Raw genomic sequence first — 141,190 nt, 5'->3', positions numbered from 1 at the left:
AGGCAGTAGCACTGCACTACTTGAAATGGATCTGGGGGTTAGAGTGGGTCACACACTGAATATGAGCCAACAGTGTGATGCAGTAGTGAAAAAGATTAATATCATTGGGTATTGTGAGGGGGTGTCCAGCCCACACTCACCCTGAAGGGATTAATGGAGGCCAGGTGGGCCAATTAACCTATTAGGCTGAAGGCTGAGAGGAAAGCCCTAATTGGGGAAGCTCACCTGTGTGAGAACAGACAAGGCGGGGCTTCTATAAAGCCAGGGAGCTGGGAGCAGTCACTCCCTGGGAGAAGGGAGGTGTGTCTGGGGGCTATAGTGAGAAGTAGTCCATGGTTGCTCCATGGGAAGAGGAAGTAGAAATGGCAGCAGACCCCAAAGAGCAGGGAGTGCTGGGGTAGGACATAGCCCAGGGAGGAAGCAGCAAAGTTGAAGACTGAACTGAACTTGGCTGCATGTTGTAGAGTCCCTGGGCTGGAACCCAGAGTAGCAGGCAGGCCCAGTCTCCCCTATCTGCCACTGAGGAAGTGGCCCTGGTGGGGTAGTGAATGGGAAGACTGAGTGGGTCACTGTGGGAGTGGCGAAGACCTGGAAGAGTGTGGGGGCTGGAGGGCCAAGTCATGAAGAGGATGTAGTAACTCCTGGGGTGAGACAGAGGTTGCAGACCAGAGAGAGAGATGGAGTGATGGCATGCAACTGCAGGAAGTGGCATTTGTCATAATATAATTCCCAATTCTGGACCTTAGCGTCCAAAATATGGGTATTAGCATGAAATTCCCTAAGATTAATTACCAGCTTAGATTTGCTAGGCTGCCACCAATCTGGACTTATTTAGAGTGCCTGATAAACTCTGGTCTCCCCAAACCCTTCCCTGGGGACCCCCAAGACTCAGATTCCCTGAGTCTCACAACAAAGAGGAATAAACCATTTCCCTTCCCCCCCCTCCTTTCTTCCTCCCAGCTTTTTCCCACCCTGGGAACACTAGGAGATTGCCTGATTCAACTCCTTGAATCACCACTCCCCACTCCCTTCTTCCCCAGAGAGAGATACACAGATAAACGCTGAGAGCAGGTTTCCCTTCCCTCCTCCCCTTTCCTTTCTCCCACCAATTCCCTGGTGAGTGCAGACTCCCTTCTCTGGAGTTTTATAAAAGATAACCAGAAAAAATCAATTAGATTCTAAAAAGAGGAAACTTTAATAAAGAAGAAAAAACATAAAACTTGTCTCTGCACTTTAGATGGTAAAACGTTACAGGGTCTTTCAACTTATAAACATAGAAGAAACTTTCTCCAGCAGAAACACAATTTAAGCTACTTCCAGCAAGTACACATATGCAAATGAAAAAGAAAACAAATTAAAAGACTATGACCGCCTTTTCTACTTACAATTCTGAACAGATAAGAGACTAGCAGTGAGATTGGCAGGAACCTGGTTACACCTCTAGCCCCGTCCAGGACTCAGAGAGAACGAGAACAAAGCCAAAGCCAAACCCAAACCCCACAAACAAAGGCTTCCCTCCCCGAGAGATTTGAAAGTAGCTTGTCTTCTGATTGGTCCTCTGGTCAGGTGTTTGGGGTCCCTGTTTGTTAACCCTTTACAGGTAAGAGAGACATTAACCCTTAACTATCTGTTTATGACAGCATTGTCCTGGGAGCTATTCCCCAGAACAGCCGGGAGGAGGCACTGAACCTGCAGTGAGTGGAGTGCCCTGTCATAGGTGTAGGAACAGAAGTGTCCTATGTCAGACACAAGAGGTAACTGTCCTGCTCTGCTTAGCGCTGGGGAGCTCTCAGCTGGAGTATTGTGTCCAATTCTGGGTACCATGTGTTAAGAAAGATGGGAACAAATTGGAGAGTCCAGAGAAAAGCAACAAAAAGGATGAATGGGTTAGAAAACCTGATCTGTGAGGAAGATTTAAAACAGGGTAAATTTAGACTTTGTCTACACTAGAGATGCTACAAAAACAACAAGGAGTCCGGTGGCACCTTAAAGACTAACAGATTTATTTGGGCATAAGCTTTGTGGGTAAAAAACCCCACTTCTGCAGATGCATGGAGTGAAAGTGACATGCAGGCAGAGAGATATTAGATATGCTAGAGATGCTACAGCAGCACAGTGTAGCACTGCAGCTGCACGACTGTAGCACAGACGCTACAGGGATGGAAGGGGTTCTTCTGTCACTGTGGCCTGGTCTACGCTGGGGGAGGATCGTTCTAAGTTATGCAGCTTCACCTATGTTATTGACTTACTTAGATCTACTCACTGCGGTGAGCTGACTGCTGCTCCGCCTCTCGTGCCGGTGGAGTACAAGAGTCGACGGGAGAGCGCTCAGGGGTCGATGCATTGCGTCTAAACTAGATGTGATAAATCGACCCCGGCTGGATCAATTACTTCCTGCCAATCCGGCGGGTAGTACAGACATACCCTGTGGTAAATCCACCCCTCCAAGAGGTGGTAGCTAGGTCGACAGAAGAGGTGTTGACTTAACTACATCAGACAGGGTGAAATTTTTCACAACTGTAAACTGACCTATCTTTGTAGTGTAGACTCTGAGTAAACAAGACTGAGAGAAGACCTTCTATATCTTCATATATGTTCAGGGCTGTTATAAAGAGGATGCTGATCAATTGTTCTTCATGACCACTGAAGGTAGGACAGGAAGTAATCTGCTTAATCTGCAGCAAGGGAGAGTTAGGTTAGATGTTAGGGAAAACTTTCTGACTTTAAGGATGGTGAACCTCTGGAACAGGCTTCCAAGGGAGGTTTTGGAATCCCTGTCACTGTGAATTTTTAAGAACAGGTTGGACAAATATCTGCCAGGGCTGATCTAGGTATATTCAGCATGTTGGGATGGACTAGATGACAACTCGAGGTCTCTTCTAGCCCTACATTTCTATGAAGGTGGAGAACCCTTGCAAATGAAACCTTGGATCCTATAATTGCAGATCCTATAACTCTTATCCAACAAAATGTCTAGTTCTTTTAAATTTTAGTCAGCTCTTTTCCTTGAAAATATCTTGCAGCAGTGAGTTCCACAGGTTTATCCAATAGCTCTGCTTCCTCTGCCAGGTTTATATTGATTTTGACTCTTGGCTGAAAATTCATTACCAGACTGAATATCACATTCTTCAAGTAGCAGAGAGTTACCCTAAGAAAGGGCATGTGGGATGAGGCTTAAACTCTTTCACCTGCAAGGCAAGGGAAAGGACCCAATTAGTTATGCTATGCTCTGGGGAGGAGGGGGTAACTAGTTCCTCCTGGATACAGGAGGCAGAGCTAAGCCATATAAGCAGACTGAGCGAATTCAGTTGGGAGAGGGGCGATTGTGGAGGAGACAGTCCTGATAGAGAAAAGTCTTGAACTAGGGACCTACAAGGGTAAGGGAGCAGAAGTCAAGCCCAGCAGGGGTGAAGGATCTGTTGTTTAGAGCTGATCTCTGGAAGGGGACTGAACTGTTGTGTGGCTTGGTGGGAGGTACAAGCCACAGAAGACCCAGAGAAGGAATCAGGGAATTCACCCAGTGGGAGTGGTCACTGTTTCCAAAGTGGCCACCAGAGGGAGTGAGAGGCAAAGTCCCCTGCAATGCTGCCTGTGGGCCGGTGGGGGTGCCCTAGTGGAAAGGATGCACACTTCCAGCATGTCACAGATTTTATAGGCACAGGTTGGTGTACCCAAGAGCAGCTTCAGACCTTGCTCCATAAGGGGCTTAGAGCTGGAGTTCAGAACTGTATGAAGTTCAGAGGGCAGCAAGACCTCTGAATAACCCTGGTTCTGTGGTGCCTGCTAGGAGAAGTGGGGGATGGCCAATCTGAATAACAACCAGCCCCAGTGTTTGCCCTAACTTCATCCACAGTGTGTGTGTGTGTGTGTGAGAGAGAGAGAGAGAGAAGTGGAAATAGGCCAGGATAGCTGGGAGAAAAGGGTGGACTGAGCAGGGGACTGGGAGTCAGAAGCTCCTAGATGCTCATCTGGAGGTCAGACTAGGTCAGCGATTCTCAAACTGGGACCCCAAAGTGGGTTGCAACCCCATTTTAATGGGTCACCAGGGCTGGCTTAGACTTTCTGGGGCACAGGGCTGAAGCCCCAGCCCCACTGCCTGGGGCTGAAGCCCTTTGGCTCAGGCTTCCGTCTCTCCTCCTGAGGCCATGCAGTAATTTTTGTTGTCAGAAGGGGGTTGTGGTGCAATGAAATTTAAGAGCCCTGGGACTAGGTGATCACAACAGTTCACTCCCTTCTGGCCTTAGAATCTATTAATCTTGCCTCTTCCCCTAGGATGCACTCTGACTTTGGTTCAGTCACTTACGGGCTGATTGTCACAGGTATTGAGCAGCCAGACTTCCATCTGAATTCAGTGGCCACTCTGGGTGCTCAGCATTTCTGAAAACCAGGCCCTTAATCTCTGTCTTCCTGTCTCTTGGGACTGTAACACTGGTTGCTGCTCAGGGCAGTCATGGGAATTCAATTATAGATTTTTTTTTTTTTAAGATTGGAATGGACCTTTCAGAACACTCAGTCTGACCTTTTGCCTCACACAGAGTGGGAACCCCCTGACTGTGGGGTCTAGCTTCAGCTTCCAACTTTTGGGTTTTTGTCCTGTCTTTTTCCACCTGGCGTGTCTATTGTCAGGTATCATTTCCTCCTGTAGGCACGTGTAGATGAACTCCTTAATGTTTATAAAACATATGGAAGATGAAAGTTAGTGCTAAGTAAATAAACAGAAATCTGGCTGGGTTTCCTGGGCAGCCCTGGACGTGCAGCCCAAATCTTTGTGGGCTTCCAATATGTTCTGAGGTTTGCCTGTCACAAAGGGATACATTGTCTAAGCAGCTGATTCTCCTGGACAGATGTGAGCTAATCCTGCTGGCTCCTCTCTGGGAGCCCTCGGTGACTCGGGCTGTGGTATTTCCAGTCTCCTTCCCATCTCCGAGTGCATGTTACTACAAGACCAGAACTCTTGGCAGTTCCGTCCCTGTGTAACAAAAAGTGATGAGGTTCTGACAGACTAACTCCCTCCTCTCATCTGCTCGTCTGTTGCCTGGGGCCACCCATCACTGCCGTATTAATCAACTTCAGAGAATGCCACTTCCCTCAGGCACGCAGAAAACTGAGACACACAGAACAGCAGAGCAGACCCAGGCACACAATGCGCGTCATATAAAACACCTGATTTGTCTTTCCTGGAGTACGTTTTTATTCCAGTTAGAGATGGGCCCAGAGCAAACCTCAGGACTGTTTGAGATCTGCAACCAGGTCCAATTGGTTGCAATGGGCTGAATGTCCCTCAGCTCAGGGGTGTCTGAACTGCGGGTCTGAGCTGTACAGCCTGACCCCATTTCGAAGTAGATTCTCCTGGCGGGATCCTCATGTGACACATAGAGCATCCGTCATCAGGACTGGCAATGTGCCCAAAGATCGGGAAACACTAACTAAGCCATAGCCGATCCGTGCTATTTCTCTGCGCTCACCGTGCCTGACTTTTGCCTTCCGCTATCTTTACAGCTATCCTAATATTAATAAAGATTCCACATGGAAAGAAGTGGGGGACTCTTCTTCAGCAAATACCTGTGAGTAGCAGGCCTGCCCCATGAATGCGGTCAGTGTGCTGAGGGGAGAGATGTCTTGCTGGTGTTGAATGAGCTGAGGACACTGCCTTTGAGTGTATTACACATAACAGCTGTTTAGTGAAAAGAACAGGAGTACTTGTGGCACCTTAGAGACTAAGAAAATTATTTAGTCTCTAAGGTGCCACAAGTACTCTTGTTCTTTTTGCGGATACAGACTAACACGGCTGCTACTCTGAAAGCTGTTTAGTGGTTTTGCATCCCTTCAGCCAAGCACAACTTGGGCTGAGCCGGTCAGATCAGAAAAGAACTAGCCCAAGCTTTTGCTCCCTATGTTTGACCCAACCCTGAGGGCTGTAAAAAGTTTGGTAAACTTGGTTCAAGTTTTTTCTCCATGCCTCTTGACTTTTGGGTTCCAGCTAGGAATGGACCAGCGAACACTGACCTAGCTTGAGGGAGTCTGTGCTCATAATATTTCCAGTCTGAGGACATGACATCGGATCTCTCCTCTGCACAGAGAACCCAATCTCACAGGGTTTTAGTGGAGCTGGGCAGGAAAAGGTCATTCTGTTTTGTGGAGCAGTTTATATTTCAAAATCAGGTTTCATTTCATTTTAAAATTCTCCATGAAAGTGAATGAGGCCTCAGCTGTGGCTCAGTCAACCTGCTGAGCCACAGAAGCCCTGAGGGCCCAGGCTGCTGGGAAGCCATGAGTCTGGGAACTGGCAAGCTAGGTTGGCTTTCAGGCTCCCAGGTCCCCATCAGCCTGCCAGGTGGGTGACCTGACAGGAAACTAGGCTGTGTCTGGTAGGTGGGTTCAGTAGGAACGTTGTCAAAATCAAACCTCTCTGCAAAACATTTCAATTTTGACAAATCAATACATTTCAATGAAAAAAAAATCTTTTGCTGGAATTTTTCTGCCAGATTTCAGCCTGATGTCAAGACCAGAGTGGGCCAGTTAAGTTTGACATTTTGGATGCTCAGCTATATCCAACTTCCAAAGCTACTGAGATTCCTCTGCCACAAATGACAATCCACACCAGATTTCAGCTATGTACGGCTAGTCACCCCCCAGCCCACCTACCCACCTGGAACAAACTAGTCCCCAGCAACATCTGTTTAGAACTGGTCACTGATGATACATCCATTCTCAACACTCCAGTATTGGGCCAGATCCTAATCTGGTGTCAATCAGGGTTGAAGTCAATGGAGCTACACCATTTCACACCATGCAAGGATCTGGTCCATTGTGACTGTGTGGAAGAGGAGGGGGAATAGAGGGGAACTGGAATCTAAACCCAAATCCAGATTCAAATGTTATGATTGGATCCTATCTGTATTTGTGATAGACCAAAACCCTACATCTAAGTGCCCCTGAGCTTTGAAGCATTTGAAAGCTGGATCAAGATCCAAATTGTGTGATTTGAGTTTCTTGCTTTGAGACATGTTTCTCGTTGAGTTTAGTGGCTGCTGAGCCGTGTAGCTGGGATATAGTAGATGGCATGAAAGGTGCCATTCGCTGATTTCAACTCCATTGTTCCACTGAGCTCCGCTCATGCATCTGGTCACTGAGTTATTTGTTGTGCATGTCTAGCAATAATTAACATTTCTTCATGGTCCAAAGCCAACACTCCATTCCGTGTTATCTTCCTTTGCCCTCTGGAGAGGAGGCGGTGCTTTGATTGGATGCACCAGGTAATTAGCAGTACAATGAAGTGCCATGTTAATCAGAGGGAGCGTGAGGATGGAGTTTGTCCTGAGGTTAAGAAGGAAAGAAAGGCAGATAGAAAGATAAGAGTTTCCTGCACGCAAAGGCCTGCCTGAAGAGAGTTGCAGGCTCGGTGGAGCTGCCTCAAACCTGTCTTTCCTTTCAGTCTCTTGGCACAGCTGTCCCTTTATATCCTCCTGCATGGGTGTAAATTACACTGGAGGAGTTGATGGCTGGATCCCTCTGGGAGGGAGTGCAGCCAAGAGGGGAGGGGGACAATGGCAGGACATTCAGGTCACAGAAGACAGCCTTGGGGAAAGTGGGAGGCTGTGGGGGTGAGACAGAGAGGGGAGAGGCCAAGGGGGTGATTGTGGCCCCTTCATGATGGCCCCCAAGACTCCTCCAACTTGTCCCAAGAGCTGCTTCAGCCTCTGCCGCAGCCCACAATCCTCTTGTTGTGGGCTGTGCCTTCTGTCTCTCAGGAGGCATCACTGTACACCCTTCACAGGTGATGCACCTCCCCCGCCACCAGAGTCCAGCAGCCAGGGAGGAGGCACCAAGAAATACCAGGCACAGGCCATAATCCACCCACACTAACTGCTTCTGGTGGGAATGAAGGGCTGACTCGGATTGCTGGCAACACAGGTGTTTGCAGCTGGCTCAGTTGGTGGACTGGAGCCAGCTGGAAGGTTCTGGAGCCCCTTCTCAGCTCAACTGCCGGTAACACGTCCCCTTCCCATTTCTTGCAGATGGCACATTAGGGCCCAGTGATATATGGACAGGAAGTGCTTTTGGGAACTAGCCTTCTGCTCACAAGACACGCTGAGAGGTCTCCGCCAGCTACTTGCAGAACTGGTAGGGTCTAGTGGACCCAACAGAGGCTTGGGAGGCAAGAACTCTCTCTGCTTCTGACTTGCTGGGTGACCTTGGGCAAGTCCCTTAGCCAGTCTGTGTCTCGATTTCCCCAATTAGGAGAGGTACTAACACTCTCCTAATTCCCAAGATGTTGTGTGGCTCAGAGAATGACTAGACAGTGCTTTGATTGGCCTTGGATGAAAGGCACCTGCACACTTAAAGGGATGCACCCTATGGACCTCCTCTTTTGTGGGCTTTTCAGCATACGCCCCTGGCCAGGCACCTTGGGCCCAATTCTGCTCCCAGTCACATCAATGACCCAAGTCTAATAGTCTTCAATGATCCAGTTCTCAATGTTGGAATCTGATAATAGCTCAGTGGGTTGAGCATTGGCCTGCTATACCCAAGGTTGTGAGCTCAATTGTTGAGGGGGCTATTTAAGGAACTGGGATAAAAATCTGTCTGGGGATTGGTTCTGCTTCAAGGAGGGAGTTGGACTAGATGACCTCCTGAGGTCCCTTCCAACCCTGCTATTCTATTATTCTAATTCTCCCACTGCCATGGTGGTAGTGGAGAATAGCAGTGATGCATAACTTTGTGCTTTATAAATTTTGGCCTAAACATGAGCATTCACTCACATCAGCATTGACTTCCTGGTTGGACAAGCCATTTGTAAAGAGGGCCAAAAAAAACCCACGCCCTATTCTAACACCATCATCTTCCTCCCCCTACTAGGCCCAGGCGGAGGAAGATGGCCCAGTGATAAGACCTAGCTCCGATGCCCCACCCCGCCACAGGCTTCCTCTGTAACCTTGGGCAAGTGACTTAGGGTTTTCATTGCAGATTAAGTCCAGGTGCCTAACACCCAGGTCTGACCACCTGGGTTAGCGTAGCCTGCCTGTGAGCAGCCACGGCAAAGCCCTGAATGCATAACTGTGTCCACACTGCTAACCTGCTGGTTGCTAAGACTTCTGGGGGAACATCCCATGGTTCTTAGCACTGCAATGAACTGATTGGCTCTATGATTCTTTCCCAGTGAACTAAGGGAGAAATTGCCAGTCCTTTTGGGCATGTGTGCGAGGGATTGTGGGAAGACACTGGGGACCGTCTGTTTCCAGGTGAATTAGCCTGCATCCTTGCTGCAAAGTGCATGGGTTACCAGCCCCAGTGAAAACAGCTCTGCCCCTCTCCCCACCCCCACAATGCATCAGGCTGCACTCACAGTAGGGCCAGCTTGCCTGGTCTGAAAGCACCACCATATGCAGGTAAGAGGGTTTTGTGTGTGGACACGAGGAGAGGTGGGGGAATCATAGAATATCAGGGTTGGAAGGGACCTCCTGGTCCAACCCCCTTGTCAAAGCAGGACCAATCCCCAACTAAATCATCCCAGCCAGGGCTTTGTCAAGCCTGACCTTAAAAACCTCCAAGGAAGGAGATTCTACCACCTCCCTAGGTAACCCATTCCAGTGCTTCACTACCCTCCTAGTGAAAAAGTGTTTCCTAATATCCAACCTAGACCAATCCCCTCCTGGAGCCACACTGCATTGGTATAAACGGTGTCTATGGTAAAGTTTTGCAGTGCACTAGTGGATGAAATCCCACTGGGAGGCAGCGTAGCCTAGTAGATAGGAGACCACGTTAGGCATCGGAAGAACTGGGTTGCAGTCCCAGCTTTGCCGTGTGATGGTCAGACAGTCACACCTTCTCCTTGGTGTCCCTCCCAGTCACATTTCTATGCAGCTGGGAAGCTCTCGAGGGGACGGGCTGTATCTCTGTGATTGTGCAGCACTTGGCATGATGGAGCCCTGATCTCATTTGGCCCCTTTTGTTGCTATTGAGAATAACAGTGCAGGCGTAAGGTGAGAGTTGGGCTTTTGCCACATACTCCACCGCACTCCTCACTCTCCGGCCAAGCCTCACCTCTAGCTTCTCTACTCCTGTTAGAGGCATAGCAGATCCTTAGCAGAACACATCTGAAGGCAGCCTCCATCCCGTCCGTTAGAGCGGCAGTGTGTCTGTGTAAGAGCCTAGACTTCTGTTTGTACATACCGAGTGCACTACAGTTTCCTTCACACGCCTTTGCTCTATGGGAGCCAGCGCAGCCTGACAAGAGTTTCGCTTATGCAGGAATTACAGACATTCATTTCTCCAGTGCACCTGTGCTAAAATCAAGGGTGGATTTCAAAACACCAGCTGCCATCTACTGGAGAGTTTTGTCTATGGAGTTCTCTGGAATCCCTGAGTTCACTCTCCACGCATTCAATTCACTTGTCCGTTTATTAACACTTAGACTGCAACCCATTAGCAGGCCTTTATTAGAGAGTATGAGGGGCTCATTCCCTTGGTCATGTTCTGACGACATTCTCCCCAGGTCCAGCGAGCTGGAGAAGGATCCTGCTAACTGTCCTCTGTTTGCAGTTATTTCCATTGCCGTCTCCCCTGCTACAGAGACCAAAGTCAGAGGTGAGGGTAAGGGCATGCAGGACCAGATTCGTGTCATTTACAAGAGGAGAGGTGCAAAAATGATAGCAGCGTTCACAGCTGCATTTGGCCCTTAGTATTTATGGACATAACCTGTGCTCATGAAATCCCAGGGCTAAGAGTGACACCAGCTCCCCAGGCGAGGAGGGCCCTGCATGCCCAATGAGCTTTTACTAATTGCCCTTAGTGGTCTGTCTCTCTCTTTCTACCAAGTGGGTTATTGGCAGTGGGGATCTGGAACCATAAGCTTCTGTTGTCTAAGCTAAAAGACCCAGCTGTGGCAGCTTCATCAACCTGCCATCACTAGCGAGGGACAGCGCATCATACCGAATAGGTGTTAAACCAAGCTTTTTGGAGCAAGGTTACACAGAGGGTCAGATCTGAAGTCAGTAAAGAATTCTCCCTTGGACACATTAGCAGGGATCTGAGGTTATCCGCACCTGATTTTCTACTCACACTAGCGTAACCCGGGAGTAACCGCAGTGAAATCAACACAGTGACCCTGGTATAAAACTGGAATGAGAAGAGAATCAGGCCTTCTGGGTTTTAACTCCTTCCTTCCAGTTCATTTGCCCTACATTTCCCCTGGATGTAAATTGCTGGCAGAAGCTGAGCTGCTGCGGAGAAGCAAATCCAGGGCTTCCTCCCTGAGTCTGGAGAATGTCCCGTCTTCTTCAAAGAGACAGAAAAGCACCTTTATAAAAATACCTCTTTTCCATTCTGTCTAGTGTAAAAATATAACATTTAGTATTCATAATAAATAGACTTTCTGCTCTGGACAGCGACTGTGATGGATGGATCAGATTGGCCCAAGGGGATGAATCAGCTGCAGTGTCTGGCAACCATGGGACATCCCTGGAGCATCACGTGTCCAAGCGATGTCTCTGGAGTGTGGATGACTTGTGAGTCCAACTGCAGGGGAGCGGGTGTCTGCACATGGTCATGTGGCTGAGTGCGTGGATCTAGGTCCCCGCAGCAGCTCCTCCTGGCCGGATCCCCATTCGTACACCTCAGAGTCCCTGCTGTTGGCAGACGGCATCTCAAACTCCATCCTCCGGCGCTGGCCAAACACTTTCTCTTGTAGTTCAATGATGTCACTCCTGATGTCGGCCATCATCAGGAGCAGGAAGTCAAAGGAGCCTGGGGGGCCCTGTTGCGAGAGAAAAGAGAGGCTCGCTGTGAGCGCAGAGCTCTGTCCCAGTGGCTCAGACCGGACTGGCCAGAGCTGGCCAAACTTAAAGATGTCCAGGATTTCATTTCAGCAAACCCCAGACCTTGACTCATGGCGATAACAATGACACCATGTTGCAGCTGATCAATGCCAGCATGATGGAGGTTGTGTTTGGGGAATGGGGGAGAGTGGCAGGAAAGAGCTGGTTGCATGTAGGAGAGGCTCAGCTTGGCTGGGCATTTCTGCTAGGTACCTCCTCACCTCTCAGGGACGGATTTGCCGAGAACGCGCTCTTGTGGGGTAGTGTTGCACCATCGCTATGATGCACATGGGTGGGCTCAAGTCAGCCAGATTCTGTGGGCCCGGCCTTGCTCGTTATGAACAGAAAGTTCCCTGGTCAGAGGAGTCTTTGTTAGCCATTAAAGTCAATGGAGCTGCACTGATTTATACCAGCTGGGGAGGGCCCATTGACATCCAAGGCGCTGCGTCAGTTTACGCCAGAGGGGGGTCTGACCATGTGTATACAAATTACTCCTTCCTCTAGGCTTCCCATCTTCTCCCATTGTGTCTATTGGATTGTAAGCCACTCGGACAGGGAATGTCTTTTTTGTGTGTCTTGGCCAGGGAACAGCATATTGTCTGGGCTTAACACCTACCAAAATAAGATAGATGGATTGTGGGGAGGGTGTGTGTGTGTAGGGGGGTGTGCACACTTGTGAGACGCACCCAGCAGCAGGCTAACCTTAGATACTTGCTCAGACCCCTGGGGCCTGATTCTCCACTGCCTTGAACCTTGTGCGGCCATTTACACCCAAACACAGTGGGAACCAAGTGCTAACGAATCAGACTCGTTGAATTTCAGACTCACTTGCCCAAAGAGCAAGGCACTGGGGACTTGGGGCCCAGGAGGAGGTTTCTGACCCTTGCTTTGCCTGATACTCTGTGCTGCTAATTGTTTTTCCATTCTTACCGGTGGCCCTCGGGGACCGGGGTGTCCTCGTTCACCCTAAAACAGAAAGCAAAGGTCAGAGCGGGGACTAGCAGCAATATGATTTCTGTTGCAGAGCAGGGGATGGGATTTAAATCACGTCAAAACCCATCTGTGCTGAAGGCAGGGTCTTTCAGGTGGGGATAAAGCTGCTGTGGGATTTCTCAGTGACAGGCTGGGAAGTTAATGTTTTCCTGGATTCTGCTGGCTGGGGATATTCTGTGCTTTTGCATGTAACTGTTGTCAGGGTGCCTAGAGTCTGTGCTCTGACCTGCCCCAGGCCGATTGCCACCAGCTGAGGGTCTGGCCTGTTGTTTGTCCTCAGAACAAGCTGCGTGGCTGGCTAGAGCTCACTCCCAAAACCAACTTGCACCAAAGATATTTTCGTACTCATTGAGAATAAAATGACCTCTGTGCTGGGGCATATAGGCCCCGCTCTGGCTGGCAGGGGTATAATGAGGGTCTGTGACTCCAATGAGCCCCACCCTGCTACATCTGCAGCCAATGTCAGGTGTGGAGAGGGGAGTTCAAAGGAGAAGGCCCAGCTTAGCGCAGGGCTGAGCAGGCAGAAGATCAGAGTTCTGCTCTCTTGGGGAGAGGAGCCTGGTTACAGCCAGGAGTCAGGGACAGCTGGCAGCCTGGCTGAGTTTCCCTGTGGATGGCATGGCTGATCTGGGCGACTGACCCAAGGGGGGCAGTTTGAAGACAGCCCCAGAGCAGAAGCCTGGAGTGCTGATGAAGACTCCTCAGATGGCCCTGTTCTGAGCTCATAGCTTGCTTGTATTTTGGGACTTCGAGACCCAGAGGGGTGGGACTCAAGCATGCCTGAGCTGGAGGGCTGAAGCCCATTGCGCTGGACCCTGCGAGAGACAGTGACTGACTCAGAGACACTGCGACAGGGTGAGTAATGCCCAACTGGGCCACAAGGGGGAAGCACAGAGATGGGCCCCATCACTCCTCAAACACATAAAGCCATCTGAGCAAAGGTAAATCAAATCCCATACTCAGTACCTATTCCTACAGTACCTTGCATCCTGCAGGCTCCCAAAGGGTTTTAACATACTGTACAGACACAGGGACTGCTCACCTACCACTGAAATGCAGCCACTTCTGGGATGGAGTGCCTCACATGTTCCGCACAACACCAGCGGGTTGACAAGATGTAACCACTCAGGTTGCAATTGGGCCACGACACCACTTGTGCGGAAAGTTTTGCTGCCCCAGAGGAGACTGCAGCTACAATGGGAGCATGTACTTGCCCCCCATACGTCATACCCACTGCAGCTGGTTTTGAGACTAAAATGGGCCAGTCAGAAAAGTGCATGTTTGCCACCACTGCAGTGTGTGACCCCAGCAGAGAACCCCTGGTCCTAATTTTCCTAGTGTAAATGGATCAGAATTGGTTTGCACTGGTGTAGATAATGGCCAGAGAGACAAGGCACTGGAGAATCAGACTCATTTTCTCCTGGCTATAGGTCACTAAAGGAATTACGTTACTTTTGCTGGGAACTGAGACACGGGACTGGGAAACAGAGCTGTGGGAGAGCCTCTTTGCAGCAGGAACCCCTGTGTGTATGTGTGCAACACCTAGCACTGTGGAGCCCCCCTGAGGGCCTCAAAGGCCATACAGATAATAATGGAAGCCATGGTACCTTCTGGCCATTCCTCCCCGGTGCCCCAGGAGCGCCCTAGGAGAAGCACAAACACAGAGCTTAGCACAGTAGTAAATAAGATCATTGCAGTTCTGGGTCTGCAGCAAGTGCATCCAGAGAGTGGAGAGTGTGTGTCGCATTGGCTGGGGTTGAGTGCCTGCTAGCTGTGGGGCGAGGAGCCTGCTCTGGTGGCTTGGACAGAGGAAGGGCGCTAGTGGCTGGAGGTCCAGCAAGTGGATCTGGTGATGGGGAAATGCTGCTGGCTGTGGGTCTCTTGGAGAGAAGTGGAGAGGCAGGAAGCACTGGGGGCAGTGGGTCTCTGCAAGAGAGCGGGAAGTCACTGAACCTGACTGGGTAGGGTTGGGTTGTATGTGTGGGAGGGGCCCATCTGCCAGATCTGGGCAGGAGAAGGAGCCATTGGCCAATGGGGATGGTGGGCTGGACTCCAGTGCTCTGGGGGTGGGACCAGGATGCATGACCCAGCAAATGGGGCTTTTGCTACTCACCACTGGTCCCCTCCGTCCGACTTTGATATGTGCAAAGTCAGGATACGGTCCCATTGGGCCCATGTCCCCGCGGGGCCCTGGGGTTCCCGGAGGCCCTGGAGGTCCCACTGCCCCTGGACTCCCTTTCTCCCCTGTTGCGCCTGGGTCACCTTAACACAGAAAACATTGTTTGATTTCTGAATGAGGCCTTCTAGAAGCAGAGCAACTGAGAGCATTAATACTAGAGAAGGCCCTGGCCCAGGACCCCCAGCCAGAGGGATTGGATCCAATCTTTACAGAGGGCCTAGCCCACTGCTCCCAGGTTAGGAGGCATTTCTAATCTACATCCTGAGCAGAAATCTCTGCTTGGGTCCATGTCCAGTTCATATCCAACCTGGATGTCAGCCCAGCACCCCCCTCCCCTTCCCTGGGAAGCCCTAGAGCTGTGAGCCCAGCATGGAAGGGGCGGGAGCCAGGACCAGGAGGCTGGTAACTGAAAGCTGCAGGTTTGAGGCAGTCTAGGCTGGTTTGCCCATTGCTTGTTAAGAGAAGTGTGTCTAACCCCCACTGCCCCCAACCTCCACCACCGCTAGGTTACCTGCCAAACGGGCCACATTCAGGGAAGTGCTCCTGCTGGCTAGAGAGACGCCACCTAAAAATACTGCCACATGACAGATGGCAGCTAAGGCCTGGTGTACCCTTAAAATGTAGATCAACCCAGCTATGTCGCTCAGTGTGTGGAAAATCCACCCCCTCCACCGGGCAACATAATTAAGCCGACCTAACACCTAGTGTAGATGCAGCTAGTTATCACCTCCCAGAGAGGTGGATCACCTACACCAGTGGCTCTCAATGTTTCCAGACTATTGTACCCCTCTCAGGAGTCTGATTTCTCTTGCGTACCCCCAAGTTTCACCTCACTTAAAAACAACTTGCTTACAAAATCAGACCTAAAAATACAAAATACAAATACAAAAATACCATAGAATTCTAAAATAAATCCATTGGAAGATAAATATTGTCTTTACATTTCAGTGTATTATATATAGAGCAGTATAAACCAGTCATTGTCTGTGTTAAATTTTAGTTTTTCACTGACTTCGCTAGTGCTTTTCATGTAGCCCGTTATAAAACTAGGCAACTATCTAGATGAACTGATGTACCCCAGGGGTACACCTACCCTGGTTGAGAACCACTGACCAACACCAATGGGAAAACCCCTTCTGTCACTGTAGGAAACATCTACAGTACAGCAACACAGCTGCAGCACCTGTAGTGTAGCCGCAGCCTAAGCTATCTTCCATCCTGAAATGGGCCAAAGTATTGGGAAGGAATCATTTACTGCTGAAATGCAGCCACCTCTGGGGTGGAACATAGCAGTCCTCCTTCTCAAGTGACACTGCCATTTTTAGGAAGAGGGGAAAGAACGCCCCTACCCAGAGGGCGAATTTAGGGGAGTAGGATGTAACACTCTGATGGGAGGCAGAATTATCCCCCTAGGATTAGCTCTACATGGGTCTCTGCCATCATCCCTGGAGCATTAAAGTCAGTGTCTTCCACTGCACCATCCACACTGCCCTAGGCCCTGCTAGTCTCCCCAGGGAAGGGGTGAGCCGTGCCAAGCCCAGAGAGATAATGCAACCTGCTCTTTCCAGGGTAGTGGGGATCCAGGCTTGAGAAATTAGCCAGGCCCAGAGGGTAACCCCAGCCCCGCTCTTGGCAAATGTGCCACGGAGACGTAGACTGTCCATTGCTCGCCCACTGTAGGTGTTACTCCTGCACTAGTGGCTTGATTGCACCAACCCGGCCCTATCGCGTCCCTCTGACAAACAGGATTCCCGCTTGGTCTAATGCAGGACTTTTGCACTGGTGAACCCTTTCACACAGCAAGCCTCTGAGTGCGACCCCCCTTATCAATTAAAAACATTAAAAAAATATATTTAACACCATTATAAATGCTGGAGGCAAAATGGGGTTTGGGGTGGAGGGTGACAGCTTGTGACCCCCCATGTAATAACCTTGTGACCCCCTGAGGAGTCCCGACCCCCAGTTTGAGAACCCCTGGTCTAATGAAAACCAGTGCTGGGTCAGACCTTCACAGGCATCCAGGGTCTCCCCCCCCAGCAATCTCCAGCACCCCAAGATGTACCTGGAGGCCCCGGGAGGCCTGGGGGCCCTAGAACAGGAGGATGATGCGAGGGGTCTGCTGGTTTTCGGTTAATCCTCATCCAGGTTGTTCCACTCTCATTATCCAAGCCAGGGAGCAGCAGCTGGAGAGGGGAAGGAAAAGAAGTGCAGACAAGCCCTGGAAGGAGGGCGGGTCAAAAAACTTCTGCAGCCTCATGCCCCAGGGGATAGACTGTCAACAGAGTGATTCCCAGTTGCAGGAGCTGGAGAGCACCATTGAAAGTGGGGGGGCATAGATTCATCCTCCCCCACACCTGACCTTCCTCTTCCTCTCGCAGCCTCCTCAGCAGCCTGATCCCTGGGCCATGAGCACCTATGCCCACCCCTTCCAAATCTGAGTGAGCGGCATTGCAACCTAGCACACAGGGTCACAGAGCCTCTCAAGTTTGCTCCAGCCAAAAAGTGGTGAGGCCGTGGCCCAGGTGGTCCCCCTGGCTTCATGGCCTATGCCCAGCAGGCTTAGGAGGCAAGGGAAACCTGCTGCAAAGGGTATGCAGATTAGCCAAGAGAGGGAGGATCTCTGGGGAGAGGGTCCTGCCCCTTGCATGCCCCTCCCCAATAGGAGTGGCTGGAGAGATGATGCCACCTCCTGCATGCCCCTCCCCTAATGGGAGTAGCCAGAGAGGCATCTACCCCAGCACATCATTTAAAAAAAAAAGCCACATGGGCCATACTCAGCACAGGTACAAGTGGATGCAACTGTGCTGACTTCCATGGTCTTGTGATCACTTTGCACAGGTCTGAATGTGGCCCTTGGATCCATTTCTGCCCTGGCTCTGACTGGTGTGACAGACCCAAACCAATGGGGTACAGGAGTCTGGCAGAGGGACTACAGGTCACTGGCTGAGTAGTTTTCTGTTCCCTGAGTGACCAGAGCAGGGGCTGCACTAGAGTAACCAGGAACTTGCTAGAACCAATTAAGACAGACAGACTGATTAGAACACCTGCAGCCAATCAAGGCAGGCTAATCAGGGCACCTGGGTTTAAAAAGGAGCTCACTCCAGTCAGGCGGGGGGAGCCAGAGGAGAGGAAGTGTGTGTGAGGAGCTGGGAGCAAGAGGCACAAGGAGCTGAGAGTGAGAGGGTGTGCTTCTGGAGGACTAAGGAGTATAAGTGTTATCAGACACCAGCAAAGAATCCTGTGGCACCTTATAGACTATCAGACGTTTTGGAGCATGAGCTTTCATCTGTTAGTCTATAAGGTGCCACAGGATTCTTTGCTGCTTTTACAGATCCAGACTAACATGGCTACCCCTCTGATACATCAGACACCAGGAGGAAGGTCCTGTGGTGAGGATAAAGAAGGTGTTTGGAGGAAGTCATGGGGAAGTAGCCCAGGGAGTTGTAGCTGTCATGCAGCGGTTACAGGAGGCACTATACACAGCTGCAATCCACAGGGCCCTGGGCTGGAACCTGGAGTAGAGGGCAGGCCCGGGTTCCCCCCAAACCGCCCAACTCCTGATCAGACACAGGAGGAGTTGATCCAGACTGTGGGGAAGATCACTGAGGTGAGCAAATCTGCCAATAAATGCAGGACCCACCAAGGTAGAGAAGGACCTTTGTCACACTGGACTGACTGAGCACGCCTGTGTGATCAGAGCGACCACTTCCTGGACTACCTATTTCTTTTCAGCTCTGACTTGGTGAGATTTGGTTGCAGGCTGGCAGCCCCAGGGGCCTGCAGAGGGTTGCCCTAGCCAGCTGTCTGTTGGAGCACTGCCAGCTGTGGCTGACCAGGAGAGGCTCAGAAATCATCGTCCCACCTTGTGTCTCAGCTGGGAGACCGTTTGTTTCATACTGGTGAACTCTTCGCAGGTGATGGAGCAGGACCTGGTGCCCATCAGGGTCTCCGACTTGACCACCGTGGTGCCTGGAAGAGAATGACGCATCTGTGTCAGTCGGCAGCAGGAATGGGGAGGGTGGACCTGCAGCCACGGGTCAATGGAGCTACATCTGCTTGAGCCAGGGCTGGCGTGGCCCCAGGGTTGGACAGTGCTAGGACTCCATCCCTCTCCTGATTCACGGACTCACCGTTGCTGGATTTCAGGCAGGTTGTCCCGTCAGACGCTATGTAATAGCCAGGCTGGCAATGGCACCGGTAGCTGCCCGGGGTGTTCGTACACAGCTGGTCACAGACGGCACCTCCACTTTCCACACACTCATCAATGTCTGGAGGTGAAAACAGAGAAATGTCAGCCAGAGCTCAGCCAGGGGAGCACCAGGGGTCACGGAGGCCTCGCCAGGGAAACGGACGCAGTAGAAGGGAGTTTCCTATCATCCTGCAGGCCAGGCCAGGAGATTCACACATCCCTTGGGGATGGCAACCCTGAGGTGGGTCTCTGGGAACCTTTCCCTAGATTCCTACATTGGATGCTGGAGCCTAGGGATGGCTGTTACCTGGAGTAGCCTCTCCTGCAACAGTGTCCTGCAACCAACCCCAGGCCATGGAAAGATATGTCCATTTATCACACAGGAGCTATTTTGGAGCCAGGTCATTGCCACCAGCCCAGGCTAAGGGTGGGTACCCTTGGGGGCACTCACCCAGGCAGTAAGGGTGCAGGTGAGTCTTGTGGCGCTCTCTGTCAAAGCGATAGCCAGGGAAGCACGTGCACAGGACGCGACCGAAGTTGTCCGTGCACTGCTGCTCACACGGGAAGTTGGCACACACGTCCACACCTGCAAAGAGGGGCAGATGGAGTCATGCATTGCTGTACTGACTCCCCCTCCCATGCGCCTCACCCTGGGGGTCAAGCACAGTGGGTTGGACCACAGCCAGTGCAGCCTTGCAACTAAGAGTGACCCCACACACACAGGACAATGCCTTGCCCTGGGCCAAATCTTCAGCATGGCTCTGACTTTCCTGTAAAGATGCAGATTTACACCAGTGGAGGATCCGGCCTATGTGTCCTCTCCATGTGTAAGTACTTCATGACTGGGCACTCCCCAGTAACTAGCATCCTCAACCCAATCTCTCCCTTCCACCAGGCATCCTCCAGTCCCCACCTCCCTCTTCCAGCTGCCAAACCCTCCCCCCAGCTCTAACTGGCAGGTGACCCAATTCCTCTCCCAAGCCTCCCAACCTAACTGCGTCAGAGCTTCCCCATCCCGCAATGGACCCACCCCACCCTCTGTCTAGCAGCACCCTAGCTGTCTAGCAAGAGCACAGACTCCAGACCATCATGCTCTGGACTCTGCTGAGAAGCTGGAGAGTCCCACGTTCAACAGAGACAAGAGATGAGCCTGGAGCAAACCCAGTTCTAAACACCCCTGAACTCTGGGGAAGATCCGGATCAGAACTTTGTGACCTGGACCCACCTCCAGAATGGAACTGATGGACCCTTTCCCACCCAGCACAAAGCAGAATGCAGAAAGCCTCGTCTGCTGAAATACCGTGTGATCAGTGCTGAAGGTGTGATGTGTGAAAATAGAGAACTGCTGTCACGTGGTGCAAGAAGCAGCCCTGTCATGAGCCAACATCTCAAGAGCTTTCACCCCTGGAGCAGGCAGCGGAGAAGACTGCCCAAATCATGCAGCAAAGTCTCCCAGGGTCTTTCCAGGTGGATGGTATCATCCTGGCTTTTGTCTGACTAGATGATCCACGCACAGGTGACATCTGTGGCTTTAGTGCCACCTGAGAATAAGTGTGGACAGAGTGAGCAGAATGGGAGAGATCTCCTTTTTATACTTACTTTCCAGGATACACTGGCCCATCACAAACCTATAGCCCTCACAGCACTTCCTCCTGGGGGGGAGAGAGAATCAGACTATTATTTATTTAATTGTACCACCTAGGAGCCCTAGTCATGGCCCAGGGCTGCATTGTGCTAGGCGCTGTTCAGACACAGAACAAACAGAGAGGAGCTGCCAATCTAAGTACAAGACAAGAGACAACGGATGGATACAGACAGATAGGTGAGCACAAGGGAACACTGAGATACTCTTGGCCTCCTTGCCGGGCAGTGGCCTCTGCACACCAACAGTTTTTTGAAGGCCTTATATCAGAGGAGCATTTTGAGGAAAGACTGGAAGGAGGCTGAGGTGGCTTTGCTGATGGTTACGAGGAGCTCCTCCCGCACGTGAGGGGCAGCCTGGCAGAAAACACAGAGAGGCTTGTTTGAAAATGTAACATGTGAGCGCTGGATGCCATATTGTGGGCCACTTGCCAGCTCGAGAGTGAACGCGAGACTAACAAACGTCTGCCCAAAAGCAGTTAGCTTCTGTCATAAGCAACTGGGAGACCTCACAGAAACAAGCAGGGCCAGATTCCTCACTGCATCGCTCCAGTGTGAGGCCAGTGTCATTCTGCTGAAATCAATGGAGACGCGCCAATGAAAGGAGTGACTCAGGGCCATGCATCAGCGGTTTTAGGGGCTTGGCTGAATACTGAGGACCTTATTCAGGCACTGCAATTTACAAACCTGAAATGAGGACTCTAGGATTTGGGCCTGATTCTATCATTTACATCTCTGTGAGACTGTAATCTAGAATTTCTTACATTGCTTATTATTTGTACCCCAGCAACTAAAACCAGGGTCCCACTGTACTAGGCACTGAGACACAAAGAACGTATAATCCAAATAGAGAAGGTCACACAGCAGGTCAGAGCTGGGATTAGAACCCAGATGTCCTGGGTCCCAATCCAGTGCATTAGCCACTGGACCATGCTACCTCTCCAGTAGCTATAGGACAGCTTCGGCCCTGAAGTGCTTAACAAGCATTGGGCCCACTTGTCCCTTGTGCCTTCATCTTTCTCTCTTGCTGACGCTGGAGCCTGAGGATGACATCAGGTCACTTTGTTGGATACCTGCACCACAGCTGTTTCTGAGGAGCCCGTGCACAGGATTTTTTTTTGTAGACCTTTCCAAATATATTCACAGCTGGACTGATTGTTCCCTCCCCTTTGTACCCCCAAAGAGGGCTGCAGTCGCACACTGTACCACGGGGCAGCACCACCACAGTGTCTCTTGTATTTACTATATGGCAGAAAAGAACCCAATCTCTGTGTTTGAATCAAGGGGCGCGAGAAGCGGGATCAGCCAGGTGCCCAGAGCACTGCCCTTTCTTTCAAGCCATCCACCTGACCCCTGGCAATTGTGCTGGAACCAGGAAATGGAGCATGCTGGAAGCCACCTTTGATGCATGCTGTCCCCTTAGCTCTGCTGCACTCTAGTTAATAAAAACAGCATGGAGGAGGATCCAGCAGAACATCTCCCATCTCTCTCCCTTCCCTTCCCCTGCTCTGTCTCTGCTCCTGCCCTCTCCGTCTGGCCCAGCGTACTTCTCCAAACCCTGGTCTCCTCTGAGGCCACCCTCCATGTTACTTCTGGCATTGTGAGGCTCCCAAGGAAGGCTGTTGACCCACTGTGAGTCTGGGCCTCTGCTGGCTCTGATCCCATGGTCCCAGCCCCCTAGGAAATGAGGATTGGAGCAGTGGCATGACCTGCCTATAGTCAGGCAGGCGATCAGTCGCAGAGTGAAGAATAAGAACCCAGGAATCCGACTCCCCTTCCCACGCGCTCAGCGGTCGATTGTTAGACAGCAATAAGGAATTCACTGACAGCTTAAAAACCTTCCACTGCAGACTGAGCCCCTAATCTCCCGAAGTCATGTCTCAAGCCCTAGATGGGATGGGCAAACAAGAACACAATGGCATTGAGTGTAACAGGGCACTATGGAGAGCAAAGATGGATTCCCAGCTAGCACTGGCAGGGCGTTGAAGCTGGAGTCCGACCTGCCACAAGCGTGCTGCTCTGCAGAAGCTAATTTCTCTCAAGACTGGGCCTTTTAGTAATGGGGCCTTGCTTCCCCAGGGGAAGAAAGGGCTGCCTGGAGAATAAGCAAGAGTGGATGGTACCCCAGGGCCAGGCTCTAGCCAAATTGAATGTTAATGTCTACAGAAGCCATGTGCTGAGAAGGGAAACCTGTCCCCCGCCCTCGGTCCTTTCATTAAAACCAGGGCAGGCTGTCAACATGAGACATGTCCGTGTGGAGCGGTGCTCCGATGGACTGCACACCGGCAAGGTTTGGAACAAGGCGGCCTGCTTTTAGCTGGGCTCTCAGCGCTGGAGGAAGCATTCAGCCCCAGGAGAGAGGGAGCCGAGAATGGGCCCAGCGCTGGAACCAGAGCCAGTAGAAAAGCTTCGGTGGGAACATCTGTCCCTGTTCGGCAAAAGCTGATTTGACTAAATCAAAATGTTTCCTGGGACTGTCTCATTTTCAAGGGGAAATGATTGAAACGCTGGTTCGATAAGGAGAAATGTTTTGTTTGGACCTTTATCGACACGAAACATTTTGATAAAGTCAAAATGCTTCAATTGCATTGTTTTGACCCATCTCACCCTGACCCTTCTCCCCAGACCTGGGTCAGCACTGCCACACTGACCCCGTGAGCAGGAGGACAAGAGCCAGCCTAGCCTTGAAAGCGCCTGGCTGTTGGCTCACCTCGTGTGGACCCGACACTTGCAGCCGGGTCCTGTTGCCTTTGGGTCAGGTTGCAGGGCTCTACACTGAGTCCTGCTCTGGGATTTGGACAGGTGGCAGGCTGTGTCAACTGCAGCTGGTGATGGAGACCAGAGCAGGGGCTGCAGAGAGCTGCCTGGTATTCAGCTCTCTAGCATTAGCGCTCTCCACCGACCTGCCCTTCCTTCCCTGCTTGGTTCTCAGCACTGCAGTCCCCAGACCGGAGTCAGAGCATCATGTACATGATCATCGGCCTCTGTTTCATGTTGCTTTCCCATTGAGAAAGGAGCTGGGTTAGCGGCTATGCCGTTCTCTGCAGCACCTCCTGCTGGGAGAGACTGGGACTGCAGTGGGTTTAGCTTCCTGTGCTGCCCACCAGGGAGAGAGGTCACTTTCCTGCTCCCACGTGGGATTTCCCTGGAGAAAGGCATTTTGGCTTGGAGCTGCCAACCTCTTCCTCGGGCTGTATCTGAGCAGTTTGTTTTCTTTCTGGTGCGTGGTGCTGGGGAGGCCCTGTGCTCAAGCCGTGTGTCACATTTTCCTCTCTAAGCTTAATTAGCCGCCCCATGAGTCTTCTGCCCCATGCTGGGTAAAGTTACTGGATTCCCTCTCCTAGCCAGGTCACAGAACTGCTGGGGGCTGAAGCGGGACTCTTAGAGTGACAAAGAAAGAGCAGGGGGCAGAGGGGGCATGTGGGAGTACAATCTGTGGTGTACAGAAGTGGGGCCATTGCAGTCGGAGGCAGCCTGTGCCAGGGGTTAGAGCGCAGGTCTGAGAGCCAGGCCTTTTGGGTTCCTCTATTCCTGGATCTGCCGCTGACTCACTCTGTAATCTTACGCAAAAGCTCCTTCCCCTCTCTGTGCCTCAGTTTCCCAGTTTTTAAAAGGTGGATAACACCTCCCATCTTTGTAAAGTGCTTTGAGATCTAAAGCAAACTAAGCCAGGCATGGGAGGGGGAGGAGATGGGGGAGCAACACCCCCAGAGCCTGAAACAACACTAGTTCCTGCTGCATGTTCTGCCTTCCTGCCGGGGAGCAATGGCCATCCAGCTACTGGGCCTGCTTCAGTCTCTAGGGCTGCACAAAGGGAGACCTGGCCCAAATATGTGGGCAGAGGGCCTAGATCCCCCATCCCTCTGCTACCAACTCCATACCCCCCATTTACCGCTTTAGAGGAGGGAGGACAGTCAGCCACCCTCTCACTTGGCTCCTTCTCTCCATTATTTAAGCTTTAGTTTAAAACAAAGTTTCCTGCCCCTCTGCTTGCAGAGAAAACCTTTTGGGGGTGTGGTGCTGCCTGCCTGAGTCTGCAGCCAGCCAAACACTGGACTGCTTTCTGCTCCCACTTGTCTGCATGTAAACTCGGTTCCAGGAAAGCCAATGGCACCACACTGCTGTAAAGCCAGTGGGAGTTAGGCCAGACTTAGGCTACCTGGCTCTGATAGAGGGGGGCCCTGATGCTGGAGACTAATAACAACAATTTCAGTAAAGAGTCCTGTGGCACCTTATAGACTAACAGATGTATTGGAGCATGAGCTTTCATGGGTGAATACCCACTTCGTCAGATGCAAGCAAGAAGCAGGCTAGAGATAACAATTTTAACACCCTCCCCCACCCCAACACACGCACTTATTTAGTCCACCACTGCTCATTCTAGCAGAGGCTTGTCCTGGAGTATCTTAGATCTTCACTCTGCATCCCCCTGCCCCTGCCACACACAATTCCAGGGCTTTGCTTTCCTTTGCACCGTCCACTTTGGTAGGCCTTATTCATTTGGGCTGATGTGCTGGCTAATACCTGTCAAAGAAAAAATCCCAGCGTGGAGGTTTGTTTCCCTTGCTGCTACAGGTAGTAGCATCACCTTCAATGCAATTTCTCTCCTGATGTCTGTTTCACAGTGCGCTGGGTGAAAGGGAACAGGAGATCAGTGGCAGGGGAGGTGGGGAGTACATCCATCATCACCACCTCTGCATGGTGGGTGGATAGACTCATAGACTCATAGACTCTAGGACTGGAAGGGACCTCGAGAGGTCATCGAGTCCAGTCCCCTGCCCTCATGGCAGGACCAAATACTGTCTAGACCATCCCCGATAGACATTTATCTAACCTACTCTTAAATATCTCCAGCAATGGAGATTCCACAACTTCCCTAGGCAATCTATTCCAGTGTTTGACTACCCTGACAGTTAGGAACTTTTTCCTAATGTCCAGCCTAAATCTCCCTTGCTGCAGTTTAAGCCCATTGCTTCTTGTTCTATCATTGGAGGCTAAGGTGAACAAGTTTTCTCCCTCCTCCTGATGACACCCTTTTAGATACCTGAAAACTGCTATCATGTCCCCTCTCAGTCTTCTCTTTTCCAAACTAAACAAACCCAATTCCTTCAGCCTTCCTTCATAGGTCATGTTCTCAAGACCTTTAATCATTCTTGTTGCTCTTCTCTGGACCCTCTCCAATTTCTCCACATCTTTCTTGAAATGCGGTGCCCAGAACTGGACACAATACTCCAGTTGAGGCCTAACCAGCGCAGAGTAAAGCGGAAGAATGACTTCTCGTGTCTTGTTTACAACACACCTGTTAATGCATCCCAGAATCACGTTTGCTTTTTTTGCAACAGTATCACACTGTTCACTCATATTAAGCTTGTGGTCCACTATGACCCCTAGATCTCTTTCTGCCATACTCCTTCCTAAACAGTCTCTTCCCATTCTGTATGTGTGAAACTGATTGTTCCTTCCTAAGTGGAGCACTTTGCATTTATCTTTGTTGAACTTCATCCCGTTTACCTCAGACCGTTTCTCCAATTTGTCCAGATCGTTTTGAATTTTGACCCTGTCCTCCAGAGCAGTTGCAATCCCTCCCAGTTTGGTATCGTCCGCAAACTTAATAAGCGTACTTTCTATGCCAACATCTAAATCGTTGATGAAGATATTGAACAGAACCGGTCCCAAAACAGACCCCTGCGGAACCCCACTTGTTATACCTTTCCAGCAGGATTGGGAGCCATTAACAACTACTCTCTGAGTACGGTTATCCAGCCAGTTATGCACCCACCTTATAGTAGCCCCATCTAAATTGTACTTTCCTAGCTTATCTATAAGAATATCATGCGAAACTGTATCAAATGCCTTACTAAAGTCTAGGTATATCACATCCACCGCTTCTCCCTTATCCACAAGGCTCGTTATCCTATCAAAGAACACTATCAGATTAGTTTGACATGATTTGTTCTTTACAAATCCATGCTGGCTATTCCCTATCACCTTACCACCTTCCAAGTGTTTGCAGATGATTTCTTTGATTACCTGCTCCATTATCTTCCCTGGCACAGAAGTTAAACTAACTGGTCTGTAGTTTCCCGGGTTGTTTTTATTTCCCTTTTTATAGATGGGCACTATATTTGCCCCCTTCCAGTCTTCTGGAATCTCCCCCGTCTCCCATGATTTCCCAAAGATAATAGCTAGAGGCTCAGATACCTCTTCCATTAACTCCTTGAGTATTCCAGGATGCATTCCATCAGGCCCTGGTGACTTGCAGGCATCTAACTTTTCTAAGTGATTAGAAAATTAGATGCGTCTAATGAGAGAGAGAGAGCCCAGGGGTATGTAAGTTTCATCTGCCTGATGCTAGAAGCAGGGCAGTGGTGACCTCGTGGTAACAGACTGGCACAGAGGCTGCTACTGGCTGTGAAGTGCTGTGAGCCGGGGCTCAGAGATGAGACAGAGTGATCCCGGCCCTCTAGGGAGAGAGCAGGGAAGCAGAGCAGAGAGCACCAGCCAAGGTCAGCTTAGTGCTCCAGACGGGAAGCAGGGAGATGCGTCCCTGGGAACAGAACAAGGATGAGAGAGTCTGGTTACGAAAGTCAATTGAATTCCCATGCAGAGGGGATAAGAGTCCAGACGACCCTGTGACAGGGCCCTTAAACCAACTGTATTTTCTGCTTTGGAGAATTCCTCCTATATAGGGGGAATCATGGCAGAGTCCATATGCGGGGGCGGGGGGGAGGGTCTAGGCCATACCCCCATGTGAGTCTCTAGTACCAGGGCATGTTGAAGGAGAGAGGGGTCATGGCCAGCGTATTCCTGTGCATTGGCTATTCCCAGCTGTTGCAATGGTCCTTGGAGGCCAGACACAAGTGAGGGCAGGTCTTGGGGCTGATCTGCCCTGGGCCAGAGCCAAACTGACTCCCTAGCAACTTCAGTATAGGGGAGACATCTTGCCACCTTTCCCCACCCCCCTCCAGTGCCAGTCCCCACCCCCCTGAGCGCCCCTCCAGTGCCAGGATGAATTTGGCCCTTTGTACCTCTGTTCTGTGGTGGGATGGGCACTTTAAAAATGCTGAACAGAGAAGCAGGGGATGATCCTTGCCTAGCTCCACCAGCTGGTGCAGAAACCAATTAGACTAGCAGGTGCCCAGTTAAATCGCTGGCTCTGGAACCACTTAGCACTGGATCCCATGCCCCACTCCCATAAACCACCAAACAAACCTGTTGATACTGCAATGAGCTAATCATGGGATCAAGTCACCAATGTACCAGCGGCCTGGCTGCTATCTAAGGGTCTGATCCTGAGAAGGTTCCCAGTGTAACTCCTACTGCAAGCATCTTGCAAACCCAGTCTTCCCTGCCCCTAGGCAGGGAGTGCCAGTCAGTGCAAAGGGGTGAGGGCTGCCATTTGTCTCAGGGACACAGGGAAGCTAATCTAGCTGCAGGCCTGGGGAGCAGCAGCAGGTGGAGATGAGTTTTATGAGGGCATAAGCTCCATGCAAACCATCCGGGCTGCAGAGCTGCAGCAATAACAGGGAACATTACAGAAAAAGCAAAGGGATTTTGCTGAAATATGTTTTATAAAGCCACTTTAATCCACAAGGGGGGGGGGGGCTGTTAGAGACGTTCCTGGCATCTGCCTCCACTGGACCATTACATGTGGCAATGGCGTGAACCACGGTGGGACAAAGGGGGCTGATGAAATCTGAGGCAGCTGCGAGCATTGGGGAACTGCAGGGGAAAGGTTCACTGGAAGGGAGAAGCCTTGTAGAATCCCAGAAGCGGACACACTCAAATGGTAGCATGGAGGAGATGGTGGATTCTCTGTAACTTGAAGTCTTTAAACCATGATTTGAGGATGTCAATAACTCAGCCAGAGGCTAGGGGCCTCTTACAGGAGTGGGTGGGTGAGGCTCTGGGGCCTGTGATGTGGCGGGAGGTCAGACTAGATGATCATGATGGTCCCTTCTGGCCTTAAAATCTCTGAATCTATGAGATGCGCTTCAGGAGAGTACTAGTCGACACGTGCACCATTACAATTGCTGTTGTAGTGATGCCGAGAGGTGCTGGCCACGCAGACAGCAGCAGAGATCACTGCCTCAAAGAGCTGCCAGTCAAAATAAATAAGACAGACACAGGAGAGGAGAAGAAACAGAGATGCAGAGGGGGCAGTGACTCACTGATAGGGTGACCAGACAGCAAGTTTGAAAAATTGGGACAGAGGATGGGGGTAATAGGAGCCTATATAAGAAAAAGACCCCAAAATTGGGAGTGTCCTTATAAAATCAGGACACCTGGTCACCCTACTCACCAAGGTCACCAGCAGACCAGTGGCAGGGCCTGGAACAGAACCCAAGACTCGCTGTCCATTGCCCTAACACTAGACCACGCTGCCTGCTGAATTTCTCTTTCAAGTGTTTTTAAAGTGTGTCCCCCACCCAGACGCTGAGCACTCAGGGACGAATCACGCAGAGCCAGAGTGGTGAATAAGGACCGCGCATGCCAGTACTGTGACTCAGAGATGTTCTCTGACCATGAGTGCTGGGAATCAGCAACTGAACAAGCCCTCCGGTCACTGGTTAACCAATTGGGCCCTGGGGCGGAGGCTGATTACCAGCTCAGATTGGGGCTGGAGTAGCTACTGAGCTAATTAGCCCATTAATAAGGAGACTGGATAAAAACTCAGGGGAAGGAAGTGCATGGAGGGTGGTGGCAGCGAGCCGAGCCAAGCCGGGCCTGACAAAAGGGAGTTCTCTGGTGGAGTCACCTCTTCGCCCCCCACCTTTGGAGAAGGGCTGGTAAAACGAGAGGCCATTGTAAATCCTGTGCATGCACGAGTCGGGGAAGGTGATGGGGTGAAACACTGTGCGTAAGCTGCACTGTGGTATCTACACAAGAGAAGGTCTGTGCGTGTGCGGAGCAAAGAGGACAGGAGCAGGGCGTGCCCCAGCACAAGGCCCAGCAGGCATTGCTCTCTAGTCACTTGTGCCTCAAAGGTATTTAGATGCCATTGGAAGTCAGGAGCTGAAATGCCTTTGAGCAGTGGCTCTCAGCCTTTGCAGATTACTGTTGCCCTCTCAGGAGTCTGATTTCTCTTGCGTACCCCCAGGTTTCACCTCACTTAAAAACCACTTGCTTACAAAATCAGACCTAAAAATGCAAGTCTCACAGCACATTATCACTGAAAAATGGCTTCTGGTCTCATTTTTACCATATGATTATAAAATAAATCAACTGGCATATAAATACTGTACCTACATTTCAGTGTACAGTATATACAGTCGTATAAACAAGTCATTGTCTGTGTGACATTTTAGTTTGCCCTGACTTTGCTAGTGCTTTTTCTGTAGCCTGTTGTAAACGTAGGCAAATCTCTAGATGACTTGATGTACCCCCTGGATGACCTCTGTGTACCCCCAGGGGTAAGTGTACCCATGGTTGAGAGCCAGTGCCTTTTGCGGACCTTGCCTGGGACACTGTCCATTGATTTCTTGTGAATCTGATGCTTGGTCTGTTTGCTGAATTGGCTGCACCTACCCCACGTAGTCAACAGGGGGAGGGGCAACTCTAGTCCTTGCCATTAGGGGGAGTGGGCTGGGGGCAAGTATCCCTCTTGTGCAGGGTGATGGAATGGGGGGAAGGGGAAGGTTAGCACGGCTGGCTGATGAGTCAGCTGCAAAGAACTCGGCAAAGCAGCTGATGGGGCAGGGATTGCAGCTTCAGGGCTGAGTCCCTGGGGGGAGATGCTTGGCAAACGCTGCTGAGATTCATCCTGCACTGCATTGGAGAGGGGGCCCAGCTGAAGAGGCAGGAAATCCTGTTCTTATACACCCATCCCCTTAGCACCCCACTCTCCCACCCCTGGTGGACCGTGGGGCAGGCGAGAGCCTGGTAGGGCAGAGGCCACGCCGGCAGCCCCTTGGGAGCTGTGTGTTCATGTGCCCATCTAGCAGAATGTAGAGAGGGGCAGAAAATAACCATGTCCATCTCTGGGGAGGCAGCGCTCCAGCATCCGTGTCAGTGCCACTCCCCTAGCTGCTGGGCTGCGCAGGCTCAGTCCAGGTCAGGGTTGTGCTGGTGGTGGCGGCGTTGCCAGCCAATCTGAATTCTGGGCAGAAGTGCAGAGCCCACTAGGGGAAAGGCGTGGCCACAGAGCTCAGAAATCAACTAATTCCTGGGGAACAAGGAATGAAAACCAGGGTGCAGATAAGAGGGTCAAAATGAGACTGCTGGCTGGGGACCACATGCGAAGAACCCTGGACCGGTCCCACTGCCATCCCTATCACTGGCTTAGTCCCAGCAGCCTGTAGATGAAACGATCCATTGCCCAATGCCAACCCCCTGCTCTGCCCCCTGCTCTGGCTTTAAGTTCTCTGTGGCTCCTGCTGGGCCGGGTCCTTGCCCTGCCTGGGCTGCTGCTGCTGAGCTGTGGAGTGTCTCTCCAGGCAGGGTACAGCCCAGCAGAGTGGAGATGTCTGTGGTGCAATTCAATTAAAAGCAAAATCCGTGTTCCCACAGAGTCGGGGGCAGAGAGGAGCCTGTGGTTTGTTTTCTCAAACCCTCTGTGGAGACACTTTAATTAAAATGACCTTCCAGTCCCGCCATCCTCCAGCCTCACAATGCACCTCGAGGTCTGGCACTGGTGCCTACCCATGGCTTTAACCCTTTGTTCCTCCACAGCCTGGGCCCTGAGCATCTCTCCTTGCTGGCCCAGCCCCTCCCAGTCGCTCCCCCCAGTTCCTGCCCAAAGATTCTCCTCTCGGCACACCTGGACTCTGGCATTCTGCTCTGTGCACAGAGACCAAGTTCCTGAAGGCAGCTGTGCAGGCCGGAGAGGGGCACTTCACCCAGCGTTTCTCTGTTGATACATCCTGGCCTTCCACAGCCTTTCCGCTCTCTAAACCCCATCCCCCTAGTACAGCGGGGTCTCATTTAGCCAGACAGCATTGTGTGAGCTCCTGATCCGCTTGTCTGTCTGTCTAGGGGTATGGCTACACTTGCAGCGATACAGCGCTGCCATGGGAGCGCTCCCGCAGCAGCGCTTTGAAGTGCAAGTGTGGTTGCAGTGCCAGCGCTGGGAGAGAGCTCTCCCAGTGCTGCACGTACTCCACCTCCCTGTGGGGATTAGCCTGCAGTACTGGGAGCCGTGCTCCCAGTGCTGGGGCAGTGTTCACACTGGCGCTTTACAGCGCTGTAACTTGCTGCACTCGGGGGGGTGTTTTTTCACACCCTTGAGCGAGAAAGTTGCAGCGCTGTAAAACGCCAGCATAGCCAAGACCTAGGATACAGCCCTTATCCCCCAAATCCCTAGGCACCGCCTGAACGTTTGCACCGTTAGCCTCACAGTACACTTCAAAGATAGAGCAGCGTGATTAGCCTCACTTTACAGCTGGGGAAACTGAGGCACAATGAGGCTAAGTGATGGAACCAGAGCCACACAGGGAGTATTGTGGCAGAGCTAGGAACCCTCTGTCCAAATCTAGTGCCTTAACTACAGGATCATTCTTCTGCTTGTAGAACTGATAAATGAAATTGTTTTTAATTGTTCACTTTATTAATGTAATGTCTGTTCACCATTCACTACACTTGCCTACATTGTACCTTCTGTTCACTGTTTGCCATATTGTAATTCAAACCCCATTTTAAAACACTCACTTCATTTTGTAAAAGCTTCCTCCAACCTTCATTTTTGCAAACCCTGCTGTGATCTTATTAGTTTAGTTTAGCTGTGTGACTGAGGTATGTATGGATGATGGAATCAACCTCCAGCCCCAGCCTGTCCAGATGAAATAAAGTTCAAACCCCACCAGCTGAAGATGCAGACCAGAGCCCTAACAAAGTAAGAAGAGTCCACTCTAAAAAGAAAAGGTACAATAGAAGGAAGATCAAAGCCAGGTCCTAGGCTGAAAGTCACGCCTGCAATTGATGGGTGATCAATCACCAAACCCAGAGGCAGTGTGACAGCAAGACCTATAGACTCTGGATTCAAACTAAAGCCTACAAAAAGGATGGGTGAGATGGAAGACTTTGGAGGGGAACATTCTGCTGCCAACATGGAAGGGAATCGGTGCATGCCCAACAAAGACCCAGCTTTCCTGGCCAGTTAGCCTCCACAAGCTACGAATCCAAGCTGCAAAATCACGCCATGAACTCAAGCTATGTCCAGGACTGGTAACTATGCAGCAGCTGCAAAACATCTGATGGATGTGTGTGTGTATGAACGTGTGTGTGTGTATAAGTATTAGGTATAATGTGTGTATAAGAATTAAAATATTAGTTATTGGTCATAAATCAGATTGTTATCATAATAAATGTGGCATCTTTGTCTTGCTCCCTGAAAAGATCCTGTGTAGTTTTTTTGGTGGAGATGCAAAGGGGGAGCAAGCATAGAATCCACAGTTGTTATAAAAACTGGTGTGCGCACCACCAGCTTTAGTAAGCCTGGAACTATAGGAAAAAAGATTGTAAACTTTCAGTTAATTAACCACAGACTCTGAAGGAAATAGAAGTTTAGGTTTAAATCTTGTTCAAGTAGTAAAATACTATGCATTGAGAATTTTTATAATTAAAAGATATACACACCCTCGGTCATAGGAGGGCTGAGAAAAAGGGGAGAGGTTTAGCATCCCTCTCTCCACCCCGAACTGCTGGGAGGAAATAATTGGAGGTGGGTATATCCCCGGACATAGCAAGGTCAGGCAACAGGAGGAGGACTTAGAGATCCTCGCTCCACACTGAAAAATCCTAGGTGCATACACCCTCAGCCATAGCAAGACTGAGCTAAAGAGGAGAACTTAGTGTTTCTCGCTGTGATCCTGGAAAGGATTTTTATAGTTTGTGTATGAACTGAGTGAGTGAGTATGAACCCTTGGTGGTAGTAGGCCGAGGGAGGCTTAGTGTCTCTCCCTCTGGCCCAGAGAGGGTTAAATTGCTCTACCAGGAGTTAAAAAGGGAAAATTGCTCTTTCAGGAGTTAAAAAGGGAAACTGCTCTTTCAGAAGTTGTAAGCTGCTTTTTTAGGAATTAGGGGTTATAATGCTTGATATTTGTCAATTTGGTTTTGTTGTGGTTGGTCGTTGCTCACAACTGTTGGGGAAAATATTTTAAAAAAACACTGTCTAAAGATATTCTTAAAAACAACAAATTGGCTAGGTATATAAACCCTCAACTCCAATGAAAAAGGAAGCAACCGCAATTTGGCTTCTATGGAAAACCTGTAATGAGGTATTCCTTCAATTGGCTAAATGTAAAAATAAAAAAACTGCACCAAGATTTACAAGACTCTGCTGCAAAAGCAGAGAAATAAAAATGTATGTAGTACTCAAATCTAGTTAGATGCCCTTAAGGTTGGGTACAGAGAGTTAAAACAGCACTCTCACATCTTACAGCAGCAGTAACATCAGAAAAAGGAACATTTGAGACCCCAGAAGGGGCACATTTTTGGGACCTCTCTGGAGAGTGGAAAGGGGAATATTTGGGTAGATTCCTCCTTCCAGGGCCAGAATGCCATTGCAACAGTAACAACAGTGCCTGCTTCTGCCTCAGACCTCCAGGCCATGGCAAAGTGGCTGGGGATTTTAAAATGGAAAAAATCTAAAGTCACAAAAAAATGCACCACTTAATTAGCATTTGTGCAGCCCCAAGTACCGAACACACTGTGGCAGAGACTAAGCAGGGTCTGCCATGTGGGAGCACTGTGCTAATTTTGTTTCTAAGCTTCTATCTTTCAGGCTCTAAACCAGAACATCAGGAGAGCTGGTACCAGCTGAAGGGTTATAGTGTCGCGACAAAGTCTGTGTTCAGTGTTCCGTGTTGCACGTTCTGTGTCTGTCTCTCGTCGGGTCCTGTGCTAGCACTGGGTCCAGAAACAGAGAAATACTACACTAGACAGGATAAATGTCTTTTACTCTCTCTACTTCCCCCATGTCCATCCAACTTATCAATCACCACTTGTGTCCAGAAGACTTTCGTCCCCAGTGCATCAGGTTTATTTTTGTTAGGTTCTCTAATAGTCATTTTGTTGTTAATTTTTGTTATTAATACATTTATATTGTTAGTTACATTTGCTTGTATTGTTAATTCCACACTTTCCTCTATGTACCCTGGTTCTACTTCCCAAGCCCTGAAGGGTAGTTCTTGGGCCCCCATAACCTGTAAGACCTTGGCCCATAATTGTAGGGCCCCATCTTTCAGGTCCCCAGAAACCTCTTAAGAACAAGTGTTAAAAATAGGGGACTCTGCAACATTTTAGCAACTAAATGTTAGTTTAAGTCCAAATCAGCTTAACCTTGCATAACAACTGTGGTCCTCCTACAAAGTCTTATTTGTTGTGTGTGCTTAAGAAGGTCCTGACCTCAGTAACTTTTATTGTTTGATGGCTATTCCAGCATCAGACTTGGGCCTCATTTTATTTGTCAATGTACCCAATGATTGTAATGGCTTTATTCTCAATTATTATAACTATAATTGTTTGCATTTGTGTGTAGGTTATATCTGGTGTTTAGTCAATTGTAATGGTTTTAGTTATATTCACCTGGTTATAATTGTTTGGTTTATTTGCAACAGATCACCTGTGCCCTACAGTGACAACAACTACTGTAATAATCATAGATCAAGGGGCAAAGTGTTGTAGAAGCAGCCCACCTGGTCAGCAGTCCTAAATATAATTTTTCACCCCCTCATTGTCCTATTAGTTATGTTGGTTCTGCCTTAAAGCAATTACATTAAGTGTGACCCATTCAGTACCCCTGGATTGAAGGGTCAAAAGGGGGACAATGTAGAACTGATAAATGAAATTGTTTTTAATTGTTCACTTTATTAATGTAACATCTGTTCACCATTCACTACACTTGTCTACATTGTAACTTCTGTTCAATGTTTACCATATTGTAATTCAAACCCCATTTTAAAACTCTTACTCCATTTTGTAAAAGCTTCCTCCAACCTTCATTTTTGCAAACCCTGCTGTAATCTTATTAGTTTAGTTTAGCTGTGTGACTGAGGTATGTATGGATGATGGAATCAATCTCCAGCCCCAGCCTGTCCTGATTAAATAGAGTTCAAACCCCACTGGCTGAAGATGCAGACAAGAACCCTAACAAAGTAAGAAGAGTCCACCCTACAAAGAAAAGGTACAATAGAAGGAAGATCAAAGCCAAGTCCTAGGCTGAAAGTCACGCCTGCAATTGACAGGTGATCTATCCCCAAAGCCAGAGGCAGTGTGACACAGCAAGACCTATAGACTCTGGATTCAAACTAAAGCCTACAAAAAGGATGGGTGAGATGGAAGACTTTGGAGGGGAACATTCTGCTGCCAACATGGAAGGGAATCGGTGCAGGCCCAACAGAGACCCAACTCATCCTTGTGCCCGGCTTTCCTGGCCAGTTAGCTGCCTCAAGCTATGAACCCAAGCTGCAAAATCAAGCCACAAACTCAAGCTGTGTCCAGGACTGGTAACTATGCAGCAGCTGCAAAACTTCTGATGGATGTGAATGTGTGTGTATGTGTAGGAATGTGTGTGTGTGTATAGGTATTAGGTATAATGTGTGTGTATAAGGATTAAAATATTAGTTATTGGTCATAAATCAGATTATCATAATAAATGTGGCATCTTTGTCTTGCCCCCTGAAAAGATCCTGTGTAGTTTTGTCTGTACAACATGCTTTCTCTGCCAGGCAAAAGAATTTTGGTGTCACACTGGGGGGGCAACCTGATTGACATCACTGGTAATGCTCCAGTGTAAATCTACTGCCCAGCACCCCGAGTGAGAGTAATACAGAGCCTCCCCTCAAGAATGGGTGCTGCAGCCATGGTGCCCCCTCCAGGCTGGCGGGGGAAGGAGGACTGGAGCAGACCTCTCTCCAGATCCCATCTGTGTGCTACCAGGCAGAGAGGCCCATAAAGCTGGGATCTGAGTGGCCTTCTCAGTTCCTTCCTTCTCCACCCCCAGTGTAGGCCAGCCCGGATTACCAGCCAAACATAACTTTCTTCCTTCGGACTCGGTCATTCGGTACTTCCCCTTCCCTGGAGCTGAACTTTCTGCCTAGAATTGGGCTGGCTCCTTTTCAAACATTGTCCTCTGGGATGAAAGCATCACACGACGCTCACACTGTGATTACCCCAGTGATGGCTCTGGAAGGTCTCACTGTCTTGCTTGGGACAGTCTTGCCTAGGATATCATCAGACTGCGTCATACCAAACTAGGGAGGGGAGATCCATTGCATTCCCCTCCTCCACTCATTCTGTGATCTCATGGCAAGGTCTGATCTCAGTAAGGCTGTTCTGCTGCTGAGGCTGCACTGTGCTGCCTAGCTAAGTTGGCCTCTGCCACAACCACCCTACCTGATCTCTTCCTCCTTTGGGTGATGTACTGAGATCTGGGCTGGGGTCAGCTGACTCTGTGCCACAAGGAGTGAAGAAGTTGCTCCAGTGGGCACAGAGATAGATAGATAGAGGGCAGGGGAGTTTGGGGTGGTGGTCAGGGGGCAGGGGTGTGGATAGGGTTCAGGGCAGTCAGAGAGCAGAAAACCAGGAGTTCCAGGGGGGCAGTCAGGACAGGGGTTCAGGGGGTGATCACGGGACAGGGAGAAGGGGTGGTTGTATGAGGCAGGGGTCCCGACGGGGCATTCAGGAATGACAGGAGGGGTTGGATGGGGCGGTGGGGGGCAGTCAGGGGCAGGGGTTCTGAAGGCTGACAGAGAGCAGGGAGGGGGTGGATGGGGCAGGAATCGGGGGGGTCATCAGGGGGCAAGAGGCAGGGGGATCAGATAGGGGGTGGGGCCTGGCCACTCCTGGCTGTTTGGGGAGTCACAGGCTCACCTAACCAGCCGTCTATACAATTTCTGAAACCCGATGTGGCCCTCAGGCCAAAAACTTTGCCTGCCCCTGCTCTACTGCCCCTAGCTGAAGACCAGATCTTGGTCCCCACTGAGCCAGCTTGGCACCAGTCTGGCGGCACAAAGCAGCCTCCAGGCCTGTTTCGCCAATTACCTGGAGATTTTCCTGGCACAGGGGAAATCACTGTGTGGGCAAGAGCCAGTTTAGCCAGCTCTATGCTACCCCCACCTGCCAGGGGTGTGGCTGAAGAAGAAGGACCAAAGGCCTGAACTGCTGTGCACCAGCAATGCAGTCATTGCATGAGCTCACCTTGGACCAACTGTGCCTTGTGTTGGGGACTGGACTGGCAGAAAAATTTCTCTCTAGCTGCTTGTTCCCAGCTACGCCGGGTACTGCGGGGCTGGGGCCAAGGACCTGGCCCAGCAGCTCTTCCAGATTGCAGCATCGGGGCTGCTGAAGCCAGTCAAGCTGGAGCTGAAGAGGGGACTTCGAGAATATGTGATGCATGTCAACTGTGGGGGCATAGACTATGCTGATTCAGCATCCCCCGAGTCAGCGTTTGGGGGGAGCCCCAGCCAAGCCCAGTCGTGCCTTTGACTCTGAAGCCCATGCTGAGAGGAGCAGCAAATGCCCGATGGAATAACTCCCCCACCCTCGCTCCCCCTCTGCGTCCCTGCACAATTTCACTAATTAAAATGCTGGAGCCCAGCTGCTGCAGTAATGAAAGAGTTCAGGGGAAGCTCGGCTCGGCAGGGCCCTGCAAGGTTTTTGGCCCTGCTCCCAGCCAGCCCTGTAATCACCGCTGACTCAGCAGGCAGCTTGGGCAAAGGTTCAGCCAGCCACCGTGCTTCCAATTTCTGCTCCAGCCCGGGTGACAGCATGCAGAAACCTCGAGGGTCTGCCCAACAGAGCAGGTAGCAAGACCTGGTCCATTCCAGGGACTGCCCTCCGAAATCAGAACACTGGATTGGGAGAGACAACTCGACCACCCCAGTTCAGTTCCACGGGGGGTAGGGGGGTGTTTGTACACCCTTGTGCTTTGCAATAGTAATTTCTCAGCCTCTCCTCCTGCAAGGGGGCTGGTTAGTTACAACAGGCATCCGAACCTCTCCACATAATCACTCAGTATTTGTGCTTCTCTCCTCTTCTCTTACCTCCTGTTCCTTCAGTGGCTCGCTAAGTGGGGTCTTCTCCTCCTCCAGCCTGGATGTCTCACAAGGATCTGTCCTCCTCGTCTCTCTTTACCCCTTGCCTCTGGGGGATCTCATCCACTCACATGGCTTCAGCTACTGTCTTTATGCCAGTGACTCATAACTCTACCTCCCCTCTCCTGACCTGCCTCTCTACATCCAATCTGCATCTCGCCCTCTCTGAACTGATCTCCCCATCTTCCCTCCCTAACCTTTCCCGCTTCCTCTATTGTTACTGATCACACCCCCAGCCCCATCTGACACTCAGATCTAGGGGTCCTCTTTGACTCCTCCCCCTCTCCTTTGTCCCACCCATCATTGTGGGGTGTCCTAAACATGCTGCTTCTTCCTCTGGATAACATTACCGATGTTGGCACAGGGCTACTTGGGGATGGTAGTTATTGATTTCCTTTACTGATCTGAAATCTAACTATTTTGACTGCATCCGCTATCCCTTCCCTAACACAGCCACGGATATAGCTTTATCCAATTTTCTGTAAGGCCGGAAGGGACTGTTTGGATATGTTCTCTGACCTACACGGCACAGAGTATAGAAATTGACCTAGTGATTTCTACACTGAGCCCAATAACTTGCAGTTTAACTAAAGCATGGGGTAACATCTTCCTGGCTGCCGCTGCACCAGTCGTTTGCATGTTGACATTCACTGCAGTGATGGGAGGGGTTCTCCTGTCACTGGAGTTCAGGGATTCTCAAACTTCATTGCACCGTGACCCCCTTATGACAACAAAAATGACTCCATGACCCCAGAAAGGGGGACTCAGGCCTGAGCCCACCGGAGCCCCGCCTCCCCCTCCTTCAACCCTGGGCGGGGGACCTGTAACCTGAGCCCTGCTGCCTGGGCTGAAGCCAAAGACCGAGCCCCACTCCCCAGGGCTGAAGCCTTTGGGTTTCAGCCCCGGGCGGTGCAGCTCAGGCTTCGGCTTTGGCCCCAGGCAGCAGGACTCGGGCTTTAGCCCCAGGCTCCAGCAAGTCTAAACACCAGCCCTGGCAACCCCATTAAAATGGGGTTGTCACCCACTTTGGGGTCCTGACCCACAGTTTGAGAACCGCTGCTTAATTCACACACCCCACGAGAGGCAGTAGCTAGGTCAATGGAAGAATTCTTCCACTGACTCAGCACTGTCTGTACCAGTGATTACATCAGCTTAACTACGTCGCTCGGCGTTGTGGCTTTTTACACCCCTGAGAGATGTAGCTGTGCTGATGTCAGTTCCCTGTGTCGACCAGCCCTGTGTGACCTAGTGGCCAAGTCCCATTTACACATGTGATTTAAGAGCCTAAGGCCTCGTCTACAGCAGAAAATTAGGTCAAACTATCAAAATCAGTCGGAGTGTGAAAAATCCACAGCAGCGCACTTAAGACGACTTAACCTCTGGTGTAGGCAGCATTAGGTCAACAGAAAAATTCTTCCATTGACCTGGCAACCACCTCTCGGGGAGGTGGATTACCTACGCTGGTGGCAGTATCCTTCCTGTCAGTGTAGATTGTGTATATACTGAAGTGCTACTGTGGCATATAAGTGTAGACAAGCCCAGGGTGTCGCTGACTTTCATTAAAACTCAAAGTACTAAAGCCCAGCTCCTCAAGGGTATTTAAGCTCCTAACTCTCATTGATTTCAGTGGGAGCTAGGCACCTAAATACCTTTTAAAATCTGGCACTAAGTCACTTTTGAAATGGGATGTAGGTTCCTAAACCACTCAGATGCCATTGAAAATATACTGTCTCTATGTGTGAGTGTGGACAGCACCTAGAGTATTGCAGAGGCAATGTGACTACAAACCTGTTGGATCACGGTGGCGTGTAGAGTAGGGACACTGCACACTCATGGGTGTCTATAGTGTGTAGATGGTGTGGGACGGCTTAGGTGAGTAGAGTGCCCTACACGCCTGAATCCCCCAGGGTACATACACTACATGGCTCTTTGCACACCCAAGCAGTGACTCCCGTCTACACTGCTGTTTATAGCTGTGCAATGTCCTGCTGCCTCCCAACCCTTCCAGAGCCTTTCACTGCAAAGTGTAGACACACACTGCAGTGACAAGTGGGGATACAACCTGCCTTTCACTGCAGCTCGTTGGTACTCAACACACCACCGTAAGTGTGGACATAGCCAAAGAGAGACCCAAGGATTCAGTGCAATGGGCACAGAGTTGCCATGTGCGTCTGCAATCTCTCTTTCAGCAAATGGCTGGGTGTATTCAGCTCTCTCCCAAAACTCCACGCTATTCTATTTCTCCAGTCTCCAAAGGCTCAAGAATTCCCTTGGCGCTGCACAAAAAATGCTGGAGCGTCTGCATTAAAAAATGCCTTTGCAATGACTGGAGGCTGCCAGACCGTTTTTGACTGGAGATGACGCTGGTCCGAGGGAAGCTGGCCACATCTGGTGCTCAGCTGGGCTGCCTCAGAGAGACACATGGTTTCGGTTTGGCCACTTCAGACCTCCTGTTTCTGGTACAGGATTAGTGATCTCAATAGGGCTATAGATCACACACGGCACCTCAGCACACAAAGCCCTGACTGGGTCATGCCCGGGAGGGTTTCATTGGAGAAGCTCTGGGTAATAACAATAATATTGTGAGTGTTTTATCGGAGAGTCTCAAAGCACTTTACAAATATGAACTCATTAAGCCCGGAATGCCCTCAGGCCTGATCCTGCATTCCTCACCCATTCACACTCTCCGCAGTCGGCATAGCTCTACTGGAGTCCTTGGAGCAATGTTGATTTACACCAGCTGGGGCTCTGCCTGGGCGCTGTGACTGTGCAAGCAATGCAGGATCAGACCCCTTGTGGTGCACTTATTATCCCCATTGTACAGCTATGGGAACCGAGGCACAGAGAGCAGAAGGGACTTGCCCTTGGTGCAAGAGTGGAAGAACCAGAGATAGAACCCAGGTGTCCTGGCTCCTGTTTCCCCAGATTTAACCATTAGAGTACACTCTGTCAGGGTCAGTCTATCCTGAGAGCTGTGAACTGTTTCTTTATCCTCATTACAGAAAAGAAAAAGCTTTCCAGATGCCCCTCAATTTCAAAATCCTTGGGGTGCTACAGATGACTCCTTTTTCCTGCCCTGAGCTCTCAGAGAGGCACATGACTTACCGTAAGCATGTGGCTGGCTTCCCGCCTGCTCCCGTGCAGGAATATTCCATGGTCAGGATTTTATTCTCAGGACAAGATTCGCTGCAGGAAAGATGAAGGAGGAGTTTAAGTCTAGTTTGTTCCTTCCAGATCGGCTCGCAGGCTGCCTTGGTTCCTAAAGCCAGTCAGCCTGTCCCACCTGAGCGTCATAAGCACCTGTCAGTAGACACGGTTTGGTGGCTTGTGCTCACTGGCCTCGGGTCTGGAGTGACGTGAGGTCCTTAAGGTTGTATTTGTCAGAATTAACTGTCCCTCCAAACAGACCACATTACAGGCAAGTGCCCTTGGATACTTGTGACCCGAGAGGCTAGTCAAACGTTGGTGCCCTAACTGCGTCAACCTAAGCGCTATGCCTCTTGCAGACTGATTAGGTGGGTGTAGTGGGCGACTTATATCTGCGGGAGTAACGCTGTAGTGTAGACACTTACAGAGTTAGGTCATCAGAAGGCAGCTTATAGCAACTTAACTCTGTAGTGCAGACCAGGCCCTATAGGCTTTCTTGTTTTTTTTCCCTCTGTTCTTGGCTGGGTCCTCAGTTTCATTGTGATCTCTCACACACCCATACAAACCTACCCCAAGCAATACTCAGCCCAGAAGCACCTGGGCGGGTTCTCACACACCTTTGTCTTGGGTGGCGTTTATGTTTACAGTTATGTTAACAGAAGGATGAGTTCACACCTACCAACCTCAATGAGTTTTTAACCCAAGGCATGACAAGGTTACACCCAGTTCATGACAATACGCTGCTCTTGGCCAGGGCTCCTAGCCAGTGGCCTGCCTGCCTTTACCTTGCTATTAGGTTAAGGTTTTGTCAAGGTTATTTTTAGTAAATGTCAGGAACAGATCATGGGCAATAAACAAAAATTAATGGAAGCCTGTGACCTGTCCCTGACTTTTACTAAAAATAACTGTGATAAATGGAGCTGATAGAGGGAGGACTGAAGCACGAGTGGGGAGCGGCCCGGGGGATGGGAGCCCAAGCCCCACTGCAGAAGGATGGGGGGGGGTCCAGCACCTACCACCTGAGCAGCTTGGAGTGGCTGGGAGCTCCACAGAGGCTGGGAGTTCCAGAGTCCCCCCGCCATCCATGGCAGCTCAAAACTCCAGGGCCCCTGCTGGCTGACAGCTCTTGCCCTCCACCGAGGTCTCTGAAAGTCACAGAATCTGTGACCTCCATGACATAATCTTACCCTTACCCATAGTGACCTGATATGATCTGCTAGCAACATACCGCTCGGACTGGGAAGTTACATTCTAGCGCTCTAGCCAGAGTCTTCTAGCCCTAGCTAAGGGCATCCCTTCAGTGCTTAGTGATCTTCCAGCCCTAGGTGGTATCGCTCCTGCTTTGTCTGGTGATCTAGTCACATGCCTGCCTTTGATAGTGAGTGAGCGCTAGCTAACGTCATGCTGTTGTAGCTAGTGATCACCAGCCCATGAAGATTTTGCTACACTGGCGAGTGAACAATCAAAGGGAATTACTGCTATTATTAGAATTGCCAAGCCTGGGGAGAAGGTGGTAGCTGTTCTTTATGTTATCTTGTTAGTTTTTTCATTAATAAAACCTAACCCCCAGGGTACGGGGGAGTTTTGATTCCCCAGTGTATGGATTGTGTCTAAAAGCAGGGCAGGAAAGGCAACTTGTCTTTGACTTAGAGTGCTCATGAGTTTCAAAGTGTGTGTGTGTGTGTGTGTGTGTGTGTGTGTGTGTGTGTGTGTGTGTGTGTGTGTGTGTGTGTGTGTGTGTGTGTGTGTGTGTTGCACTGGCAGTGTTGCCAGCCACAAATGTTAAACAAGCAGGAGTCCGTCCCCCAAAAGTCATAAGAGAGGCTTAAATATCATAAGAGTTTTTTTAAAGTAATAAAGGTGGGGCTCTTTATAGCTGCCTTCTGGTTTCTTAGCCTGGGAGGCTGCCCTCAAGTCACCTTTTCAAACTTTCCTGGGCTACAATCTCACTTTTTTAAAAACAAAAGCTGAGCATCTCGTCTGATCACATGACTCGTGGAACTAGGGCTTTAATCAAAACATCCAATATTGCGAGAGTTGGCAATGCTGCACTGGGCCAAAGTCATCCTGGCGGCGCTCTTCCGCAGCTCACAGGAACCTCCCTGAAACACTCTCTAAACTCCGTCCAACCCATTTCGTCTTTCAGTCACTGAGTTCCCCCTCCCAGGCAACTGTGCTGCCCTGAGATGACCACGGTGCTGACCCAGGAGCTGGAGCGGATCCCCGACCAGCTGGGCTACCTGGTGATCTGCGATGGAGCTGTGCTGGCGTCAGCCGGTGACCTGGAGAACGCCGAGCACACGGCCGGAGTGATCTCAGAGCTGGTGGCCACAGCCTGTGGCTTCCAGCTCCAGCGTGGCCCCGACCACCAGTTCAAATGCCTATCAGTGGTGTTCGGGGAACACACTTTCCTGGTGACCGTTTCCTGCCAGAAGATCTTCATGCTGAAGCGACAGAACCACTTGTGGGAGCCGGTCGCCGTCTGAGCCGTGGGGGTGGGGTCCATGCGCGAGTGTGGCTGGGTGAAATGGGGGGGAGGGCTCCCCTTGAGTTCCTGACCAGGCTCTGGCTTGACCTGTGGGGGTGTCACAGGGGCTGGTCGGGGACTCCCCCCAGCTTTCCCCTGGCAGCACCTGCCCCCCATGGCTGCCTGAATAAAGCCTCTGCACCCGTTAGGGCTAGCTGGGTGGGGTCCCCCATTTCACCAGGACCCCCTGCTGGGGCAGAAGGGCTCCAGTAATGTCCCCTCTAAATACCCCCACCCGGTGGCGACAGGAGGAGAGGCTGCAACGGCATCTGTGGGGCTTTCTGGAGATTTGGGGTGAGGGGAAATCTGCTCCGGCCAGGGGCCTCCCTGTAACTGTTTAGAGAATAAAGTGTCTTTTCTTAAAAAAAAAAAAAAAACTGTTAAACTCTCTGGCTGGACTCCTTGGTAACAACATCTGAGCCAGCTGCAGCGGTAACAACCCCGAGGGGGGGTCTTGGTCCGGACTCACACCATGCGGTGGTTTGGGAGCTGGGTAAGGTGGAGTGTTCATGTGTCATGGGGAGGAGAGGAAGTTGTTGTGCTGCTGCGGGTAGGAGGTTTGGCAGCATTGGCCCCATCAACACAACTGGCGTGTCTGCAACATCTTTTGCAGATATTTTTTTGACAGGCATCAGGAGATGTGTCATTGCTTCCAGTTAGTCCATTATGCAACACCAGGAAAAACAATTTACTTGGATGCTCCACAAAACGTGAGGCAGGGAATTGAGGGTCGGCGCCTCAGTTGCTCTACGTTGGCATAGATCCATTGAAGTCAACAGAGCAAGTGTGTCTGTTTATGCCAGGGGAGGTGCTTATGACCTTAGCTATACATCATTCTGCTCAGACAGGCTGTCTGTCTGTCTGTCTTGTAGATGAGTGGGATCTTTCTCTCTCTCGTTCTGCAGCACCAAACATGTTAACAAAACAGATGGGCCTGATTTGGGGCCTCACTCTTATCCCCAGGTTGACACTGGTGTAACCCCACTGACTGTAAGGGAATTATGTCTGATTTTCCCTCCCGTAAGTGAGAAGAGAATCGGAGTCCAAACCTGAAGTCTTTCCTCCCTCAGAATTCCCGGGGGGTCAGATTCAGACCTGATGGAAGCAGATGTAGTGTCAGTGGGGTCACTAGAGTTAGTCCTTCTTAAACCAGTCTGGAAGTCAGCTCCCTGACCTCAGTTACAAATGTTGAAGGGGTAAGGAAAGGTGTTTGTGTGCAAAGCCTGTTCCAAGCACCCCTTCAGGGAGACAAGAACCACATGGCCCCGGGGTCCTTCCTCCACGGGATGGGCAAAGGCATGTGGTGATCCCGACACTGGAGGCTGCAGTAGCTTTTGATGATAAACTCTCTGGGGCAAGGTCTGTCTTCAGACACATTTGTACAGCCCTTAGCGCAATGGGGCCCCACTGAGCTCAGTTTATTCCAGTCCCCCACTTGTCCACATTACAAAGCAACCACACACCTTGGCCCAATTGTCAGTCCGTGCTGCACTCTGATGCAGTAGGGCCAGACTGAGCTGCATAGGGGTTCGGGGCTCTGAGCTGCAGAGGGGCTCTGGGGATTAGTAACAGGGTCTGGATCCCTTTGCTGCCAGATCATTAGTTCAGTGCTGGCCCAGGTTGCAAGCGCTGAAAATCATTTACCAGCTGAGGGCTGCTCAGTGGCTTGTGTGAAATGGGTCCAGTTCCTAGGGCACAACTGCCAAATGCAATTAACGCTAATTGGCAACCCCTTGGTGGCCCTCCCAGAAGAGAGGCTAGGGACTGAATGCACAATGGAGATGGAACTCATTCTTCTGTCCACACTCAAGAGGTGGGGAAGCTGTTGCTGCCAGGGCCCATGCTGTGCCTGCCCTGTAGACAAATCCACGGAGGACCTGTCATCTACAGGGCTATTGTCAGCTCAACACTAAATGCATCTTTAAACAAAACCACACAAAGGATTGACTTACAGTGAAAGGGCTGCAATAGGACCCAGCACTGGAGTAGCAGGGGGGCTTCAGCTGAGGACTGAGGGGGGGGGCACTGGAAGAGCTGGGGGGGGGAAGCCCAGGACTGCAATAGCAGGGGGGCTGCAGGTGAGGACTGGGGGGCACTGGCAGAGCTGGGGGGAGAGCCCGGGACTGGAATAGCAGGGGGCTGCAGGTGAGGATGGGAGGGCACTGGCAAAGCTGGGGGAGGAACCTGGAACTGGAATAACAGGGGGGCTGCAGGTGAGGACTGCGGGGGCACTGGCAGAGCTGGGGGGGGGAGCCCGGGACTGGAATAGCAGGGGGCTGCAGATGAGGACGGGGAGGCACTGGCAAAGCTGGGGGAGGAACCTGGAACTGGAATAACAGGGGGGGCTGCAGGTGAGGACTGGGGGGGCACTGGCAGAGCTGGGGGAGGAACCTGGAACTGGAATAACAGGGGGGCTGCATATGAGGACTGGGGGGGCACTGGCAGAGCTGGGGGAGGAACCTGGAACTGGAATAACAGGGGGGGCTGCAGGTGAGGACTGGGGGGGCACTGGCAGAGCTGGGGGAGGAGCCTGGGACTAGAATAACAGGGGGGGGCTGCAGGTGAGGACTGGGGGGGCACTGGCAGAGCTGGGGGAGGAACCTGGAACTGGAATAACAGGGGGGCTGCAGGTGAGGACGGGGAGGCACTGGCAAAGCTGGGGGAGGAACCTGGAACTGGAATAACAGGGGGGGCAGCAGGTGAGGACTTGGGGGGCACTGGCAGAGCTGGGGGAGGAACCTGGAACTGGAATAACAGGGGGGCTGCAGGTGAGGACTGGGGGGGCACTGGCAGAGCTGGGGGAGGAACCTGGAACTGGAATAACAGGGGGGCTGCAGGTGAGGACTGGGGGGGCACTGGCAGAGCTGGGGGAGGAACCTGGAACTGGAATAACAGGGGGGCTGCATATGAGGACTGGGGGGCACTGGCAGAGCTGGGGGAGGAACCTGGAACTGGAATAACAGGGGGGGCTGCAGGTGAGGACTGGGGGGGCACTGGCAGAGCTGGGGGAGGAACCTGGAACTGGAATAACAGGGGGGCTGCAGGTGAGGACGGGGAGGCACTGGCAGAGCTGGGGGAGGAGCCTGGGACTGGAATAACAGGGGGGGGCTGCAGGTGAGGACTGGGGGGGCACTGGCAGAGCTGGGGGAGGAACCTGGAACTGGAATAACAGGGGGGCTGCAGGTGAGGACTGGGGGGCACTGGCAGAGCTGGGGGGAGCCGGGGACTGGAATAGCAGGTGCTGGCTCAGCCCCAGGAGCTCAGTGGCTCTGAGGATAAGTGGCAGGTGCCAGGCACCAGAGACCTGTGTAAGGAGAGTCCCGTCGGGCTCGCCAGTGACCTGCGGAGGGGCAGGGCAGGGGGTGCCGGCTAGTGGTCGAGAAGCTGCGCCCGCCCCGTCACGCTCCTTACAGGAAGGAGCCGCTCGAGCTTCCCAGGCGGGGCCCGAGCGCAGAACTGAGGGTTGCGGGGGGTGGGGGGGTCGCCAGGGCAGAGCAGGGAGCAGGCTCGGCTGCGCCCCGGCCCCGATCCGCCCCACACACCCCAGCCACGGGGCTCGCTGCTCCCCAGCGGGAGCCCAGGGCTTGCCTCGGAGCCCGGCCCTGCCCCTTCGCCCCGCAGCCCCAAGCGCCCGGCGTCTCACCTCTGCCGATCCCCGGAGAGCGGCGGGAAGGGGCCGGAGAGCAGGGAAGCGAAGAGCAGCTCGGCTTCCAGCAGGCGCAGCATCGCCCTGGACTCCCTCCTCAGCGCACCCCTCACAGCCGGGCCATGCGGGATCCCGCTAGGGGCTGGCGGCTCTCGGCCAGCTCGGCGTCTCCCGCTGCTCCCCCTGCTTGGCAGCCCGGCGCCCAGTCCCTGCGCAGGGTGTCCTCAGCTCCGCTCTCTCCTGGGCTATCTGCCCGTCTGGCTCCGCCGCCCTGCAGCCAGGCTCCCTGGCCCGAAGTCAGAGCTCAGCCCTCCTCGGATCCCTGCCTTCTTCGCCGCTTCGCCCTCGCCTTTTTTGTCCTGGCCGAGAGCCCCCTCTCCTGGTGCCAAAGGCTGCGTCCCGCTCCACCAAGACCTGCCCAGAGCCCGCAGCTTCTTTCCCAGGCCCGCCAGCTCTCCCTGGAGCATCCTTCTTCTGCCAGCCCAGCCCGGATCTTGTTCAATCTCCAGGAGGTCTCTGGAATCGTGCCTGGATCTTGCTACATCTTAACCCTCTCCCCCTGCGGGGATACCGATGATGGACATGCAGCCAGACAGGGAACTGGCCACAGGTTATGGGCCCCAACGATAGGATGACCAGATGTCCTGATTTTATAGGGACGGTCCCAATTTCGGGAGCTTTTCTTATATAGGCACCTATTACCAGGAGCGGTGCCAGGGTTTCTGATGCCCTAGGCAGACGACCATTTCGCTGCCCCCCGCGGCCCCGGTGGACCTACCACAGTCATGCCGGCAGCTGGTCCGCTGCTGGAAAGGCTCCGGTGGAGCTGCCGCAGTGATGCCGGCGAGCGGTCTGCTGGTCTAAAGGCTCCGGTGGACCTGCCGCAGGCATGACTGCGGTAGGTCCGCTGGAGCCTTTAGACCAGCGCACTGTCCGCCGAAATGACTGCAGCAGCTCCACCAGAGCTTTTCCAGCAGCGGACTGTCTACTGGCATGACTGCGGTAGATCCACTGGACCCGCGTGCCGCCTCCCTGGCAAAATAGCGCCCCCTAAAAATTCTGGCGCCCTAGGCCATTGCCTAGGTCACCTAAATAGTAGCGCCGGCCCTGCCTATTACCCCCCGCACCCCATCCCAATTTTTCACACCTGCCCTCTGGTCACCCTACTGGGGCATGTCCAGTTAAAATGGGTGCCAAAGCCATGTAGAGTGGGAGTAGAGACTAGCACTGAGGAAGGAATGGTAGCACATTTTCATCCTCTTTTGCACCCCTTGCCAAAAAAGTGTAAAGGGACCTTTGTGGAACTGAGAGTCAGGCCCTGTTTATTTACCCAGCACAGGCATTGGGCATGGCACTAGGGAGAGGAATGGGCTATGAGGGGCCTGATTCTCCTTTCCCATGGGTGTAAATCAGGCCCAACTCCCCTGGAGTTGGTGGAATTTCACCCCTGTCTGGGCACAGGGGGAGGTCCCATGCAACTAAAGTGCATTATTGTCCTGGTGATGGATGTTGTCTCCAGTCAGGACAAATACAAAACTCCCAAGTTCAGCTCGGAGCACCTTGCCGATCATTTGAAACCAGGAGACCAGGATGGCAAACATCATCTCACTCCTTCCACCAGCCAGGGGCACCCAATCAAACACCAACACCTCCGTGGCATGGCCTAGCCTTGGTCCCCTTCCTCTCTGCAAAGGCCAACTGAATCAAATGAGCCCTGCCCTTCACCAGTCTTTTGGACTAGGGATGACAGGGAATTTCAGAGCCCCTGGGGCCCTCATGGAGAAGGCCCTGCCAGCTGCCAGCCCGCCATCATCTCTAAGCATCAGTCTCCTAAGAGAAGGGGGACAAGTTTTCTCTCTGGAGGAATTTAAAATAACAAAACATTGAGAATGATCCTGTGCTGGCAGGGAGATCAACTGAAGGACCTTCCGCCCATGGGCCAGACTGGCAGCATGTGTAACTCAGCCTCACTCCATAAACTTCAATGGTGTGATGCCAATTTACACCAATTGAGGATCTGACCCTTGAGATTTTATGGGCCAGATTCTGATGTCAGTTACACCAGTAACTGGCCCTAGTCTCTCCCCTTCCAAAGGCTGATTGTGATATATGTGGAGTTTACACCTGAAGCTATTTCAGGGTCACAACCAAACCTTACAAACAGCACTGGGGAAGCGCTTGGTGTCGGAGGCTGTGCTTGTTGACCTGTGCTGCTGGCTTTGGCATAGCTGTGTTGAGTTCATGAACCCTTCCCCTGTAATTTAAACCCAGGGATCTTTAAAGCATGATTCAATTTAAAAGCCCAACCAACTTGTTTTGCTAGCTAAGGAGTAACCTGTGCTATCTATTCAGGACACATTCTGCCACCCAGTGCATAGGAGTGATGCCTGCATCAGAGGTGCTGCACGGATTGGGTCACTGATATTTTTCTCTTGCCCTTTTCTGCACCTCCCCCCTGCTCCCGACCCAGCCTTCCTCATATTTGCTTCTTACTCTGCACACTCTTGGCTCTGTTTTTTCCTTCTCTTCTCCTTTTCTCATGGTCTAGCTTAAGTAGGATGTGAGCCTGATCAAGTATGTGATCAAATCGAACCTACACACCCACAGTATATGCTTGGCTTTGAAATTAGCAAAAGGAGCTCCCTAGTCATAAGCAAGTTCATTCATCCCCAAGGATTTTGTAGGATGAAAGATATCCCTCCACCACAGGAACACCAGCAGATACTGTAGCCTGAGACAAATGAAACTCATCTCATGAGTGAGAAATCTAAGCCAGGCACCTCGCCTGCTTCCCAGATTAGAGAAATTTGGACACAGGATAAATGCCAGTAAGAGATGGTTATGAATCAGTGGTTCTCAACTGTTTCTATACCATGCACTCAGAAAAAAGTTACAAGACTTCCCTTCCATAAAATTCCTTGTCCCATCCCATCCCAGCCATAAAGAACGGGAGGTCATGCCCCCCAATATGTCTTTGTGACCCCATGCAGTCGCAGCCCCCCAAGACTGAGATAGATAAGACAAGTAACTAGGAGTCTGGGGACCTTGTGTCCATGCTGAGGGAAAGCGCTGTTTGTGAAATCTAAACCCTGCTCCAGTTGCAGTCAATGGCTGTCAGTCAAAGCAGGATTGGGTGCGCAGGAATCTTGGAGTCAATGTAGGTCTTAAAAAACAAACCTCAAAACTTGTGCCTGGTTCATATGTCAGACAGGGGCATGAAGGAGGGTGGGGGGAGCAGATGGCAGAGCTGTGTGGCGTTTTTTTTTAGTTGTAGCACTGGATGCAGCACAGGTGGCAGGAATGCCAAAAGCTGTCTGGGGCTAGATCCTCATCTGGAGTAAACTGGGGTAGTAGCTCCATCAAAACCCTGCATGTCTGTGGGCTAAGGCTGGATCTCCTGAGCTCTAGGCAGCTCTGAGGTAGGCATGTGAAATTTAAACCAGGGCTGGGACTGGGAGAGCAGCTTCACAAAACCAGGAGAAGCATGGGTGGGAGCCTCTCGCTGCCCTCCCGCTGGGTTCTCCTGAAGATCAATAGCCCTGTTTTCTCAAACTCTGCTTCCACTGAGTCAATGGTGAAACCCCCAGAGACAGTTGGCAGAGTTTGGCCAGTGCTAAGCCCCTTTGAACACCCTCTTCACAGGAAAAATAAGGCCTTTCTGGATTTGGAACCAAAACTACAGGGACAGATTTGGATCCTGGCATCTGAATCCTGCATCCCTGAAATTTGAAGGAGTCTGGGATTTGAGGTTCTGGTTTTACCAACCGCAGAGAGAGGACAGCTGCCCTCCAACTCCTGGGATCCCTGCGTTCCAATCCCTAGCTCAAACCTCTGCAGTCTGCAGCAGAATTTTCCTGCTTACATTCCCCCACTCCACACACACACTCAAACCATGGCTTTCTAGAGACCATTCCCTATCAGAGAGCGATCAGTCTGGCCTGGCAAAGCAGGCTGGCTGTCACACACAGCAACTGTCCCTTCTTTCTCGGATGTGGTGCAGCCTTGGAGGCAGGATACCAGAGCAGAGATGCAATTTTCAACTTAACTTCAGGTGGCACTGCTGTCCCATTTCCTTCTGAGGAAGAGCTGATTTCTAAGCTATCCAGAAGTCTTTATCAATCATGTAATGACCAGCTAGAGATGCTGCAGAGACACTGTGGAAAGCCCAGACTTTAGCTGGTCAGATGATGGCTGGTGCTTGTGGGTTCTTAAGCCTAAAATGATCCAGATGGTTCTTTTCATTGTACATTGTTGACAGAGCTGAGTAGTGCAGAGAAGGGGTAGGATGAAGGGGTGGAGTTTAAAGGATTTGATTTCTGATTGCTGGTCCAAACCTTAACTGCGCCTGCTATTCTACAGTGCCTGTCCTGCAAAAGACTTTGTCCCCGCTGGAGGTGTGGAAGGCCCATGGTCTCGTCTATTAAATGATCTTGTTGTGCTTTTGCTTTCTGATCTGCCTCCAAATCCCATTGTCACAACCCACACAATACGGGAGTTGTTCAAAGGGAGAATGGGGCCTTTGGGGGCATGTCAGGGAGTGGACAATTCATAAAAATTTTGTTCAGTGACAGCAGAGACTGCGTTTTTGGCTGTTTCCTTCTGTGAAGGGAATGAACACCTGCCACAGAGGAAGCTGATGGTTACTTGGGCCAGGTCCACACTAGAGCGTTAAATCGATTTAAACAGCGTTAAATCGATTTAACGCTGTAACCGTCCACACTACAAGGCACTTAAAATTGATTTTAAGGGGTCTTAAAATCGATTTCTGTACTCCAGCTAAACGAAAGGAGTAACCCTAAAATCGATTTTACAAAATCGATTTTGGGCTAGTGTGGACGGAAATCGAAGTTAATGGCCTCCGGGAAGTATCCCACAGTGCACCAGTGGCCGCTCTGGACAGGTAAAGGAACTCTACTGCTGGCCAGGTACACAGGAAAAGCCCTGGGAACTTTTGAATTGCATTTCCTGTTTGGCCAGCGTGGAGCTCTCAGCAGCACAGGTAACAATGCAGTCTCCTGAGAATAGGAAAAGAGCTCCAGCGTGGAACACACAGGAGTTATTGGATCTGATAGCTGTATGGGGAGAAGATTCTGTGCTATCAGAAATGCGTTCCAGTAGACGAAATGAGAAAACTTTTGAAAAGATTTCTAATGCCATGAGGCAGAGAGGCCATAGCAGAGACTCGGTGCAGTGCAGAGTTAAAGTGAAGGAGCTCAGACAAGTGTACCAGCAGACCAAAGCAGCAAATGGCAGATCCGGATCTGGCCCAAAAACATGCCGCTTCTATGCGGAGCTTCACGCAATTTTAGGTAACTGCGCCATGACAAGCCCCCCCCTTGTCTGTGGATTCAGAGGTGGGGGTAGTAATCTCTGCCACTGCTGATGATTCTGCGGACGGCGAAGATGTGGAGGAGGAACAGGAGGAGGACGAGATGGCAGAGACCACACAGCACTCCATTCTCCCCAACAGCCAGGAGCTTTTCCTCACCCTGACAGAAGTACCCTCCCAGCCCTCTCAAGCCAGTAGCACAGACAATGAAGCCGTGGAAGCGACCTCTGGTGAGTGTACTTTTTTAAATAAAAACCATAGTTTAAAAGCAACCGTTTTTTAATGATTGATTTGCCATGAGGGCTTGCATGCAGTAGCTGGCATTAAAGTTACTGGAACAGTCTGTTAACATGTCTGGGGATGGAGCAGAAATCCTCCAGGGACATCTCTATGAAGCACTCCTGGAGGTACCCCAATAGCCTTTGCAGAAGGTTTCTGGGCAGGGCAGCCTTATTCCGTCCACCGTGGTACGAAACTTTACCACGCCATGCCTGGAGCACGTAATCGGGTATCATTGCATGACAAAGCCTAGCTGCGTATGGCCCCGGGGATTGCTGGCATTCAAGAAGCATAATTTCTTTTTCTCTTTCTGTTATCCTCAGGAGAATGATATCGTTCATGGTCACCTGTTAAAAAGTAATGTACTTTATTAAGGGGACAGAGATGACCATTCCTTCGTTTCTGCTTTCCTGCTCCATTAATAAAAAACCTTTCCTAGCAGTTAGCCATGTGGGGGATGGTAAAAACCTGCACATTACTACGGGGAGGTGTCTCTAACGGCGCTGACCTTTTTAGCATTTGGGCAGCAGGAATTATCGCTGCTAATTGCCAAGCAAGGGGGGGGAGGGGGGAGGCGGTAAAGTGACCTGCCATTACAGCAGACATGCAGAGTGTGGGGGGGAAACCATTCACAATTTTCCTCTTGTGCTGAACCTTTGTGATGGCATAAGAAAAGAAGCAAAAGTTTTGCTTTTTAGCAGTTTGGCTGCCAAGCATGAATGTTACCTGTTAATAGCCAGGGGTACAGGGTAATAAAAGAGGTTGCACGGTTCACTGCCATCAGACTTACCATGTCCGCCAGCAAGCTTTTTTGTAATCCCCTGACCTGCGTCTGTGTTGATCTCTGACACTGCAGCCGCAAGCACTAAATACTAAAAGATTCCAAAGGCGACCTTGTAGTGAAGTGACATGTGCTACGTACGGTGAATAGTGTAGTTCACTGTGAAAGAGTATAACCATTGTTCTGTGAAATGTATCTCTTATGATGCTTCTATCACTCTTTTCCCCCACACATGCAGCTGCACATTTTTCTAGCCTCCCTACTCCAGTCCGAAGGATAGGTCAGATAAGGAGGCTGAGGAAGAAGAGGACACGGGAGGAGATGTTCACAGAAATAATGGCAGTAACCTGCAGCAAAAGAGCTCATCTGGGGGAGTGGAAACACGTGGTCGCAAAGTACAGGGACGCTGCCAGTGAACGTGAAGACAGGAGGGACGCTCGAGATGAGATGTGGCGGCAGGAAGATCAGAGGTGTAGGCAGGAAGATCAGCGGTGGCGGGCTGCAATGCTGGAGCTGCTTCGCGATCAGACTGACCTCCTCCGAAGTCTGGTGGAAGAGCAGTGGGGTCACAGAGTGGCACTCCAGCCCATGTTTAACCACCAGTACTCACCATGTCCCATATCTTCCACACCCAGACGTGTAAGAACGCGTGGGGGAAGGCTTTCTGCACCTGCCCACTCCACCCCCGTGGACAGTCCAACCAAAAGGCTGTCATTACATTGAAATGGCCTTAATGGCATTTTTCTTCCCTCCTATATTCCTCCCAAACCACTCCCGGGGTACCTTTTCATTTCTTTTACTCTTAGGACATGCTATTCAAAGGCAGTGGGAGGGTGGGTTGGTTACAGATAGTAACTGATAGTATGCAAGCTGTTATGGAAGGGTGGAGGGAAGCTTGCTTGCAGCAGCAGGAGTCAATACATGGGGGGGGGGGTTCATGAAGGGGAAAGAAACACAGCAGTCACACCGAACCCTGGCCCATGATGAAACTCATTTTCAGGGCTTCCTTAATTGCCTTTGTCTTCCCTCCCTCCCTCCCTCCCTCCTCCAAAAACCCCTACTTATGTATTTTTAATCACATGCTTGTAAAAGCAAGAGGGAGGGTGGGTTGCTTACAGGGACTGACTTTTAATAAAGAATACAAGGTTTTCTACAGATAGTAACTTTATTTCCATAAGCAAGCTGTTATGGAAGGGTGGAGGGAAGCTTGCTTGCAGCAGCAGGAGTCAATACATGGGGGTGGGTTCATGAAGGGGAAAGAAACACAGCAGTCACACCGTACCCTGGCCCATGATGAAACTCATTTTCAAGGCTTCTCTGATGCGCACCGCTTCCTGGTGTGATCTTCTAATTGCCCTGGTGTCTGGCTGCGCATTATCAGCGGCCAGGTGATTTGCCTCAGCCTCCCACCCAGCCATAAAGGTCTCCCCCTTACTCTCACAGAGATTGTGGAGCACACAGCAAGCAGCAATAACAAAGGGGATATTTGTTTGGCTGAGGTCTGAGCGAGTAAGTAAGCTTCTCCAGCGCCCTTTGAGACGGCCAAATGCACATTCTACCACCATTCTGCACTTGCTCAGCCCGTAGTTAAACAACTCCTGACCACTGTCCAGGCTGCCTGTGTATGGCTTCATGAGCCAGGGCATCAAGGGGTAGGCTGGGTCCCCCAGGATAACTACAGGCATTTCAACATCTCCAACTGTAATTTTCTGGTCTGGGAAGTAAGTCCCTTGCTGAAGCCGTTTAAACAGAGTAGTGCTTCTGAAGACGCGAGCATCATGAACCCTTCCTGGCCATCCCACGTGGATGTTGGTGAAACTTCCCTTGTGATCCACCAGTGCTTGCAGCACCATTGAAAAGTACCCCTTGCGGTTTATGTACTGGGTGCCCTGGTGCTCCGGTGCCAAGATAGGGATATGGGTTCCATCTATGGCCCCCCCCCACAGTTAGGGAATCCCATTGCAGCAAAGCCATCCACTATGACCTGCACGTTTCCCAGAGTCACAACCTTTCGTAGCAGCAGCTTAATGATTGCTTTGGCTACTTCCAGCACAGCAGCCCCCACAGTAGATTTGCCCACTCCAAATTGATTCCCGACTGACCGGTAGCTGTCTGGCGTTGCAAGCTTCCAGAGGGCTATTGCCACTCGCTTCTCCACTGTGAGGGCTGCTCTCATCCTGGTATTATGGCGTTTCAGGACAGGGGAAAGCAAGTCACAAAGTTCAAAGAAAGTGCTCTTACGCATGCAAAAGTTCCGCAGCCACTGCGAATCGTCCCACACCTGCAAAATTATGCGGTCCCACCAGTCTGTGCTTGTTTCCTGGGCCCAAAATTGGCGAGGAACGGTTAGAACCTCCCCCATTACCATCAGGAGCTCCAAAGCGCGGCGGCCCGCGGTTTCAGATAACTCATTCTCCAAGTCCTCATCAGTCTCGTCGCCGAGCTGCAGCATCCTCTCCTGCATTTCCTGCTCATGGTTCAGCATAGACAGCACGAGAATGCGTGAACTGTTTACAACGTCCACGATCAAGGTACTGATCAGACCAGGATCCATGCTTGCTGCAAAATGGCGTTTGCTCACTTCACCCAGTAAAAAACGCGTGAAATGGCTGTCTGCTGCTTTCAGGAAGGGAGGGGGTGAGGCTGTACCCAGAACCACCCACGACAGTGATTTTTGCCCCATCAGGCACTGGGGTAGTAACCCATAATTCCAAGGGTCAGGGAACACTGCAGGAACTGTGGGATAGGTACCCACAGTGCAACGCTCCTGAAATCGATGGACGCCAGGGACCATGGACGCACACCACCGACGTAAGGTGCCCTAGTGTGGACGCGTAAAATCGATTTTATAAACCCTGTATTATAAAATCGATTTTAATAATATCGATTTTAAGCTGTAGTGTGGACGAGAGTAACAGCCAGAAGCTTGTCGTTTTCATTTCCCCTGGAGTTATTTCAGCTTCTCTTTGCTCTAGCGCTGACGAAAGCCTGACTGACTGATCACCCAATCATAGTATCACAGTTCCGCCCATATATGCGCGTGCATGTGTAAGCATATATATGGACTCGTGTACTGGTTTTACTTCTTCTTTTGGCTGCTGTGTGCTGTTGCTGGTTGGAGGATGAGCAGCAGGTTGCTGATATTTCTACTGCCCTTTGCCACTCCCTGATAATAAATCTTGGGAAACAGAGTCAACTGACTGGTTCCTCGATGTGTCCTTATTATGCCACAACCAGGAAGTCTGGAATGTGTTTGCCTATTCAACAAGAGCCTGATCCAACTCCCATTCTTCATCTAAACTCCCATGTTGCAGCCACACCATGTTTATGTCTGATCACATCAGTAAAAAAATTCTGTACATAATAATCATTTTATACATCTATAATGCCTTTAACCCAGCATGTGTCCAAAGCAAATTAAAAAACAATCTGCAAACAATGCACGTTATTTCATGTTCCATAGCACACGGCAACAATATATTGCAATTTAGGACAGGAAGTGCCAGATCCCTTTACTTTCCTGCATTGAATCTGTACAGATGATTTAGGATGTCACAATGTACTTCTCTGAGGTGCAGCTTGGCCAGGACAAAAGGGATAACAGATCTAATTTTACAAAGGGCTCTGTGGGACCTTACTGATTACATGGGGTCAGAAGTTCAGTTTTATATCTCATCAAAACATGAAGCCTCTCATAGCACAATGCCCATTAGCATCAGGCTGGGGCTTTTGTTCAGTACTGAATCCAAGGGATGAGTTCCCCTGTGACTGAATTGCCAGCACCACTTTGTGCAGCATCTTGGCTTTTCATTGGGCGTTTCACATCCCAAATGCTGACGTGGCCTGATACTATGCTGCTTATGAGAGCATGCAGCACGAGATGGGACAGCTTCAGGCTTTGCTCTTTTCAGAGTCAAACGACTCTCTGGGAATTGGATTAAATGTGTTTGTAACTTTTTGGATTTTGTGGCTTCTTATGGAGGGTCTCTGGGCTTGAGAGCCAAGGTTGTCTGTTGGGCTGTCCTGATGTTGAGGGGGATTCTCCTGATTTTGAGGTGGCAGTCCCATGATCTTGAAGTTGGGCTTAGAAACCTTTTAAAGCGCCCTGAAATATATTGTGGGCTGTTGCAATGCATTGTGACACTATATCATGACATGATGTGGCAACCCCAGGGATCACACATGAGTCCATGCTAGTACAGTGCTTTGAAGATGCAAGGTGCCATGGAAATGCCAATAGGGTTCTCTGCCAACCATACACTGATGACATCCATCCCTGTAGCATGTGCATCAGCTGCGGACTCACTGTGCCTGAGTGAGGGAAGTTTGTGGGTGAGAAGTGGAGCTTGTTCAGGCTCAGTGTGGGGAAAACAGAAATGATACTGGTAGGAAGGGAGAAGTTCTTTGAGGAAATAGAAGCAGCTATGACAGCTAATGTGGTGGTAGGTATTTACTCTCTGACTGACCTGATTGCCAAGCTGGTGCACAATAATATCCTACTATTATTTATTTGTATTTGCAGTAGCACCCAGAGTCCCCAGTCAGGAACAGGGCCCCACTGTGCTATGAACTGTGCAAATCCCTTGTAGCTAAGGTACTCATAGACTGCTAATCACCAATACTATCTTGGTGTGATCTTACTCGACTCATAACATATTTTGCTTGTCTGTTGTACCCTCCCCTTCCCTCCCTGGTTTGTTTATTAAGCTCTCTGGAGCTGGGACTCTGTTATGCTGTTTGGAGAGAACTTAGCACAATGCAGCTCCCATTCCAGTGGCTACAATAATAATAATAATAATAATAATAATAACAACAAAGACGCCTTCATGCTCAAATAGCAGGTGTAACCAGAAATGCCTGTTTCCAGTTAGCTAAAAGGCTGCACTTCTTCCTCGCAGTCTCAGACCTAGCCACTCTGATCCATGTCTTTGTCACCATCCAGGCTGCGCAGAAGCATCAGTAAATCCAACAACAGTGGTTGGCTTTGCAGGACCGCACTAGACTGAGGAAAGCACGTCACACCAGCACTCTGAGCTCTGTATTGGCTCCCTGGCCAGTTCCTGGTATTGGCCTCTAGGACGTGGTATTATTCTTCAAAGGCCAAAAAAAGTTATGGGGGAGCCTGTCTCTCACTGCTCCCCTGTGACAGCTGTGGTCAGCAGAGGTGCTGCAGTTGAAGGAGTCCAGAATGAAGGACTTGGAGTCAGACTGTGGCATTCCCAACCACCAAAGATCAGTGAGAGCCACCATTAGGACATGTCCTCTGGGCAAGCCACCTGTCACTGACAACAGCTGTAGAATAGCTGATCTCCCACGTGGAGACAAAGGGAGAACACCACACTTCAAGAAGCAGCATCAACCACGACGAATACAGTCCTTTCATATGGACCCGATGTGGTTGGAAACGTGAGTATAAGGTGCCTAGAAACCACAGCGACGGGCAGGTTAGGACGCTCCTAGATGGATTCGGATGTACCTAGGGAAATATTAAACGGATCCAGAGTCAATTTGGGGTCGTGTAAGTCCTGTGCAAACGTGACTTAGCATCACGTCATCATGCCCGGCACAAGCATCAGACCACTGAGCAAGCTTTTCGCAGCCTGCAGGACAAAACATTACCACCCCATCCACCACCAGTTAGGCGTCTCAAACCTGTTGCCCTCGGCCTCCTCTATTTACTAACTCAGTTATCTCCTGCCTCTCCCTCCCTCGTCCCATGTGTAAGTCCCCTTCCCCCCACCGAATCAATGCGCCGGGATGCCCAGCAGGTGGCGCATCATCCTTGCCCACACCTTGCCTGAGAGCTGGGCGAGCCTCGGCGGCGCAGGCGCGGTGCTAGAGGCGGACGGATCCGGGTCCGGGCCCGGGCTCTGTTTCTGTTTCCTTTCACCAGGCCTGCGAGCTCCCCTCCAACTGTGCCCGAGAGGGAGCGGGGCGGGGGAGAGAGCGAGCCCCGCACCGACCGCACCGCCTCCTTCCCCAGGGATCGCACAGGGCCTCCCCGCTCCCTCCAGACCGGTAGTGGGCTGAACCCCCCCGCCCCTTCCCGTGCCGTCTGCAGTGCTCCCGGCGCGCTGCGAACCCCGGGAGCTGCAGCGTTCCGGGATCGAACGCTCGCCGCGTTCCAAGAAAGCCGGCAGCGTTCGAAATTGGAATCCTCCCGTCGGCCGCTGCTACATTGTTTCCTCTTCCCCACCCCCTCTCCCCGATCCCCTTTGCCCCCGGCCCCATTGCTATCCGAGCACCCACCCCGACCCCACCCCTTTGTACCTCTCCCGCTTCCCCTCACCTCCGTTCCCGGCCCAGCAGCGCCCGGGGACCCCCCCGCCGCATGGAATATCCGGCAGCTGGCTGAGCCCCACGCTGAGAAGCCGGCTCCCCGACGGGGAAACGAAGCTGGAGGCAACTCGGAGCCTGTAGAGAGGTGAGTATCCGAGACCCCCACCACTCTCACACTTTGGGGAGGGTTGGAAGTGGTTACTGTAGGGACTGAAGCTGCATCTTCCTCCTCGCTGTTCCACAGCCCCCCCCCCCAGACTGCACCTGGGTGGATGTACCCTGGGATCATAGTTTACCCCAACTTCTATTCCTCTGGTGGGTCTGAATAATCCTGGGAACTGTGTCACTCAGGGTGCACTCCGTGCTCAGATGGGATTATAGCCCTGCCGTCTGACTCCAGCCCAGCCATAGAGAGCCATCTGGGACTTGCAGAAGGCCTATAACCCCTGTGTGGGCACTGATGAATGATTTCCTGGCCATGCCCCCTGGAGTGATCTGCCTGGGGCAGTACCAGCTTTGGCATCTAGACCCAGTTTGTCACCGGTTGCCGAATGGGGAGGCCGGGAGAGAAATGACTTTTCAGATTGCGTGTGGATCTTTGGAGGGCTTCAGTCACTCTCCCATTTGGAGTAGGCCTGTGCTCTCTTCCCCTTCTTCCCAAAATAAAATCTCCTTTCTTCCCATAATGAGACCAGGGTGTGTTTGAATAGGTGATTTTGGCATGAATAAGATGTATCCGTTTGTTAGCCCAGTAGTTTGGATTTGGAAATGTGTTGTGGCTGGCAGCTTGTGTCTGAAGTAGATTTGAATGGTTGGGTTACCGGTTTACTCCTCCCTCCCAAACAAATGGAGGGTCAAACTGCAAGTTTCCTCTGCAGCCCTAGGAGGCTTCTAACTGCACGGGTGGGAAGGGGGAGATTCACTGGATAAAACCTTGACCCTTCCATGGCCGCCCATCCGTTTCTGTAGCTGCTCAGGACGACAATCGAATTCTGTTCGCACAGCCATTCTGACAGTGCCCGAGATGACAGCAGCTGAGACAATGGGGACTCCCTCCTCCCCACGCTGACCACTGTTTCTTCCTTCCCATGGCGAGCCTGGGAGCCCAGAGAATGGGGTTGCTTATGCAGAGCTCATTCTAACCCAAGATTCATGTGCTCGGGGCTGTGGATGGGGATCCGGGGCCCCTAGGCTGGTTTGATTCCATTCACTGAGGTTTATCTAAGCCCAAGGATCAAGGGCCCTAGAACTCCTGGCTCTGTTGAAATATGTGTTGGCTCAGTATGAATGGTAGGCTGCTGCTGTCACCTAATGTGCATTTCCTTGTAGACAGACAGCAGTGCTACAGTGCTCACCAGTCTTAGCCTTTCAGAGCCACATTGTGGAAACCAACAAAGCTATTGATTGTGGAGAGTTTGTGTTTTTCCTCGCCCCCCTCGCTGCCCCCACAACAATAAGCGAGTCATATTGCTACAAACTGAGCGGTCTGTCTGTAGGACGAGCAGCAGGTCTGTATTATTGCCCTCACTCCTATCATAGAGCAATCCCCTGGCAGCCATTATTGTATGTCACCCTGACGGGTGAGCGCAGCAGTGCTGCCTTTGTTGATGCTCTGAGCATAGGTTTCATGGGACTCGAGGTATGATGAGATTTCTTAAAATACCTTGTGTTATTTAACTTTCATTGAGGTGAGTGGAAGGCAGACTTGATTGAGGTATTTAAGGTTATGAAGGGGCCGGTGAAAACTTTAATATCATATTACAAAATGGGCTAAAGGGGTGCTGCGAGCGATGGCCAAGTGAATTGAGAATACATAAAAGGAACTGTTTCCTCGCACAGTGTAGTCAGCCAATGGAATTTGAGGCTGTCAGTGAAAGATCAAAAAGCCGAATGGTGTAGTTGGGATTAAAACCAGTCTGAATAGTTGTCTGGCTATTTATCATTGAGAGTTCTGCCTGGTAATAGAACAGGAATCAAATCTCGTGCTCCATGGCATAAACTGGTTACTTCAGGGGTCGGGAAGGAATTTTTCCTTGCTCCACACGCATAACAATTGCACTTGTAGTTGTGTACCTCAAGAGGGGCTCCCCAGGAGCATGATGTGTGCAGCAAGCAGGATACCAGACTCAGTGGAACCAATGTTTAGATCAGGGGTAGGCAACCTATGGCACGGGTGCCGAAGGCAGCACGCGAGCTGATTTTCAGTGGCACTCACACTGCCTGGGTCCTGGCTACTGGTCCAGGGGGCTCTGCATTTTAATTTAATTTTAAATGAAGCCTCTTAAGCCTTTTGAAAACTTTGTTTACTTTACATACAACAATAGTTTAGTTATATATTATAGACTTATAGAAAGAGACCTTCTAAAAACATTGAAATGTATTACTGGCACGCAAAACCTTGAATTAGAGTGAATAAATGAAGACTCGGCACAGCACTTCTGAAAGGTTGCCGACCCCTGGTTTAGATTCAGCATGGTCCTCTTGTCCCCTTTTTTCCATCATTAACTCTGTATGTCGAAGACTTATCTCTTGGCTCATTCAAATGGTATTGGGATGGAGCTTTGGTGTTTGGATTTTTGACCCCAGCAGGGTTACTTGTTTTGATCCCTTTGTTGTATCTTAGGCATCTTGCGATGGTCCCAGTCTTGCAGTTGAATCCATGTGAGTGGATCCTTCCACCTGTGCAGACCCCACTCAGGACAAGAATAGGGACCCTACAGAAGTCAGCAGGACCCCACTCAGATGCATGTGTGTGTCATGTAGCTCCAACTGCAGGATCACAAGCACAGGCCTCCTGTGGTTGTGTAGTACATTCGTAGCCTACCTGTTCAAAGCCTTTGAGTGCTATAGAACCTTTATGCAAGTGTTCATAGCTCTCGAGTTGTATGGATAGGGTGCTGAAGGGGCTAATTGAATATAATTATGATCAGTTTTGCCACTGGCTGTTCTTTTCCCAGAATTTAGGGAAAAAAAAGAAGCTTGATCTGTAAAATTATTGAGCAGCTGAAAGAGAGAGAAAGGACTAGGTGGTGTGAGTCTAGTTCAAAGGAGCAGGTGTCTCTGCGGCAAAATTGCTCACTTCTGCCCCCTTTGTTGCGTTAAACACTGAGTAGCTGTACTTGAACAGCCGGGTAGGGGAGGTGATTGCTTCTGTTTCCTGAATGTTGATTGGCCAGTCTTGAGATAGACAGGACAAAGAACACTGTCCCATGGAATTGTGGGATAGTGTTGGCAGATTCTCAGGACCTGAGTCTGGGGGGGCCTGGGCCTGAGCTGTGTCCACACTGCAAAACAATGGAGTATGAGCCCAAGCCGTCCCCAGGCCTCAAGCTCAAACCCTTCACCCCTTCAAGGTCCTGGGACCCACGCCTGAATCAGACAGAAATGTCTGTAGACAAAATGAGGGGTTGGACTTGAGCCTGAGTGCGAGCAGGGACTTATATTGTTGTACCCTAAACAGCAAAAGATTAAACAGGGCTCTGAGCCGGATCCTGCCCCTAAAGAAGCAGTGATAAGGCATGGTGGTTGGGTTGTAGAGGGGAAGCTTGCACTGCTGCCTGTTCTGCAGATGAACAGAGGCCTTCAGTTACCGTGGCTGCTAATTCAGTGTCTGACTTGGACAGAGTTCTACCCGCTTACCCCAGGGCTGAATTTGCCTCTGCATGTGAATCCTATTCATTTCATGGGGTGTGCTTCCCTGGACAATCTTTGCACAAGTATGCTTTTTGTATGGTCTGAGGCTGTCTCTATTCTGGCCCCTACCTCAAAGTTTCCCACTGGTTCATCTCCACCAACCTATAGCAGCATGGGGAGCACTAGCAGAGACCTGGCTGCAACTGGCCACCGTTGTCTAACTACAGTAACATTTTTCCAGGAACTAGTCAGAGCAGGTGTAGGTGTAGATGTTTTATCTATACTAGTGCTTCTACAGTTACTGACACTTGTGCAGTTCCGCTGATGGTAGGTAGGAAGCTTCACTGGAAAAATGTAGTTGAAACAGAGGAGATGGTGGATGCTTTTCTAACCTGTGTCAGCTCTCATCAGGTGTACAATGCTCCCTCTTCGGTAGGTCGACTTGCTGTCCTAGCACACAGGAGTCCTGATTACTGTTAAGCATTAAGCTGTGAATAAAGGAAAGTTAAACAAAAAACCTGTTTGGAACTTGATGGGTTGGCTAATTGTACAAATCAAAGAGCCACTCCTGCTGTGATCTGCCTCCCTTGTATTGCAGATCAGGATGGTGTTTGGCAGAGCTAGAGATCATGTATGAGCTGCAATCCCCAGCCCTAGCAGGGTGAGTTAAAGGTGCAGTTTCAGTTCTGTGTCCTGGCTTTTGTAGCTTTGTGTTTTTTTGTTAAGTTCTGAACCTCGGGGTTGGTTTATGCCCTACTGTTTGTGCATTCACTTAACTAAATTACTAATGCTAAACCAATGACACTTCAGCTCTTACACTGACTTAAGAGTGCACACACTAGGAATCGGAGTGGTACATGGAGGGAAGCTTAGGGAAATATGTCCTGGATTTGTGCAGTTAAACTGGTGCTAACCCCTAATGTAGAGACAGTGAAAAATGTGGTTATGCAGGTGCAGTTTATTCCAGTGTGCTTCTAGATCGGGTCAGAAACCAATGGCACGCGTGCCAAAGACGGCATGCAAGCCGATTTTTAATGGCACGCTGCTGCCTGCTGGAGTCCCTTAAAAATCCTGCCCGTCCCGTCCCGCTCTTCTTCACCACCTGCCCCCTCCCATGGGGGCAAGGGGCAGAAGCTTGGTCCTGCCAGCTCCCCTGCCTCTTCCTGAAGTGTGCTGGGTTCCTGCCCCTCCTCCTCCTCCTCCCTGCCCGCCAGTCAACTGAAGGCCCTTGCGAGGGAGAGGGTGGGAGAGGAGCCGAGTCAGTGTGCTCGCTGCTCTGGGCGGAGGCAGAGAAGAAGCGGAGGCAGGGCCTTTGGGAAGTGGGGTGTGGAATCGGGGCATATCCCCTCCAGGCCCCTGCCATGAGCACCCCATGACCCCAGTCCACACCCCCAGCCCTCTGCCCTGACCCTCCCTCACACACACCCAGGCCCCTGCCCTGAGCCCTGCAGCCCCACACCCCCCCAGGCCCCTGCCCTGCAGCCCTGCACACCCCTCAGGCCCCTGCCCTGAGCCCTGTACCCCCCTCACACACACCCAACCCTCCGCTTGACTCCTTCACAACCCCAGCCCTGACTCTGGCACCCTCATACATACCCAGGCCCCCCACACCACATGCCCTGACACCTGCACCCCCCTCACATGTCCCAGCCCTCTGCCCTGACTCTTGCACAGTCTGGGGTTTTGGCTGCCAGCTCCTTGCCAGCCGGGGTCCTGGCCGCAGGTCCCGCTCAGCCCGCTGCCAGCCTAGGTGAACGGAATCCCAGACCAGCAGCGGGCTGAGTGGGCCAGCGGCGTAAGATCAACATTTGAATTTAATTTTAAATAAAGCTTCTTAAGCATTTTGAAAACCTTGTTTATCTTACAATACAATAATAGTTTAGTTATATAATATATAGACTTAGAGAGAGAGACCTTCTAAAAAACAGTAAAATGTATTACCGGCACGTGAAACCTTAAATTAGAGTGAATAAATGAAGACTTGGCACACCACTTCTGGAAGGTTGCCGACCCCTGTTCTAGATTAAGGTGTAGGAGCATCCACACTGGTCATGTTACACTGGTTCAAACACCCAAACAGTACAAGGAGACCCTAAAACCAAGTTTCAGATAGTTCAGGTCCTCCACCTGCCCCTGAGTGCAGATTTTTGTGATTTTACAACAACTTTTAAAAAATGTTTCTTCTCACCCTAGTTGGCATGTGAAAGGCCCTCCCAAACTGATTAAACAGGAGAGAAGCAGTGAAACTGGCTGTATACTCAAAGTGCTGTTAAATGCACACAGCCAATCCATTGATGAGATCAAGGAAAAACATATTTTTCACTCTGATCTTTCAGTTATGGTAATTGTAGGTGGTTTCTGTAACAGAAGTAGATAAAATCTTTCAGAGAGGATGTGATTCCTTGGTTGTTTTTTATTTTTATTAAGAGTTAAGTCTCTCTTTAAGCAAGGGGAAATATGGGTTGACTGTTAGGAATCGTTTCTGGTGCCGAAGTTTATTGATTCCAGGGTGGACAAACCCAATGGTTCATGATAAGTAGGATGCATTATCTACATGGGGGATGGGGGCAGTGCTAGCCATCACCTCCTACAGCAATTTAAATGTTCATTCAAAGAAAAAGTTTCTCTCTCTTAGGAAGAATCTTCCAAATATGAGACAATATGGTGGTGTCTCTCTGTAGTCTCAGGAAGATAGCTCTCATGCATCCGCTGCTGCTCCTAGCTTTGCCCAGGGGCAGTCTGAAATGGACAAGACTCTGGTCAGTTTTATCCCTTGCTATTCAGGGCCTTGTGAGAAGTGGTGAAAGTGACAGTCGGGGCAATTTCACATTGCTTATTCTTGGGGAAAACCTGTGCGCAGCAGCAGAGGCAGGCACTGGAGTGATTTCTGGTGGGGGAGGACTCGGAAATGGATACTGGAAGATGAGTAGAGGAGTGAAGCACTCCCCTTGCAGCAACCAAGGGATAGAGCAGCAGATAACCCTCCATTCAGAGTGCCAGGAGGCTATAGCCTAAAGAGGAGACAGTGCTCTTTCATTCCAGCAGCCCTGGGGAGGGGGAACATCAAATGTATCGACTCCCATTAGCCAGAGGCCGATACAATAGATGGATTCCTGTGTAATGAGTCAAGTAAATGGGAGAGAGCAGAGCTCCACCCTCATGGTTCAAAGAATCAGGTGTTCTCTCCCCCTGGCTTAGGTAAGTGTCACTCCCTTCTCCTTGGCGCCCTCTCCTGTTTTATCCACTGCTGAACAGGGTCTATGGAGAGCACCTGAGTAAGAATCTCAGCGCTTTCCCTCTTCGCAGAAGTTGGGAGTGACTGACAGTGCTGGCGGACTGGATTTATCACCCTAGGACTTCTTGGCAGTGCTGCCCTTCATGTTCTTAATTGGCCTGTGGGTTTTTTGGCTAACAGATCTTTACTGCCTGTTTCTCCCAGAGGAGCTGGGAGGAAGATCCTGTTATATGGGACACTTAGAAGCAGACTGTCTATAAAGGTAGCACAGATTGCTGGACAAAAGATTGTAGGGTACAACCTTGTTTCGGCCAAAGGGGGTAGATTGTAGATAATTCCCCAGGATTCGTCTAGCTTTAATTTCAGTGATCTTACACAGTTTCCAATTAAGTTGTGTGAGAAACAGTGCCACCTTTCCCCATCCTCCTGACATGGAAGAAGCTGGCACTTTGTCCTCCCCTGGAATCAGGGGATCAGCTTGAGTGGAGGTCTCTAGAAACGGGGGCCGTGGATTTGGCAAAGGCTGCGCCATTCATGGTTGGAACAAATTCCCTTTTGTGTGCAGCAAAGTTACTAAATGGGTTTGAAATCAGAATGTGCCGTTCTCCACCCCACTTCCTCTGTGCTCACTGCCCTTGTGGTGGGGCTCAGAATTGATAGCCTCCGAATGCCAAGCACATAAGCTGATGTACTGAGAAGGCGGTTGCTGCCTCCTCTGCTGCAGGCTTGGCTGCTGTTGCAGGATTTCCCCTTGCAGCAGGCACACTGCTCTTCTTCATCGTTTGGTTCCCCGCCCCGTATCTGGCTGGAAGAACCACATGAGATAAGATGAGAGGATGAGCGAGAAGGGGCTGGGCAAGGGGTGCTATGTAATGAAAGATGCTTCTTTGCTTCTGCTCTGGTCTTGTAAGTTTCCCCCCTCTCCTCTCCTCATCTTTAAAATTCATAAATAATTGACACTTGTTCAGAAGCTGCTGGCTGGGCCCCATACTGCAGAGACTCAGCACTGAATGGAGACCAAACGCTTGCGGCCTTACAGCCCTGGTTCTATCCCTTCACCCAGCGACAGTGCGCGGCTTTAAGGAGCCGCTGACGGTGTTTCACCAGGGCAGCCCGCTTGCTGGGGAGGCCTCATAAATTCTACCAGCCACACCATTCTTGAGGTGTAAGCCTGGCCAGGATGCGATTGTAATGCCTACGGAGCCGACTGCCATCTGATGGCGAGCCTGCTGTGCTGGGGAAAGTAGCTCAGAATCGGGGAGGTGGGGAAGAGACTGTGTATGCTGCAGAAAGGGTAGCGCTAGCCTGGAGGGCTGGGATGAATTGAGGATTCACTCTCGGAATGTCCTGCCAGCTGGGTGCTCCAGCTCAGTCAGTTACAATCTGCGGCGACGCAGCAGCGTGGCATGCGGAGAGAGGAGATGTCACGGGTGCCAAATTGTTCGGAGGTTCCTAGCTTAGTGCCAATGCCTTGAGTTCCACGTAGACGTCTGATGGCAGGCAGTGCGGCTCCTGGAGCCCTGGGGTAATGTGGTACTGACATGCAGCGTGTCTCGACGACTGCAGTGGCACCGTGCACTTGCCACAGTGTTAGGGTGGCCTCAGCATAGCAGCAATCGAATCTTAAGGTGACGTGGACGTAGGTCACGGTGGCCAGGTCCCTGCATTGGAGAGAAGAGGTTGCACCTTGATGTCTAGGTGCAAGTGGAAAATGTGCTCTTGGCCGCAGCTGCTACCTGGGCATCTAGGAATAGCCAAGGATCTAGAAATACCTGTGTTGCAAATGGCTGTCTCGGGCTGTGATCTAAATTCAGTCAGCTCTTCCCTCTGCTTCTCTCAACCCCCCAGTGTGATCTCCATTTTGTCCAGATGTGTGTGTGGCGGTGCTGATTCGGAGCCATGCCCCAACCTTGTCATGCTGCTGCAGTGGCATAGAAGGGCATGCCAGGGCAGAATTCCCCTAGTATCGGAGCAGCGTAGAGATGATGTAAGCAGCTCTCTGTTGCCCCAGCATTGGGGATGTGCTCATTGTACTAAGTGCTATGGGGATTCTTGGCTGAAATACGATCCATAGGCAACTTTGGGGAGGCTGGGGGCTATCTGGGCTCCCACAGCTGCCCAGAATCAAGATGGCAGAAAGGTGGCTTAAAGCCACCTGTACCACTCCAAAGGAGGCTTGTGTTGTCTGCATGAATGTGAGTTGATTATAAATAGTGACTGTGCAGTGGGAACTCTGAAAAGTCTGGCAATGTAAACAAAGCTGCTGCTAACGCTTGAGATAAAATTGAGGGTGGCGTTGTGCAGATCCCAGCCGTGGGTGTGGTATAGGAACCTTGATAAGGTGCGGGGGAGGGCAGAGGATGGCCTAGGATGTGCACTATAAATTCCTGATGCAGCTGCTGCTATTTAGGGCTCAGAACCTGGAGTGACCGGTCTATGGAACGTCCTGGTGTCAGAGGTGTGCTGGTCGTGCACCGTGGGCCTCGCCCTCCTCTGTTACATCCGTGCAATTCACTGACTTCAGTGGTGCTGTTCCTGCTTTATAGCAGTGTAAGTGGGAGGAGAATCAGGCCCCAAGACATGACTGTCCTCTGAGTTTTGGCTTTAGAACAGTTTGGTTTAAAGTCGGGGAGAGGAGGAGAGTAGTAAAATCTAACCTTGCAGGAAGTCCTCATGCCTCTCCAAATATTAATAAAAATAATAGAAATAACCATATTTCCTGTGTTATTGAAGGCTGTAGAGACTATTAAAATGGCAAACCCTTTTAGAACTTGGTGTGCGTTGCACTCTGTGCAGTTTGTTTGCCTTTCTTCAGCGGCTGGACAATACATAATAACGCCTTGCTCTCATGCAGCACTTTTAATCAGCTGCTTTCAAAATATTTTGCAAAAGAGCTCAGTATTATTACTGTACAGGTGGGGAAACTAAGGCACAGAGAGGGACTGTGGGCAACCGTGGGCAACCCAGTCAATGCCGTCAGGTTCTCAGCTCTGCAGTGTTTGTGGTGCAACCGCTGCAGAGGACAGAGATCAAAGCTTTGGGCCAGATTTGAGTGGATATTGTCGGGCCAGTGGTGTGAGAACCCGGCAGTGAAATTGGCATGGCCCTACTCTGTCTCCAAGCCACCGGACACAGTAAACCAATAACACCAAAGGTGAAAAGTTAAAGCTGAAATATTCTATCTTAATTATCTTGGGTTGTGGCGCAGAATTAAAAGGGAGGAGTAGTTTGTAAATGATTGAGTATATTTATACTACAGTAGTGGTTGGGCCTCTGTTGTGCCAGTTGCTGTACAGCCACACAGTGAGAGAGAGTCCCTTTCCCAATGATCATGCAGTCTACATAGACAAAACAAAGGACGGGTGAGTAAACAGACACAGAGAGGGGAAGTGCCTTGCCCAGTGTCCAAACAGCAAATCAGTGGCAGAGCCAGGCATAAGAGCCAGGTGTCCTGAGTTCCAGTCCAGTGCTCTGTCCATTAGCTCATGCTGCCTGCTGCCTTTTTTTCATCTTGACTGTGTCTGTTGGTTTTGTTCTTTGGGTTGGTCTGGCAGATCCCCTTTCCTAATGGGGGCCTAGAGACTCCAAAATAATTGCTGGTGTTTTTGAAGGGTGTTTTCCCTCCAGCTACCAGTTCTATCACTGGTAGCTGTTTTTGCTCATCCTCTCTCCCCCCATCCCCCACTTCCCTGTGTCTGTCCCTCCTTTATGTCCAAATGACTGTACTGGGCAATTGGGTCCGGGCTCTTCTGCATTAGTGCTCTCCTAGGGGACCTGCTTGGGGAGGTGGGAGGTTAGTGAGGGTGTGAAACTGATGAAGATTTCAAATTGCTTCCAGGAGAAATGCCCCAGTCTGCTGCCTGGTGATCCTATAGGGTTCTTCCACATAGGTGAGTGGGCCGTAAAGGATGGAAGGCGCTGGGGTGCAGAGCTGGGGGATTTAGCTGCCAAAGCAAGATGGGTTGAATTTGGGTGCCCCTGGGGGATGCGTCAAGTCTTGAAGAGCAGCTAGTTCTGTTTATTCAACCGTGTTGATGGGAGTCACACACTTCCTTCTGCTCTCAGAGGGCCTTATCTAATGCCCATTGAAATCACTGGGGTCTTTCTGTTAACTGGGCCTTCGATCGGGCCCATCGTGCAGTACAGAGAATACCATTTGGCAGTCCTGCCAGCTGGTATTGATGCTGGCATTCAAATCCACTAGAGAGGCCGTGGAGATATTTGGTGAGTTGAAGTCCTGTTCCTATTGGCTCCACGACAGCTTAGACTCTTCTGGTGAGAGCAGACAGCAAAGGAGCTAAGGACAATCACAGGTGCTGACCACTGTCCTTCAGCCTCTATATAGAATCCCCTTTATCATAGAGATGGATCATCTCTCCATGTTAAGGGTGGCACTAGCTTCCCATTCTAAACCTGGTTGCCACCCACGTGCAAGAGATTTGTCTTATCTCAATATCAAAACCAGCTGTGGTGTCCAGGTCACAACTGGCCTCCTGCCTAGCTGTCTCATACAGGCCAAGAATTTGTGGCTGTGGAGACCAAGCTCCCCTGTACAGTTTAGGACTGTGAGGGATACAGGCAGGGGATGGTTTGGAGGGATGCTTGCTCTGCCAGTCTCCATGCTGCACCTGTTCTTGGGACTTCACCCTTCAGGGCTGTCAATCGTTCGCTAGCAGGGAATCCACTTCCAATGAGTTTTAAGGAATGATTTTAGGTTGCTGAGCTCCCTGGCAGATACTCTCTTTGCTCTGCTATAGAGTGGATTGCTCCCCAGTGCAAGGATGCAACAGATTTATGGCAGGACTGTTCCCTCTGGGATCAACTGCCCGTCATGTTCTCCCAGGGTGGATGAGAGAAAGCAACTGGTGCTGAGCCTTGGCACAGCAAGATAAAAGGTCGATAGTTTCCTTCTTCATGCTCTGGCTGTATTTCTGCCTCCTTCTGCAGCAGTGCCTTGTGGGTTGAGTTTGCCTCCTCTGAATCCAGCAGAGCTGCATTTCAGTGGAGAGGAGTTTCCAACATGAGCGCAGACAGAATCCGCGGCTCCAGAATCTCCCACGGAGGCAGGCCCAAGAATAGCAGGGCCAGATATGTGGGGGAATTTTTATCCAAAGCTGACACAACCACGCTGAACAGGAGCGGTTGAGCCAGTCATGGCTTTTTTTACTGCGATTTCTGCATTTGGGGAAGTGGCTCTCACAGCTTCAGTGCAGAATGGGTGACGTCTGATTTTACTGGGGGATTTTACCTGCAGGACCTCCTGGGGATTCAAAGAGGAGACTGGGTGACATGGTGCTCGCGAATGTCACTGGTGCGTTACCAGCAGGGGAATTCAGAACCATGGTTGCAGGGTCTGTCTTGGACATATGCCTTGTAGAGCGGCGGTGGAGCTGAACTGGATTCTCTTTCCCTCTCTGATCCTTTATCCTGTGAATTCTATCTGTGCTCCAGTGTCTTGGGGAGGCTTCAGTTTTCTTAGAGGGTGCTGATGTTTGGCTGATCTTTCAATTTAACCCCTCCCAGAGTTGCGACCTTTTCTGATCTGAGGGTTAAATTGCTGTGTTTCCCCCTTTTGCCCTCCTGAAATTCTGAGCCGCAGGGTTGAAAATGAAATTGCTAAGTAATGATTAGAGCCAAACTTTATCCTGAAAATGAATGCAAGGAGGAAAGAAGAACAATTATAAAAATTGGAAGAGAAAAGAAAAGAGAACCGCTGGAGACACAGCAGAAGGTGCATCTGCCTGCAGACAAGTTGTGATCACATCAGTGCTTTTAAGCTAAATGGGATCATTTATGGGGGCTGGTTGCAGGGGAGACATTGGTGGAAAACAGAGCTGCTGCAGTCAGTCAGTCAGGTGGCGCTCTTTCCTTTGTCAGTATAGAAGCAGTTCCCTAGCTTTGTGTCAGGGGGTGCTGTGCAGCTAGAGGCACCATCTTAGAGATCAGCCGGAAAAGCCATGTTCTGCCCATCAAGGCTGTCTAGGGTGACCACACTGCAAATGTGAAAAATAGGGATGGTGGTTGGGAGGTAATAGGAGCCTATATAAGAAAAAGACCCCAAAATCAGGACTGTCCCTATAAAATCAGGACTTCTGGTCACCCTAAGGCTATCTCCACTGCAAATAAAACTTCCAAAATCCCCAGCGCAGAAAGTCTTGCTCGGAGCCCAGATCTCCAAACTTGGGTCCCTGCCACAGGGCTAAAAATAGCAGGGTAGATGTTCCTGCTTGGGCTCTGAATCCCAAGAAGTGGGGGTGGATCTCAGAGGTTAAGCCCCCATTTGAGCAGGAATGTCTACACTGCTGCTATGAGCCCTTGAATCTGTAGACCTGGACTCCAAAACTTGTTGCCCTGGGTTAGAACATAAGAATGGCCATACTGGCTCAGGCCAATAGTCCATCTAGCCTAGTATCCTGTCTTCCGACAGTGTCCAGTGCCAGGTGCTTCAGAGGGAATAAACAGACCAGGCAATCATCTCATGTTCCATCCCATGTCCACTCCCAGCTTCTGGCCAACAGAGGCTAGGGGACACGCAGAGCATGGGGGTTTGTTTGTTTTCTTTTTCACAGTGTAGACATACCCGAAGAGTTCCTGTGCACTTTTGTAAGAAAATGGGTAATTAAACTCTGCCTGCTAAAATTCCCCGTTTTGTTGAACACTGTATTCCCCCCTTCTCTTGAACCATTCACTCAGTGTTGGTGTGGTCTTATAAGCAGCATCCGTATTCCATGTGAGGCGGCTGCATTTCAGTATGGATGAGGTGATCCACAGTGTAAGGCGCTTTGGGAGCTGGCATTTTGAGGAACACATGTGAGGAGGGTTCTGATGGGTTAAAGTAGCTTGAACTGAGCAAATAATTCATACTGAGGAGCTTATTCCATACATTTTGCCACCTTTTCTGTTTATAGAATATCAATAAGCAGATCACGATTTTTCTCACAGGTATTGGAAAAGATTCCAAATGTGTACTGAATTTCGTTGATTCTCTGGTTTGCTATTTGAGCTGTATCGTTCTTGATCAGTCACTGGCCGCATAATTCTTGTAATCAGGCTTCTGTTGTAAATGCTGGGCACAGTGTGATTTTTACAATTGCCTCTGAGCAGATGAGCTTAACGTTCACTTTCTTCAGGTATTTGTGCTGGTAAAACTTGGTCACGGCTATGAGAATGGAAAGCGAATGCGAGCACAACTGAAGTCAGTTAGTAGTTTAAATAAAAAAGCTGCTGAAAGGTCTTTGTAACACCTTTACAAACACCTCAGCCTTTAGTGGGGAGCAAGCTAGCAACACTCATAGCCCAAGCAAAGGAGTAACTTGTGGTATGAATAAGGAGCCAGCTTATGCCGCAGCCATGAGAGACTTGATCTCACACCGGTATGTTACCTGGTATTTACCTAGTTCTAAAAGTGACAGCCTCCACTCTGCGGCAAGGCAGTGCTGCTATTGATCAGGGTGGGTACAAATAATTTATAACATTTAAATTTTTTAAAGTGATTTATTGAAAAAAATGTGATTTTTTTTTTAAATTCTTTTTTATTTTTTAAATCGGATTTTTTTTAAATGTGTATCTTGCTAAGTCTTTGCTTTCTTCCCATTTTATAGGCTTAAATTACATCAGGGGATGTTTTGTATTTGATTCTTTAATTAGTTTTCTAACTGAGAATGGGGATTTTTTATTTTACATAGGTTTTTCTTTCTATTATGAAGTTTCACACTTTACCTGCTCAACTGTGCTGAAAAAGACAAGCCCAGAGCCTCATTAACCACTGTAGTGTGAGAACTACATAAATGCAAATGCACAAAACTGATAGCAAATAGCCCGTGCTATGTTTGTAACCAGGATCATCTTCTGAGACACTGAATTTCCACAAGCTGCGAAAGGTGAAATGCTTTGTTTGGGCTGTGCTCCTCCAGTCTGAAGTCAATGGACCTCTTGTTCTAACACGCTACATAAGGTGACATTTTCATAAGCACATAAGTAACCTAAATATGAGCGTAACATCCAAACTTCAGGCTCTTGGTTTTGAAATTTCAGCCTGTGTGTATAAAAAAGTTCCCAGTAATTGTGCCAATGGAAAGTCTAAATAGCTCAGTTTTGTTTTGAAAATGACAAAGATTTTATGTGGCTGTAAAAAGCTATTAATACAAATACGGTTTTAGCCCCTGATGCTTCCAGTGTTTATGCATGTGCTTAATTTTAAACACCCACGTATTCCCTTTGAAATCAATGGGATAATTCATGTGACTAAAGGCTGAAGTATTCATAGGATGAGGGCCTTTACTGTCAAGATTTTGTTGGGAAGACCCAGGTTCTATTCCCTGCTGCCCCACAAACTGGGTGACTCAGACTCATAGTGTTTAAGGCGAGAGGGACCATTAGATCTAGTCTGACCTCCTATAACACACTGGCCAGAGAATTCACCCAGTTACCCTTGAACTGAGCTTAGTAACTTGTGTTTGGCTAAACTGTCTCTTCCAGGAAAGCATCCAGTCAGGATCTGGAGACATGTAGAGCTGGAGAATTCATCAGTTCCCTTAGTAGTCTGTTCCAGTAGTTAATCAGCCTTCCTTGTTAAGAAGTTGGGCCTGAACCCCTTACTGTATGTCTACACTGCAAGTGAAGGTATGCTTGTAGCACAGGTGAACATGCTCAGGGCAAAAACCCACTGGGGACAAGGGGTATGTATTCTGATTTCTAGCCCATGCTGCCACATTGTCTCTACTGTTGTCGCCAGTGCTAGCTAGATGAAAGCAAACACAGATGTGCCTATATGTGCTGCAGTCCACACCTTCACTTGCAAAGTAGACATGCCCTCAGTCTGCCTGTGCCTCAGTTTCCCACATCCGTATAATGGGGACAGTAGCACTGGTCTGCAGCCCAGGGGTGTGTGAAGATAAATATGTTAGGTTGAGAGGTGTTCAGTTACTATGGTAGTGGGGGATCATGTCAGTAACATAATTATACTGTTTTCATGGGTGGCGGGTATCATAGGCTGAGGGAGGCTGTGCCTCCCCAAACAGCCAGGTATGGCCCCATCCACGCTCTGCCCCCAGGTCTCCCCCCCCGCTTCCTGCTCTGCCAGCTCCAGTGAGTCCAGTCTTCCTGGGGGTGGCCCTGGCTCAGGCTGTGCTGCCCACTCTCCCAGCACTCGGAGACTGGGGGTGCTCCATGGCAGGGGCACTAGCCTGGCGCAAGGGCCAGTGGCTGCAGTGGAGCGGGGCTCTGGGATCCAGGGTGGGTGGGTGCAGAAGGGGGCAGGGTCTCAAACAGAAGGGGCAGGGGCTGATGGCTAGCTTCCCCAGCTGGCGGTTCACGTGCCACCTATGCTACTTTTGTAAGATTCAGTTAAGATACCCCAACAGTAGTGATGGTAAAAAAAGAAAAATAAAGCATTTATAAGTGAGTTGATTATAAATTTGCAGGAAAAGAATTGCAGTAACACAGATTTTCAAATTGGTTTTACGTCGACCTGACTCAGATCAATGATTTAAAAATAATTAAATCAAGGGAGTAAAATTTTTTCCACCCTGTTGTTTGTGCTCTGCATTGGGGTAATGCCTGAAAGCTCCAGCTGAGGTCAGGGCCTCACTGTATTGGGTGCTGTTGCGATCCGTAGCATGTCCCTGCCCCAGTGAGCTTACAGTCTGAATAGACGAGACAGACAAAGAGAGGGAGAAAAGGAGTGCTGTTATTGCTATTAGGCAGAGAGAGAGTAAGTGACTTGCCTAGGGATGTGATAGAGCAGGAAACAAAGCCAGATCTCCCAAGAGCTAGTCCAGTGCCTTAGTCACAAGATGATGTTGGTTAAGACCACTTTCCTTGAATTTGTGCAGGGGCTTTAACTGCATTCTTTGTCCTGCCCACACCAAATCCCTCTGTTATCTTTTCGGGTCCCCTTATTAAGAAAGCACAGATCAAGTTAATGCCCCTGTTCACCCAAATTAGCTGAGCCCTGATCCGCTTGCAGGAGTTTCTTCCAGAGTATCTGTCCCCCCTCCTCAGCCCCTCAGAAGATGGCCATTGGATCATTCTGAGCTTGCTACACCTGTAGACCCCCAAACCTGCATTTAGACTAGAGCAGAGAGATCTGATGGGGATCAGGACGGGCTGGGAATGGAGAGGGCTCACTCCCTGTCCGTAATGACTTTGTCCAGAGGATTGATCTGAAGACCCTGTATGGTGGGATTGCATCACCTGCCACTGAAATGCAGCTGTCATTTTGCGCCAGCAAAAGCACGCAGCACTGGGGGTTTCCATTGAGAACACTTGTACTTCCTCCTCCTCTTCCTCTGCAAGGGGCATTTTAAGCAGGCAGAATGGATGAACTCTCCTACAAAGCGCTCTGGGATCTTAGCAGTCACAGGGAAGTGTAGGTTGAAGTCTTCTTCAGAAGATATTACCTCCGGCAGCACAGTGGTCCCTTGTGTACTGGCTTCTGTGCCTATTTAGAAAGCAGAGCCCTATCTACAAATCATCAGCAGCACTTCCAGCACCGTTTTGGTCTCTGATCCTGCTTAACTCGCAGCTTGGGCAGAAGGGCTGCAGGGTTGCTGGTCTCAGTTTTAATCAAACTGGTAATCCAACCACTCTGCTCTCTGTGTCCCTTTCTCCCCACCCCCCACCATCCTGTGTAGGTTATCCTTTTCCTAGCAGTAGCTAGGAGCAGCTGCTGCTTTGTGGATCACAGTAAGTGAGATGAGAAGAGAGTCTGCTTTGAGGGGAAGGGATGTCAGAAAATAGCGGAGTAAATTAGATTAGATCCAGTAGTCGAAAGCACTCAGAATCTCGGGGGATCTGGGCAGGTTGTGTTACTTCCAGCTATCCTAGCTGTTTTCAGTGCACTCATCTTCTGCAGCCTTCACAGTGGCAGGAGTGGGGGAGGGGAGGGAAATACCCTCTGTAGAATATGCCAGCGTGGGTGTCTAATTGCAATGTAGACATTCCCCAAGACAGTGTTTTTCAAAGTTCGGGTTGTGACCCAGTCACCTTGCCCAGCACCCAGGGACCCTGGTGGCCAGCCAGTAAAAACTAGTAGTAAAACTAGTAGTCCCTACCCAGAAGCAGCCAGCAGCTGGTCCGGCTCGTAGGCACTGCCCCCGCCCTGAGCACCAGCCAATGGGAGCTGGGGTGGAGAAGGTGGTGGTGGTGGGGTGCCTGAAGGTGAGAGCCATGTGGAGCTGCTTGCACGCCTCTGCCTAGGAGCTGCACCAGCTGGCCACTGCCAGGGTGCAGCGCGGTCTGTGGTGCTGGGACAGGCGGGAAGCCTGCCGCTGCACCACTGACTGGGAGCGGTTGGAGGTAAGCCCGCGCCCCAACCGCATGCCCCAAATCCCCTGCCCCAGCCCTGAGCCCCCCCCCCAAACCTGGAACCCCTTTCTGCACCCCAACCCCCTCATCCCTGTCCCCAGCCCAGAGCCCTGACCCCCTCAAACACCCCAGCCACCTGCCCCAGCCCCGAGCCCCCTCCCATGCCCCAAACCCCTCGTCACCAGGTCCATTGGGTCACAGACATCAACAATTTTCTTCAACTGGGTCGCCAGAAAAAAAGTTTAAAAACCGCTGCCCTAAGAGGCTAGTGACGATTGCGTGCCTAGGTCTAAACCTAAATGTGGAATGGATGTAGTAAAATTTTGGCAATAGTTAAGCTTTTAGATTTGTATTCTGCTTCCCTGTTTGTGATGTCAGTCACAGTGAGGGTTTGTGTGCCTTTCTGAGGAGTGGAGTACTTTGAAAGCTGCAGTGATGGGTGAGACACAATCCCACAGCATCAGGTTCCTGCAATTATCAGAGGGTTTTTTTTGCTTGTCCTTTCAGCTGTAACAAAATACAAGGAAATTAAATGCCAAAAGCATAGTTTGTGATGAATTACAGTACAGCACCCGCACAAAAATGAAAGTTCTTGTAGCCATATGCACTGGGTCCAGCACACGTGCGCTCTGTGAATGTTAGATTACTAGATTTTCAGAGGTGATCGAGACTGGCCAGACTCTGCTCCCGTTGAAGGCTGTGGTAAAACCCCCGTTAACCCACAATGCTGAGCGCTTTTGAAACTTTCATCTTAAATGCATTGCTTTAATGTGTGCAGGGTCGAGGTTTTCCACTGTGACCAGTGATTTTGAGAGTCTCCGTTTTCTGGGCACCCAACTGGTGGCACCTTTAAAGGGAACTGATTTTCACAGATTTATAATATCATAGATTTTTAGGCCAGAAGTGACCATTAGATCACCTAGTCTGACCTAAAACAAAGGATTGAATTTCACCCTCATATTGAGCCCAATAACTTATGTTTGGCTGAAGTCTATTTTGTAGAAAGGCATTCAGTCTCGATCTGAAGGCATCAAGAGAGAAAGAATCCATCACTTTCCTTGGGAGTCAGTTCTGCTGGCTAATCACTCTCCCTTTCCAAACTCTATGCCTTATTTCTGATTTGAACTTCAGACCAAAGCTGCACAGTACTTCCTGAAAATCAGGTCTCTTCAAGCTGTCTGGAGCTGCACACCCCAAAATTGCTGGTTTCTTTTGAAAAGCCCAGCCAGGATTTTCACTCTGGTGTTAAAACAGGGATACACGCCCTCCCTCCCCCCCACACACCAAAAAAACAAGAGAAGGTTTTTATCAAATACCCAACATCTCCAATTTTTTTGCTGTGTGGACAAATTGTTGTTTTTTTGTGGTGGTTTGACTGGCCTTTTATTTTGTGTTTGAGCAGAACCGGATGCACTAGTGACCTGATTCTGTTCTGTGTGAGTTCTTGAGCTTGGGCTCTTGCCGCAGGGCAGAGGGTGGGGGCTCCAGCGGTGAGCCCCGTGCCTAGCTGACAGCTGGGGGGGATAGCTGTGAGCCCAGCCCCAGCTCCATTTTCACATCAGGGAGCCTACCAGTAGTGAAATTGACATTCTTGTCAGTTTCACAGCTCCAGCTGTGAGCCCCACCTGCTGCTCTGAGCCAGAGGCAGCTGTGGAAACTGACAAGAATGACAGTCAACAGCTGATGTAAGTAACAGTCTCTACAAAGCCACTGCATTGCCCTAACTACACTGACATAAGCGCTGGTGGAGTTATGGCAGTGTAGCAGGCCACTTACTTTGGCAGAAGCAGCATTCTAGTGTAGACGTTGACATAATTAAGTCAATGTAAGATGTCTTACATCAGCCTAACTCTGTAGTGTGGACCAAGCCATAGGGCTTGTCTACACTGGCAGTTAACAGCACTGCAACTTTCTCGCTCAGGGGTGTGAAAAAACACCCCCCTGAGCTCAGCAAGTTGCAGTGCTGTAAAGTGCCAGTGTAAACAGTGTCCCAGTGCTGGGAGCCACACCCCTTGTTGAAGTGATTTTTTATTTTTTTTTAGAGCGCCACAAGGCACATTAAAGTGCGGTCGCGGCAGCGCTTTCGCACTGCCAGTGTAGACTAGCCCATAGTAATGCTCTTGTAATCAGCTTCACTAGGAGATCATCTGGGAAAATTTGTGTCTTCAGAGGGGGCTGAGTGACAGATTTGGAATCTTTTAAAGAAACCAACTTTTAAAAATATTGTTAATTAAAAGCTTTTTTTAACTCATAAAAATGAGCCATAATTAGTCTAAAATCAGGGGGAAACCCTTGCAAACAGGACACCCTGAATATATTTAGTACTTGCAGCATGGAAGAGGTTAGTGCTGCTATGGGAGACTTAACTTTTCATTTCCTGATGCCTGTGTGTGGTCAGATTGTAAACTCAACGTAGATCTTTGCATTCAAAGAGCAGTTGTGCTCTGTGCAAAAGACATGGTGGGCTTCCGCAGCGATCATGCCTACGTGATTTCAGATCAAGCTTGCTCCGTTTGAGGTCTCAGGTTAAGTTTGCAGGGCTTGCAGTTAGACAAACTTTTTTTTTTACTTGCAAATTCAAGGTGTGATCTTTATAGCTTGTGCACTGTCGTTAGTTAGAAAGATACTGCAGACAGAAGCTTGTCAACCGTCCAGCTTGCTGTTAAAAATTACTTTGGGCACAGCAGTAACTGGATGTAACCTTGAGTCCAGATAAGGAGCAGACCTGTTCAGTAAAATGCTGGTTTTACACGATCAACTTGCTGTCCATGAGCACAGTTTAAAAGTCATGAGGACTGGCCCATTTAACAGTGACAGCTCTTGGCCTGCACCACGCCATGATCTCAGATACTGCAGATGCAAGGACTTATGGGAGCTGAATGAGAGCAGTAGAGAAGATATCATGCAATCAAACACTGCACAGCTAATCAGAAAACCTGCTGAGAAGCATGGTAACCATACAGGGGCACACAGAGGCCATGGCTACACTGGCGTTTTACAGCGCTGCAACTTTCTCGCTCAGGGGTGTGAAAAAACACCCCCCTGAGCGCTGCAAGATACAGCCCTGTAAAGCGCCAGTGTAAACAGTGCCGCCGCGCTGGGAGCATGGCTCCCAGCACTGTAAGCTAATCTCCATGAGGAAATGGAATACATGCAGCGCTGGGACTGCTCTCTCCCAGCGCTGGCTCTGCGACCACACTCACACTTCAAAGCGCTCCCGCGGCAGCGCTCCCGTGGCAGCGCTTTGTAGTTTCAAGTGTAGCCATACCCAGAGCCTGGTGGTTGGAATGTCCTGGCTATGGAGGGAGGGGAGAAATTCCAAATCTTTTAGGTATTTGCATTTTTTTTTCTGCTTCTGACGGAATGAACCTGTCTGTAAATGCCACCCAAGTGTGTGTGGCTCTATTAGCCAAGGAGCTGGTCTCTCCTAAAGCTGGCTGTTGTAACAGTTGCTTGGTGAGATGGCCATGTAGAAAACTATCTCCAAACATGAGCGGCAACAGACATGCATGTGCCATGTTCTACTTTCTTCACTTGCAGCAATTCCTGATGCTGCAAGGTGCCGAGTGCCCAACGCCTGCAGGAGTCGAGGGCATAGAGCGCCTCCTCCGGGTGTTAATACCCAAACCTGATGGGGGAGCATTTAAATGGCAACATTATTTAAGCACTGCTAATGGAAAGAACAAAGCCTCGGATACTGTAAACTCTTTGGGGCAGGGACTGTCTTTGTGTTCTGTGTTTGGGCAATGCCATGTGATCCTGATCCCAGTGCGGCTGGTAAGCACTGCTGCAGTGCAGATAATAAGGGGGAAGTTGAATTGAGTGACCCTCTTGCTGAGGGCAGGCCCCAGGGTAGTTCTAGGGACCCTGCGGGGTTAATCCTATTTTCAAGTGCCCCTATGGCTGCAGTGATTTAAAACTTGAGAATCTCCCTCTCTCCTGGTCAGAATGGCAGTGATGGTGGGGACTTTTGCCTTTTTCTGCAGCATGTGGGTGCTAGTAATTTGCCAGGATTATCTGAGTATCTCTCACATAATCATTTCCTTGCCATTGCGGGAAGGTGTACGTGGATTCCTCCTACTCGCTGCCTGTGGTACAGAATAGTCTAGTCTCCTGTGGGATGTAATATGTCAGTCTGATTTCCGGTGTTGGGTTTTGTGTGCAGGTGCTGGGCTTGGCGTTGGTGGCCTGTGGTATACAGGTCTGACAGAATCATCTGCTGTTCCCTTCTGTCCTTGGATTCTGACTCTGGGCCTTGTCTACACTTGAGTTCTGCACATGTAGCTATATGGGGCAAACCCTCCAGTGTGGACACATTTTCTAACCCCACCTCTCCAAATGACATTAACTGTGCCACAAACGCTCTTCTGTTGGTGTAGCTGCGTCTGTACTGGGGGTTTTGCCAGCATAGCTTTGTTGACTCGGGGATGTGATGGGTTGTTTTTTTTATAAATTGGTGGTAAGTTTTAAACATTGCAGTTGTGGCAGCATATCAGTGCTTTTGCTAGTGTTGCTTTTACCAGTTTGGTGAGTGAAATAAACTAGATCAGCAAAAGTGCTTTGATCCCAGTATAACTGTCTCTGCAGTAGGACTTTCAGTGACATCGCTGTGTTGGCAAAACCCCCACACCCTTTACTGACATTGCTGTTCTAGTGTAACATTTTAAATTGAGGGTGTGTCTGTGCTACAGCGGCACAGCTTCCTCCATTGACAGAAGGATTTCTCCATCAATGCAGTTAATCGAGCTTTCCAAGAAATGGTAGCGGGATCAACGGAAGAATTCCGCCATCAACCTAGCTGCGTCTACAGACATGGGGGTTAGGTCGACCTAACTATGTTGCACAGGGCATTACATTTTTCACAGCCCTGAGCCATGTAACTAGATCAACCTGTTTTAGGTGTGGACCAGGCCAGAGACAAGCCCTTAGTGTTTTTACTTACGATAATGTGGTGGTTTTTGCATTCATGCTGCTGCTTGGGTGGGGACACTAGACTGGTCAATTTTACTTCCTGCATCTCATCGTGTTGTAATGTTTGGGTTGCTATAGCTGCAGGGATACACTTAAATAGAGAAACTCCAGTGACTTTTATTTAGATTTTCTGTGGGTAATTTTTTTTTTAAACTCCTTAAATAGCATTTTTTGGAGACCGGCTGGTTGCAATCTGCATATTTCCAAAGCAGTGTGTAGATCTGAGTCTACTGCAGTTTTGAGGCAGTTAATTTCCTTTACACCTGTTTTTGAAATATGGAGGCAAGTAAGACCCTGCCTAAAGTTGCCCCAGTTTAATTAAAGGCAGGGCTTTAAACCAGTTAATTTAAACCAGTGGAAGACCTTTGTGGACACTCTGATTTAAACCTGGCATATATCAATTTGAGTTAAATGGATTCCTTGTTGAGTTAATTCGGCTGAAGTCCAGTTAAAGTTAAGTGTTCACAATAGAGTTTTGGGGCTGGTTTAGCTAAAATCTGGTTTTAAACTAAAGTTAAACAGGCGCAAGGTTGAATGTAGACGAAACTTGAGGAAAACGATTGACGTTAGGCGTAAGAGATGAGTTCAGAGATCGTTAGTTTAAAAGGCACCCGTGAGCCGGAAGGGAAGAATTTCATTTCTGTCTGATTCCACAGATTCCCACACCCTGTTGCTCTCTCCCAGAATAGTAGTTCTGTGTTGCTCGAAAGCTTGTCCCTTCCACCTGCAGAAGTTGGTCCAATAAAACATACTGCCTCAGTCACCTTCTCTCTAGTGTCTTGGGACCGACATGGCTGCGTACAAAGATAGTAACTGGCAATCATTTCTATTACTAACTGGCTAGTAGTAGCCTAATGGCAGGACACTTTGAGTGTCACATTCACTGCTATTCTGTCACTGCTTGCTTTCAATACATAGGAAAAGGTGGAAACCATTTGTGCTCACTGTTTATCTACAGTTAGCCCCCTGTTAAGTTACCAAGTTAGCACCCTGTTAAGTTATCAAGTCTGCAGTCAAGTATCAGAGGGGCAGCCATGTTAGTCTGGATCTGTAAAAGCAGCAAAGAGTCCCGTGGCACCTTATAGACCAGGGGTCTCCAACGTAGTGCCCGCAGGCGTCATGGCATCTATGTGTGCCCGCCTACTGGCCACCGGACAAGCGGCCACCGAAATCCTGCTGAGAAGTGGCAATGTCAAGAAGCGCTACAGTCTAAATCTCACCAAATGTCAGTGGCGGCGCCTCGTGGTGACGCTCCTTCATGGCGGCATTTAGGCAGTGATACCTCTTGACGTTGCCGCTTCATGGTGGCATTTTGGTGGCCATTTGTCTGGCGGCCACGGTCCTCAGTGGCTAGTCGTCTGGCACCCGCCCCCAGGAAAAGGTTGGGGACCACTGTTATAGACTAACAGACGTATTGGAGCATGAGCTTTCGTGGGTGAATACCCACTTCGTCGGATGCATATAATGGAAATTTCCAGGAACAGGTATAAATATTCAGGCAAGAAGCAGGCTAGAGATAATGAGGTTAGTTCAATCAGGGAGGATGAGGCCCTGTTCTAGCAGTTGAGATGTGAACACCAAGGGAGGAGAAACTGGTTTTGTAGTTGGCAAGCCATTCACAGTCTTTGTTTAATCCTGAGCTGGTGGTGTCAAATTTGCAGATGAACTAAAGCTCAGCAGTTTCTCTTTGAAGTCTGGTCCTGAAGGTTTTTTGCTGCAGGATGGCTACCTTTAAATCTGCTATTGGGTGTCCAGGGAGACTGAAGTGTTCTTCTACGGATTTTTGTATATTGCCATTCCTAATATCTGATTTGTGTCCATTTAGCCTGCAGTGACTTCCCCAAACAATTGCACTCTGCACCCTTCAGCCTACTCCACAGCACAGTACTGGAAAAGGCAGTCTGCATTTCTCAAGGTACACATGCATCTCCATGATCACACGCACAGGTGTCAGGGAGAGCGGTTTTCACCGCCCCCAGAGGGGCACAGCTCTTTAGATCACTGCCACAGCTCTTCCAAGCTGCTCCAACTAATTCCTCCTCCACGCAGTCTAGCTCCACCTAACACAGTGGTCGCAGTTGCAATGTCTGCAAATAATTCCCAGCGGCACTGCCAGCTCCGGTGGGGCAGAGATAAAGCTGTGTGGGTGTGTAGCGTAACTCTTCGTTTCCTTGTTTTCTGACGTTTGAACTGGATGCTGTGGTAGTGCAACATTACCTCTTTGTTAACGAAGGGCTTTTGGTCATTGAATTAGTGCTGACAAATCCTGGCCACGATCTGCAAAGAAAAGCAATGCAGCCCATTTATATGGGGACAGTGGCCGGAGGTGATGCATGGGGAGGGGGGCATGCAGGGTCCTGCCCCCCCACTTTAGATTTGCTGCTTGGCTTGGACTGAGCATGCTCACACAGATTGAGCATGCTCAGTCCGTAACACTGCTGAAGCCGGCCGCCCTCACTCTGCGCCCCACCTCCCCATTGGCAGGCACAGGTTGTCTCTGACAGTGGCTTTTTTTTTTTTTTTTTTTTTTTGAGGGAGAGAGATTTAAATACCTAATGAAAACAAACACTTCTGAGTCTGTCTTCTCCCACTCACTGAAGTGCAGAGGGAATTTCCTCTAGTCTCATTAAGTGACAGAGATTCCTGCTGAACTAGCAGCCTGTGGGTTCTTCAAGTCTTAGGGCTTGTCTGCATTAGGAAAAATGGTGGATTTTTTAACATGTGTTCACTAGCAGTGTAATCAGGATGATTTGTATTTTAGCACTTGTTAGCAGGTAGGGCCCGATGCTGGAGGGGAGCCTAAGGTTTTCCTTGACTAGCTAATGTGTTAAAATTACAGCCTTCCCATCTACGGTGAGGTTTTAAGGCAGGTTAACTAACGCACCTTTTTTTTTTTTTAGCGTAAACATGGTCTTGGGGTTTATACGTTACATTGACAAGCTTAGGTCACTGAAGCTCTGCCTTGCTGCGAGGTCTGGATCTGACTGCAGGATGGGGGCCTTAGCTTGCAAATTCTTTGACGCAAGGGTATTTCTTCTTGTATGTCTGTACAGCACCGAGCACAGTGGGTCTCCTGATCTGGCTGAGGTATGGCCCCTCCCAGGTGGTGTCTGTTTCCCAGGCACACATTGCGCAGTGAAGTATTTTTATGTTCTCTCTCTATCTAGTAGGAGTCCTGCCTTTCTCCCCATCCTGTCCCCAGCCATGCTGATCAGCCTGGAAAGACCTGCTCTGTTATCACTGGGTATTTCCCGTTGTCCCATCCTCTGCCTGGCTGCAGCATAACAGCCCAGCCACCAGCCAGCGGGAGGGACAAACTGCTCCTCTATCTAGCTGCTGCTGCACTTAGCAGCTGGTGGCTCCAGCGAGTCTCCAGAGCTGCCCGCTTGCCTTCCAGATGCAGCTGATCCCTTGTAATGACCCCAGCCTCGGTAGGAGGTTAACGATGATCTCTCTGTACTGATGCTGGCCCATACCGAGAGACTGGACAGGGAGGAGGGTAGACGCAAAGCCTTCTGAGCAATGCTTGGGAAATCTCCCAGAGGACTAACAGCAGCTGGACTGTGCTCACATGGGGAAAGGGGGCTGAAATCCTGATGACTTTGCTATAGAAGCGAGGCATCAGATCAGCCAGGCCGTGTCTCAGAGTCAGTGTGGGATCATCCCCCTCTGGGTATGTTCTGGACTTAAAGTCCCAAACAACAGGGCTTCCATGCCACAGCAGCTAGCAAGTCGTGTCTCTTCCCCCCTCCTCTCCCCGAGATTCAACAAATTCCATCACATTGCACCTAAGTAACATGCCTGTGCAGCCCCGTAAATGATTCCCTGCCCTTCCCCACCTTTTGCTGGCAACATGCAGCTATGACATTCAGCTTTTTTAATCTTCTCTGATAGATTCCCCCCAGCTTCTCCCTCCAGGAAGCAGTCGGACTCCCTGCTGTGCTCCTTCCTTGCTTTGGGGCACGTTTTCCATGGGCCTTTTGGCCCCTTGTGGCTCATGTCACAGGCTCTCCAGAGCCACAACTCTCCAGTTGGAGGTGTCTGTGAACAGTGCATCCTCTGCCCACCTCTCCCTGGCTGATTACGCGCACTCAATCCTCCTCTTCAGGTCAGGTCACAGGGCATCACCCGTGAGCCCTCCCAGCTGTGACTAATGGCTCCCCTGCATTGCCCCAGTCAGGGTCACATCATGCTTGATGCTGCCATTTTGTCTGACAAGCTTCACTGAGCCTCTGCATTAGACCTTCCCATCCCACCCAGTGGCTGTGACCTTCCTTCCTCCAGCTGATCCCTTTCTTCCCTGCATCTTCTGCTGCTTCTGTTCCTGGATTTCTTTTGGACACCCACCACTGAGGGGTCTTCGCTGCCTTCCCTGTGCTCTGGATCCCTTCAGAAACTTGCCTGCTCTCCCTCAGACTCTGAGCTCCCTGCTCCCTCCATAGCACGGGAGGGAAAGCTGGCCTCAGCTAGCATCGGTTGCTGTGGGTCAATCGCATGTAGCTTTAAGCTTGCTCCTCACTGCTGGGGAGAGGAGAAAGGCATAGAGGGCCTGGGGTGGTGGGAAAATCACCTAATCTGTGCGAAGGGCTGTGAGCGGTGACTCCTACACATGCCGAGACCAGGGTTGTGTCCCCACATTGACACCCCCCTGCCCTCCCTCTCCAAACTCCCAACCCTGCTGTCTCTTGGGGGTTCCAGGCCCTAGTGGGGAGAGATCCACAGGGAACCTTAGGAGCTGGAAACTGGTGTCTGAGAAGAGCCTGCTCGGCTCTGGAGAGGTGAGGAGCTTGAGAACTTTGCTGCTCAGTTGCAGAAATTCCAGCCTCTCCCGTTTCCTCTCCCCCCTTCTCCCTCCTCCCCGAAAAAATCCACCCTTAGGGCTAAACTAGCCCAGGTGAGCACTGCCAGGCCACCCAGGATAGCCGGGGAGTGGGGGAGGGGGAGAGCTGCTGGTTGATGCATTAAACTGTGGCCCATTTATAAGCAGAGACGGGCTGAGAGGAGTGGGTGTGAAGCTGCTGCTTGGCTCCTTCCCCGGCTCTGAACGTGGGCTCTGTGAACAGGCAAGAGCTGGCGGGCGCGATTTTATCACCAGAGGAAAGCGCTGGGCAGTGACGCAGACTGGGTGAAAGTGATGCCGTCAGCACAAAATGCACCCAGAGTCTGGCGGCAGCTGGGCTGGAGCCTTCCAGCTCGTGGGGTGTGGGTAGACCATGCTGCCTGCATTTGGCACTTGGAGACCAAGGCAGGAGGCACATTGGAAATGGCCAAAATTGCTGGTCCCCAGAAGGGCAGCATTGAACAATGGTGAGAGAACAGCCCTGGGTGCGAGGATCCTGGGCCTTGAGGAGGAGCCGCTTCTCCCTCTGTGCATTGGTTTCCATGCCTGCAGAGTGGGGATGATTACACTTGCCCCCGCCCTGCATAGGGGCACTGTCAGGTTGGGTAAAGGCTGGTAAATGTAAGTGCTTTGATGCTGCATCAGCTCTGAGTGTTCTGGCAGTAAATTGCAGGCTCCAGACTGGTACAGGGCTGGCGAGGAGCGTTTCCTGGGGATCGATCCACAACTGAGAATTTGGTCCCCCTTGGGCAGCCCTGTGGTGCCTCGTTCTAGGTCCGGAGCTGTGCACTCAGCCCTTCTCCCAGGCTGGCTCGGAGACATGCCTGCAGCCTGATAATAGCCACTGGAATTGGGAGGGGTTGGTTCACTCGACCAGCATCTGATGGGCCGGGCCAGCCTAGACTGCCTCACACAGAGGGGGCACTGGAAAGGGAGTGGGAGCGTGTCCTCCAGCACGCTTCTCAATGCTCCATCTCTTGCTGCTCCATCTCTCCGTGCTGGAGCCTGGCCACCCCAACAAGCAAAGAGACCTCCAGGCCTCTCCCTCCCATGCTGCTCCTGCGCCGGACTGGCGTCTCCATGCTGTGCTTGCTCCTGCATTCCTAGGAGGAGCTGCAGCCGGATCAGAAGGCTGCAGTCCAGAGGAGCGCGCTGAGCTGCAGCACAGATGATGCCACCGGGCCCGAGTACTGTTGTTGCCTGGCTGATGGAGCCACCTCTTGGCACTGCCAGTTCCTGGGTGCTGTGCTGTACCACAGCGTGGGAGGTGGTGTATGGGATGAGGTCGCATCTCGGTGCGGCTGGGTGCCATAGCAGGAAGAAACCATGTCTGGGTGCTGCTGGCTCCTGGGTGCCATGCCATCAGGGGGTCCCGTGTTGGCCCTGCTGGCTGCTGCATGGGAGCAGGGTGAGCAATGAAGCAATGTCTCTGCTGGGCACCAGGCTGTTATGTCACACGCCTGCACCTTGGCTCCAGTCTCGTCCTCCCTGCGGTGTGGCCACCCCTCAACCCTTGTCTCAGTTCCCCTTTCCCTGGTATTTTTAGCCCTCAAGAGCAGCTGTCAACGGGGCCATGAGGAGCTGCTGCTTGGAGGCTTCATACTGCCCTAAATCTGCCCTATAAATTAATAAAGACTTTTCTATTTCTGTGCAGCCACTGCCCTTTGTTCCCCATCTCGCTGGCTTCCAGAGCATTAGGGAGGCGGAGGGGAGTGTCCCGCAGCAGGCGGCATGAAGGGAACAGGGACATCTGCATTTCTGGGGCAGTTGGGGTTGTCAAGTCCTGTCCCTCTGTAGCCTGGGGTTACCCTCCCATTTCATGAAAAGACGTGCACTGAGCTTTTCCCCATTGAGCTCAGCAGAACCCGGAAAGAGGGAATTAGCTTGTAATTAAGCTCGGGGTAATTCCACACCCCAATCCCTATGCTGCCCAAGAGCCTTACGCCTCTCTGCTGTCCATGTCAGTCTTGTATGTGCACCTCTAGCCATGTGAGCTTGTGACACCCAGGCAGAGTTGTCTAAATCCACGTTTCCCCATCCGTCTCCATTTTATTTTCCAGTAAAAACCATCTTTAAATTCTCAACTCATTTATTCCAAAAACTCCATTTAATTCAAGCCAAATGACGGAGAAGGGGATGTTACCTGACTAATGCAGAGACACGGGAGCCAGGACTCCTGGATTCTATTTCCAGCTTTGCCCCCACTCACTATGTGACCATGGGTAAGTCTATTGGCCTCAGTTTCCCTCTTTGTAAAATGAAGGGTGCTATCTCCTCATGTCCCAGACCTGCTCTGAGAACTAGGGCTTGTCTGCAGAGGGAAAGTGACTGATTTAGATGTAGTAGAATAACTATCCATGGATTAAGGCCAGAAATGACTACTATGATCCTCTAGTCTGGCATGTGAAAGGTCAATGTCATTAACTCTCTAGCTATGGAGGAATAACTTCCTGTGTGGACACAGTATTCTGGAATAATTTCACTGCTCGGATAGTTCTTCTCCCAGAGCCAGTCAATATTCCCAAGCCCAAAAGCCCATAGTGAGTATTTGTGACCATGTTTGGAAAGCCACCAATGAAGGGGGTCGGAAGGGCAATGTATTGTTAAAGCACCTGTCTCAATCCTGCCCTTTGGGCATGTGTGTGCCATGATCACAACCTGTGAGGTAGCTGTGTGCATGTAGCGCACTAGGGAAAGGAGCCAGGCTTTTGAATGGTCTTAGCAGGACAGAGGCTTTTGAATGGTCTTAGCAGGACAGAGGTTGGCACTCGCCTGTAACGAGCCACCCTGTTGGGATGATTGATGCAATGGGAGGGGGCTGTCCCGTAAAGCAGGGGGGACAGTTCGGAGATTAGCTCTTCATGGCACCCGCCTAGCACTCTTCACCCTAGCTCTTAAAGCAGCTTGCAGAGTTGTCTCTGTTTTATAGATGGGGGAAACTGACTCACAGAGAGGAAGTGACGCCTGAGGCTACAGTGAGTGCCCCTCTGCCTTACTTGCCTGGAAGCTTCCTCTTCCCCTCTGATAGCAGCGCTTGGCAGCTGACTTTCGTCTGGCCACTGCCTGGGTGCTGCTGGTTCTCTTTCTCTGGGCCTGGGTGGCTCCTTCTCCTCTTCTCCTCCCCCCCCTTTCTCCGGACAGTGGCATCTTCCTTTATGGTGATGGGTTTGTTGCCCCCTGGCGGCGAAAGGTGGCGAGTGGCCGTACAGAGGTGCTTTGCTGGCTGTGGGCACTGAAGCTGATGACCTGAGACTCCTAGAAATGTACAGCTGGGAGGGACCTCGCGAGGTCATCTAGTCCAGCCCCCTGCGCTGAGGCAGGGCTGAGTGTACCTAGAGCAGCCCTGCCAGGTGTTTGTGTAAAGACCAGGCTTTGTCTAGACTCGCAGAGCTGTACTGAGTGCAGGCAAGCCCCAGGGGGACACATGCACTCTCTAGCCGGGTTTTTAGGTTGCACTTATCGCTAGGGTATCTGAGTGTGGCAGAGTTCAGAACCCAGAAAGGCCAAGGGTCTAATATGCCTCCCGCCAGGGTTTTGATATTCTTCCCCCACAACCCCGTTCTTAGGTATATTCCTGGAGCCCCAGCTGTGGTCAGGGCCCCGTCCTGCTAGGCACTGTATATAATGAGAGAGAATCCCCGGCCCAAAGAGTTTACAATCTAGACACGGCCGAGGGCTGGGCTACACTAGGTACTTACCTCAGCATTGCTATACGGCTCTAGGGTGCGAAAAATCTGCATCCCAAGCTATAGTGACCTAATTACCACCTCTCAGGGAGCTGGATTACCTATGGTGATGGGAGAGCCCCTCCTGTCAGCGGAGGTAGTGTCTAGGCTGAAATGCTACAGCAATGCAGCTGCAGCGTATTAAGTGTTGCTGTCCCCAGGCAAAGGGTGACAGGGCAAGAGATGCACAGAAAAGAGTGACTCACCAGCAAGCCAGTGGCAGAGCTGAGTTTAGAACCCACCACCCCCGACTCGCAGTCCAGTGTCCTAACCGCTGGATCACACTGCTTCTCTGCCTTCTCCTTTGCTGTTCAGTCCTGCTTGTTGCTGTTCCTGGCTGTGTTAATGCCACAGAGAGTTTTGCACCTGGTTCTAAAGGCTGATCCCTGGGCTTCTCTCCAGGAAGATGCAAATGTTGAGGGTTGGTTTTGCCTAAAACGCCTCTGTTTGCACTTGCAAATTAGGCCCAGCCCTTGAGCTTCCGGGCAGGCTGCCTGCCTGCTGCCCCTCTTTGTGGCAAAGTTCCTGGCACGCTGTGGCCAGCTGTGGGAATTGGCGTGAATCCTGGAGTCGAGCATTTCAAAGCCACTGCCTCTAAGTACTTCAAACATATGAAACGGCGAGAGGGGTGTGTGCACGTCATTAATTAGCAGGATTCATATTAAAGTAGATCCTTAAAACTTAATTTCTGTGCCCGTTGTAGCCCGGGAATGAGATTTCAGAGAGGGTCTGTCTTCCCTTCCTCCCTGCTCCAGGGCCCTTGGCAGTGGTAAGTCAATACGGCTGCCGCTCGGCACCCACGTTTCGCCTGCCCTGACGCTCTGTCTCTGAGCGAGAAAGGCTCATTTGATGCTTTGGCCAATGACATCATGCATCTCCAGAGGTCAAGACAGCAAGAACAAAGCAAGGATTGTTACGAGTCCCGCGCAGCAGGGGCCTCTCTCAGCCCGATGCAGAGTCAAGACCCCCTGAAGGGCTGCCTGCTCACTCTAGCTTAGGGAGAAATCCTACATGGTGAGGAGTCTCTGTCTGATGCATGCTGGGTAGTGGAGACTTTTTAATCTCCTGCCCCAGCGGCCCCTCTTCCTTAGCTGTGCATTGGCTCAGTGCAGTAGAATACAGCAAGCCAGTTGCCAGCCCAGGAGCTGATTTAGCCTAAGGTGATGCCCCATCTGTTGCTGTCCATGGCATTGTGAACCGCAGTCACCTCATCTCCCAGGCACGAAGCAGCATTTCAGTAGGGGTCCTGTTTCACCCGGGAAGCTCGATGGCTCCACGCGCTCGAGATGCCAGTTGCGCTGCTGTTTGATTGTCAGTCGCCCTTGGCGTCCGGCCCCGGGGCCGATGCACCAGCCGCAGTGGGGAGCTCTCCTCCCAGCTGTCGGGGGGTGAAGCAGATGCCTACTAGCACCACATTTATTTATAGCAGGTTCTAGCTTGACTGTGCTGTAGACCTCCCTTGGATGAGCGGCAGCTGTGCTGCAGAGACACTAAGTATAGCCACTGGGGGCAGAGGGACAGGTGCTGTGGGTGGGAAAGGGAGAAGCAGCTGGCAAGCCTGTTGTACCTTCTGGTCAGGTGGCCTTCAGCCAACGGCAGGGCAAGTTGGATCTACCTTCTGGATTCAGAGATGCGAAAGGAGGGCAGGTGCCATTGGATATGCAGAGGCAGAGGAGGGAAGGAGAAGTTGCCCCAGCAGTCGGTGTGGGAGTTCAAGGTGAGGCAGCATACTGGCTCCCTGTGGCTCAGCTCCCGATCTGTGCAATGGGGAGAATAGAAGTGCCCTCCCTCCCAGGGCTGTGTAAGGGGAAACGCATCAAAGATCTGAGGTGCTCAGATACAGCAGTGATGGGGGGGGGCAGATAAACACCTAGCCAGCGGCTGACACCTGGCCCCATCTCAGGAGATCCCCCGTTTTTAGGGGATTTCAAACTATTGAGGCCGCAGCAGCTCCTCCCCACTTGCGACCCACTCAGCTGTGTCTCCAGCTTCAGCCTCAAGCACTGGTGGTTCTGTGCTTGTCTCTGGAGTCTCCCAGGACAGAGAGGGGGGCCACCAGGACTAGGTAGTATGAGGTGAAAAATGAAGCAGCGGAGCTAGGGGACCCTCCCCCAAGGCTGCCTCTAGGCATCAAAAAGAGGACTGATCGGTGGTTTTGCTTTCCATTTGGGAGCTAGGAGTTGAGGCACTTGGATTCTATTTCCAGTTGTGGGACTGGTCATGCAGAGGATGTCAGTCGGACTAGTGGATGACTCAGTTTCCCTGTCTGTAAGATGGGGGCAAGGGTAATGGCATTGATCTGTGGCAGTCCAGCCCCCTTCCTGGGGTGTTGTGAGCTTTGGTTATTGGATCTATGGGGTACCTCTTTGGTTCAGAGGTGGCAGTCAGTGTAGTGGGTTGAGGGGCTCAGGAGACCGGGAAATTCTCAGCTAAGGGAGGTACGCTCTGTGGATTCACCCTCCTCTCCCGAGTAGGCTTTGGGGGAGGGGTTATAGGGAGTTGCCTCCTCCCCTGATGGATCAGCCCCACCCCTCCTACCCCACTCCAGTTCCTGCAGCTGTTTCTTCTATTATGAGCGGATTTTTCTCCATCTGTGTTTGGCAGGCGCTGGCCTTAGGCTTGCCAGAGCACAGCTGACGTCACCATCCCCTCGGCCTTCCCCAGCCGGGCTGCAGGGTGCATTTCTAGCTGAGGTCGAGTCTGAGGGCTGTGTTCCCTGGAGCTCTAAGGGCATGAGGCCTGTAGCATCTCTCGGGTGCACAGATCTCTGGGGGTGGGGGAAGGGTTCCCGAGTTGGCTGCCCCCCCCCGACCTGTTTGGTTTCAACCCCTGCACAGTTGACACCCAGCAAGCTGGAGTCTCGGGATTCCTCTGCCTGCTGGGCTTTGCAGCAGAAGGGTCCGTATGGGGGTGTCTGAGAGGTGAGGGGCCAAGTGGGCGTCCCAGGGCATGGAGTCAGAGTGTAAGGGGCCGGGAGAAGGATCCTTATAGGAACCAATTGGTTTGCATGGCTGTTCCCGCACCTGCTGAATCTCCCAGAGTTCTGTGTCCAAGGAATCTCTCTCAGAGATCCCCATGCCCCACCACCACCCACATACGCACCCCAGTATAATCTCAGCCCACTGCTGTGGTTTCTGATGGCCTCGTGGCCAGAGCACTCACCCCAGGCCAAATCGCTGGGCCATCCTTGCTCTTGGGGCTTGCGAGGGGAAACCCTCCCTGCCCTGGTCTGTTCTTTCTTCTGTAGTGCATTGAGCATCCTCTAAAAGCGCCTGTTGCTTCTCCGCACAGACGTGTCCGTGCACCGGTCTGTGAAAGTGGAGAGGCAGTGGGTGAAGGAAAATACCATTGGACAAAGCGATCTCAGAGCTCAAAGAGTTTCAAGTGCCAGCAAGGAGCGATCTCTCTAGCATGGGTCAGGGCTAGACAGACTAGTGTTAACAGTGGAGAGCAGGGGGAACCACCGAAGCTTCCCTGATCGGTGGCGGGTTCTGTTGAGCTGCCGTGGTTCAGACGGGAGCTTGGAAGGAGATGGCTCTTTCTCCCCGTTGTGCTGAGTGGACAATGGTGGGATCAAGGTGTAAGATGGAGGCTGTAGTTCTGGCTACTGCCAGCAGGAGGTAGTCTCTCATTTTACCTGTTCAGCAGCTGATGGCTCCTTCCAGCCAGGCAGCCGTGAGCTCTGGTCTGCTAGGGGGTGAGTGGCTGTCCCGACATGTGAGGGGCCCTGCCAGGCCTGTGTGGGTTTAGGACTGGACTGAGCTGATTGTGAGGGAGGGTTCTCCCATCCTGCGGGGTGGGGGAGAGGTGCTACATTGAGATGGGAGGGTAACATCCATGTGGCTGGACTGGGAGCATGAGCTTCCAATCCCCTGTCCAGCCCCACCCCACCTCCAGCTGCCTGGTTACAGGTGGCTTGCTGCAGCCCCAGGGCAAAGGGAGATCCTAGTTCTAGTCCCCAGCGGCTGTGGAAAGGGATCCAGATCCCTCTCCGTGGGTGTGCGTTACCTCTCCCCTCACTGAGCCCTTCCCGAGGGAGGGGTGCAGTTGCCTCCCTTTGTTCTAGTGGCCCATGCGGTGCTGTCATTAACATCGCTCCCCCGCACTTCTGCACTAACTGCAGTGCCCTGGGGAGCCCTTTCAATCACACTGAAATCCTGTACTGGCGGGTCACTTCAGGTTAAGGAGGTTTGAAGAGGAAGGAGGAGGCTGATGAGCAGCAAGATTCATAGTCCCAGATTCCAAGGCCAGAAGGAACCATCTAGTCTGACCAGTACAGCACGGGCCAGAGACCTGCCCCACAATAATCCCCAGCGCAGGGTTTTAGCAGAACAGCCAGGCTGCATTTAAACACCGTCAGTGGTGGAAAACCCGCCGTGACCCTTGGTAAATTGTTCCAGTGGTTAATGACTCTCACTGTTAAAAACTTACACTTGATTTCCAGTCTGAATTTGTCTAGCTTCAGCTTCCAGCCATAGGATCGTGTTCGACCTTTCTCTGCTAGATGGAAGAGCCCTCTGTTTAAATATTAGTTCCCAGGTAGATACTTGTAGACTGTAATGAAGTCACCCCTTAACCTCTTTGTTAAGCTAAACAGATTACACTCCTCGAGGTTTACTTCAGGGCAAGGTTTCTATTCCCTTAATCATTCCCGTGGCTCTTCTCTGACCCCCTCTGCCATTTATCACCATCCTTCTTGAATTGTGGGCACCAGAACCGGACAGAGTATCCCAGCAGCAGTGGCACCACAGTGCCAAGTCCGGAGGTAACATAACCTCTCTGTTGCTTCCCGAGCTTCTCTGTTTTACACATCCCAGGATTGCAGCCGCCCTTTTGGTCACCACCTCGCACTGGGAGCTCATTTCAGCCAATTTTCTACCACGACCCCAAATAGTAGTCGCTGCTTCCCAGGATAGAGTGCCCCCACAGTGACACCCCTGCCCCCTCCCCCCCCCCCGGAGTAGTTCCAGAGCTCTCCTGCCATGAGGGCATCCACTGCGAATCTAAGGAGTGGAGAGTCCGGGCCACAAAGCCTTGAGCCACATCGGTTACAGCAGTCGCTCCCTGAATATGTGCGTAGAGCTAGATAGACAGAGCTGCCATCATTTGTTAGAATTTATTCTTTGTGTTACAGCAGCAGCCCAGTCATGGACCAGCCCCCTGTTGTGCTAGGCGCTGTACATCACAAAACAAAAAGACAGTCCCTGCCCTATAAAGCTGATAATCATTTCTTTGTGGGAATATTAGTGTTCCCCACCATCCCAACTCAGCTAGATCCATAGGTGCTGACTTCCTCTTGACCCGGGAGGGTGCTCAACCCCCACCTCCAGCACAGACCCTGTCCCCACTCCCCCCTTCCTCCAAGCCCCCGCCCTTGCCCCGCCTCTTCCTGCCCCCCACTCCACCCCCTCCCTGCCCCTTTCCTCCCCTGAGCACACCCTGTCCCTGCTCCTTCCCTTCCTTCTCAGCACCACTGACAGCTGTTCTGTGGTGTACAGGAGGCGCTGGGAGGGAGGGGAACGAATTGATCAGGGGGGCCGCAAGCGGGAGGTGCTGGGGGCAAAGGGGGAGCTGGCTGCGGGTGATGCTAAGCACCCACTAACTTTTTTCTGAAGCGCTCACAGAGTCGGCACCTGTGCCTAGATCTCACAAAAAGCCTGATAGGATTTGACTCAAACTTCCCAAGACCGTTCCCCCTCAGTCAGAGACCAGATCTGGAAAATATCAGCCCGAAAGATGAGAATTTGGGTTAGTTATGAGGGACTGAGAAAGGGGAGTTATAATGGAAACTCTCTCTGGCAACCTTCATGCTCCAGCTGTAGCTGCGAGGGACAGAAATACCGACAATATGCCACTCTAGGGGAGGGAAGGGAAATACCCCAACAGAAAGAGTGCCAGGGGTTCCCCCAGCTGGAGCACAGCACATGAGAGTGGAGTAATACTATGTGGGCAGAACTCAGAAGAAACTTCTGCTTGGGCTTTGTTGGCCTATTTCAACTTCCACCTGGCTGGGTCAGTCAGCAGAGCATGAGACTCGCTCTCGGGCTGCCGGGTTCGAGCCCTACATTTGAGTGAGCAGTACAGGCAGTGTGGCCTAGTGACGAGAGAGCTGGACTGGGACTCGGGAGACCTGGGTTCTGTTTCTGGCTTTGCCACTAGCCTGCTGGGTGACCTCAGGCAAATTGCTTCAGCACCCCGTGCCTCAAGTGCCAAATGAAGCTGACCTCTTTTGTGAGATGCCCTGAGATCTACTGAGGGGCAAGCACTATACAAGAGTAGGTGGTGTTATTGTCTGCCCTGTTGGCTGCTTCTTTGCAACAAATAGAGGAAGAGAAAAGGATCCAACCTCTGGAGCTTGTGGAAATATTGGCCTCCCGCAGGCTGCTTGAACTGACTGTGTCTGCTGCAGTGATGCTGGCATGGGAACACACAGGCTTGTGTGTGCGCTCTTCCACCCCCAGCAAGTGATGGGGGAACACAGGCTCCTTCTCCCAGCTCCCATGGCCAGAAGAGCTGCACGCCCCCATGCCGCCGGAGGCGCCCCCACCAGCTTTCACTTCAGCAGGCTGTAGCATGACTCCTGCAACTGTGTATTCGGGTTGCCTTCCCCTGTGAGCTTTACAAACCCCGCTGCCCTGCTTCCACGCCATCTGTGAGTCTGACACTTCTGTTAAACACGCCCGCCTGCAGAGGCTGAAGCCCACTGCAGCACTCCTAGCCCTTAGCCACCTACATTATGCTTGTCTACCTTGTCTGCCTCTGCTCTGCTACCAGCAGAGGCTGTTCCTCTGTGCTCTGGGTCCTGCTCCCATCCTGCTGGTCAACGGCCAGAGGGACGCAGTCAAGCCAGGAGCATGGGTGGATGAGGCTTTGTCAGTCCTTCCGCCCCAGTTCAGCATCCTCCAGCGGCTGCCTCCAAACTGGAAATGGATTAGTCCCCAGGGTGTTAAACACCACGAGCTGTATTCTCGGCTTGTGTGCATCACCTTAGCTCCCTGTTTCCAGCAGCTGTGGCTCTGGCCCCTCGGCATTAGCCTGAGTCATTAAAGGTTAAAGCAGAGCCCTTGGCATCACCTGAACTGAAAGTAAAAGGCTCTGAAATGTTCATATAGTGTCGCTGCCAGGTGTAAAGTCATATTTAAGGAACCTAGTGTGCCCTGTCCCTGGCAACGCCGGAGATGGTTTAAACGGAACGAAAAGGTTTAAAACATTTAATGAGTAGTTCATCACTTGCGCTGCTTTTGTCTTTGTCCTTGAGTCGTTCCAAGCAGAGACATCGAGCTGGTCAGTTCCACGCTTCCCGGTTCTATGCACTAGCAGAGTGCTGCAGGGTTTGGGGTAATGATGATGATGACCTATTAGCACGTGTAGCACCTCGAAGCTGTAATGAAATCGGGGCCTCACCTAGGCTGGGTGCTGTACAGACACCTAGTACAAGACAGTCCTTGCCTTGATGAGCTTGCAACCTAAATAGACAAGACAAAGGATGGGAGAAAGAAGGGTTGATCTCTATCTCTGCAGACATTGTACGAATTGAGTAAACTCCTCTGTTTTTATTTTGGTTTGGTTTGTGTCTTGTTAATAATGAAAAGGTTTCTACTTATCAGTTCTAGCAGATCACAGTGGTGGGGCTCGGAGTTCTGGGACTTGCTATGCAAAGTCCTGGACTGGTTCCAAATAGCACTGCTACTTCTGAGGGACCAGTGACAGTTCAAGCTCTGCTACCTAGTGAATCCCCAGCCCCAGTGCTGGAAACAAATGCTGTACAGCATTAAAAATCTGGGATTCTTATCTTTTCAGTGGTATAGCCCTTGCAGTACTGTAAGACGTGAGATCTTAAATGATCTCTGGGTTATCTTCTTGTCTGTTATTTCTCCACCAGTTCAATTCCAGCTTGAATGTGGGAACTGTTATCTAGGGAACAGATAGCACTAGAAACTGGTGGTTTATATCATCTGAAAGCAGCTGGGATTCATAGCTTTCAAGTGGTATTAAATTCCAATCTCCAACTCGAGTGGTCACAAGATACCAGCTGCCAAAATGATGCCAGCTTTGAAGTGGGAGTTGGCGAAACAAGATGGCAGCCAGAAGGATGTGATTTTAAAAGTAGAATTGTCCCCCTTTATTTGTCACTCCCCAGATCTGCTCTCTGTGTGGTCTCAGAATCCCCCTTTGCTGACTTGAGTGACGAACGACGTTGATGCCGAGTGTAGAGCGGACACAGCAGCAGGAGAGGGAGCTGGATTCTATTCTGGCTCCAGAATTCTCTTCTGTTGCAGAATTCTGGATTCTGTTGCATCGGCTGCAACATTGTTCACTAAATGCCAGTTGTAGAATCTGGGTCCTTGGCGACGCATGAGCCTGGAAGATGCCAGCCTGACCCAAGCTGAGTGTGTGGGGCTGGCACTCAGAAGGAACTGAGCTGTTTGGTTAGAGAAAACAACCCTCGACTCACAAAAGGGCATTATCACAGTCGCTCATCAGCATGTAATGAAGCTTAAATCAATTAAAGTAATGCCCAGGTTTCCGGCACTAAGTATCGTCCTCTCTCTGTGCTTCAGAGCCCCAGCTGGAAAACGAAGATAATGCTTTTCTCCCTCTGTGCATCTGTGGTGTCTGTGTGCACTGTGAGCTCTTTGGGCAGGGACTGTCTCTTGTGCTGTGTTTGTATAGTGCCTCGCACCGTCACATCTGGAGCTGTTAATCGAGCTGCTGCCAACAGACCAATAAATACATTTAACAATGGTGACCTGGTAGGAATCAGTACATGTGGTTTTAGGCCAGTGAACTTTTCCAGTGATGGTTGTGAGTTGAAAAGAAACGTGATCTATGGGGTTTTAGAAAATTTAATAAATTAAATATTAATTAGCCAGACTTCTTAGGTGAAGATCCGTGGTCAAGGTATGAAAAGGGCCCTGTCCCACTCTTGCTTAGGTATCAAAGAAGCTGTGATAAGCCTAGACTTGTGAAACTGAATTCAACCAGGCTTTGTGCTTCCTCTTGGGATGGAGAACTGGCCTGGGTGACTGCAGCCCAAAGCATTGAATTGAAAGCCCTGTTTTAATACTTATCTGAGCCCATCCTGACCTTTAATGTGTTTGTCCTCGCAACATCACCATGGGGTAGGGTCATTGAGCAGATGAGGAACTGACGGATAGAGACTAAGAGATTTTCCCAAGGTCACACAAGAAGTCTGTGGCAGAGCAGTGACTTGAACCTGGGTCTCCTAGGCTTCTGTTCTGACCACTGGACCATCATTCCCCTCTCTCTCTTCCACTTGGTGTTGGAATGATTGAGCATCTGACCAGAACAATAGGGTGTTTCAAGTTTTCTGTTCTTTCCTCTGGTGGCTGGTAGCGAACTCCAGCTGCACCTCTGTAGAGATGTTGCTCGGTGAAGCTTGTGGAATCCCAATTCTCACCAAGGGTGCAGCGACTTACAGGATTCCTGTGTCTGGCTTTCGCCAGGATCTGTTCTTGCCGAGCTTCAGGCTTCCCAAAGGGGCTGATCTGTAACCAGGAACACCATTCTGAGCGCTATAAAACAAAGCATACTTCGGGGGAGAGTCCAGAAGCTGTCACTGCATTTCCAAAGCAAATGTCTCCTTTCTTTTTTTTAAGCCAAATGGCAACCCCATGCGGGCTGGCTTATGACATCCCTGAATTGGACCAGAAGGGGGAGTTTGAGACATACAGGACAGAGATGTTAGTACAGCCGTACAGCCCTGGTAGGCAGGCATGGTGAGAAAAGGAGCACAGGAAACTGACCTGATATTTCGTTAAGGCAGCATGGGCCTAGTGGTTAGAGCAGGAGGGACTAGTAGTCAGGCCTCCTGGGTTCTGTTCCTGGTTTTGTGAGGGAAGTGGGATCTAGTGGTAGAGTACCAGCAGGGTGGGAGATGGGATTTGGGAGTCAGGACTCCTGGGTTCTATCCTGCATTGGTCCAATGGATGAGACACTGGTCTGTTGCTCAGGAGACCAGGGCTCTGCCACTGAGCGGAGTGGGCAGGCCACTTCCCCTTTCTACCTGTCTCTTCCTGTGTGTCCCTACGGTGCCTGGCACCGAGGGGTGCAGATCTCAGTCATGGAGTCCCTAGGTACTGCTGCAACGTGAACAATTGGCAATGGAATGGAAGGGGGTCACATGACAGGTGCCATCTGTGGCTTTGTGAATTGGTGAACCCGGGGAGAGATCGCTTAGAACAGCACGTCCTCTGCAAATGCTGATGAAAAGCAAAACAGGCTGGCAACAAAGCTGCCATGAACTTAAGGTGGTTCTCAGCCCCACCCCCCAAGGCTGCCTGTGCCCTCCGTTTCCTTCATTCTAATAGAAACCCTCTGTATCCCAGGCTGACGACTCTCAACCAGCCCCCTGCTGCGCTGGGTGCCAGATCTGGAGCGGGGCATGCAGAGAAATGTTCTCTGTTCTGGTCTCCAGTTACACACCTGTTAGTAGCTGCCTATGCCTCTTGCCTGCACAGGTACCTGTGTCAGCTGAGCCCTTAGCTAGTGAGTAGCATTAGCGTGTGTGGTAAGCGTGCGTGCGAGCAGTTTCCTGATTGGAGCTACTGACAGTGCATGAGGGGCTATGCTTGGAGTCCAGCTCTGTTGATTGGCGTGTGATGTGGGCCAGGGGGTGTTGTGACCTAGTGGATTATGTAAGAAACTGGGAGGTTCCGAGTTCTGATCCCGACTCTTCTGCTGATTCCGTGCCTCGGTTTCCCCTTGTGAACAATGGGGCTGATACTTCCTTGCCTCGCAGGAGCTGTGGGGCATGATTTGATGGCTGGATGATGCTTTAATGCTACATAAATGATAATCACTCAGCCACCTGCACACCCAGGAAGTAATGGAATTGGCAAACAGCATGAAGGCTTGTACTAGGGCCTAGATACTGCACCAACACCCCCCACTTCTTGGACATAACTGAGGTGGGAGTTGGGGAGAAAGGTCCCCAGAACTGCCCTTCCCTGCTGTAATAGCTTTCCCCGAGCAGGAACAGGGAGGAGAGGACACACAGTCAGTTTCTTCCCTGCTCCCTTGGAAGGAGGAGCCAGCCTTTTGCTTCTGAAGGATCCAGGCCCACATGGTGGCTGATTGATGCTAATCAGCAGCACCAGTTGTATCACAGAGGACTGGCTATGTCTGGTAATTGCAGGGGTGTGTGTCCCCTTTGGGGCAGTGTTTCTCAATCTCTTTACCATTGTGGGCCACAATGCTACCTGTGTGGCCCTGAGCCTGTGACATGGGCCGCAGCTATGTGCTGATTGAGCCACAGATGGGCCGCAGGTTGAGAACCACTGCTCTGGGGGAACCCAGGGATCTGTTACTGCCAGGAAGCAGGAGACGGGGCTGTGGGTACTGTGCTGCACTGGAAACAGTAGAACTAACTGCTGTTTACACCCAGCTACCTGCAAAATTACCTCTCAAGCTGCACCACTGGGGGCAACATCCCCCAAAAGTTCCCCCAGCGGAGTTTTCCCATAGCAGCGACCTTGTTACTTTAAGGGATTGTCTACACTGCATTGTAAACCTGGGCTGAAACTCCAGTTTAAGCCCAACCCCACTTCCCACTGTCCACACACTTGGGTCTGCAAGCGCTCAGCACTTGGGTCCTAGGACCTGCCAGGGGAGTGGGGGCCAAGCTCAAGACCTGCCCAAGCCCTGTCATTTTGCAGTGTGGAGGCAGGTCAAGCTGCAAATCGAGTCAGAAGGTCGGTGTAGTGCAATAGGGACACGTTAGCACGGCTGTGAGACCTGGGTCCAGCAATTGTAAATGCAGAGTGGATGCTCAAGCAGGGACTCGAGTGCCATGGGTACAATGCAGCGTGGGTGTCCCCTCAGTGCACAAACTGGGAATGCTGATCGCCACCACCCGTAGAGGGACGGACTGTGAATTGGATTGTTGGCTCCTACAGAAGCGCTGAAGATATGGGCTTGGTGCAGAAATTACCAGGCAAGGTTCTCTGGCCTGTGCCGTGCAGAAAAGTGAGGATCGCAGTAATCCCTTTAGCCTTCATAACTATGGTTCGGTGACTAGCAACCTATCAGCTGGAGGTGGCAGTTCATAGAGTGTTTGGATGATTTGGAATTGAATTGATGTATCTGGCTTGGTTAATTTTTTTTTTCCTACTTAAGCCCTCTTATGAGTGTGTAAGTGGTGTCCCCTTGCAGGGGGGTGTCCTTCCCCTTCCTGACTTGCCTTGAAGTGTGTTCTCTAGCCCTCTCCCAGTGCAGGGACAGGGTACATGTGGATCAGTTTGTTTTGCCAAGCTTTGGGGGAGGAATCTCTCTGGGGGGTCGGGGGCCAGCTGTTCATCTCATTGGCCCAAGAGCTGAATGGCAAGTGGGTTAAAGCCGAACTGAGACCCCCCCCTAACTGTGTATGCTGGTCTTGGCTTCACCCCCACCCCCAATGGATAGCCAGGGAGGTTGGGGACTGAAACCACGTCCCTTTTCCCCCAGACCTGCAGCAGCTCAAAGTGGATGAAGCCAAAATCCTCACTCAGGTTTGGATCCTCCCCCCACCAGATGGAGTTGCTGCCACAGAGCTGGGCTGAGACAGGCCGTGCCACGCCCCTTCCCAGAGCTCCATCAGGCCAGCGATGGTCTGAAAGCTTGAGACAGGGGACAGTGTTAATTCCCAGACGCGCTCCTCCCCCCCTTGCCTGGCTGAGACCTAGATCGGGGGGAGGGGCAGTGAAACGTGCATGATCTCCACCCTGTCTGTCCCCCTGCAGCATCCCAGGGAGTGGGGAGAAACCCCCACCAGGCTGTTTGTGCTCCAGAGAAGAACCCGGTTTGTTTCACAGCTAGCACACAAGGGAGGCCTCTTCCCAGCAGCCGCAGCTCGCTTGGGTGCAAATTGAGTCTCTGTATTTCTGAATGGCGCTCAGCGGCCTCATCCGCCTACCCCAACCACTTCCTGTTTGTTCTGTCAAATCACACTGGTGCCCTGGGGTCCTCACAGCATCAGAGCAGCACAGAGACAGGGTGGGGGAGGGCTTAGTGCTAGTGGTTGGCTTCCAAGACTTCAGCGGCTTCTGCCCTTGCTTCCCCCCAGTGTCACCGAAGTGGGAGAAGCTGGAAAATCCACTCGCCTGCTCCCTGGCAGTGAGCAAGGTGCTTTCCTGGCACATGTGGAGAAGAGAGAGGCAGGGCTTAAGCCATCCATTCCTACAGAACTTAACCAGCCCTTCTTGATCTTCGCCACGGTCAGAATCTGTCCTGATGCAGCCGTGCCCTTCCAGCAAGAGGTAGAAGCATGTAATGGACATGCTTGGTCAGTTTCCGGGGTGCTGTCCCATCCCTGGGGGAAGCAGTGGAAGAATTGTCAGTTTCACTCTGCTGCAGCTCCTAGGTGCAGAGACAGGCCCTAGAGCTGTTCACACTGGGAAGGACTCATGAAACGAGGGCAGAATAGCTATCCCCACAGAGCATGCAGGAGGCAGTGTCGGGGTAGGACAGCAGAAAGCTTCTGTGCATACCGCAGTCAGGACTATGGGTGTGAGATGGTTGGGGGAAGGGAGAGAGTACAAGGTCCTTCCTTCTAGTAACCCAGGAGCCAGAGAGTCAGGCCTTTGGATTCATCAGACGCCTGCTAGGCAGTGGCTGATCCAAACAAGGAGTTCCCCATACAGGGTGTGTAAACACCACCCTCCCGGCAGCTGGAGGATGGGGACTGGCCGTCTCCGCCAGGGTGTTGCTCTGGAACCTCCCTGGGGACGCCACTCCCACCTCGCCTCAGGGTAATAGGTATCTGGCAACATTTTTCGAGCCCTGCTTTGTATGTTGAAGAATAAGATGGATATTCCTGGGGTGGGTGGGGGCCTCTGGAGCTGCCCGTAGGGCTGGGTGTGTGACATAGCTCATCACGATTGTTCTCAACACATCCTGTCTCATTCACTTCTCCAGGTCTCATGGTACCAAGTGACGTGTCCCTCCTGTGAGACTCGATCCCCAGACCCGCCTGAGACAATGTCAGGAATGCAGGTAACAGCCAGAGCCACTTGTGCTTTGGTAGGGGTCAGGGACAGGGAAAAGCCAGGGTTGCTTGAGGCCTGTGTGGGGTGGGAGGAGAGACAGGCAAAGACTGGAGCCCTGTTTTGGCTGGCGGGGCCATGTCTGGGGGTCAGGTGCAGGCCACTCCTTTCTGCAGCACTCACTGGAAGCCAGTGTAAATCACTTGGCACCAGTATGCCTGCACACCCCAAGGGCACTAGCACAGTGTGTTCTGTTCTCCCAGCCTCAGGAGCCGAAGGGTTAAATCCGGACTTGTCCCCTCCCCTTTGTGCCCTCCATCCTGGGAATCAGCCATGGTACCTCCCCTGGCCCTGAAAGGCTTTGCTAATGAAACCTCCCGGCCAGTAGCCTAGGGCCCCTGGGAGTTCTCAAGGCAAGCAATGTGGCCAGGGCCAGCCCACAGCTAAGGGTGACTGCATGTATTAACCAGCACGTATACCCAGCCCATAACCCCTGCCACTCTGCTAGCATGTCTTGCACACTCACCGGGCCAGGGTCCCACCTTTCCACCCCCAAGGCCGTATCCGAGGTTTGGGAGCAGCAAACGGTCAGCGGCTGAGGCCTTGTTTGTCTGTCCCTCTGGCAGGCCATTTGGCCATCCGGTACAGAATGTATCGCCAAGTATAACTTCCATGGCACCGCCGAGCAGGACCTCCCGTTCAGCAAAGGGGACGTGCTCACCATCGTCGCCGTCACCAAGGTAACCCACCCCACCGTTCGCCTCGGGGTTGCTGGCGAGTCACTGCCTTCCCTGGGGTGACCCCGAAGGCAGCTGGAAGGATTGCATCTCTGCAGCCCATCTTGGAGTGTCCTCACGGCTCTAGTTCTCCGCTTGCGGTCCAGGGAGGAGGGGCAGAACCCCCCCTTCCCCTCCCCCCGCCCCGGTCAGTCAGCCAGAGGAGGGGTGTGGGCTGCTGGACAGAAAGTTTTGGGAACCCAAATATTAGGAGGAGGGGGGAGGGGAGTGATTAAATCTTCCTCTTAGAAAGTGATCCACGGATTGAAAAACTGGGAGACCCCCTTGCTGGCTCGGGAGTCACAGGGGGGCCCACTGCAGAGAGATGAGATGCCACCAGTGCCCACTAAGGTACACTCATTATGCAGGAGCCTTGCCTGGATTCTCTCCCACAGAGGAGCAGAAGGGACAGGAAACCCAACTGCCTTTTTAATTAACGTGATCGTTATTTAAACCTCTCCAAAATGTAAGTTGCTCAGGCGGGTCCCAGGGAGACAGTCACGTGGGTTTAAAGCAAGACTCTGCCAGGAGTGACTCTGTCAGGTGGCAGCATCGCCCGTGCACACAGATGCCCTGCGTTTGCTTCAAGAGCGGGCTGGGGCGTAGTGTTTAGACCCACCACAGGCAGGGTGTGTGGGGGTCTGTGAACTGAAGAGTGACACCCGGAGACCAGGGGTTGGTCTGCAGTTAATGGCAGTCAGGTTATGGGGCCTGTTTCATGAGGGAAGGTGGGGTTGACCAGTGCCTGCTGCCCCCCGGCTGGGCTTCTATAGTCAATGACGGAGCTATGGCCTGGCCAGCATGTCCCTTGCAGGCAGACGTCAGGTCTACGCTAAAAAGTTAGGTCGACCCAGCAGCGTCACTCCAGGGTGTGAAAAATCCACACCCTGAACAACATAGTGAAGCAGACCTAACCCCCGGTGCAGGCAGCACTATGTCGAGGGAAGAACTCTTACATTGGCCTAGCTGCTGCCTCTCAGGGAGGTGGCTTACGTCCCTCTCCGTCGGCGTAGGCTGTGTCTACACTGAAGAGCGGCCATGCCGCTGTCGCGTTTCCCAAGCTCAGAGCTCTAGGCTGGCGGGATGGCAGTCTGGCCATGAGCTAGATCATGCGGTGAGCAGGCAACGTTGGGCCCAGCACCCAGGATGGGTGCTTTGTTGCGTAAGGCCTGGGCCTTTTCTGGTTTTGTCTCATCAGCTAAACAGGGTTGGGCTGGGTGACTGCTCGGGTGGGGGACCTCCAGGAAAACCAGAAGTGCTGCAGGCAGTGACGCAGGCTTTCAGTCGGAGCGGAGGTGCTTCTCCTCCTGCGTCACTGGGAGACCAGTGCCTTGAAGTGCTAAGAGGTGCAGGGGCAATTAACAGTGCCTTGCTGCAGATGGGATGAAAAGCTGACGCACTAAACCCTGCAGCTCATTCCAGGTGCCAGGGCGTTTCTTTTCTTTCTGTTTTGCAAAAGGACGGGCTTCTTAACCCTGTTGTCTTGATCAGATTTCAGGCCTGGGGATTACATTTTGCAAATGTAAATGATCCCTTATTTGGACTCTTGTCGTCTTCAGTGCCCAAGCTAAAGCGTTGTGTAGCGTTACTGTGCTCTATTAAACAACTGCCTTGTGACACCTCAGAGGTGGCTGCATGCATAATATATCTTTAGGTTTCCCCAAGACAAAAGGCTCTGTGTAGATGTAAGTCTCTCTATGGCAGTGCATTGCTCAGTGGGATGGAGGGGAGAGCATTGTGGGTGGCATAGGCACACATGGGGGCTTGGCTCACTTCTGCTTTCCCTTCCCAGGATCCCAACTGGTACAAAGCCAAAAACAAGGTGGGCCGTGAGGGGATCATCCCTGCCAACTATGTTCAGAAGCGGGAAGGAGTGAAAGCCGGAACCAAACTCAGTCTGATGCCGTGAGTATCCAGAGGAAGGAACAAGATCCATCTTACCAATTGCCACCCAGATCCTATGCTGCTTCTTGTGGCCATGGGCAGCAGGATGGTGGATCTGGAGCAAGGCTGGACTGATGATTTGAAGTGCTGCCTAACACAGGGCTTGAAAAACTTACTGAAGGCCTGCAAACCAGAGAGCCAAAGCTGCCCTACCGGAGAGAGGGCCCGTAAAGAGATACAACAGCATCAGTACCTGGGTTCATGGCTTTCCCAGCAGCAGAGGGAAATTGACCTGGCTTCTGTCAGTTTCACTGCTGAGGCTCTGAATAACAGCAGAGAAACTGACCAGAAGCTAGTTAACTTTGTTCTGTGGCTGCTTCGGAGAGCTATGAGCATCTACAGAGGCACTGGAGCTATCTGTCTGCAGACTATGGAAGACAAATGCAGCATAGGGTCACATTTAAAAGAGATTTTTTTGCAGCTATAAAGGCTTCTCACCGACCAGAAGAGAGAAGGCTTGTGGTATTTTTGAGCCCTTTTCCCCTTAATGCCCAAAGTATGTGGAGAAAAATGCCCCTATGATGCTGCCCCTCATGCCTGCTACATCCCATTTCATGGGTCACCAGTCCAGTGGCCTCATCCTAGGCTTGCTTAACCCATAGCTGCCAAATTCAAGTGCAGCCTTGTGTGGGACTTGCACCTAGCAGTGTTCCTTTGGGTGCATGGGGGACGTGGGCAGGTGGATTATACTCTCATTCACCAGTAGAGGGTGCTCAGGCCAGTTAGCAAGAACAATTAATGATGCCTTAAATCCAGAAGATATGATGCAGTTTAGATATAATGGTGACAGTGCCCGCAGCAAATGGCTGTCGCAGACCAGCTCACGCTGGGTGCAGCAGGCAGTGTGAGAAACACAGGGCAGAGGAAATCCTGGGGGGTGGAGTGAGGGACGGTGTCTTGTGTAAGGGGAGGGTCAGCAGTGAAAGCTGAAGCCAGGAGAGCTGTACATGCTCTGGTGACTCCATTTCTGCACTTCCTGGTGCTTACACCTGTTGGGGCTGTGTTGATCTCAGCAGCGTGTGTGTGTGTTTTCGTTTTCGTTTTCATGTTCCGGGGTGTGTTTCCTTGTTAATTTGGTTAACCCCTCAGTCACTGGGGCTCTGGGCACAGCAGGACTTGTGTGTGGTTTGGCCGATTGTTACAAGAGGCTCTGGTTGTAAGGGCTGCAGGTGTTGTGGGTGGCCGATGCCTCCTGATCGGGAGCGCCTCACCCAGAGGGAAATGCACGTGGGGTTGGAACGTCTGTTTGGGGTGTCTGGGTTTCCTGCTCCTAGTGCCCTGCAGTCACGTGTCTCAGCCAGAAATGCTGACCTCTCCTCCCGTCGGAGCGCTGTGAAGTAAGATCCATGTCACACAGCTGGGGTCACTTTTCAGCAGCTGGTCCCACCATCCTAGGCAGATACGAGCCTCTGGAGATGGAGGAAGCACTCACAGGCCTGGGACGTGTGGGGCTTTAGACAGCACTAGATGAGTGCAGATGAGCAGTACCCTGAGCCCACGTGGCTTACAATTCTCTAATGGTGTTTTGCCCCCTCAATCTGTGCTCATCTCATGCAATCTGGGTGCCAGCAGTCTCTCTGCCTCTGGGTGCTTCTCCACTCTGTGCTAGCACCCTAAGGCCTTTGTTGGGCTCCATGCATCTGCTTGCTTCCTTGCCTGGGAGCCTGTGCGTGCTCTGGCCCCTGGCAGGAACTTGCACTGCCAGCGAGCTAGCTCCCTTTCCTACTGTCTCAGAGGATTTCCTGGGTGCGCATCTTTCTTATCATCTGCTGCCTTGTGCCTGGCTTGCTCATTCTGCCCACCTCAGCACCTCCTGTCCTGCAGCGAAGGCTCAGTGTTGGTGGTTGAACTGGTGTGAGGCTTTACAGGAAGATGCACGTTCCTGATCATGTGTGATGGGCGCAATCAGTCGTGTTCACACGGGCAGCACCAAGGGTGGGACGTGGCCAAAGTGGATGGGGACAGGGCCGTTTCCCTGCGTGCCCAGGAAGCTGTTTCTGTTCTCTAACAGCTGTGCTATCGCCCTCCTGCATTCCTCTTAAAGACCCTCCTCCTTCAGCCCCAGCTCCTCCCCAAGGCTTGAGTGATTCTCACACTGGCAGTATCCCCTGAACAGTTCCCCTTTGGACAATGGCTTCTGACTGGGACTGGGACATCAGGAGGGCTGGGGGTCAGAACTGAGGGGCACTGGCAGAGTTGTGGGGGCACCGGGCTGGGATAGCCAGGGCCGGCTCTAGGGTTTTTTCTGACCCAAGTGATCGGCAGCAATTCGCTGCTTTCTTCTTCGGTGGCATTTCATTGGTCCTTCCCTCTGAGGGGGACCGAGGGACCCACTGCCAAATTGCCACTGAAGAGCCCCACCTGCCACCCCTTCCCCTTCGTTGCCCCAAGCACCTGCTTGCTGAACTGGTGCCTGGAGCTGGCCCTGGGGATATCAGAGGGACTGCAGGTCGGGATTGAGGGGCAATGGCAGAGCTGTGAAGGTGCCGGGCTCAGATAGCAGGGGGGCTGCAGGTCAGGATTGAGGGGCACGGTAGAGCTGTGGGGGTGCCGGGCTGGGATCACAGGGGGGCTGCAGGTTGGGATTAAGGGGCACTGGCAGAGCTCTGTGTAAGAACCCTTGTCTTCGCTGTGCCCAGGTTTGTGTCCCTCACACACTGGGGTAGCGAATTTACCCCTTTGCTCTCTCTCCCCCTACCCCAGCTGGTTCCATGGGAAGATCACACGGGAGCAGGCAGAGCGGCTGCTATATCCCCCGGAGACAGGCCTCTTCCTGGTGCGGGAGAGCACCAACTACCCGGGCGACTACACCCTGTGCGTGAGCTGCGAGGGGAAGGTGGAGCATTACCGCATCATCTACTCCTCCAGCAAGCTCAGCATCGACGAGGAGGTCTACTTCGAGAACCTCATGCAGCTGGTGGAGGTGAGCTGTGGGGAAGGGGCTCCCCAAAAGCTTGGTCTGGCCAGGTCTCCCAGCCCTCCATGGAAATGGCCCACAGCCTTAAACTCCCAGCACCTGCTCCATGCAGCCACCATCACAAGTCACCCACTTAGCAACACTGAGTTTGCATAAAGATTTGCATTCCAAATCCTTTGTTCTCCAGGCACCCTGCTCTGTCCCCTCAGCACATGGTGATCTCTGTCTCACACACACACACCGCCCTGTGCTGGCAGGACTCTGCAGAGAGGATCACAGAGACTCAACTCCTCTCTTTCAGCCCTAGAGAGGACATCTGCCAATCAGGGTGAGGGTGTATCAGGAGGGCAGTGGGTTGTGGGGAGGTTCCCACTGCACCGGCCTTGGTGGCAAACGCAGGCCACCAGTTTCTCCAGCGCTGGGCCAGATACCTCCCAGCTGCACTCAAGTAGCTGTGCCTTCCCCTCCCCCTGCCGAGGAGCCCAGCTCCCCTCCCACTCACACAGCGCTCGGCGCAGGCTGCGGTTAGCCGGGCTCAGCCTGGCTCTGCCCTGATAATGATTCAGGCAAACCTGCTGAGCACTTCCTGCCTCTCAGGACCACGCCCCCCAGCCTGGGCAGGAAGAGGCTCCTCGCTGTGTGATGGAATCCAAAAGTTTTGTGCCTCTCTCGGGAGCTGAGCACGCTGGGGCAGTGGGCTGGCTCCAAGGGGGTGGGGAGCCCACCAGCGGGTGGAGTAGCCCCGGGAGATTTGCATTGGTTCCTCTCTTGAGCACGGCTCGGGAGCGTAGGGGGATTCCGGCACATCTCCCAGGGTGATGGGAAAGGCCCTAGCGTCATGGCTGGGAGGTGGACATGGTCCTGGTGCCCTGTGCACCCTGATCTTTCACCAGGGCCAGCTCCAGGATATTTGCTGCCCAAAGCAGCAAAAAGAGAAGGAGAAAAAACAAACAAACGGTGATTGCGATCTGCAGCTCCACCACCAACTCTTCAGTCTTCAGTGGCAATTCGGCGGCTGGTCCTTTGCTCCGAGGGACCCACCGCCGAATTGCCGCCAAAGACCCGGACGTGCCGCCCCTCACCGTTGGCTGTCCCAAGCTGCTGCTTGCTGGGCTGGTGCCTGGAGCCGGCCCTGTCTTTCACAGCCAGGAACAACTCCATGCCCTCCAGATCAGAATGGGCATGGCAGGATCTGAGATCACCAGGGCTCCACTGGGCTCACGCAGGCCAGCGCTTAGCACCAACCAGGGTGAAGGGACATGAGCTGGTTGGGTGCCACCCATCTGTGATCCCCTGTCCAGCTGGTTAGCTCTGGGGTGGGGGCTGGGCTCTGCTGGCATCAGTGCAGAATGCCCATTGGAACTCCCTGGGCCAGAGATGGCCCTGGGGGGCGGAGAGGAGAGAATGTGGCCGTCTCCTGGCTGGAGCAAATCCCACAGATCAGCCTCGCCTAGGATCCTTGCTGTAGCCAGTGCCTGGTGCTGCAAAGGAAGGAGGCAGCTCTGGGCTGGGTGCACGTGGGGAGCAAGGGGTCGTCTGCCCAGCGTGTGTCCCCAATTCACCCTTGTTTCCAGGGCTCAGACAGGAGCCTGCAAGACAAGCTGCTCTGCACGCCCTTGTGCTAAGGCCAGCTGGTCTCTTCTTGTCCTCGTGCTACCCCCTGGTGGGCAGACTGTGCCACTGCACCGTTTGATCAGCACTCTGGAACCCACATTTTTTCCTCCAGTATCTCTGCCAATTCCTCCCCCTCCCAGTCCCTGGAAGTGTGATGCCTCATGTGTGCTGCATGCTGCAAATGCTTGGCCAGGCCACAGAAACCAGCCCAGCTGTTCAGCACAGGCCAGCCTGGCTGAAATAGCCAAGGGAAACGCAGGTCCTAAATGAGGAGCCATTAGCGTGAATGTTGGGAGAAGGGGTGGAATATCTATACTGGAGGGCTGCGAATCAGGACTGGGGGGGCGTTGGCAGAGCTGGGGCTGTGGATCAGGACTGGGGGGCGTTGGCAGAGCTGGGGCTGCGGATCAGAACTGGGGGGGCGTGCGGGGCTGCGGGTCAGGACTGGGGGGTGTTCGCAGGGTGGGGGCTGTGGATCAGGACTGGGGGGGCGTGGGCAGAGCTGGGGCTGCGGATCAGAACTGGGGAGGCGTGGGGGGCTGCGGGTCAGGACTGGGGGGTGTTCGCAGGGTGGGGGCTGCGGGTCAGGACTAGGGGGTGTTGGCAGGGCAGGGGCTGCGGAGCAGGACTGGGGGCGTGGGCAGGGCAGGGGCTGCGGAGCAGGACTCGGGGGGCGTTGGCAGGGCAGGGCAGGAGCTGCGGATCAGGACTTGGGGGGCGTTGACAGGGCAGGGCAGGGGCTGCGGATCAGGACTGGGGGGGGCGTGGGCAGGGCAGGGGCTGTGGATCAGGACTGGGGGAGGCGTTGGCAGGACAGGGGCTGCAGATCAGGACTGGGAGGTGTGGGCAGGGCAGGGCATGGGCTGCGGATCAGGACTGGGGGGGCGTGGGCAGGGCAGGGCATGGGCTGCGGATCAGGACTGGGGGGCGTGGGCAGGGCAGGGCATGGGCTGCGGATCAGGACTGGGGGGCGTGGGCAGGGCAGGGCATGGGCTGCGGATCAGGACTGGGGGGCGTGGGCAGGGCAGGGCATGGGCTGCGGATCAGGACTGGGGGGTGTTGGCAGGGCAGGGGCTGCGGATCAGGACTGGAGGGCAGGGCAGGGGCTGCGGATCAGGACTGGAGGGCAGGGCAGGGGCTGCGGATCAGGACTGGAGGGCAGGGCAGGGGCTGCGGATCAGGACTGGAGGGCAGGGCAGGGGCTGCGGATCAGGACTGGGGGGTGGGGGCATGGGCAGGGCAGGGGCTGCGGATCAGGACTGGGGGGTGGGGGCATGGGCAGGGCAGGGGAGGGGCTGCGGATCAGGACTAGGGGGCATTGGCAGGGCAGGGGAGGGGCTGCGGATCAGGACTGGGGGCATTGGCAGGGCAGGGGAGAGGCTGCGGATCAGGACTAGGGGGCATTGGCAGGGCAGGGGAGGGGCTGCGGATCAGGACTAGGGGGCATTGGCAGGGCAGGGGAGAGGCTGCGGATCAGGACTAGGGGGCATTGGCAGGGCAGGAGAGAGGCTGCAGAGCAGGACTGGGGGATGTTGGCAGGGCAGGGGAGAGGCTGCGGATCAGGACTGGGGGACGTTGGCAGGGCAGGGGAGAGACTGGGAGACGTTGGCAGGGCAAGGCAGGGGCTGCATATCAGGACTGGGGGACGTTGGCAGGGCAAGGCAGGGGCTCCGGATCAGGACGAGGAGGCATTGGCAGGGCAGGGGCTGCGGATCAGGACTGAGGGGTGTTAGGAGAGCTGGGGGTTGGGACCAGACTCCGGGGGTCTGTCAGTCTGGTTTTTAGAGCTAGGAGATGGATCAGGCATTTGCCCCATGGCACTCTCTGCCAGACCCCCCATTATCACTCCTTTGGCTTTGTGAGTACTAAAAATCACCTGTGGGGGGGAACATCAGACTAATCCTGTGGTAGCAGAGCTGGGTTAAATGGGAGCTCCCTCAGTGAGCTCCTGCAGCCCGGCACTGCTGCCCTGGCCAGTGGGGGAAGGGAACCCAGGTGGTTTCCCTTGGGAAATCAGTCTGCCTGGGCCAGCCCATCCTTTATGTAGGAAGGGAATTGGAGATCTCACTGGCTCATTTGGCCTCCCCATATTGGACTCTCCCCTGGAGCTGCAGACCTGCCCTGGGGTATCCACTCCCCTCAGCCCTGCGTGGGGATAGCAGGAGCTGGACCTCGCGATGAACTGTGCATCAGGTGGGGTGAAGGTGTCTGGGATCACACAGCCAGTCGGTGGCAGAGCCGGAATCAGAGCCCAGGGTCTCCTAAGCGAGGTCTGGCTGGGTGGGGGTCTCATCTCCTGCCTTCTCCTCCCGGCAGCATTACACCACGGACGCCGACGGGCTCTGCACACGCCTCATCAAACCCAAACTCATGGAGGGGACGATAGCCGCTCAGGACGAGTTCTCCAGAAGTGAGTGCATCCCCGAACGAGGCGCAGCACCGTCAGCAGCTCCGCCTTCCCCCAAATCCATCCCAGCTGGTCTCTTTGCCTGCTCACCTCTCCCTTCCCCTTTCAGGCGGCTGGGCCCTCAACATGAAGGACCTGAAGCTTCTGCAGACTATCGGCAAAGGGGAGTTTGGAGGTCAGTCCAAAGGCTCAGGCCTTGTGCTCTGCCATTGGGGGTGGGGAGGGGAACTGGGGACTGAGCCCAACCACTCTCCCTCCCCTAGAGGAAGGATCCAGTCTCATGCCGTTCGAGCTCTGGGTTCCCTCCGGCTTCTTCCCCACCCTGAGGGAGTGATGCTCTTGGGGGGCAGCAGGAATCCAGTCGGTGTCCAGCTGCTCCCTGGCTCTGGTTGCAGTGACCCCGTTGCTCGTTACCGGCACCTCCAGCTGAGGCTCCCGAAGCTCTTCGGGGCCGTGATGAGTTCAGTGTCTTGGCCCACCAGTGCAGCAGGCTGGCTTAGCTCTTACACCCACGTCACCCCGAGGTCAGAGGCTGCTCTTGTCCCCATGCTACGAGTTGGAGGAGAGTGAGATGCAGAGGGGGACTTGGCTGAGGTCGCATACTTGGGATTAGAACTCGGGACTTCTTAATCTGAGCCTGAATCCCAAACTGATTCTCCCCCAGCGAGTAAATCTGCAAGGGCTGGGCTGGGCGGGGGGCAGTCTGGGGGGTTCCCCATGGAGGGAGGAGGAGACGCCGATGTTCTTAGGCACCTTCAGTCCATGTCTCCTCCTCTCAGACGTGCTGCTGGGCGATTACCGTGGCAACAAGGTCGCTGTGAAGTGCATTAAACACGATGCCACCGCGCAGGCCTTTCTGGCGGAGGCCTCAGTGATGACGTGAGTGTCACAAGGGGCTGGGAGGTCGTGCGCTCCCGGAGGAGAGAGAGAGAAAATGCCCCCCCGGATGGGAGAGCAGGGCAGGGGACAGGGAGCCCTCATCTGGTGGTGACAGGAGATGGAAGCGGGGCTCGGGGGCATGTGGCGAGCAGGCCTAGGGCAGTGGAGTCAGGTGGCTTTGCGGGAGCGAGAGCCCTCTGGTGTGATTGGGGTTTGGGTGGATGGCGCGTGGTAATGGCAAGCCGCCCAGAGCCAGCTCTGTGTCTGCAGCAATGTCCCTGTGCCCTGGGGGGTGGGCACTGGCTGGGGCCAGCACAGATCTGCCCGCTGCTGTCTGGCTCTAAGCTAGCACCCCGTGGCTTTGCAGGCAGCTCCGACACAGCAACCTGGTACAGCTGCTGGGGGTGATCGTGGAGGAGAAGAGTGGCCTCTACATCGTCACTGAATACATGGCAAAGGTGAGGCCCTGCAGCCGGGGGAGGCAGCCGGTCCCTGGGAGCCTGTGTGAGGTCTGGCAGCAGGGATCAAACAGGCTCCATGCTAAATACAACAGCCCCCCTCCCTGGCACTGAGGGCAGAGCTCCCCTGCTGAGCACCAGCAGACCCGGCCGTCCCTGCTCCCACCTCCCACCTTGCCCCCAGAAGTTTGCCAGTGCACATGGGAAGCAGCTCAGCCAATAGAAAGCTGCCCAGGCTTGGATTCCTCCTTCCCTTTAGCTGCCCCTTCACTTGACCCTGGCATGTGCCCGCATCTGCAGCACCCCACCAAGCTGCTTCCCAGGCGCCCTACAACAGCCACGGTAACGCCTGCCCGCCTGCCGAGCGCATCCATGAGTCGCTGACGCCCCAGGACGCGTCTGTGTCCGACACTGGGAAAGATGCTTCAGGGACTCCTGGCAAATCCCGGGCTCCTCCTGGTGCATTATGGGTCCTGTGAATGGAGACAGTAGCCCCCCTGCAGTGGGAGGTTGGGACCCGCTGGAGCGCTGGCTGCAGTCGTCTCTCCACAGGTGCTTGGGGGTGGGGCCTGGTGTTACTAGTGCTTGGGCACAAACAGGAAGCCCCGGCACGGGCACCTACTGGGGACAGGTTTGGGAAGGTCCCCACTGAGCATTGCCCCACAGCAGCTTAGACCAGGGGCAATACAGGGAGGCGGCAGGACGCCTTCATCCCAGGGGGCGCTCAGCTGGGAGGCCTCAGCTTGGGACAAGCACCATGGGCAATTGCCTGTTTGACATGGCCCCTGCAGTCAGCGCCACCGGTGCTTTGTGGGGATTGGTCTGTTACTGACTGAGAGAAGAGCCACCTGCTCCCCCAGCACCGCCGAGGAGTCTCCCATCCTCCTTCAGATCCAACCAGGCTCTGCTCCACTTGGGCAGGGCGCCAGGGGGCTGTCGAGGCAGCATCAGGGGTTAGAAGGTTGGCTCTGATGGTCCTGTCTCGCTCTCTCACCAGGGAAGCCTAGTTGATTACCTGCGATCCCGAGGGAGGTCTGTGCTGGGGGGCGACTGCCTGCTGAAGTTCTGCTTGTAAGTACACAGCTGGGCCTCCATGACCCAGGTCCCTGAGCACATGGTGGGGTAGCCAGGGGTTCTCACTGACAATCTGCCCCCGCTTGCCCCTGAGTCTCTGATGATGGTAATGCTCTGTGCTTCTCCTCACACCTCCCCTGCGAGGATTTCAAAGTGCTTTACAGGTGTTATGAGCTGAGCCTCCCAGCCCACCTCCTGTGGGGGGTGATGGGGCAGCTCAGGCAAACAGGAGTTAAGTGACCCGCAGCCACGCAAAGAATCCAGTAGCAGCGCCAGGAATCCTGACCAGCCCTCCTGACTCTGCCCTGTGAGGATCTAGCCCTTGTGCGTGAATGGCACTTTCTTGCACAGCAGATCTGCCCCCTGGGCATCCTGGAGCCTGATTTCTGTCCTGCAATATCCTCCACCTGGCCCCGCAGAGTCAGTACAACCTCATTTTGTCCCATCTCCTCCATCAGCAGGGTAGCTTGTGACGTTGCAGTCACGTTCCAGGTCTGCCTTTCCACCACTAGCCTAGTCCTGCCCAGGGCTTGCTGCTCCTTGGTAGCGTCTTCTCCCGGCACCAGCTGGCTGAGTATTTCGCAAGCAGCCTGATGAGTTTCTGGTGCTGTAGAGTGACTCACTGGCAGACCCATAGGTGGAGAGGTGGGGCTCACAGCGAATGGGAGGACTGTGCCACGTGGGGATGGTTGATGGGACTCTGGTGTACATTTCCCCCTAGGTCACAGGTTCATATCCAGCCAGTGACTTAGTTGTTATGATTGGATGTCTGGTCAGTGGCTTTTGGGAAATGAGTGATGTGGGCCTCAGGCCAGTTCCTAGAAGGTACCAAACCGCCATGGTCATTGGCATGAACTGGCTTCCTTGGAGGCTGTGGATTGAATGATTGGTGGGGAGTCCCTCCAGCCTCACCAGCAGGGGTGGGACACCCTCAGTCTGTAACTGCTGTGGATAAACAGCCAGCAATTAGCCCCGAGCCCCACTGGGTTCCTAAGCCTGACACACTCTCCCCCAACCCCCAGAGATGTCTGTGAAGCCATGGAGTATCTGGAAGCCAACAACTTTGTCCACCGGGACCTAGCGGCGAGGAACGTGCTGGTCTCAGAGGACAACATTGCCAAAGTCAGCGACTTTGGGCTGACAAAGGAGGCATCGTCCACTCAGGACACGGGGAAGCTGCCGGTGAAATGGACGGCGCCGGAAGCACTTAGAGAAAAGGTGAGTGGGGGACGGGGCAGGCTCCCCAGCTCCCCCCCTCCACGCGCTGCCCCAGTGATGAAGTGCCAATGGTCCTGTGCTCTGTATATAAGTGGCTAGATTCTGCCTTCCATAGTGACTAGGAGAGCTGGTCACCTGCCTTGCCCAGGGGCTTACTCCTTCTTGGGTGTGCCCGGCTGGGAAGATGTGTCTTCCCCTTGCAGGGCCAGACAGGCTTGTGCAAGACAGGATTGTTCTGCCCCTATGCAGCTCAGAGGACATGGGGGCAGGGGTCCATGGAAGGAAATATTCCTCCTTATTATGGATGTTGCTGCCCAGGAGGGAGATAGGGGCTCAGTCTCTTAATCCCCTTCCTCTGTGGATTTGGGGAAACTTCTCCAGGATTTGCAGGAGGCCCCAGGCTGCTTGAAGAGAGGCCCCAGGCTGCGATGGGAATATAAATCACCCCTGCTGGCTGCAATAAAAGCAGTTAGCTGAAAGCCAGGGTGGGGCCTGGATTCTCCTCTCCTCCCAGCAGAGGGCACTGTCTCCAGGGTGTGCAGGCGGGCAGTGCAGCACTGAATCAACCGGGGAGGTTTGACACCCTCCCTGTTTTGGTCGTGGGTCCTCCCCTCCCACCCCCCAGCTGCTCCATGCCCCATGCCACCCCCCTGACCCCATTGCGGCCGGCTCTCTCCCCTGCAGAAATTCTCCACCAAGTCGGACGTGTGGAGCTTCGGGATCCTCCTCTGGGAAATCTACTCCTTCGGGCGAGTGCCTTATCCGAGAATTGTAAGTGAGGGCAACGCCCCGCGGGGCAGCTGCCAGCTCCCTCCCTCCCTCCCTTCCCCCAACCCCACTGGTTGAGCCCGCTTGGGCCTGATTTTGGTGTGGGGGCGGGCAGAGGGGAGGCTCTGGGTTTTTCCACATGCTGCTCGCCGGAGCAGCCCAGTGTCTGTCCCTGTGGAAGTGCAGGAGTCGAGAGGCCAAGGTATCTATCCCACAAGCATGTTTTCCTGTAGACTAGCTTGCCAAGGTGTAGTTTCCCCCACCCCGGGCTGTTACTGGCTGGCCAAGGTGTGTCTGAAGGAGGGCAAAGGGGTTGGCTCGACACGCAGCTTCGGGGAGTTGGTTTCCTAGGCGTGGCCAGCTGGGCTCGGCTCCGAGCTCCATCCAGTGCAGTGTCCCATCTCTGCCGCAGCTGCAGAGGAAGGCCTAAGAACCCCCAGGAGGAGATGGGCCCCAACCGGCCCCCCACAGAGGTCTATCCGGAGCTCTAGTCAGGTTGCCTTTAGGGGCTGAAGCAGAGAGGGTTAATCTCCCTAGGAGCCGAGGGAGAAGCCGACTGATGGGCTGGAAGTGTTAGCCGGCAAAGGCGGAGGACGACGACTGGCCAAGAGAGTTGATCTGAGGGCTAAGCCAGGAGGGGCCTGACCCCTCTGTCTGCGCTGGTGAGACTCAAAGGGGGGAGGAGGTGAAAGCGTGTGAGCTCCCAGGGCAGAGAACGTGGCCTGTGCCCAGCACTAGCTCTCGAGGGCCTGATCCTAGTAGGTAGGGACCCCCAGGGGCTACCGCAGTACGACTGAGGGGCCAGGGGCTTAAGGAGTCGTCTTCCCAGCCTCCCTCTCCCTCGCAGCCTCTGAAGGATGTCGTTCCCCGTGTGGAGAAGGGGTACAAGATGGACGCCCCCGACGGCTGCCCCCAGGTCGTCTACGAGGTGATGAAAAACTGCTGGACCCTGGACCCCATCATCCGGCCTTCCTTCCACCAACTACGGGAACAGCTAGAGCATATCAAAGGCAACGAGCTCTACCTGTGAGATGGGGGGGCGGGGCTTCCTCAAGACACCCCCCCTTCTCCCTTCGGTCCTGCCCCACCCCCCTGCTCAGGTAGCGGGGGTGGGGAAGGGGCCAGAAGGGCAGGAGAGAAGGACTGAGCGAGCTGCTGGACCTGCTCCACCCATGGAACTATCCTAGAGAGACATATTGGACTTGTGCATATCCCTGCCCTGGGTCTGCCTCCCCCTCCCCGGGTCCCTTAGGCTGGGCTGGCTGGAGATGCGGGAGTGAGATGGATTGATCAAGGCTGCCCCCACCACCTTGTCCCTGTAGAAACCAAACTGGGAAGGGAATCCTACTATTTTAGCAGCATGTTGTTACCCCCACACTCCCTCCCTGCCCCCAACCGCCGATCCTTCCCCACAGAGTTTCTCTTCCTTGATTTCTCCCTGGGATCACATCTCTGTTTCTCCAGCTCACAGGATCGCGACAGCAGGGGACAGGGTGGGGACGACTGAGGAGGGAAGCCGGGGCGGGGAAGGGGGGAGAGGATAAATGGGGGGTGCCCTACTGCTGCGGGTATTTCCTGCTCCTCACACGAGTCCTGCGATTGCTTAAAAACTTCTGAGTCAGTTGTTTTCTCTGGGTTTTTTTCAGTTATTTTTTATTATTTCAAATGGAAACGGGCCAGCCAAGTGCTGGAGTTTTACTAAAGTACGAATCTCTTATTTTTTAATGTAATTGAAAAAAAAATTTTAAAAAAGGTTTAAAAAAGAGAGAGAGAAATGGACCCACCCGAAAGGAAGGAAAATCCCAAATCTGCTAATTGACCGGGTGAAATAACTGAGACACCAAGGGCGATTGTTGAATTGTTTCGCTTTAACTTGTTGCAGTGTTTTGCATGCCGTCTCCAGAGGCCTTTTCCAGTCCTGTCCAGTGCTTTATTCTCATGTAATGCTGCCAACTGTGAGATTAAACTGTAATAAAACCATTCCATATGGACACACACCTCCATGCTTCCCCGGGTGTCTTTCTCTGCCTCCTCACTAGGGGGTGCACCTCAGCCACAGAGAGAAGGGCGCTGCACTGCCAAATGTCGACAGTGAGTCATGATGGGGATGTGTCCCACGTCTGGTGTTTTACCACCTGCAGGGCCCAACTGCCATCTGCATGGCTTGTCCAATCCGTTCCTGTAATGAACACCCAGGATTATGAAAACCTGCCTCTTACATAGCCCCTTTCAGCGGCAGATCTCTGTGTGGGGAGAGGAGGTCTTACAGATGGGGAATGGAGGCACAGCGAGATTTCATAAAATCATAGAATAGCAGGGTTGGAAGGGACCTCAGGAGGTCATCTAGTCCAACCCCTGCCCAAAGCAGGGCCAATCCCCAGACAAATTTTTACCCCAATTTCCTAAACAGCCCCCTCAAGGATTGAACTCACAATCCTGGGTTTAGCAGGCCAATGCTCAAACCACTGAGCTATCCCTCCCGATGAGTTGCCCTTGGTTGTTCAGGGCATCTGAGACAGGTGTGGCCCTTGAACCTGGGGCTCTACGGTACTTTGAACACCAGGCCATTTCTTTGTTAAGCAAAATCCTGTGTGAACAGCTGGGTGTTGCACTGTCCCTGGGACGTCGTCAGCCTCGGATCCGAACGGTCCTGCAAGGGGAAGCAAAATGGCTCCTGAAAGGTCAGACCTAATGACTTGTAATGTAATCCCCAGTGGGGTCCGGAGGGGTTCTGGAAAGGGGGAGACGGCATTGCAGGTATTGGGGGCCAGGCTGCATGGGGTGGGTTGGCTCTTCAGCGGTTTGCAGAGAGCGCACAGCAATGTAACATACTCCACATATTCAGAGGAGGGGTGGGCAAGGTGTATGGAACAGGCATCTTGTTGCAGCCCTGAAGCTAACCCCAGTGAATGAGCATTGAAGGAGTCTGGTGCAGAGGTGGCAAAGGACTCCATTTGACCTGGGAAACGATGAAACTTGCTAGTCGAGATGATCATTTGTGGCAGTGGCCGGATCAGGCCATTACTTGGGCCATCTAGAAGCAGATGGGCAAAGCTGTAGGGGTTTGCGTTAGGAGCCCATCCTGTGATGTCTAGTTTTCTTTAGCCGTCTGGGCGGTGTTTCTCTGCCCATCTCCCAGGTAGGAAACATCAACACCCCAACTACAGTCACATAAAAGGCTGTGCCTTGAGCTCCGTTGACAAGCCCAGGCCTGTTTCCCTTCTCTATGGTTAGAAGTTTGTGCAGATCTACCCTTGTCTGGCACATCTGGGTGACAATGATTGTCCACGGAATGGCCATTTTGCAGGTATATTGAGGGCACAATTAAGAAGAGGTATGTGCAGAAGCATTGCTTTTATTTTTACACCTGGTTAGTTGCTTCTCTGCTGCACTTGCCCCTTTCTGTGGCCCTGGGGCCTGATTCTCGTCTCTCTCCCACCAGGGTAAGTGCTGACCTCATTGGCGTTAATCCTGGCATAGGCCAGTGCAAGTGTGATGGGAATGAATATTAACACCTTGCTCTCTCCAGCCCTAGATCTCAAAGTATTTTCCCAAGGAGTTAAGTGTCATTAATCCTATTTCACAGCTGGACAGACTGAGCCAGAGACATGCCTGTGTTTTTTGCAGTAAAAGTGGGGTTTTCACAAGGGCCACAGCTGTTCTGCATTGTGTCCAAGGTCATAGGCACAGTTGGGACTAGAACTCTGGTCTGCTTTGAGGTACTAGTCTAGTGCACTAGCCACTGAGCCAGGCCAGCTCTTAAGCTTTTGTGCCTTGTCTGTTATATAAAGTTACCAGTCGCTTACAGTACCTGAGCAATGGGTGTAACTGCATCAAGGCTGAATGTGGTTTAGCTGCAGGTGTGGGCAAGGGGATAGCTGCAAGGAGCAGTGAAAATGTATCTGTCTCCAGCTCGGCTGCACCCGTTGCTCACACCAGGTAAATGGACAGACTGGAACAGCTTTGCCATTTTATGACCAGCTTGTTCCACCAGCTTTCGATGGCTGCAGTGAGATTGAGCCAGATTCTTGTGGGAGTTTGAACCCACCTATATCAGATCTGGCTTTAGACCGTAGTCCCATGTGCAAGACAGGGTGGCTGTTTAAAGACCAATTAAGCTCTTCAGTTTTGCTCAATCCTTTCTAAGGTTGTAGTTCCCCTGTCTCTGCAGGAATTACCTGTGTGCATCACCCCAGCCACGTCTCAGCTTGTGGTTTCCCTGCTTCCTTGTGGCAGTGATACAGTGACTAACAGCAGCTGCGGCAGGATGGGGAAAGGTTTTCTTGTCCCACCAGTTTTCAAGATTCTGAAATTTGTTCCCATTCTGAATTGGGTGGGGTGGGGATCAGGGGGAGAAGTCTAGCTCAAAAAGTGTTTCAAATTGATAAATCGGGGGGAGGGGATTCCGATCAGATCAACCAAAATGTTTTCTTTCAATTTTCACCTTTTTTTTTTTTTTACCTTTTTAGTATAAATGGTGAACCAAACTTTTGAAACCAAAACCCAAACATAGCAGTTTTCAAATTGGCCGCCCCAATTATTTTTCCCAAAAAAATTTCTGAAGGGGGAGATTTGGCACCATCACCCCTTTCTCCCAAGCAAGTTCCGTTTTGTAGAAATTGACATTTTCTGATGGAAAAAATATTTAGCTGGGAAATTCCTGACCGCAACATTCTGGCTGCCGGCAACTTGAGGCAGTGGACTGCGAGGTCCTGTGGCTGAGAGGGGATGGAGAAATCTAACCATCTATTCTAGCCTCTATTTTTGCAGCTGCCTTATGTCAGGCTCTCCTATGCCTGAGTCATTTTTTAGGTTGTCTCCTTGCAGCTTTTCACTTGAATTATGTTTTAAATACAAAGTGCATTAGTGATCATAAAAGGGACACAGCTAACCCACCTGGAAGCTAGCATCCTTTATACATAAGGCAAACACCGCCTAGGCAGGGATAACATAACACCCACCCAGTGTTTCCTCAGCTATATTGCAAACTCAGGAGGAACCCGGCCTGATCTTCTGGTTTGTGATGTCATGGTGCCCTCTAGTGGCTGATCAACAAAGAAGATAAGGGAACTGCTACTAGTGCTAGCTAGGGAAGTTCTTTAGCTCAAGAGCATCATAGCCCCTTGCTGAAACCCTGAGCCAACCCCATCCCTCCCTCCTATGCACTCTCCCAGTAGCCTCTACTCTATGATCTTCCCCCTCTCCTCTAATTTTGCTGCTGCTTCAGCCTGAACTCATAACCAGCAAAGCTAGGCTGAGGCAGATCTCTACCTGCAGCTGGGTTCTGAGAGAACAGTGTGTGAGGTTGGGATCTTCCCATGCAGATGCACTGGGGGGCTGGGAAATCTGGGCTAAGGCACTGTGTTTGTGTGGCCATGTTGGCTTCAGTTAGAAGCTGCAGGAGAGATGGAAGGGAGCGTTGGGAGCTGCTGGAGTTGGGGGTTCATGAAAAGGCGTGAGTCAGCTGTGCTGCCGGGAGGCTCTCTGGGCTGACAGGTAGCAGGGCTGGTGTGGAGGCAGGATTGAGGACTCGGCTGCAGAATCCATGTGCCTGATGGACTGGAACAGACGCCCCTGGGCCCGTGTTGGGGGGCGGGTGGGAGACACTACCAGGTTTCTAAGACATGAGGCTTTGTGGGTGCCTGGCATCTGCTCAGTCCCCTGGCTGAGCAGATGTACGCTGCTGGCCCATTGGTAGCTTGGGGCCTCCAGCGGCCACTCGCTTGCTTGTATTTGCCTGGAGATCAAGCAGGGAACCCTGCCCCCCACCCCGCCCCCTGACACCCATAGGGAGGATCCTCTCTGAGCTGAGTTGGATCCCTCTTGGGGTGGGATAATAGCAGGGTCCAGATCAGAGGAATACAAGGCAGGAGCAATTCTAGCCTGGGTGTTCTAAGGATGCTGGGTCACAGCTGTGCCTGCTGTGACAAACTATTTTTTTTTAGAAGTTTTCTGCCTTAAAAAGCCATGGTCTGGGTCACCCCTCTCTGCCCTGCAACAAGCTCCCACGCCTGGCGAATTTCTGTTTTTGAATGTGCCAGTGTCTTTCTTTATTTGTATTGTGGTAGCACCTCTGCACCCCCATCATGACAGAACAAACACAGAACCGGTCCCTGCCCCAAAGAGCGAATGCTCCAGGAGACCAGGCAGCAGTTGGAGACAGAAGATGGCAGATCCCAACGAGACACTGTTGGTCAGCATGAGCAGTCGAATGGCCTCAGCATGCCAGCAGCTGTCACATTTTAGTATCGGTGGGTGCTGAGCTGACATTGGCATCTTCTTCTGATTCCAGCACCCAGGAGGTTCAGAAGCCCTGGGGCTCTCCTCCCAGCTCGTGCTTCAGGGTGCTTGGGGCTGCTGGAGAAGGCCAGCCAGGTTGCCCCAGTGTTAGCCGAGTTGCCTGTGGTCACAGCAAGCATTTTCCTATCACAGTCAGTGCTGCTTAGGTCTGTCCCTGGTGAATATTACCAGTCCCAGCCATTGCCCTGCATCACCTTTGGGAAGCTGGAACCTGCTGCAGTCATTTCAAAATCCAGCCCTCAGCTTGAGAGAGGGGCCAGGTTCTAGCAGGGGGGACAACAGAAGAAACAGCCCTGTAGAAAGGAGTGGGCTGAGAGAACGGAGGAGGAACCTCCAAGGGATGCTGTGCCGGGAGCTGGGCTGCTTCACTGGGGGATGATCACTTGCCTTTTGGAAGGACATGCAGGGCAGCGAGGAGTAAGGGAGTAATATGAGTGTAACCACTGGGTGTCTCTGTGGCTGCATGCTGGGGGAAGGGCTGCCTTCTGCTGCCTATGAGACCAAAGTAATCCCCTATCTCTCAGCGTCCGTAGGATCCTTGCAGCAAGTGAGCCATGCAGAAGGCCCATGGGCCTGTCTTGTCTACATGCACCTCACTCCCGGTCCTGGGCTAGCAGCTGTTTGTTTTAGATCCCAATTCTGAATCGCTCATGGACGGAGATGAGCCGATTCTCCCGGCTGGAGCAAGAACAGACAAGGACAGGGCCGCTTCCTCCCCAGACAGAGTTTGAACTCCATCAGCTGGCCAATCCAGCCCTGCCCCTGGCCCTAAGAGGATGCTGAGGGCTCTCCTGCCCTAAGAGATGATGGGGAACTTTCCCGACCTCTCGGAGCTGGCTGCAGGTAGGGAGCCTGGTTCTGTGCACCTGCGATGGGGTTGGCCGTGCTGCACTCCCATCTCTTCCAGGAGCACAGACTGCTCTGAGCCCATGTGCTGGCAAACACCTCGCTGTCATTTATTTACAGGGTTTCAAGCCCTCCACCAATCCAGAGCAGTGTCTCCATGCATTTACACCTTGTATGTCCAAAGGGAGGCAGGTGTCGACTCCGAGCACCCCTTTGGCCAGGTTGTCCTAGTCTTCTGGTTCAGTCCGTCTCTTCCCCCATTCATGTCATCCCATGACCTCTTATCCAGCTTCCCTGTGAATGGGCTCATTGGCTCAGTGACTCACTAGCCCTAGTCTCTGACTAATTTGGCCTTCTCTAATTAGCACTAATAGTGACCTGCCTGCTGGCCCAGCCTCAGCACAGCGGCCCCAGCACCCTGTTATCGCTGTAAATGAAGGGCTGCATCAGGCTCATTTGCTTTCCCACAGTGCACTGTGGCACAAGCACCCTGCCTTCCTGCCTGAGCTCTTCACATCACGGCCTGGGGGGCTGTAGCACCGAGCGGGGGGTGAGTAGCTCCTGAGTTCGCTGAATGGCCTTGGCCAAGTCATTTAGCCCCAGATCCTCATAGGGCTTTAGGCTCTTAATGTCTATTGCTTTCAGTGGAAGTTAAGGGCCTGAAGCCCTTTGAGGGTTGGGGCTTTCACCGCTCCAGGCCTCAGTTTGACCGTCTAAAGGAGGGCTGAGACTGCTCCCCACCCCAAGTCCCATCCTGGGGTGCTGTGAGGATTACTCCGTCGGTGTCTGCCCAGCTCTTTGAGGTATGGGAAGCGCTAAGCATGATTGGAGGCAGAACAGGCCCTGGCCTAAGGGCCTGGCCTTCAAGCGAAGCAAAGGGCTACAAAGTACGCTGTGCCTGCCGGCACTGGTGAGCAGGGCTGCTGTAGCTTTCTAGCACAGCAGAAATGCCGAGGCAACGTATGCATGTCCCCATGCTCCTTCTGTGTCTGCCACACACAGGCCCTCGCTTGCTTACGAGTCAAACAGCCCTGAACTTGCAAGAATTAAACTAGTTAAGTAAATTCCAGGGAGAGGATTCCTGCCTCTTTATCCATCTCCCTTACTGACAATTGCCTAGGCAAAGTCCAGGCTCTGTCATGCTCAGCACCTACCTTCTGGCTGAGTTGGGCTTGGCAGGAAGCCGAGCTCTGTGGGGAGCTAAGATCTGGGGGTGAAGCCATCCTTGAAGATCCTGTGTATGGCAGCAAAGTGGCAGGGCCGTGCATGTCCCTGGCACTAGGGGAACGAGGCACTTTGGGGACTTTCTGTGGTGCAACATAAGAGACGCGTCTGCCAGCTGGAGGCCAGCAAAGATGTAGGGCAGCAAGAGGAGAACTGGGGGGGCTGAGGGGAGAGGCTGGTGCAGTGATGAAATCAGGTACAAAACCAAAACTAATCAAGGAGCGAAATCAGGGACTAGGTGTCCAAAGAAGAGACGATGCTGTCAGGTGGCAAAGGAATTCACAGCCCTGCCATACTAGAAACAGCAATCAATGCCTGGATTGCACATAATGGGACATGAAGCACAGGGTGAGAGCTGGTGGATGGGGCTAAAAAAAGGCCATTCTTTCACCCCACCCCTTTTATCCCCCTCTGTGACTCACTGTTGGGACATATTTGCCAGGGTGTGCTAGAGACTCATCTGATCTCTTTTGCAGGGGTAAATCCCATTAATAGCATTGTGTATTATTATTTAGATGTGCAGCATGGCACTTTATGATCCAGCAGGCATGACATTCAAATCAATACATGGCACGTTATTAGTGTTGGCTCTCTGCCACATGTTAGCAGATGCTGGGCTCTTGCAACTTGGTTTTCCAGTGGTGGAGACATCAGTAAGGCTGAGTTCAGGGTGTGTGTGTGTGTGTGTGACATGCTTTATTTACACCAGTCCCTGAACAGAGGTGGACACAAACAGCACACAGCCAGCCCCCTCGTTAAGCAAGCTCAGCTCAAAGATCAGTGTCTGGTTCCTAGGTAACAACTGTACCCCAAGACTCAACTCTAGTTAAAGAGACTGAGGCAGAGAGCAATCTCCCATGTGTTTGCAACCGGTCCCCCGGAAGAACGTACATTGTAAAACAAACAGTACCACAGTATTTCCAATGGACAGTCAATGAAAATTAGTTTAGCTGCTGCTCTTTGTATGTATTCAGTGGGGGGAGTTGTGTGCATCTGGGAAGTTAGAGAGGAGGCTGGTGCAGTATCCAAGGCAGGATGTACACAGATGCGTACACATAGACAGAGCAAACCTTGCGCTTCCCCCCAGACTTGGAAGGCACCGCATGCAGTGTGAGGCGCACAATTCTGCTGCACACGTTGATCATGCTGTTACTGGGCCTTCCTTGAGTGGGTCCTCTGGGAGAGTGCTCCCCACCCGCCCCTCACTCCTGTCCCTCTGGACCTTGTCATTGGCCTCTGCGCTGCCCACCCCTACGCCTGCATAATCCAAGCTTGCTGTGTGACCTGCAGCTAGTCCATTTCTGAACTGCACCCAGGAAACAGCTGTACATGCTCATGCTCCACACCCAGTGGGCCAGTCTGTTTTCCACCCTGGTCCCACAGCCCACCAGGGATATTAGCTAGCGGCTCCTTTACGGAACCGTGAGCAGGGGCCTATCCCCCGATTCCCAATAGGTGTGGGGAGCAGGATACTGGGAGCCTAGGAAGATCATCAGCATGGTGATGTCAGTGTTGAGGGGGATGGAGTAGGGGGGAGGGTGAGCCTCTTGCATTAATATTTCCTAAAGTGACAGCATTTAAGATTCCAGCTGGTGGAAAATTCTCCAGTGGAATCTTTTTGCCATCAGAAAATGCCAATTTCATCAGACTTGAAATGGACTGTGAGAACATGTTGATTTCAAGGATGTTGCTGGAAACCTGCCTGGTTACCTGCGAGCCTGCCTGGCTCCTCGGCTACCCACCTGGTGGGCTGGGAACCCTGGGAGTATATTTCATTTTGGAAACGCCAAAACATTCCTGAAGCAAGTTGGCTGCAGATTTTTGTGTAGTTATGAGACTGTCATGTCCCTGCACTCTTAATTTGTTTGCTCACATGGGTATAGCTGTAGATGACAGCACTGCGCTGAAAAGAGAGGGTGATTTCACTCAGAAGACAGGAAACTAAGACTTCACTGGTGATGATGCTCAGCTTCTAAAAAGAACTGCATCACAGTGGACAGTAAGCATTTCTTCAAGATCTAACTCCCAATGCATTTTGATGATCAGAATGTATAATACTCTGTGTGACAGCACCACCTGGTGACTTCCGGTAATGTGAGAGAAACTGTGTTTCAGCCCCTGCATCCATGTCCCACTGATTCTAGGCAGATCAGGAATGAAGACCACCACTCTTGAGAAGCACTGAGGAATGCAAACTTCTCTCCCAACCCATGAGGCAAAGAGAGAAACCCCACTGGACTTGCCCAGGTCTCTCCAGAAGCGAGAAAGATAGAGAGACAATAGTACCTACCTATGCCTGACAGGCCCTAAGAGACTCCATCCATAAGAGCACCAAGATTGGATTCAAGTGATCTGGGTTCTAATCCCACCTCTACCATAGCTTTCTGTGTGACCTTGGGTAATTCTTTTAATCTCTCCAGGCCTCAGTTTCCCATCTGTAAATCAGAAATAACAATTCTTCCTGCTCTCCCAGGGACGAGCGAGGATAAATACATTAATGTTTGTGAGGTGTACTGTTAGCACAGAGATGGGGCTATGGAAGAACCCAGCTAGCAATGCAATGCTGACTGCCGTGCACTCACTTTCCAATTCTATCTCGCCTTTTATTACCAGCAAGAAGTGCCCCTTGCTGCTGTGACCGAGCTGAGAGCTGCTGAGCTTTTACGCGGCACTTTCCATTAGTAGATCTCCAAGAGCTTTACAACGGACGTCAGTGTCATTATCCCTGTTTTACAGCTGGGGAAACTATGCATCCAGCAGGACAGTGGCAGAGATGGGAATAGAACCGGAACCTTGAGTCCCAGTGCTCTATCCACTAGCAAACAAGATTCCGCACTGAGAAACCACATTTCAGGGTGGGGCAAATCTTCTTCCGTCAGTTGAACTTTCTTGCTTTCAGAGGTGCCTGATCTGATTTTGCTCCTGTTTATAGTAGGTGGATAAGGAGCAAGGACTGAGCACATTGTGCACTTGCTACTGTCTTGCAATGTTAACCAGGCAACTGAGCTGGCTGTATTTATTGCCGCAGGAGGTTGGGCCAGTCTCAGCTAGCTGGACTTGCTGCTGAGGGAGGGGTTGGAACCCTTGGGAACAGGGTAGCTGGAGAACATGGACAATGGAGTAGAGAAGACCCCATGGAGCTTTCACAGCTGTCTGTATAAGAGATCTCCATGTGCCCCTTCTTTCCTGCCCACACAAAGAAGAGGTCGGTTTTACAGTGGCAAGTGCTGCTATGAATGGAAACCTCTCCATGTGCTCCCTCTGCTCCCTAGGGAGAAGATCCTGAGAAGGCTCAAGTGCCTTTCGCTGGTGTTACAAGTCCCAGGTGTCCTATTGGGATCCCATTACCAGAGCTCTGCACCCAGTCACACAACCTGTGCCTCTTCTAAAGGGCAGGTCTTGGAGCTGCTGCCTTCCCAGGAGGCAACCACCCTGGAAAGATGGTTGAGCCAGGCCAGCTGAGAAGAACCTCGGGCCGACTTCTCTGGGAACTGGAGTAAAGGATGAAAACCCTCAGCTGCTTGGAGCCAGCATAAAGCCAAAGCACCTCCATTGAAGCTGGTGGCATTACCCAAGTGTGATGCCATCATTTGGGTCAGAAGAAGCTCATCTTTATGGTCTGGGATCAGAGTTTGAGTCCAGGTCCATTCCAGCTCCTAGCCTCTTCCAAGGTAAGGCCACAATCTCAGAGCTGTGAACCCTTTAGAACTGAGCTCCTGCCGCTAAGAGGGGAGAATCTAGCCTGCTGCGACCAGACAGAATCCACCCCCATAATCCAGCCCTGCAGGTTTATCTCTGCAGAGAGTTCTTAGCTCAGAACAGTTGACATGGAAGAGAGGTTGACACAGAGGGTTTAGCAGCTCTGCCTGTCTCCTTAAGGGAAGCGGCTTGGGGGCGCCGTGCATTCTGGAGCCTGTTCTCACACGGAGCTCAGCAGGTTTAAAATAGTTCCATTCTGCCAGGGAGAATTATTCAGTGTTAAACAAATATTCTCTGGCCTAAAGCTCTTACTTCTATCCTTCCTGCTTCGCCAGCGACTCCGAGCAGAGTTCAGCTTCAGAACTGTCAGGGCGAGGGAAATCAGGCCCGATGTTAAGTATGTATGTTTAGCTTGTGCAAGTGCAGAGCAGCGTTAGGAGACTTGGGTTGGGTTCTGCGCAGGGGAGCTTTAGCGATAGGGAGAAAGGTGGAGGAGATTCCAACCCGCACAGAGACAACAGAGTCGCTGCAAGGCTGCTACTGGTGCAGAAACCCCCTCTGGGCTCTTACCCTGGGGGCAGTGCATGGCTCTGCCTCCTGGCCATCCCCGATCCTGCCCTTGCTTCCAGGCCCGGCTGGGCCGGGACACAGAAGGACCTTGAATTTTCATTGTGTAGCAGGTGCAGTGGCTCCCATAATCCTGCCTCACCCAGCTTTGGGTCTGCAGGCAGCAACCCCACAATGGTGGCAGGGTTTGACGCTTAGCAGCCAGGTCTCCAGTCCAGGTGGGTCCAGGCTCTTTCCCTGCGGTTAAGCAATGGGACAGAACTCATGCTACTGCTCCTCATAGCATATCGAACCGGGATGGAGCCAGGGAGCCTGTAGAGACGAGGTTTTCTCTTGTGCTGTGCAGCAGCACATCCCAGTGGGAATTATGAGGTGCTAAGGAAACCGTCTCCAGCCAAACCTAGTTTGCTGGTATGTCCTGGTTGCTGTGCCTGGAGGGGGCAGGCCCAAGCATCCTCCGCCATCTCCCAGGAGCTCGTTGCTGGGCTTGGTGCTTTGATTTGCCCATGTGCTGCAGGAGGAAGCTTCTGGGATCCTGGCTGCAGAGTGAGCTGGGGAGCAGTTCACCTAAGGGCTTGGCTCTTGCTGATAAGGAGAGACAGCAGCTGGCACCCTGGAAAGAGGCAGTCGGCAAGATGGGCAGCTGCAGCGCCCGGTCCGTCACGTGGATCGGGGGCGGGCGGCAGAATGTGTCGGCTTAGCTCAGAGAGACATAAGCAGGGTGGACACCACTCAGAGGCTCAGTCAGAAGCATTGGGGCAGGGGCGTAGGGAAATCCACCCCCCGCTGGACAGACTTGCTGTGTGGCCTCAATACCTTCCGCCCACAGTATGGGGAAGCAGGGTGGACGCCCATGAGGCTCCTGATCACCCTGGCTAACCCAGGGCTCCTCAGAAAAGAATATGTATGGGGTTCCATCCACCTCCAGCACCTGCTGGTGTGATGGGTAGGTCAGGTGTGTGCCCCCCCCCCCGGGGCGGGACCCCGGGGGGGGGCATGGATGGCTGTCCAGATCTAAGGCTGCCAGCACTGCTCCTGGGAGTGTTCCTTGGCTATCAAAGAGCTTTCCCACCACTATATCCACTCTCCAAGGAGGCCAGTGGGGCATTTCCCTCCACTCCCAGCTCCCCTGAGCTCCATGAGCCTCTAAAATCAGCCCCTTCCTAGGAGAAATCAGAATCCTTTCTAGCGTCCAGAAAAAAATCTGCGAAGGCACTGCCCAGGTTACAACAACTGAGTACATGGGCCCCACCCCCTTTCCCTCCCAGCCTTCCTGAGGCCTGAAGGAGTCTAGGCCAGGAGCTTTGGGGTCTGATTTGCTCATGGTTCCTGCAGCCCCACCTAGCTCCTTTCCATCCCCCAAATTCATTCATCGCTCCAGCAGCCTGCAGGTCCATAAGCTGCTTTACTTCTAGGGCTTATGAAGATTAAAGTAATTTAGAGTCAAAGCCACAGGAGTGAAGCTTTAAACATTTAAAATGCAAAATATTCAACGGCAGCTTCACCCTGAGGATAAAAATAAGACGATATTTTCCCTTTCTCCTTTGTGTGTGAGTTTGTGTCTCTCTCAAAATATTTTACATCTGCCTTTATCCTCGTTAATCATCTCATTTAGCGCAGGTAACAGGAAGATATGTCAGCTGGGAGAGAACAAGTCACAGATTTAAAGACAAATATAAATCCTCTACGTTTGCTGGCTCCAGTCCCCCTCCCCTACTGCCCCGTCTTGAACAGTGGGTGCATGTGGAGTCGCATGCCTCCCCGAAATACGGATCAGGCCTTCTAGCACCTGATTCCAAATTATCATTGTGCCTAGCTGTGTCCATGGCCTTGGTCTGCTTTGACCTACCTCTGGGCCCCAGTCTCCCACGGCTCTCCTTCAGCTCACTCCCTCCCCACAATCTCACCTCTGTCGGTACAAGAGCCTTCTCCCGTGCAGCCCATGCGGTCTGCCTCTGTCTGCTCCATCAGCCTCTTGTGTACGGAAAGCTGTCTCTCTCTCTCTGCCTTGCACCTTTTTGTGCGTCTATTTCCCTTAGTTGCTCCATAACTATTTATTAGGATGATGCTGCCTGTGTAACACCCTGCTTCAATGGGCCGTCAGCAGCATAAGAGTGGCCATACTGGGTCAGATCAAAGGTCCAGCCAGTATCCTGTCTTCCAACAGTGACCAATGGCAGGTGCTCCAGAGGGAATGAACAGAACAGGTAACCATCAAGTGATCCATCCCCCTCACCCATTCCCAGCTTCTGGCAAACAGAGGCTAGGGCCACGGTCCCTGCCCATCCCGGCTACTAGCCATTGATGGATCTATCCTCCATGAACTTATCTTGTTCTTTTTTGAACCCTGTTGTAGTTTTGGCCTTCACAACATCCTCTGGCTGCTCCATTGTTGCATCTGAAAGGCTGGTTGTGGGTATTCCCAACCTTATAATATATTTCAGTTACACACACATAGCAAAACTTTATAACTTCCCATACAATGATCGCACATACAATCCAACAGCGTATTAATGTATAACAGATCAAGACTTTTAGAATTATACCTCGCAAGGCACACTTTGTACAAAACACATCAGAATTATATGACGAGTGAATATGGGGGGGGGGGGCAGGGTGCTGCTTGGAGCACAGAGTGCCACACTCTCCTAATGGCACTGACTCGTTAAGGTGTTCTGCTCCACAGCCAGAGGTCCCTGCTGCACAAACTGTCAAGCCACGAGTGGAGTCACAATCACAGCAGGTCAAAACATTTTGCCCAAAACTTCTTTTGGAGACACTGAATTGTTTTGCAAATTCACATCAATTCTGCCTCATTCGTCAGTTAAAAACAACAACACTCTGAAAGAAATAAAATATTTGGGGGGGGTTGGTTCAAAGTGACTTTTTGGGTCAAAATTTCCTTTTACCTTTATTTTAAAAATTCAGAAATGTTTCCAAATGATCAAACTCAAAATCAAACATTGACCTGAAGCTTTTTTTCCCCAAAAAAAGTTTGTTCCAAGCCCAAATATTAATTTTTTTTTCAAAATTGCCAACAAACTGCAAAATCGGTTATTTGCCCAGCTCTAGTCACGGTGCACCTGCACCTCCACTACCAGACACATACACGCCACAGAATAGAAGCTGCAATGCTAAGCCTCTGAAGTGCCTTCTTCTGGATGGGCCAGACAGCAGGTAAACTGAGAACTTGTAGAGCCCTGGGAGCCGCATTGATATCATGCAAGTCCACTGAGACAAGTTCCCCCACCAACACTAGTACGTTACACTGGGGTGACAGCGGAATTGGCTCATTGACGTCAATTCGGTTCTACAGCCCTAAACAAAAGCAGGATTTGGCCACGGGACTGCAAATCCGTCAGATTCCCAGTGGACGCTGGAGCAGAAGGGAGCGTTTAGGCAAAGGAGCCTGCAACTCTTTGGGCGTCTAGTGCTTGAGCCTGATTCATGTAAACACGTCTTTGTTGGATTATTCTGCAGCCAGTTTGCCTGGCAATGTGTTGTGTGTGTTGCACTTGGTGCAGCGCTCTGTCTCCCCCTAGTGGTGGCCACAGACAGAGGTTGAGGAGCCTGCTACGGCCTCAGCTAACAGGTAGCAGAGCTCATGCAGTTAGCTGCAGAGGCCCTACATTCAATCTCTCCTGCCAACAACCCACCTAGGAGCATGGCATTGTAAGCAGCTCTAGAAGGTGGAATGAAAACACCAGGGACTCTGGATCCAACCCCCCTCCTGCTTGCTGGAACTCCAGAGCCCACTCCAAACTGTGCAAGCTGTAGCCAATATACTGGGTATGTCACCAATACGCCAGTCACATAAGAAGACCTGTTACCTTGCCCTGATTCCCGACACCTTGCTGCCATCTCTCTCCAGCCACCACTCCTCACTTGTGTCTGTCCTGGGAGCTCGGCTATTCCTCCCAGCTCTAGCTCTGCCCTCTGCTATGTTCCACTGGGCAGCACCCGTCAAGCAATGGCAACCACCAACAGTCAGGCTGCAGCTCGCTAGGTGTTTGTACAGCTTGGAACATGATGGGCTTCAGTCTCGGCGGAGGCATCTAGGCATTACCGTGATGCTCACAGGCACACACACACTCTGAGCTGGAGGTGAGGGCGGGAACAGAGCAGCGGAGGCACCAGGCAGTAGGCTAAGCTACAAGCACAGGCCACGGAGGACACCTGTTTAGTGCAGATCCTCCCCCAGCCACCTTTCCAGTAGAGGTCTCCCCTTCTTCACCAGTCTGGGTTAAAGCCGAGAGCCCATTTACCAGCGAGGCTGAGGGTGCATTCTTAATACCCTGGGCCTGGGGGGTACGTGGAGGAGATGAGGGAGCTAGTGGGCATGTTGTATAACACTGTTGTATAACATATTGTATAACACTGAGATCCTGTCTAGACCAGCCTGTTACCTTCATACTGGTTCTGAGTGTCATGAGGTTCGTCCTCCCCTCTGAGCTTTCATCTAGGCCGGGCCTAATTGTGTCACTTTCCATCCTGCTGTAGTTTGTGGCATGAATCATCATGAGTGACAACAGGGTGATGGGTTATTTCTGCTCCCTGTGAGGTCAGCGCTTCCAAGGGCCAGGCATTGCAGCAAGCCCTCCGGTCCCCTCCTTGACTGGGAATGGGTCATAAAATCCTCACACCCGCTTTGAGGCTGGGAGGCCAGATCCATGCTGATGGTCCCCCCAGGGTAACTGAAACCTCTGCCCTAGTTCCACTGACAGGCTCCAGCTTTTGCTCCTGCAGCTGTGGAAAGGTCCCAGGTTGGTTCTGAGCAGGCGGTGTCACTGGGGGCAATGCTCACTGGCAGGGAGACACAACAGGCCTCCCTAGAGCTATAGGAAATATTTCCTCCCAGCATTGTCCTCCCCAAGTATTCCCAGACTCCGCTGCATGTGGACATGCCTCTAGATCCATACTCAACCGACCTGCTTGCATTGATGCGTGTGCGCCTGAAGTTCAATGCGCATGTGGGCCCAGATTCACTATTTTCAATGGTTAATTTATTAAATTAGTTTAGTTTTTGGTCAGTTATTCAGGTGTAGACTTTGATCTTAACTAATTTGTTCATTGTGCCCAAATAGTCCACAGTGGTTCCTACAAACCTAAACTTGTTCTCAGACTGTTGCCCACAACTGCAGCTTGAGCACTTGCTCTTTGCAAGGTGCCAATTGGTCACGCGGTCTCGTTTCTGCTCCCTGAGTGGGTGATTCCCACATCCACAGATGGCTGGGTGATGCCTTCTGGCCTGAATCCTCATGCAGCTACATATTCACCAAGGAACTGTGACTCTTTTCTCCCTCTGTGAAGGTTCTTGTCGACAAAAGTTCATTTGTATAAATGGTCACAGAAAGCAAATAAATAGAGTTGTGAGAACCATCAAAGCACAGCCACTTTTGTTTGCTCGAATAGCCGCCCATGCTGGCTTCCCTTAGCTCCAGATGACACCATGGCACGGAGGCAGTTACACACATCTGCAAACACAAATGTAATGCCCAGTATTATTCAGGTATACGCTCCACGGGGCAGGGGCTAGCGCTTTGAAGCATGTTTGTACAGCACCTAGCACAACGAGTCCCTGACAGGAGCTGCCTGATACAAAAAAATGACACCTACATGTAATCTTCCCACGTACTTAATGTGCACGTGTACTTAGCTCTCTGGTCTGTGACATACTCACATGCAGTTCCAAGCCACATCTACACTGGGTGCTACAATGACATAACCCCAGTACTGTAGCTATGCCACTGTAACCCCACAGTGTAGATACAGACTACAGTGTTGGAAAGGTTTTTCCCCCATCTTTGTTGAAGCAGCACTTCCCCGAGCAATGCGCTACTAAGCGCCACAGCTACCTCATCCTAAGCATTAAGTGGAGACCAGATGCTCACAGGTCTCTGCCTGCGTGAATTCCGTGTGCACACAAAGGTGCTTGCATACAGGAATGTGTATCAGACGGCCCACTGGAGACCCCATCCAACAGCATTCTGCCTTCAACATGTCTGAGCGCACACCGTTTCTTGCATGTCCTCAGCATGCTGTGGTTACTCCTTTTTTGACCCAGGTGATTAGCTAAAATTTGGGCTCCTGCGGACTGTTTCAGTTAGCAGGAGAAATTGATGATGGCATCAGGGATCTTTGCAATCTTGTTTCCATACAAAGAATATACAGTGTTCTGGTTCCCTGAACCCAGCAGGAGACCGTTTCTTTGCTCACCATTCCAAGCCTCTTTCCATCTAGCACTTAGCCCAAAAGCTCTTTCTCTAGCCTTTCCTCAGGGGCGCTTGTTCTACCTGTGTCCTTGGCTTTCTGCTGCTTTCCTCTCAGCTGCTCTGCTGTTTCTCCTGCTTTTCTCTCTCTCTCTCTCACACACACACACACACACACACACACACACACACACACACACACACACACACACAATTTGTTAGCTCATCTATGTGATTCAATAAAAGAGCTTATTTTTTTTCTATTTATCAATAATGAAGAGGGGCTGTTGCAACCCCCAATTTCAATGAGGTTTAACCCAGCCCATAACACTGTTTACCCACTCACTTTTCCATCCACACGCACCAGCATGTTCCTGTAAGCAAGTACCAGCAGAGGTACGCTGGCAAATCTCCGGCTCGTTTGGATCCATTTAGTTTTCCTTCATTTTGTTTATTCACTATGAGCTAATGTCATCTGCCTGCCGCTAACGGGTATGGGCTGAATTTGGTGCTGCTCATATGAAATGTATTGGACTTTATTTGCTTGGGCTGTGTCATCACGAGCACTGCTGCAGTGGCACAGCTTTCGTGCGTCAGTGTCGACACTCTCTGCAGCCATGGGAGGGGTTCTCCCATCCTCGTAGCTAATCCACCTCCCTGAGCGGCAATAGCTAGGTTGGTGGAAGAATTTTCCCATAGATCTAGTGCTGGCTATACCAGGAGTTAAGCCGGCTTAATACGTCATTCAGCGGGATGGATTTTTCACACCCCGTAGTGAAGACCTAACTTTTTAGGGTAGGCCTGGGCTAGTTTTTCACATGCTTTCTGACCAGGTCCCTGTTCTCCCGGAGTGAATTAGTTTGTGAGTTTCCAGGGAAGGTTTCCACCATTTGGCCATCAGCTGTGACATCCATTGAGACAGTTAAAAAGCCAGTCATGCAGTTGCCTAGTAAGTTCTTGGGCTTTTGATTAACTCATGAGCCAGTGACCTTGGGGGATAAAAAGCAGCTGTACCAGGGGAGTGAACCCTTCTTAATAGAAAACTAAAATATTTAAAGTAAGTGTTGATGTGGCCACGGAAACAGTGAGATGCAGGCACCATACTATGGTTAAATAAAGAGACTGCAGCTTTATTACCTAGCAAGGGTGGTAACCACCCCAAACTATGTGGCAGGTTGCACAGTTTCATGGAGTTTGAGGCCAGAAGGCATCATCAGATCACCTAATCTGACCTCCTGTATATCACAGGCTTTAATTTCCCCGCATAGAATCTCATATTAAACCCGTTGCCTAATATATGCCAGCTAGCATATAAATATATATCACAGTAATAATAGGCATTATTCACACCATCCGTTAGTGTGCATTAAGCACCAATATTGTGACAGTGATATAGCCTAACCTGGCTTATACCATCTTCCTGTTCACTTAGGCTAAGTATCCCAGAACTCCTTGCATTTGCTGAAGTGAGCATTTGGCATAAGCAGATAGGACATTTGTTAAACTCAACATCCTTTTGTTCTATGTCTTAGTACAAGCGAGGGAAGTGCCTCCATGAACCCGTACCTTGAATACTGGTATTCAAACCAGAGATGAGGAAAGAACAGAAAAACAAGTTAGAGCACTGGGGCAAACCGATGGGCTGGATTTCGTGACCAGTAAATAGATGTGTCACTTGTAAAATCGTATAAAGGAAACCAGCTGACATGTGTAATGCGGAGAGGACACCTTCTGTGTAAGGCGACTGTAACATTGCCGC

The 141,190-nt window shown here is 51.8% G+C and overlaps 2 protein-coding genes and 1 pseudogene across 4 annotated transcripts; 2 read left to right on the top strand and 1 right to left on the bottom strand.

Moving 5' to 3' along the window:
• Window positions 1-10,486: 10,486 nt before the first annotated feature.
• Window positions 10,487-48,482, bottom strand: LOC115659166 (collagen and calcium-binding EGF domain-containing protein 1-like). The gene is made up of 11 exons (XM_030579021.1): window positions 48,168-48,482; window positions 41,956-42,036; window positions 20,777-20,829; window positions 19,629-19,763; window positions 19,119-19,256; window positions 18,851-18,957; window positions 17,051-17,171; window positions 14,923-15,071; window positions 14,417-14,452; window positions 12,747-12,782; window positions 10,487-11,755 (listed from the first exon to the last, which is right to left on the bottom strand). The coding sequence occupies exons 1-11, from the start codon at window positions 48,248-48,250 to the stop codon at window positions 11,546-11,548; spliced, it is 1,149 nt and encodes a 382-aa protein (XP_030434881.1). The 5' UTR covers window positions 48,251-48,482; the 3' UTR covers window positions 10,487-11,545.
• Window positions 44,177-44,883, top strand: LOC115659167 (annotated as a pseudogene).
• Window positions 48,483-60,787: 12,305 nt separating the features above from the next.
• Window positions 60,788-122,584, top strand: CSK (C-terminal Src kinase). 3 transcript variants are annotated; one of them, XM_030577640.1, is made up of 14 exons: window positions 60,788-60,983; window positions 105,613-105,763; window positions 106,464-106,541; window positions 107,158-107,271; window positions 109,100-109,212; window positions 111,955-112,174; window positions 116,099-116,192; window positions 116,299-116,364; window positions 116,969-117,068; window positions 117,436-117,526; window positions 118,524-118,597; window positions 119,623-119,818; window positions 120,503-120,589; window positions 121,434-122,584. In XM_030577640.1, exons 3-14 carry the CDS (start codon window positions 106,527-106,529, stop codon window positions 121,614-121,616), a joined length of 1,353 nt encoding a protein of 450 aa, XP_030433500.1. In that variant the 5' UTR covers window positions 60,788-60,983; window positions 105,613-105,763; window positions 106,464-106,526; the 3' UTR covers window positions 121,617-122,584. The 3 variants fall into 3 exon arrangements, with proteins under 3 accessions (XP_030433500.1, XP_030433501.1, XP_030433502.1); XM_030577641.1 differs by having other exon boundaries at window positions 60,789-60,983; window positions 105,613-105,805; XM_030577642.1 differs by lacking the exon at window positions 105,613-105,763 and having other exon boundaries at window positions 60,789-60,983.
• The last annotated feature ends 18,606 nt before the right edge of the window (window positions 122,585-141,190 follow it).

Source organism: Gopherus evgoodei, chromosome 10 (assembly GCF_007399415.2).
Source record: "Gopherus evgoodei ecotype Sinaloan lineage chromosome 10, rGopEvg1_v1.p, whole genome shotgun sequence".
Taxonomy (NCBI): domain Eukaryota; kingdom Metazoa; phylum Chordata; order Testudines; family Testudinidae; genus Gopherus; species Gopherus evgoodei.
The sequence above is the reverse complement of the archived record's forward strand: the minus strand, read 5'-3'. Positions and strand labels throughout refer to the sequence as shown.

Excerpts from the sequence above, each read along its gene's own strand:
- LOC115659166 (XM_030579021.1), bottom strand. The coding sequence starts at position 48,250 with ATGCTGCGCCTGCTGGAAGCCGAGCTGCTCTTCGCTTCCCTGCTCTCC. Across the intron at positions 42,037-48,167 it reads CTCTCCGGGGATCGGCAGAG|CGAATCTTGTCCTGAGAATA; the intron begins GTGAGACGCCGG and ends TCTTTCCTGCAG. Across the intron at positions 11,756-12,746 it reads CCGGTCCCCGAGGGCCACCG|GGCCCCCCAGGCTCCTTTGA; the intron begins GTAAGAATGGAA and ends CTCTCGCAACAG.
- CSK (XM_030577640.1), top strand. Across the intron at positions 118,598-119,622 it reads TGCCTGCTGAAGTTCTGCTT|AGATGTCTGTGAAGCCATGG; the intron begins GTAAGTACACAG and ends CCCAACCCCCAG. Across the intron at positions 120,590-121,433 it reads GAGTGCCTTATCCGAGAATT|CCTCTGAAGGATGTCGTTCC; the intron begins GTAAGTGAGGGC and ends TCTCCCTCGCAG.